Source organism: Perognathus longimembris, chromosome 3 (genome assembly GCF_023159225.1).
Source record: "Perognathus longimembris pacificus isolate PPM17 chromosome 3, ASM2315922v1, whole genome shotgun sequence".
Lineage (NCBI taxonomy): Eukaryota > Metazoa > Chordata > Mammalia > Rodentia > Heteromyidae > Perognathus > Perognathus longimembris.
The window spans coordinates 15672089-15816267 of NC_063163.1; positions in this window are offsets into that span (position 1 = coordinate 15672089).

Consider the following 144179-nt stretch of genomic DNA (forward strand, 5'->3'; position numbering starts at 1 on the left):
AAGTTAGGAATTATGGGAGGGGATCCCAAATCTGATCGTAAGGCTACACATGAGCAAATCCAGGCTTTACCTACAAAACCATCTCAGCGAGGGAATCAAGCAGTTAAAGATATATGAGATCTTTCTGGTTAACATTTAGATGACATCACACAAGTCCCTTAGCCCTGTAGATGCGGGTACAGATAGTTTCACACCGAACCCCAATTCTGATTTTATTTACCAATTTATATTATAGCCAATTTGATTACATACCAACTTTACTCATAAGCTCTAATTTTAAGACATACTGATATCATTTGCTACATACTCAAACTTTCTAGGGATTGTCATTCTTAATTTTGACATGGAAAAACCTTTTAATCTAAAGGAAACATTTTTGCTTCCCTAATTCTCTTTCTAAAGTCTTTCCTTATACAGTTTAAAATGTAACATATCCCCACTCACACCATCTTTTACTTCCTCATGCCAGCAGTGACTTACTGGAACATTCTGTGACACTAGACTTTTTAAATCTCTTTCTTATTCTCCAAGGCTTACTATACTAACTTTCCTCTTTACAGTTTCTGGGGCTTCTTTGCTGCTAGAGTTTTAAACTGTCTACATTTTCTTTTCCCCTGGTTTGTAGAATCCTGTTTATCTCAACTATATCAAGGCAATTTACTGTGACTCTACCCACAGGCTGTTGGGGAAAACAAAGGTGGCACAAGGATCAGCCTGATGGGACTGCTGCTCCTAAGAAACCAGACAAGAGCCAAATACCATGAATTACTATTTTAGAGTGGATTTCTTCAGTTTCCAGTGCCTCTAAGTGCCTAAGATTGGCCAGTGGCATCTGTAATATCCACCCTCAGGAGGGCTCCATGAAGATGCCCCCAGCCAGTTTAAATCTCTGTCCAGTTACCTTGGTATCTGGCACACCTGATGGCAGTTACCTCCCTTTCTTCTGAGGTCACACCCTAATCCATCTGGACACATTTTAATACTCTTGGACACACCTCCTACCCCAGGCATTGCCTGGAAGTGACTCTCCAGCCTGTCATATATGCTTTGAATTTAGCAGCAGGCCAGTCTGCTTGAAAATTTCTTACAATATCCAATTCTCTTAATAGAACTAGTTAACTCCAGTCAACTCAAGAATGTCCCCCCAAAATTTTAGTTTCAGCAGATCCAAAGTACTTTCCAGCAGAAATCAGCTGCTTGTGATAAGAGTCCCATTTGTTTTACCAAGATAGGGCTACACAGGGTGAAGATGTAGATTCTTTTAGATGACTGTCAGACTGTCCTTGGTAGCTTAACCTAAGTTAACCTAAGGCCTAATTTTAGTCAAATTTCCTTGTATTTTCCTGATTCCTTCTTAAGCATACTAGCTTTTGTAGGCTGAATGTCAAGACAGCTTTAGGCAATCAATGGCCCTTGGGTCATTTTGCCAGGGCAATAAGTTTAAGTCAGATATTTCCAATAAGGCTAGGGGTGTTTTGTTGTTTTGTTTTTTAAAACAACATAGAAGGTTTGGCCTGTAACCATTTCTCACAAGTGCAGTTTCTGTACACTGTTACCTCTGTTTTCCATGCCCCTAGTTTATCCTGTCTCATCTTCCTCAAAACAACTCTGGTCCCTTGGTCCTAAATGGGGGCTGATGGGCGAAGATCATCCATCTTCTGTAACTTCTTCAGGCTGACTCATGGGCGTTGGCCTTACCTAGCCAGGAACCTATAACCTTAGTCTACTTTACCAAGGGGTTGCCAGGATCAGATGTCCATTGGGAGCTTTACTCCAAACTGAAAATTACATTCAACATTTAACTTAACTATACAGACTTTTTGGGCTACCGCAGTGTAGCCTTTTAACATTCTACTTTGTAAAAGCTTTTTCCTGACTGGCTGGGGAACTGATCTCTGATGACCTAAAAAAAATGCATATATTACCTTTGCAGGCCTTTAACAGATCTCAATAAGGACACAATCTCACGTCTACAAGCTTTTTTCCCTGAACAGATGTATCAGCTCAAAATTCACTGCTAGTTAGGGCTTTGAGCAGATGCAGGGGGTTGAGATTTTAAACTATCCCCTACTTAACAAACTTAGCTTTACTACCCACTACCACAGATGACTGGCAAGTTCCTGTCCAGTTACAAAGTAGCTAGACATGGGCAATAAAAGGCATGCTTAGGAACTATTCTTCTAGGACATCCCAGCTCTGATTAACTTTTGAAAGGCCAAACAGGAGTGACTCTAGGATCTGACACACTCTCTGTCATCCAAGCAGTGGCTTACTGCCTCTGGATGCGCAATCACTCTGTCCCAGGAGTAACTTTTCCATGCTGGTATAAATGCACCTTTGGCATTTTTCTTGGTCCATCACTGGACTTGGACTCAGGGCCTGAGTGCTGTCCCTCAGCTCTCCAGCTCAAGACTAGCACCCTACCACTTTGAGCCTCAAAGCAACTCATGACTGTTCCCAGCACTTCTGCTGGTCAGCTGGACATGAAGACTCCCACAGGGACCTTTCTCTGCCCCGGCTGGTTCGAACCACAGATTTCAGATCAATGAGTCTTACAAGAGGCCACTTTACTCCAATTAAAAGCAACAATGTGGTCCACACAGAAGTAGTTTTTAAGCATGCTCTTACCTGGAACTTATTAAGGGCCAGTGTTAGATCTTGACAAACTTGTAGGGATCATCTGTCCTTCTCTGTGGGCCTGCTGGAAATTGTTACAAAAAACCTACAGAGAAACTGGAATGGCAATTAAACATTTTGGTAGCCATAATTCTCCTTTTCTCAGTTTGCAATAATCATTTAGGACAATTTTACTTCCCAATTTCTTATCTAGAAATGTATTCTTGATTTGCAAGGCCTTTTACTAACCTCTGTTTAACACTAACACTTTAGTTCTTATCTGCATTGGAAAAACTCTGAAGCTTACAGGCCCTCTGAAACCAGGTACTGCCCTTTGCCTTCAGGCTGCCTGTTTTAAAAGAGCCTTTTTTCTTTTTCTTTTTCTTTTTTTTTGGCCAGTCCTGGGGCTTGGACTCAGGGCCTGAGCACTGTCCCTGGCTTCTTCTTTCTCAAGGATTGCACTCTGCCACTTGAGCCACAGCACCACTTCTGGCCATTTTTTGTATATGTGGTGCTGGGGAACCGAACCCAGGGCCTCATGTATACGAGGCAAGCACTCTTGCCACTAGGCCATATCCCTAGCCCTTTTCTCTTTCTTTTTTTGTTTTTTTCTTCAGTCCCAGTTACCGCATGGCATGAAGATCTTTGGACACAATTGACAATTTTTCCTTAATGCAAGAATTACAATTACAAAATTAGAAATACTTATCAACTCAGCTTTCCAATAAATTAGTGAGAAATGTTAGCCCATTTTGCCATTTCTTCCTGCATGCATAGAGTTAATGAGAGTTTACTCCTATCCCCACTAGTTTAATATATGTCCTTTAAAATCCAAATTACAAAAATAGCACAGGAATCAAATCACATCAGATAAATAAACTTTTTAACCATTTAGAAAACTTTTCCAAGTCTTAGTACCTTAAGGGGCAGTTTTTATAAATTCCAGCCAAATCATTCATTTTTTTTTTTTTTTTTGGCCAGTCCTGGTCCTTGGACTCAGGGCCTGAGCACTGTCCCAGGCTTCTTTTTGCTCAAGGCTAGCACTCTGCCACTTGAGCCACAGCACCACTTCTGGCCGTTTTCTGTATATGTGGTACTGGGGAATCGAACCCAGGGCCTCATGTATACGAGGCAAGCTCTCTTGCCACTAGGCCATATCCCCAGCCCCAAATCATTCATTTTTAACACCAGGTTTCCCAAGTTCACCTGAAAACAAAAGAGACAAAAGAGAGGCCTCCATTGGTCTGTCCTACTGAACAGCCTATCTCCATCCTACTGCTCAGAGCTTGATGAACTGTCTTGGTGCCGGCTTGTCTTCTTCCACCATGAATGGACACCCATATGGCTGTCCCACCATGTGGATTCCCTCCAGGGCCTGTGCCACTACATGGGCTGGCTAAGCTGCACCTTTGCCAGATCACCCCTCACTCCTGAGGATAGGCACACAGGCCTGTCCTAGGTTTTTCCTGTCTTTTCCTATTGGTCTCTGACTGAGAAACCCAAGCAGTTTTTTTTTAAAATTTTTTTTAACAGTGATAAACCTTTATATCAAAATTTCTGACACTTAACCCTGAATTTTTAATTAAAGAAACAATTTTTTAACTCTACTTCCTCTCTAAAACAATGCAATAATCCTTTAAAGCATTTGGCAACGCCCAAACTGAATGACCATTTGGATTTTAAACTTCAACTCACTCAATTTTACATCATGCTAACAGTCTTGAACATGTTCACATTCATACATGCACACATACACACACATATTCAAAAGATCTTAAAGTGCGCAAAATAAACATCGGCTGTACATTTTCCAGTGGCAGGAGGTATTTTTGCCAATCTTACTCCTGCAACACCCAAATTTTAAGACAAAACCTTTGACAAATGATTTTAGCATTCTCCAGCCTCATTTTCCAGGGTTTGATAGTTTTAACAAATCATTTCAGCACACCAAATAATTTTCTGCTGAAGAAGGCTGAGTGGGGGTCACCCAGAGTTCTTTTTGTGGACACTCACACTCTGATTGTGAGCTGTCGCCTGTACATCTTTCCAATGAGCTAAACATAAATCCAAAGGGGTAGAGGGAGTCTGTCCCATTTCGTCTGTCACAGTCAGGAGATACACAAAACAGAGAAGAACAGTCCAGACCAGCCCTGTAATAATACAAGCAATTTGTTTTTCTTTTTCTGCAACACAATCTTTTCTAGTATTTGATTGGATTTACTATTTCTTTCTTTCCTAATTCACCACTGGACCTAGTCTCCTCAGTACTCAATCTCCTCCTAAGCCCTTCTGCTTTCAATTTCACTTTCTCTTTTACATCAAAGTCCAATTAACCACATCAATCAGACTAGTCCATAAAATAACAAGAGGTAAAACAATTCCAATAAAACAGAAAAGACAATACATACAGGAACTAAATATGCCATAAACAATCTACTAATTTATAAACTGATGGCGCCAACAAACACAGGATAAGGTAACAAAACATGCTATGCAGATTTGACACAAAAGAGACTGTCAGACTCACAAATAACACAGAGACAGCACTGCGCGGTGGGGTCACTCCTTGCCACCTGTGGATGGCTTGGGCTGTCTGTTTAGGACTGGGGGGTCCTTCCAGTGGGCTAGAGTCAAGTCTAGGGGATGAGATGGTACATTACCCATGGCTCTGGTCAGGTGTTCAATCCAGACAGCTACAAAAACACAACAATTACAGCAACAGAAAAGGTACCAAACACATAGGCCTGAGAAAAAAACAAGTTACAAGTTACTAGTACGAGTTGGAGATCTCCCAAGTTGGCCACCAACCTCCTGCGAGGGTGCAGAAGGAGTGGACCCAAGTTCAAGTCGACCCCCAACCTCCTGCGAGGGTGCAGAAGAAGTGGACCCAAGTTCAAGGTGGGCGAGTTGAGCCTCGGTGAGGAGACCCTCCCGGTTAGTGCAGGCTAGAAACTGGACCAATTTGCACCCTACAAGTATCAAGGTGGGGTTCCGGGGGTCCCCCTTCAAGGCTGGAGGGTCTGGGACATCTCCCAATTCCTCCAGAGTTGTCTTATGAGCACATCTGCTCCGACAATCCCTAAAAAAAATAGAACAAGCTAGAATGGCCATATTTAAGAGAAAATGAAAGTAAAAAACACACACCTAGACAAAGGACAGGACAAGACAAATTAACAGCACTGTTTCTCACCTTCAGAGTCTGGGGTCTCAGGGGTCTCTGGGGCTTCCCGGACGAAACCCCAAATGTTATGCCCATGTCGCGAGGAGACCATCAAGAAGACCACCGAGAGCCAGACGTTCCAAAATGCAAAAGCAAGGCTTTATTTAGGTGAGCTGCAACTTGGCCTTGTCCTACCCATCGACACAGCGGAGGTTAGGAGGAAGGCCACGAGCAGAGTTTTACATGGGTATTTAAAGGAAAACTCACAAAGTTACATAAACCAGGTGCAGGCAGGATTGGGGTGTGAGGACAAATTTGATTGACTCGGGGCTAGGGCTTCTCTAAAAATTGGTCTGACGTCATTCCAGGGTGGTCACAGTATCTGGAACGTTCCCAAACCGGTTGGGCCATCTGGGAAATGGGTTTTTATGGCCAGTTGGTTTCGGGAAATGGGCTTTTATGGCCGGTTGGTTTATTCTTAGCTTAACACAAACAACAAGATGGTTGCAGTTTCAAAATGGAGTTGTCCTAGTCTTTCACATCAACAGGCTAGAGAGAAGTCAGTAATAGCTAGTTTCATTGAGATAATAACAAAAATAGCATCACACATAGAAATAACAGGGAAAATAGGTTAGAAAATGTAAATTTAAATCATTTACATGTACCTTGTTTCTCATTTTTGTGGTGTTAAAGAGAGATATTAATGGAAAGACATGCATTGGAAGAGAACACAGTTCCAGTGTACTAAATAATGCCTAATATAAATGCTCAAAGACTTTACATGATAAACCAGGAACTTTTAGAAGAGAATCACCCTCCTTTGAATGCATTGTGTCAGTTGTCTTTCCACATATTTATTTGCATATACAGTGGTTATAACTATTAATAATGGCATATTCAGAATGAAGTCATGGCATTGTTTGCAGTGTTTATTAAGGAAATGACTACATCTTTATCGGGAATATTTTACTGTTGTAACATGGTTATTAGAATTTTAGCCTTAATAATAAATTTCTGGAGGTTCTAATATTTGGTTAAGTCAAATTGTATGTGCTCAATTCTTAACCTTTTGAAGTCTTGTTACTATAGAATTAAGGATAAAGGTATTTGTTGGATTAAGTGAATGTTAATATCTTTTTCTATTAAGATTATAGAGATCCAAGGTGGCCCTTACTATGGCCATGGGAATCTCAGGGAGTGATTATCGAAAAGGAGATCAAATGGAAACAATGGGATTTCAATCTCTTACCCGTATTTGACTGGGATCTGCTCTGCATGACAAACATCTCTTGGCTTCAGTGTTAAAGTTAGACTGAAGGAGTGCTTTGGCAGCCTTCCATTGTCTTGGTGTAATCAGGCACTTAGCAACCCTGACACTGGATGCTGGCATTCTTTGTTTGGAAACAGCAGTTGGTTCCACAATGAAGTAGCTGATTGCTAATTGAGTGTACTAATGTGAAGAAGCCTGGTCCCCATAGTGCACCAGAATTCCAATGTCAGTTTGCTATCAAGATAGTGTGTTGTGAAAGATTTTCTTCAGTCATATAGTGGTTTTGTACAGATTTTTTTCACTGTGCAATTTTTCAGATACTGATTTTTTTTACCATTTTTTTTGTTGTTGGAATAGGCCACATTCCTGAGAAAGCTCCACCAAAAAAGTGATAGTATTTGATAACAAATCATTGCTAAAACCACAAATTCAATTTCAGTTGAGATTTCTTTATTTATTAGCAAGTTTTCCTTTTGATTCTGAAGATGACATTCTTTAGATTTAATGATTATATATAATAGATGTAAACCTGATACTAAGTTAATATTTTGTTCTTTCTCATTGTTCCTTATTAAATTTCAGCATTTTATTTAGCAATACATTAGTTTTAATGAATGTCAGTTGCCTCTTCCTTTTTAGTGAAAATCAGGATAGTGGAATGATGTGTTTAAAAACATATCTTTGTAGTATTAATCTTTTACCTTTGTGTGTTACTTATTTCCAGAGTGATAGTGCTGAAATTAAAACTTCAGATTAGTTAAGTTTGGTAGATTTGAAGTAGAAAGTAATGTAATGTCAGGCACCAATGGTTTATGCCTTAAACCTAGATATTAAAGAGGCAGAGATATGAAGATAACTGTTTGAAGTCAGCCTGGGAAGGAAAGTCTCTGAGACTCTTATCTCCAATTAATTACCAAAAAGCAGAAAATGGAGCTGTGGCTCAAGAGACAGAATGCTAGCCTTAAGCAAAACTGCTCAGAAACAATGCTGATTGCCTGAACTCAAGCACTAAGAACAGCACAAAAATTAATAAAAATATCATAGATAGGAAAACTTGTTCTGGTTAATTAAATAAACAGCATCTTCAACAAAATTCCATTAAAAGCATTAAATCAGAGAGAGGTGCATCAAAAAGCTGGACTAGTAGCCAATGAACCAGAAAGTAACACCAAGAAAGGACATGTTGAAAATAAAATGAAAGGAGGGAATAACCACAAAATGAATGAAGTATCTGAGGCCATGAATGGTACTAAATGGTAGACAAGGCAAGAACACTAAGAGCTCCACAATGGTTTAACCACAAGAGTTGCTGGGATTATTGTCATAAATCACCATGGCTTTTCTATGAGTCTGTCTGTCTGTCTGTCTCTCTCTCCTCTCTCTCCTTCCTCTCTCTCTCTTTCTTTCTCTCTCTCTCTCTCACAGGCACACACACACACACACACACACACACACACACACACATACACACAAATTAGACACAGACACACATAGAAGAGAATGCCACAAATGTAGAGGCAGGTATTGGAGTAATGTGTTCACAGCACCAAAGGATACGGACTGGGAAAATTATAGAATCTACTATAGAAGTTTATCTCCCTATGAGGCTACAGGAAGAATCAGAAACAATACCAATAACACCTTGATTATGGAATCTAGCTAACACATCAGATTGGAAGGCATATAAAATATAAAAATGATTCATTTACATGAATCATTGAAACGACTGTGCACTCTAACAACAGGCTGTGATAGTTTAACTCAACTTGGGGGTATTCTCTTTGTATGAAAGTAACACTGAAATGGATGAAGCTTGAGTCCATGTTTAAAAGGATGAAATTAGGAGTCCATGATTATCTTGGGCTTGCGATTTGAAGGCTTCAATAGGAAAAGAAAAAGAAAAAAAAAAAAAAACTTTCTTAGTAAGAGGGCATTTTCCACCAGACCCATTTTACACTTTGTGCTGGAACTTCTACCCAGCCTTCAGGTGGGAGAAAAATCAGTTTTCATCCTGTGTCTACCACTTGCTGGCTCACACTACATATGTGGACCTGCTGTGTCCTTTCTCCTTTGGGCCAACTCCTTACTAGCGTTTTCTTTTTTTCTTTTTTTAGCATCTTTTTTTTAAATTTTTTATTATAAAACTGATGTACAGAGAGGTTACAGTTTCATACGTTAGGCATTGGATACATTTCTTGTACTGTTTGTTACCTTGTCCCTCATACGCCCCTCCCCCCTCCCCTTTTCCCCCCCTGAGGTGTTCGGTTCGCTTACACCATACAGTTTTGCAAGTATTGCTTTTGTTGTTGTTTCTCTTAATTTACCCTTTGTCTCTCAATTTTGGTATTCCCTCTCAATTTCCTAATTCTAATACCAGTATACACGGTTTCCAATATACTCAGATAAGATTACAGAGATAGTGTAGATACAATCCAAGAAGGTGATACAAGAACATCATCAACAGTATAAACTACAGATACACATGGGATGTTGAAAGTAGTTACAACTGTGATATAACAATCATTTCCATAAAATGGAGTTCATTTCACTTAGCATCATCTTATGTATTCATAAGGGTAGTTACTAGCGTTTTCTTAACATACACATTGTACTTCTTGTTTTCTTATGTTTTACTTACCCCCTTTAGAAACATTGGATTAACTTACTAATATTTTGTATTTATGTATGTGGCCATGTATGGCACTGATCTCCATCCTCTGTGTCAAAGTTCAATATGCTTACGATGAGTATCGGCAAAAGCTTTCATTCATAAAGATTGCCATATTCTATGTCTTGGATCACAGCCAATTCCTGAGCAATGAGGCGATGTGCATTGTAACAGCGCTACTGGGAAAGGCATCCACAGAAGACAGATGACAGCAGGATGACAGCTGTGCACTGGGGAGGTGAGGAGGGAAACCCACCAGCACACAGCATGCAGGAGAAACTCTGCAAGTGCTCACTGAGGCAGGGCTTCACACATCATGACACAGAGACAGAATGCCGGGAACAGCATGGACAAACTGTCTCCGGCAACGGTAATCATAAAAGGAAGACTCATGTGGAGTTCGACCATCACTTACCCCATGGGGAGAAGGGAAGTGACAGTGCATTAAAAACACACCCCTTCTTACAAATGAAGCTCTGTCATTTACGAGATGGGTAAAGAAAATCAGTTTTCCTTGAAATACTTTTAGACAAATGAACAGCATTATTCTGGGATTTTTTTTTAATACTACAGCCAATAAAGCAAAAGTGCTATGTTAGTTAAGGCAACAGGATTTTAGAAATTAAAAAAAAATACCCATTTTATAAATTTCATCATGAGAGCTTAGATTTTTAAGGAAATAGTCATGAAGTCTAAGAGATATTTGGTATTATTTCCATTCTTGACTAATGCTCAGTTCTATCTTTGTTTTTTCTTCTTTTTTTTTATTTGACTTTGAATCCTGATAATGAGATTTATTAAATTGCTTGTTTTGTAACATTTGAAAATCATTGAATACAAATGCAATTGCACTAGTAATATGGTGACAATATTTTTAATCAGTAGCAATATACTATTGATTTCAATTAGATTAAAAATGAACACAAGTTCAAATAAACAACATAATGTGATAGACTCATCTTTGATGCTACATATGCTAAGATTTCTTTGTTTTGAATCATAAATAGTTATTTGATTGTGTATATAGTCTACAATTTTTTTTTCATTTGTGGATGTATAAATACATTGATTACATACCTTGGCCTTCATAAATACTGTTGTAAGAAACAACAAAGTAGAGATATCTATCTGGCATACTAATTTCTTATATCAATTTTATGCACTATTTTGTTATTTTTGGTCACTGTTTTATGAACACTGGATAGAAGTATTACATAGAATTATATAACATGCTCAAATTAGGAGTCAATTTTTCAGATGAAAGTTAACATAATTTTGTCTAGTAATATGAATTGCTCAGTTATGCTTGACTTGTATTGAAAATTAATAACAAAATATCCCTGCAGGTCTTTCAATTTCTGGACAAAGTCTGTATATTTGTCTCTTTTTAAAAAGTATATATCTTACTATAATAACTTCAAACATAAAATGATGCCCTGTAAATCAAGTAGGCTATGACTTTTTAAAAATAGCTCATATTGCATAAAGAATTCAGGCAGTGAGAATGCATCTGTATGTATTTGAAAAGGAAGAATAACGTCTAATGTTCTACAGCATAGTATGGTAAATATAATTGATAACAACAATTGATAACTAAATACTTTAGTTAAAGAATGCATACTATATATAAACTACATATATTTAATACAGATATATATTACACATGTACACCTACATGTATATGTGTACTATGTACTACATATATGTATATGTAACACACATATATGACATAATACAAATGCATATTCTAGGGTGATATGTCACTATGTCATTTATCAAGAGTTGATTGCACTTATGTACTCAAATGTCACATTACATGCCTTAATTACATAATTACTCTTATTCATTTAAGATAAAAATACACTTTCAAAAATGAACTTGAGAGACTTTAGAACTTGCTTGGCCTTATATAAAGTTTGGGAAGGTGGCAATGGGAAAATACGAACATTTGTCTTTTCATTATAAATAAATTTATAAGTGGATAAATAACCAAGAAAAAATATTCACATTTTACAGTGGAAAATATCTGAATTAATATAATATTCGTATTTTTGAAAATCAAATCTTCTCTTTCAATCATTTATAAGAATGGTTGTTCATCCACCGCTTTGTATAATCATCACAGAAATGATACTGAGTCTCCCTGGCTTTGTAGGTTACCACATAGATTCTAAAGTGTGCACAGTTTCCAGGAAATTCCTGGTGCTTATTAGTCACAGTAGCAGACATTGTGCTATTTTCTTACAAAAAAACAAATAAACAATACAAAAAAACTTTTCGAAGTTTTTCTTTGCAAAATCACAATTCAAATAGTTCTATTTAACAGAAGTTACATACTCATGTCTCTAGTTGAGCAGACAAATCTCACACAAGCTAATACATGACAAATTGAAGGAACTGGAGAATTTGTTATTATTAGAGCCAATAAGAATGAGAATGTATTTTTTTGTATATCATCAAGAAATCATGACTATCTTTTGGCTCTGACAAAGTCTCTATGTATTCATAATGGTAGCTAGGCTTTCAGGAAAATTAACAGTTATTAACTCTATAAATTGTGTTTGTATGTGTGTGTGGATATGTTTCCTAATAAACCATACCATTGTGACAAGTTGTGTGTTATACTGCATTAATTTTGTGTCACTATTTCAAGTCACCATTCAAAATATCTTTAAAAAATGTTCTGGTTCATTCTCTGCTTAATTTTTCTTTTTAACCATTAAATTAAAACAGAAAAAATATATTTTTTTATGTACCTGACTAATTTCAATCTTGTAGAACACAAAATCTGATTACATTTGTTCTCAATATTGACTAAAAACTAATAATTTTCATTACAAATATGTTATAAAATTATAATATTGCCTATTAATATTATATGCTACAGGGTAAAAGTTTATTAGTCATATATATATACTAATGCTATTTATATGGCATTTTATTATCTAGTGATTATATTAGTATTTAAATTATAGATGAGTCAATTTAAAAATCAAGGTTACATACAGATCAGTACTGATGCCAGGTATCTGAGTAATCAGAAAGTTAAACTCCTGAACCTAAAAAAAAAAAAAAAGAAAACTACTGGCCAATGCTCATTAGTATTGAAGAATATACATTAGAAAACCGGTAATATCCAATTCAGTCATGGAGCAATTGAATATCATTTTGCAATAAAAATGACTGCTACAATTATAAGGGTAATATGTAATTCTCTGAGAAAATACTATCGATTGAAAAACCATTCACAAAGAGAAGAAATGAGAGAGGAAACAGAAAAGTATATTTCAAGATATATTTGTTTGGACATAGTAGGCATTTCACTTTCTTCCTTCTTATATGAGAATATTTATATTGGATAAACAAGTATAAAGCCAAATTTTGTAATTTGTTACCTACAAATGTTCTTTTTTTAAACTATGTAAGCTATTTCTCAGTTCAGGAGAGAATTCTTTAGTCTGATTGAAGCAAACTCATTTAATAATGCATTCATAGAGTAAAGAAACCTGCATAGGAAAATATATTCTATTCGCAATTTGAGGTAATAATATAATCCAGCAATCTTGAATTCCATGCTTTTCTATAATGTTTTGATGAAATTTTAAAATGTTGCCCAATACGGGCTTTATACTCTGAATAATTTTAATGGACTCAGGTGGCTGAAAGGAAAATTGCAAAACAAATAGATAATTAAAATGACACTGAAAATCAATACTTTGCTCTGTGTTTCAGTGTTTGTTAGAAACGTATTTTCTGGTCATGTGTGTATTATCTTGATTAACGATATAGTAAATAGCAGTGCCAGTGAATAATACAGTCAAAACAAGATTTTATTTTCAAATCCATTTTAGAATTAGAAGACTTTGATTTCAAGTGGTTTTCTTCAAATTGAGTTCTATACCCAAAGTATTTCTGGGCTACATTCCACTAGTTAGTATAGAAGGACACACACACACACACACACACACACACACACACACACACACACACACATCAACAGAGTATGACAAGTCCCTTCTATATATGGCTCAGAAGACCAGGTAGCCAGGAGATAAGAATAGTGCTACATAAATATTATAGTATTAGAAAAGGAATTGATGGCAAAGCACAGATTCAGGGCACTTTTTTCTACATTGCTCCCTCTACTACATGAAACAGCCTTTGACCATGTGTTTTAATGAAAATAAATTGTCCCTTCATTGCTATGTGTGGAAGCATTGCCTAGATGATACTGAAAAGAGATTTCAGTGTATATCTCCACAGGGACACGATGTGATTTTTCACAACTTTTTCTTCAAATATAGAATTGTTTTGAATTAGAGTCAGTAATTACATTATTCATGAACATAGTGTATATTCATAAAATAGTAATATGTTAACTTGTATTCTAGAAGAAGATTCCTTTTCCAATTTCAACCATAAACAAAGAGAGAGAAAGAGAGAGAGAGAGAGTGGTGAAGCAAACACCAAAAAAAATTCTAGATCAAACTCAAGTTAGAAAATCTAATGTGTCTTAAGCATTGTCAGCAGTTATTCCATAGCTAATTCTTTCCCACATTGAATACAGTCTTAAAAATATTATTTGCGGCATCGTTGTGTTGAGTCCCATCCAGTCCAAACAATGACACACCTGAAGATAGACAACTGGTGTGTGTGTGTGTGTGTGTGTGTGTGTGTGTGTGACTGTATAACTGTTCAGACTCTTCAGCCTCCCAAAGATGTCGCTGGCCAGCTTAACACCAATTCCAGGAACCTTCCACACTACACTGAACTCTACATCATCACTCAACTTTCTCCACGAGCCCTGAGCCTGTATAAATAAATCTCAATAAAGGATCAGAGCATAGCTGCATAGTCAACCACAGCCTCTTCCAAAGATCTCAGAATCCCAAAAGATGAATCCAAAATTGTCTCCAAATGGGCAGAACAGATTACAGAAATAGCAAAAATAGGCAACTACAAGGAAATACAGGAAACAAGCAAACAACAGAGCTACAAGCACAACCATATTCATTGCATGTACATAAGGAAAGTTAATTTTGTCATGAAATACATTATTTATATATGTATTGTAGTGTCTTACTGCCATACAACATGTCTATATATACAAATATATCATGACATTTATCTAAATGCCAAACAATAGTTTTTAAACAATTTATTTCTTTATACATTTATTGAAAATTATGATTATAATCATATTTATTTTTGCTGTTTCTAGAATCTATTTAATCCAACAAAGTTACCAACTAGTGAAATTCCATAACAGTATCAAGTCTCAGGAAAAATGTTGAAAACAATATCTTATTTCAATGAACCATTTCAAAAGCATAACATTTAATATGTTGCTTTCCAAGGTAGAAAGAAAATGGAAATATCTTTAATAGAAATGAGGAAGCCATGATAGCAGAAATGTCAAGATGAAACAGATGCAATTTTATCAGTTTATTAAAAGAACAAAGCAAAATTCCATATAAAAATTAAAAAAAAAAAAAAAAAAAACAGGGCTGGGGATATGGCCTAGTGGCAAGAGTGCTTATCTCATATACATGAGGCCCTGGGTTTGATTCCCCAGCACCACATATACAGAAAATGGCCAGAAGTGGCACTGTGGATCAAGTGGCAGAGTGCTAGCCTTGAGCAAGAAGAAGCCAGGGACAGTGCTCAGGCCCTGTGTCCAAGCCCCAGGACTGGCCAAAATATAAAAATAAAAAAATTTAAAAAAACATAAATTTCAACATAAGAGTTCTGTAAATATCTTTAGAAAATATGAAAACCTATGTAATAAATAACCTGGAAATAATTGAGAATGATGCAGTAAATTTTTACCACATATTCAGAGTATCAAAATGAGTATATAGGTAAATTCTCAGAGAAAAGTATATAAAAAGAAAGAGTAATCAGATATGAGTCATATAAGTGAGTAATTGCTTCAATGCTGATGGTTTTTTAGCAAGAAGGGAAAAACAGAACACTAAAGATATGCTCTAGAAATAGAACCTGTTTTCTCTACACAGTTGTAACACTAGAAATGGATGAATCATAGCTCAGTATTAGAGTGAATTATTTCTTACAGGTTTGTGGTTTTTTTTCTTAAAATAATGACTAAATTCACATCCACACAATGCAGAACAAAGCATTCCTGACTTTGCAAAATAAATACCTACAAACCAAACCAAGAAGGGCAGGGAGATCGGTGTGGCTATTTCTGAAATGAATGGGAATGTGTTTTATTCTCCCTATGATAAAATAAAATCTGTTTAAGAAAGAAAAAATGCCTCATTGCAAATATGTAATTTTCTTCTTGTTCAAACCTCAAACTACATTATAAAAACTTTATGTTGGGATACATTGGAAGGACTGTAAGTTGAAGCATATCTGATGTATTACAAACATGTCATAGATGGTAAATATAGTTTCAAGATGTTCAGACATGTGACCATGACATTAAGGGCACAATAATCAGAGGCTTTATAGAGACAGAGGGCAATGTGGTAGATTAACAGGAGTACTCAATACTCTGGTTTCTCTTCAGATTGTATAAATCTTTCACCTTTTACTAACAGAAGTACTCAACGTATCAACAATGGATATAATTTGAAATAATACATCAAGTTAAATATAAATTGGGTTTCCTCTCTTGGAATATATGCCTATAAAAACCTAAGAATAGAGTAAGTTTGGAGATTTCTGAAATTGTTTTAATGATTACTTTTATTTGGTTTATGTATTTTGAAAATGCAAAGAAAAAAACTTAATAATCCATTGATATTATGGAAGTTTAAACTTGTTTGGCTACATGGGATTACCAATGAATGCATAAAAGAAAAAATGGAATTCTGTAAAATTTACCACCCTTTCTTTTGGCGCAAGGAAATTAGCACAAAGAAGACATGCCTTTTTGAAAAAGCAATATAATGTACAAACAAAAGATGAATAATTGAAACAAATATTATAAGTTTAGTATTAGGTAATAATACTTGAAAATTTATACAAGGATTATATGAAGATGGGTCTAAATCAATCTCCAACTTTCCATAGGACGTCTTTATTTTGTGAAACTCACCAATGTGAAAAATGTCTGAGCTGTAACTTTAATCTTTATCTTTGATATATTATCACCCATGATTTGTGTCTCAAGAGAAAAAAAATTACACAAGAGTAATTTGCTTATGGGAAGAACATGGAGAAGTTTTAGAAGTAAAGTACATAATAAAGAATAGTAATAGGGAAACATGAAATGCAGTAAATTTTTTGAACAAATGATATCTGTAATGACAACTCACTTATAAAACTGAATATACTAGGTATATGGAAATGATAAGCAATATTTAATAGTTATCAGGAAGGATAAATTTCATATCCTCTATTTGAAATAATATAAGATTTGGAATGGAGAACTTGGTGTTCAGTCATTATATCTTAACGAAAATACCAAAAAGACAAGTTTTCTTTTTTATTTTATGATTTACTTTCAGAATCAACTTACATCTTAATAGAATTCCTTTTTGTTAGTGATTGTAAATGTGTAATGCAAAGAATTAATCAAAATTTCTAACAAAATAAAAAATAATTTCTAAAAAAAGAAGACAATAGAAGTAGAAGGGTTGTATCTGAATATTAGAAAGATTATCTATGATCAAATTTATAACAAATCTATAGCCAAAATTATACTGAGAGTAGAAAATGAACTTTTTACATGAATTATTTTATACTGTTATAGTAAGGATAAATTGAAGTAATGTTTTGAGACACAAACGTTGTAAAATATTATAATGATATAATCTGATTATATTTTACATAAAATACAGGAAAAACTGCATATGTATGTGAAGCTACTTCTCAGAATTAAGTTAATTTTGGTATACATTTAAATAAATGTTCTTTTATATGCAAACATTTCAGTCCAGTGTGTCAAGACATCAGCAAAAAAATCTAAAATTTAATTAGAATTATTCTTACTGTCACATGTCATATTATGGACCAGAAATATTGTTGTAATCAACATAGTTATGAAATGAAATGTTACGTTTTACCCTTTTGTAATTGTTCAGTAAAATGAATTTGATAACATGAAACATATACATTTTTTTTGTCTCCAGACTTTAAAGAATTACTTTATGTTTATGGACTTAACATTTCAAAGTACCTAGATTGTTCAGGCCTGATGGTAATAAGTCAGTACTTTCCTTACTCATATCCCCTGTTATGGAATAGCTAGAACTTGATTAGGCTAGTCATGGCAGCATTCATTCCTTAGATGAGCTAATGTAGTCAAACACTCTGGCAAGCCAGTTATTCATTTATTTTTTTCAATGCCTCTTCTTATTAATACCAGAATTCTGGTGCCTTGATGGTGTCAGAAGCAAAGCCACTGCCCCCTGCCGCTGGCATCTCAGGATGCCTGGTGTCTTGATCTTTACTGAGAGAACTCACTTTGCTTTCCATGCAATGTGGCATGCGTATGCAGATAGGGAGAGGTCAAGATTCCTCATTGAATTTCTTCAACAGTTTACCCTCCCTGACTATGTGGGATAGCCATAATCTATTTACAGACTCCAATGCACTCTGAGAATGCCCTAACTCTGCAAGCTCCCTATGCCGAGAAATAGATGTAGTAAAATAGTAAAGAGACATTTCTGATTTCTATTTTTTTTTCTTTTGTTGACAGAAGTGGGGCTTGAACTCTGGGTCTGGACTCTGTCCCAGAGCTCTTCAGCTCAAGGCTAGCTATCTGCCACTTGAGCCACAGCGCCACTTCTGGTACTCTGGTAGAAAATTGGATGTAAAAGTCTCACAATGCCCAGCGTATGAAACTGTAACCTCTCTGTACATCACTTTGACAATAAATAGGGGGGGAAAAAGTCTCACAAACTTTCCTGTTGGGGCTGGCTTTGAACCCCGATCCTCAGATCTCGGCCTCCTGAACAGATAGGATGGCAAGTGTGAGCCACCAGTGGCCAATGTATCTCCACAAATTTGAAACGGGTTAGCTCAACTGTCTCCCTAGAATCATGTAACCTAAATGACAACTTTCTCCCACAATAGAGCTAGGGAAGGAGAGGGATACACATCACAATCGATTTACAAAGAGCTTCTAATACTGAACTTCACTTGCTCTAAATGTACCTTCCACAAAATACAATAGCATAAAATCACTTTCCAGAATCCTAAAATAAGCTCTAGGAATTATGCATCAGAGATTGAAAAGTATAAAAAGATTTCATTTCCAGTTATACATTGTTATTTCCAATATATCTGATTATTTCCAAGTACTCAAAAAAAGTTTAGCACTTTCTAGGGAAGTAATTGTTTTCTAATTTCTACCTATAACTAGTAGATTACAACCTGTTCAGTAAGCACAAACTTCAGGCTTCCTAAAATCAGTGTTTAATGTGTCAATTTGTGACATTACCAAAATATACGGAGAAGGTATGTACATCAGTTTTAAAAACACGTTCTTTAGATGACAGATTTTGTTCCGGAGTGTGATGGAGTTACAAAGAAGGGTAAACATTGAAAAAACAAAGAAAGAGAATTTGTCAGCTATCTGTGGCTAGGTAGAATGATCTGAGGTAATTAAGTTACTTTGACAGGCTTAGTTTGCCTCACAGTGTAGGGGGATTATACTTTGGGACGGAGTAGACCGACTGTTTGGGGCCAGTGAAGGTCATGTCAATTGGCATTCATGGGAGCTCAAAGCTGGAAGAAACCATTTAATCCATGAGGAAAAAGTAGAAAAAGGGTGGGTATAGATGGGTGTCAAAATTTCCTTCAAAACCACCTCTCCATGGGTCTAAGATTTCCTACCAATCTCTCAAGTTTGGTTCACCTCCAAAAAGGAATAGACATTAACACACTGTCTGGTAAGACACCTAGTCTCCACACTCTAACAGCATTCATACTCTAAATATTTTTACTCCTTCCTTCTGAACCATTAACAATGATAAGACTAAATTTTAAGAATGGAGATCTTGAGATATTAAAGTAAGTCCCCAAAATTGAATGCAGTGTCTAATGCATGTTACATGACAACTTTTCAAAAAAAAAAAAAAGCAAAATGCCTGTATATGCTGATTGCATATGAAAGTGAATAAGAAGAAACTAATGTACTGTGAATACAAATAAGTAGCAATTTAGAGTCATAAAATAGAAACTATAAACCTATGTAACACCAATATCAGACTGTTGTTTCCATGGGGAAAATACATACAAATCTAATAATAGTATAAATGTCTTCTTATTTTTGTGAACAGCATTTTGTAGGTCAGGGAAACGCTTTATATTCCAAATGTCAAGACTACCTTACAGGAATTGTATTATTAATAGTGCTGGAAAAACTTATTTTTAATCTATGTATTTCATTTTTCTAACCTACAAATAAAATTAGTCTATGTACACTACCTCAAAGAGATAACATGAGAATTTCATGATTTTAATTATCACTGAGGATTTTCACACTACAAAGCATCATATAACTTAAACTAAATTAATAAATGATTTCAATTGAACTTTTGCATGTAAAACAGAATTGTGAATTGTAAGTATTTTATGCATTTTCCCAAGGACATAACACCAATTATCCCCCTCCCAAAAGGAATAAAATATAGCTCTCTGAAACCTACTTTACTCTGAAAAAGATGTAATAAGTCTGATATTTTTTTATTTTTGAGAAAGCATTTCTATTATATCTGTGTGTATGTATGTATATTACTGAACAAAATCTACCAGCTAAAGATAGATATTTACTCAATAGTGCTTTTAAAATTGATGTACATAATGTCCTTTGTATATTTTGGTAATGTCACAAATTGATACATTTATATGTTTTTAAAGAAAAATATATGTATATACACATATGTATATCAGTTACATGATTCTATACAGGTTTTGTTCTCTTGGTACAGTTTAAACTACCAAAATGAGGGGAAAAATACCTGGGGAATTTTCTGTTTCTAATTCTTGCCCAAATACCTTTGTTTTCCAAGTTTCTATAACATTTTGCAAAATTTCCTTCCAGATTCTTAATCACTGAAAAGTTTTTGGTTATGCATGTGTACCTGGGAAATACTTTGATTTTCTCTAAAGTTATATTTCTCCATCTTGGTTTCCATAGATGCCCCAGGCATGCCTGACTGAGCTCTGAGTTGTTTCTTCAGCTGCCAGATTGCTGTCTATAAACTTGATTGAGACAGATTATGTTTTGAATTCCTACTGACTACACTAAACTGAAGGTATGAATTGAAACAGTGAATTATGGCTCAATTGAATTCATTCCAGTGGGAACAGGCACTGCTCAAGCTACTTCTATGCTTATGCTTTTCAGCATTCTAAGTCCTGTCTGTACGAAAATTGTCTTTGCTGTCTGAGAACTTTTATGTATCTCAGGAAAGAGAAAAGTCCAAGTGAAAATCTGTGAGAGTAATGAGAGCAATCATTAACTAAAGCTTTCTTGAAAATGCATAGATAGAATATTTGCAAAGTAAAGCATAAAAAAGATAGGAAAAACAGGCTTTTTAGGATAATTTCATCAGCATTAATGTGGATGAATTTGTTTCTTGTCTGTCTCTACATTTTTTTAACATGACAGAAGTGAATATGCAACTATGCATAAAAGAAATTGATGTGTACAAGATTATAGTTGTTTTTAGCCAAAATTGCATTTGCTTTTGAGATAAATTATATAAAATTATTTTGATATATTTAAGTCACAAAATAAAATTACAATAAGTACTATATTTTGAGAGGTCTTGACCCTATCCTGTCTTGGAGTCTACTGTTTTAATGTGGAAGTAGTGAATTATAAGTGGAAGACTGCTTACAGTACAGATTTCAAATGCTCTCAGTATAAAGACAGACGTGTGAGAAGATTTAAGGGCTAATTTGTCAAATACAATCATTGCATTAAATATTTGTGTGTATGGGTTTTGTGGATATATATCATATATAATGCATATACAACATGCATAATCTATACACATTATGTATACACATATATTACATATATATTATGTGCATTATATAACATGCCACACACACACACACACACACACACACACATATATATATATATAATGCATTATCTACCAAGAGAAAATGTAGCAATCCTTAAAGAACCAAATGGATTAAGTAGTACCTATAAAATTTACCAGACTTTCATAATGCAAATCTTGGTATATTTTATCCCACTCTTCTTGCATATATGTTAGAATGTCATATGTGCTCTTTGGTAGCTATAATACTTTTCTAAGTCAAAATGTTTGACTTTGTATTTATCTCAGTATACAATGAGTTCCATTAATTTCTTTCAGTGATTTACCCGTAATTTTAGGATGCAGTGAGTTCCATTGTTTAAATATGAAATATTTTGTGTATTGAAACTCATATTGCTGCATTTGATAAATTGCCAGGCTATTCCTGATGTAATGGTATGACAATGAAATCTGCATATCTGCTTGATTACACACTTAGAATAGTTACAACCACTGAATAAACTTCCTAAACTGTACTGATAAGTCAATGGATTAAACACATTTATAATAGCAGCTATTTCTATGTTTGTTTCCATAATGGTTGTTTCATTGTACTTAAAACTGAAAAATACTGGGTACCTTTTATTCCTGGTTAACAGAATCTGTTATTGCTAATCTAATATCTATCACAGTTGCTAGACTTTACTGTGAAATTCTGTGTTGCATAAGAGAATCTCTGACTGTGTTAGTGAGCCATCTTAATTATGGGTACAGTACTTTCAGGGATAAGTTGTAGGACAGCCATATCAGGGTGATCTTCCTATCAGTGTCTGATTTTAATTTCATAGAACATTTTCATATAGCCTATCTTATAATAGTACACAACACGAAAACATTAAAAACAAAACATCTTTCTTATTTTTGGCCCCATTCCAAGAAATATTTTTGGGGGCTTTCAAATTTAGATACGAGTAAGTATAAACTAACAATTCTAATATCTATAGAAGCCTATGATTTTATACCTAAATATTATCAGACAATGGGAAAAGTCCATGTGGTTAATTGGCAGATTTAAATTAGGGAATGATACTTGGAAGGATTTCTACCAGTTAAAACACACCAACTAGTTGATGTGGAATCTTATTTTTCTACAAATTTTCAGGTTAATTTATTACAGATTTATTTACAGGATATCCTTAGATTACGTAAATATCTATTTTAATGATAAAATTGTATTTACAGAATCTAAAGCATATATATTGATATTTGCTGTTCTGACAATTGAATAGCCTTAAACACATGTGGTAACAACTCAGGCACTGAGTATGTACCTAGTTTACACATTGTTATTGGAAGTAATTGCTTTCTAATGGATACATATTCTACATCATTTCTGATAATGGTAGATTTCTGGAAAATACTTTATTCATCAGTCAATATTTACACTGCATATAGAACTGAGTAATCTTTGAGCAGATTTGTTATCTCATGGTAAAAAGTCTGAAAAATTAAGTCTCTAACAGTGATAACATGAAATTAGCAACAACATGAATATCTATAGCTTTGTTAGAAAAAGTGACTTAATGATCTAGAACATACTTTATCCCATATTTAACTATTCAGTATCTGAGTGTTTTAATTATACTAGTTAGTTGACATTGATATGTAATTGAAGTGTGTGTGTATGTGTGTGCATGTGTATACATATGAGTAAAAATGAAGTCATTTATTAGCCATATATAGAAAGAATTATTTTACCACTAACAAAAGGTAGAGGAGAATCACAATGTATAGAGCACATGTATGTTCCATGCTTTTATTATTGGTGTTTTAATGGCATAAATATTAGTCTCAAAATAAATAGGAAGTACAAGAAATGTATCCAATGCCTAATGTATGAAACTGTAACCTCTCTGTACATCAGTTTTATAATAAAAACTTTAAAAAAATAAATAAATAGGAAAATTATAACCATTAAGACATTGAGAGCACAAAGTTTTGTTTATGTAGAGTAAACAACTAGAAAACACAATGCATATTAGAAAATAGCATATAGAGTAGAAAATATTGTAACTGTATACTTAAATATTGGTAAAACTGTAGATTTTATATTAAGTATTATTTTAAGAAATTTAACAGATAAGATAGAAATATGCACTACTGGAGATGATAAATACATTTATGGTATAGTTTGTGATGGTCTCTTGAAAAGTATATCTCTTTCTCCTCTCACTATATATACACTTCCATACCTAGTCATATATTCATAACCATCTCCAAACTATCAAGATCACAGCTTTTTGTACATCATCCTACTTGAATGAAGTGATTCAATATCTTAATATCGAAATCATAGAGTAAATGCAGCTTCTAAGCAAAATAGTTGCTTTGTTTAGTAATCCCAAAACAAGGTCTTTAAATCCTGGAAGATAGTTCTTGTTTTTAGCGCCATTTGAAATATATAATTGATAATTTCCTGAATATATTCTGGAAGGTGATATTATTTCAGAGCAAACACTTATCATAAGTACATCTGCCTTAATATTTAAGGAGCCAAATTTTGGTGTATATGCTTTTTCTCTAGGTATGCTGCATGGTGTGGTATATAGAAATCAAATCCTTCCTCTCTCCCTCCCACCCTCCCTCTCTTTCTGTCTTGCTGTCGATCTTTCTGTCTCCTTCCTTCCTCCCTCCCTCCCTCCCTCCCTCCCTCCCTCCCTCCCTCCCTCCCTTCCTCCCTCCCTCCCTCCCTCCTGTTCTGGGGCTTGAACTCAAGGCCTGGAGCTTCTGAACGTCTTTTTGTGCAAGATTGGTTTGTTGACACTTGAGCCAAAGTAATAAGAATCTCAGGGATTGGTTCCGTATTTAAATGATGGCAAATTGTTCTGTGGTAAGCATAAATGTGCTGGTAGCTTTAGTGTCGTCTTGCTTTTATTCCTTTTGGTAAATGACCAAAAGTGGGGTTAGTGGGTCATTGGGGAGCTCTATGTTTACCCTTTTGAAGAAACTACTCACTGATTTCCAGAGTGGCTGAACAAGTTTACACTCCCATCAACAGTGTAGTTGAGTTCCCTTTTGGCCACATCCCTGCCAGCATGGACATTCTTACTGGGGTGAGGTGGAATCCCAATGCTGTTTTTTTTTTTTTTTTTTTTTTTTTTTGGCCAGTCCTGGGCCTTGGACTCAGGGCCTGAGCACTGTCCCTGGCTTCTTCTCGCTCAAGGCTAGCACTCTGCCACTTGAGCCACAGCGCCGCTTCTGGCCGTTTTCTGTATATGTGGTGCTGGGGAACCGAACCTAGGGCCTCATGTATCCGAGGCAGGCACTCTTGCCACTAGGCTATATCCCCAGCCCCCAATGCTGTTTTGATTTGCATTTTTTATGGCCAGTGATGCTGAACACTTCAAGTGCCTTTTGGTCATTCTCATATCCTCTTCAGAGAAATCCCTTTTTCAGTCTTTATCCCATTTATTAAGGATGCAGTTGTTTCTTTGAGGATTTGTTTTGGAGAATTTCTTTCTTTCTTTCTTTCTTTTTTTTTTTTTTTTTTTTTTTTTTTTTTTTGAGTTCTAAGTATATTCTAGATACGTGGCTCTTGTCTGCTGTATGGCCAGTGAAGACCTTCTCCCAGTCTGAGCGCTTTCTATTTATATTGCCATGCAAAAGCTCTGCAGTTTGATGCAGTCCCATTTTTCCAACCTTTCTTTGATTTGAGGTATTTCTGGGTGAACTGTGATGCCAGCCCCTTAGTAGATGAATGGATCAGGAAAATATGGTACATATTCACAGCAAAATTCTATACTTCTATCAGAAAGAATAAAATGGTCCCATTCATAAGGAAATTGAAACACTTGGAAAAAATCATACTAAGTGAAGTGAGCCAGACCCAAGGAAACAGGTTCTATGGTTTTCCTTGCTGGTAATAATTATTTCTTGTGCAGGACAGTCCTAGCAGATGATCACAACAGCTCAATACTATGTACATATGAACACAGAAGATGATGCTAAGTGAAATGAGCTCCAAGTTTTGGAAATAAGTGGCTTATCTTTCTGTTGTTATTTTCAATGTGCCATATGAAATTATGCCATTCTCTTTTGTCTTTCTTCCCCATGGTTTTACCTGTGATGTCACTTTAACTGACTTTGGTACACTGGGTATTGTATGTACATTTTGCAAAGTAGGGAAGGGGCACACCAAAATGGAAACACAAAGGGTAAGAGGTGAAACAATGCAACATCAATACTTACAATAGACTACACAGTAAATCAAATCTACATATTGGGGATGGGATATGAAGGGATCTGTGAAGGAGGGAGTGTGGGAGAAAAATGGAGGGAACAATAAGAAATGTACTCACTTTCTGTAACCCCTCTGTACATTATTTTTTACAATAAATAAATTAATTTAAAAAAAGAATCCTGGGGACTTTTCTACCTGGGTTGGCTTTGAACCACAATCCTTTGATCACAACCTCCTGAGTAGCTATGATAACATATGTGAGCCCCTAGTGCTTAGCAGTTTCTTAGAGTATTTTTCTCTATAGACAATTTATATGCAATGCTAGTATTTGGTAGAAGGTGAAGTAAGGTTAAAATCAGAACAATGATTGCACCAAGTAGGCTGGACAAAGTTCTTCAATTCATTTGTTTGCTCCATCTCAATCTCTCAATCCTAGATGATCTGAAGAATTGGAGATTTTTTTTTCTACAAGTACTGTTGGGACATTTTACATATTTTCTTATCATGCACATACATATTATCTAATTATTGGTAACTGAATGCAAAGCAATAATAAGCAGAGTACTCAGAATAAAATAAGTATGGTTCAGGAAGCTAGGTTATATTATTTCCTTGTTCTTCCATTTAGGTATAGCATTATTTTGACAAGAATAGATATACAGACAGACTGAGAGAAAGTATGTGAACAGACAAATTCAGGCATGCAAATATATACATACACACATAGATACATAAGGTGATTTAAGAACTACAGATTGTGAGTTAACATTATGCAATATCATGAGCACAATATTTTAATGTAAAATGAAGAAAAAGGAAAATAAATCAAGTTTTAAGTAATGAAAACAATGATATAATATTTTGAATGAGGTTCCTATAGATTGCTGTCAATATAATTATTATTATTTAGGGATTTTCAAAGTACTACCTGTCTTGAATATATTGTTAATAATCTTTATTTCCATAGGCTTCTAACAGTTTACATGGCTTCAAAATTGTCTATTTTTAATAAAATAGTCATTTCTTCTAGATTTTGCAGAAAGGAATGCATCTCTTACAAACATCAACCAAGCTAAAATAGATCAATGACAGGAAAGATCAGTAACAGAATATGAAAAAACAAATGAGGGTCAGAAAAGCATACAATGGCATTCTTACTCAAACAATGAACCAGAAGATACCTCACCCAAGTCTAGAAGCACATATACCTCTGCTAGATAGATAGATGCATCAGATGACCAGAATACATTAATATTACACATTCCCCTGTTACACTTTAATAATCATCAAGCAATTCTTGGAAAAAAATTTTTCAACTTCTAAGGCAAATTCATCTTCATGGGAGGAAATATATTAATTTGATCAGAAGTAAGTAGATTTCTTATTGCAAAATAATAAATTGCCTTTTGAACTTGTAAATTAACATCTGGAAACTCTACTTAGTTCACCATAAGAAATAGAAGCACTCCAAAGAACTGAAAAAAAAATCAGATTTCTGCCCCAACTGTCTGTATAAAATGAGGCACTTTTTTTTTCCTGAGTAAAGTTGTCCTGTTGTGCCTCTTGGTTGACAGCCAACCTATTTCTCTTGATGACACTTTGGCTTTCCTGTTCTTGCTATTCACACTTCACCAGGTTCTACTTGATTGAAGTGTCCCTCCAGACTGCACAAATGAAGATAAGTCTCTTAATTAGAGTTCTCAGTGTGTGCCTGAAAATCTTCTGTGAAGACACCAATCATAAAACTGCAAAGGAAATGGGACTCAGAAAACACATGCCAACAACCCCCTCTGAGGGCACCTCTCTTGCTTTGTCTCATTATCCTCTAGTACTTATTTCTTTCTGGCTAGCCTAGCTAAGTATGTCCATCTCAGATCTTCCTTTTTCTTCTGCCAGAGGAAGGCAGTCTTAGGCGAGTCGAGGTGATAGAGGAAAGACTGGTTTAAGTTTCACTTCTAAATTCAGAAAGACTAATACTTGGTTTAAAAAGAAATTTTCAACTGTTCATCAATTAAACATTTTTTTCAAATATATAAAAATGTTCACTAGTTTCTACTCACCTATGTTGTAACAAATATCTTGACATATGAGAATAAATTGTGAAATGATAAACTGAAGAGTTTGAATTCACTGACATCTTTGAAACAATCTGGTATTTAGAAATACTCCAAATGAAGCCAAGTTTACTACTTACTATTTGCCTCCAGAAAAGTGTTACAATATTTTTCTGAATGAATTTCTCTCTAATTAAAGGAATATTAGTTTCAGTAGATGAGTGGATCTAGAAAATGTGGTATATATATATGCACAATAGAAGTCTATGCTTCTATCAGAAAGAATGACATTGGTCCAGTTGTAAGGGAATGGAAGGATTTGGGGGAAAAAAAATCATACTAAGTCAAGTGTGCCAGACCCAAAGAAATACAGACTCTATGGTTTCTCTCATTGGGAATAATTAGTATATGTCTAGGGTAATCCTAGCAGAAGATCACAACAGTTCAATAGCTATGTTCATATGAACACATAAAATGACACTAAATGAAATGAACTACAAGTTATGGAAACAAGTGGTTTATCATTGATGTTATCTTTAACACACCATGTGAAATTATGCCCTTTTCCTTTTGTCTTTCTTCCCATGGTTTTACTTCTGATGTCAATGTAACTGATTTACGTACCTTGGATATTGTATGTAGGTGTATTGGAACTAGGAAAAAAAATCGAGAGACAAAGGATAAAAAGACAAACCAATGCAAAAGCAAAACTTACAAAACTATAGGGTGTAAACAATCTGTACAACTGATGGGGGGGAAGTGGGGAAAGGAGAAAGCAGGGTGGGAGGGAGGGGAGAATAAGAGAACAAATTGCATAATAAATGTACACGCTGCTATATGTATGAAACTGTAACCCCTCTGTTTATCACTTTGACAATAAAAAATTGAAAAACAAACCTAAAGCAATGAAAAAAAAGACAGTGTCTAGGTCCAGAGTTCAAGCCCCAGGACCATCAAAAATTTTTTTTTAATTAAAAAAGGAATATTAGTGTGAGATGAGAAGAGGTAACCACTTGGTATTGTTGGGTGAATGAGAGCTATGGCTGCAACAAATCTCTCTCTCTCTCTCTCTCTTTCTCTCTCTCTAAGCCTTAACCAGATCACATTTTGTGACTCTTTTTGAAAGTAATTTTTAATTATTTTATTTTAAGAGTGTTGTACTGACACTGAACTATACCTTTTGGTAATCAGTAATGTGGAAAAATAAAACAAATATGAAATTATGGAAGCAGATTAGATGATTCTATTTTCCATACATCTTAAATCATATTAACATTTACCACTATCAGGCAAGATGTAAAGTATAATATTTCAAATATTAAAATGAAGTAAAACAGCTGCACACAAACACATCAATGTTTACAGTTATTATATAATAAATATTAGATAAAATTCATAATTATAAACACACTTATCCCATATTCCTAACAGATCCACTTTGGCTTTATTTGGCTTGTTCATGAACCCACAATCCTTGTAAAAAGGTAGTTGTATGTAACAGAAACAAGTAAACATGGTCCAAAATTGATGGGCCAAGGTTTAATCGACTTAAGGTAAAATATTCTAACTTCATCTCAGAATTCTTGTTTGTATCTTGAAATAAAAAATACATTCTTCTTTCCTTCATCTAAATAAATATACCCTGCAATATACAGTTGATTTCTAGACAAATTAGTTCTCAGAATAAATTACATATATAATCCTCTCAATTTTATAGATGTCAAAACCATATATCCCGGCTAATGAAACATAAGAAGTATTATTGTACTTTAGCTGTGAATTCTTGCATTAACCTAAGGAAGTATCCATGAAAATTACTATGAGGCATTCAGAAATTTATGGTGCCACTATATCCTATCTGATGTTGAAACTTATGGATATGTAATGTTCAATCTCCATGAGGTCATTGGAAGTCAGGACCAAAGAAAATAAACAGAAATGCAATATAGTCAAAGGGAGAAGTCCACTCCTGTTTAATCATCTGTTACAATACCTTTCTGTTAAATGAAGTTTAACACTGATTCTGGTAAATTGAAAAGATATTCACTGTCATATCCAATGGCATAGGTGCATATTATTGATAACGACACTGATCATTAACACATTAAAATTACATGAAACACAATGCCTACAATTAAAATAGCTTATGTCATTAGAAGTATCTTTTTCCATAAATTTCTAACTACTAAAAATTATCTTCATCCTCTGATTTCTACACAAGAAAACAGAGATCTTATTGAATTGTAGTTATTGACCACTGTAACCAAAAGGATTGCTTGCTGTAATTTATTATCATAATTTTTGTATTCTGTAATATCTCCAGCAAACTACAGGCCAGTAAATATGAGATTTTTATTAACAGAATTCTATTTTTCACTTCAGTAATGTGCATCGCTTGTAATGTATAATACTATAGTAAATATGATGTATTCAAATTTAAAAACAAATTTAAATAATCTAGTAAAACTATGGAAAAAGCTGTAAACATACATTAAATGTGCACTAGTATCTCTGTCACTTGCTCAGTTTGACAAAAAAATGCTACCATTTCAGAAAACTATTACTGTTCTGTGGAATAATTCATATATGGCTAAGATTGATATGTCATATATATGAATATATATACATATGTATATATGCCTGACATAGTGTTAAAGTGGTATTGAGTATGAAGTCTTTGAAAAGTATACTTATACTTTTGTTATATAAGAAAAAAATGAGACACTTGTTAATAAAAATCGATCTTATATTTGTTTGAAATTATTATACAAGGTCTTAAATGAGTCTAAATTAGTATTTGTTCCCATGAAAATATGACATGCATATGAATCTGCTCTGTAATTTGTATACCTTCAAATATTTTTGTAGGTTTCGATCACTATTTTATTTATTTTATTTTATTTTATTTTTTTTTTGGCCAGTTCTGGGCCTTGGACTCAGGGCTTGAGCACTGTCCCTGGCTTCTTCCCGCTCAAGGCTAGCACTCTGCCACTTGAGCCACAGCGCTGCTTCTGGCCGTTTTCTGTATATGTGGTGCTGGGGAATCGAACCTAGGGCCTCGTGTATCCGAGGCAGGCTCTCTTGCCACTAGGCTATATCCCCAGCCCCCCACTATTTTCTTTTTAAGTCACATGTTATAAATTATGTAAATATTGAAGTAAATTTATTAATTATAACACATAAGAAAGTATATTTTATTTTTTAAACAAGAAGGTGAGAATTTGATAGCGTTCTTGACACTGTGTAACATGCTTTGGAGGACAACTTATTAACTTCTCAGATGGGTGTTTTCCTGTCTACCTCCTCTAGTAGCTGACACCCAGGGAAGCCCTGGAAATAACTCTGGACTCATTTACGCTCTCCAGCTGGGTGACTTCAGTGCAAGCAATCTTCCATGGCAGTTTGAAACTTTGTATTTGCTCATACATATCTATCCACATGAAAACACAGTCAGGAAACATAAATGTTGCCTCAAGTTAAGAATATACATTTATAAGTATCTTGTCTGAAATTAGATAAATATTACTTCTTAAATTATAATATTACTATTTAAAATTGAATTGATAATAATTCATTGTGAGTAATACAATTTTTTTTTATTGATTTCTTAGGTTTCTGGGATTCCTTGATGAAAGGCATATGATAGGTAAGCAACACTACTTTTAGTGTGATTGAATATATACCTTTCTGGTCTTTTATTATTTTATAGTTAGTAACAATATAAATAACATATATTTAAAAATCTAGTCCACAAAGTGATATTTATATTGATTATAGACTTACTTGAACAGATGCTTATTTTCTTCAGGAATAAATTTATTAAGGAACAGTGTTTAATAATTACAATGTAACAATTAGATGTCTCCTATTAAAATCATTTGCATTTGCATTATATATAAAGGCATGAAATGTATGATCAAAGAGATTAATATTTAAAATGAATGTAAATTACTAATTTTTCCAAGCAGTGTGGGATACATCTCAAATGGACAAAATGTTAAGATAGTGATGTTAAGATTATTTTACTGTGAAGAAAATTGGTTTAGGATTAGTAAAAAAAGAGCTATGAAAGAATGTTTGAAATCTACTTCCTGTTTCCTCTAGAATGATTGACTAAAGTATTCATATTCAAGTTTTTCTTGCTGTAAATGAAGGATTTCACATAAGAAACTTATCTAAATGAGTTTCAAATTTGGCAGCTAGTTGAGAAAAGAATGGTATGAGAACATAAGCAAATAAATAAATAAATAAATATAAAAATAGAAGCAGCAACACTTCAATCTTCCAGCAAAGTAATAAGTACCCTGATTAATTTCGTTAACTTATCCATATGGTTTTCATATTGAAATTAATAACTAAAACACAAAACTATTTTGGATAAGCATAAGAAACTCTAGAGAGATACTATAGAGAATGCTTGAACTCTCTGGGTTTTAGTTTTATTTTGCTTTTTAGCTTTTTCTTACCCTACAGTACATGGAGTTTTAGAATACTTACCCAATAAAATGAGTTTAAATGAAAGTAAGTACTTTTTAATATTATTTTTTATTTATTGTATTGTAAATCCCTTTGTGTTATACAGTGGGCTAACAATTACATAAGTAAGATAAATGAATACATTTCTTGTCAAATAGTATTACCCACTCGTTTTTCCCACTTTCTCTCCTCCCCATTTTTTTACATTTTTCTTGAAAGTTATAATCTAATTTAGAATTAGCACAGAGTAGTCCCTGGAAATGGTTCATTGTGAGTTAAATTTCAAGAAACGCAAGGGATCTCTTTCCACCAATTAAAACAATACAAATAATTTTTCCATTCTCTGCGCGTGAGTGCTCAGAGCATGTGCATCCAAATGTGTGTGATCATATAGATTGAGGAAAGTCAGGGTGAAATAAAATATAAATCATACAGACATTTGAGATGATTTTTAATTGAATAACTAGAAGAAGCTTTCGAGCAGAGGGAACAGTGATTGGGAAGTGTGGGAGTGTGTTGATGAATCAACAGAAAATGGAATCTTATCTGTAAAGCAGTACAGAACAGCACTACAGAAAGAAATGTAAAGGGATTTTTTTCTGCTAAGGGAATTTCAGGATTTTCTACTCTTTCCTTCTCAACCTCCCAAATTTTTCATCACTATAATTCTTTCCCTTTTCTTTTCTTTTAAGCTATATCTGCAAATATTTCTCCAGAATATAGGAAGAGAACTGATGTAAAATATTATCAGATTTCAAAACAGATAAGTACCAAATATATGCAGACTATCTTTGTCTAGAACCCTCATAGTTAGTGAACATTATATAGTTATCTCTTCATCCAAAAAGGTAGAAAAGCACTCATTTGGGAGTGATAAACCAGTCAGGGTCAGCACCTCCCTGGGATTCAATGGTGTGATTGGCACTACTTTACACCCGACGCTGGAATTCATCAGTGTGATAGACCAAGCACTGAATGGAATCATGGGTTAAGTATATACAATTGAATTATTGGTCTAAGTTCTTCACTGTCCTGGAGTAACAGTATTATGTAACTATGCACCATGTTAGCTCTCAATTCTGGTCTTTTATTGTGTGACATGTATTAGCTAATAAGATGTTTAAGAAATGAACTGAGCAGAACATTTTGCAGTTGAGCTATTGCATATTGGCTATAGGAGAAAGAAAGGAAGAAATGCTTCCAGTACTTGCTAATTCAGTAGAGTGAGGCATGGTAGTGCAGACCTAGCTTCAACCCACAGCCTGGAATCAAGCAAGGGGGAATGTTCCCTAAATGAGCTGAAGCCTCCAAAACTAGATGGAACTCCAATTTATATCTTGCATTTACTTGTTATATCTCTCTTTAGAAAACATGAGTTTTGAACCATTTTCCAGGCTTCAGTGTCTTCAGCTTCCGAAGACTAGCTCTGCATTGTTTTGCAGCACATTTTGATTTTTGCCTTTAGTGTTAAAATTGTGATTTGGGAAAAGAAGAGCAGGAAGATTATCCTGCATTTCTTTCAGCTTATTGTATTAGGTTTCACGTGATTTTGGTGTGATCCACTGTTGATAATATTTAAATCAAACTCTTGGTTGAGCAGGTATTTTCTCTACCTTGTTGCTTTTTGTGAAAGACAGGTATTTTTTTTTTTTGAGGTAGATGAAGTGTTTTAAGCACATTTAAAACAAAATAAGAATGTTATATTTATTACATGCTTATATTTATTACATGTATTGAAGCAAAATTAAATGGAAATAAGGCCTGAGAAACTCATGGACAAGCAAAACTAACAAAAAGAATACAACAAACTTCAGACTTAAAATGAAACTGGATCTCATAGAAGTTGACAGTAGGATAGTGGATAGCCAAACTGGAGATGGTAGGGACAACAGGGGTAGAGGAAAGGTCTGCCACCTGATTAATAGACTTTCTAGTATTTTGTGGCATCAACAGTAGAATGTAACAACAACACATTGCATATATCCACACATTTAGAAATATTTTCTTTTATTTTTGTTTCGTTTTGGTTGCTGATGATGGTACTAGAGTTGAACTAGCAGCATCATGCTTGCTAAGCAGATGCTCTCCCAAAGAGCCACACCTTCAGCCTTTATGACACTGGTTATTCTTGTGATACAATCTACTTGGTGATATGCCTTGTATTGTAGCTTGGATGACAGATATATGCTCTGGTACTCAGTTTTTTTCTAAAGAACATGGATTGTTTGGGCTTGCCTGTGCTGGTGAGCCTAGAATTGTGATCCTTCCAATCTCTGTCTCAGATGTTCCTTAGATGACTTGTACCCACCGACAGGTGCAGCGATTGGTGAAGAAGAGATCCCGCCTGTATGACCTGTGTTACCTTAGAATCATGATTCTCCTGATTTTTTCCTCTCAATTAGAAAAGATTAATGGGTTGAATACTTGCATCTGAATCTCAAATACCTTGTTTTTGGTTGAGGTTACATTTGATTTTTTATTTGAACTTACTAGTATTATTAGAAGTACTAACAAAAACTTTATGATGGTATACTAAGTACTAGTATTATAAATAATAATAAATAATGGATATATGCTGTAAAATAGGGTGTCTTCAAACTGAAAATTTATATTTTAGAAAATAGTTATTGGCTACAGTATGAAGATAAAATGGTGAAAATTTTTTTTTCTACAGGAAAAGAGGGGAAAAAAACCATTCCCAAGTGTGTCTCCCTTTGAGTCACACGCTATATGACCCATTACCTAATACACATGAATTGTATTGAAGGGCAACTGAATGTACTCTCTAACCTTACTGTTAACTTCTTTTATTTAACTTATTTAGTGTATCAACAAAGGTATCAAACTATATTCTCAATGCTGGAGAAGAATTGAAGCAAAGGGGAGAAGATTTTGCCCATTTGCATGTAAGCCCATGTAAAATCAAATTTCTAAATTGAAGTTCCTTCTTTGACTATTTACATACCTAGTAGGAAATTTTGCATCCTGTATATGATATTTCTACTCTATTTCTCTTTCTTTTTTGTATTTCTGAGTATTTTCCTTCTCCTATGTTTACAGAACCAAGTATTAATTTTTCTATGCAAGCTTCAGATCTTATTATATCTTTCCGGCAATATATAGACATTACTTTTATAAGCAAGAAGGTAAGGTGGAAGGTAATTGAAAGCATAGGTATCTGCCATCCCAGAGGACCAGGCGGAGATAATCACAGGCAGAAGAAGGTTCATAAGGAGGTTTATTAGTGGGGCCATAGTTCCCACGAGAGAGGGAGCTACATGGCATCTGCTCCTTATCCAGGTGGCAGCTTCTCTCTGGGGGTAAAGGGGAAGTAGTTAGGTAGTGAGTAGGAGTGGCTCATTAGGTATGGGTGGGTCTGGGGTCTAGTGGGAGGAGCTGAGGACCTGAGGCTAGGGAAATGCTAACATTCCCCCATTTGTTGTTTATTAATAACAGACGAAGGGGTACCAGGCTGGGAGTATGGGCAGAGGTTGTTTCTTCTGGAACTACTTCCTGCAGAAAAGGGGCGAAGTAGTCAGGGGTTCCTGATTCATTATTTGGCCTGGTACCACCTAAGAAGTATGTGAAAGTTTGGTTGGTGAAAGTCCTCATAATTTCCACAATATGGTTATCAGGGCTAATGGGTGTCTGGTGTCCTCTGGCTACCTCCTGCAGCTTGGGCACATCAAGGAGTCCCTGGAGTTGGGGTCTTCAGGGTCCAGATCTATGATGGGCACAGCAGTGTAGTAAGAGGATGGCCTTGAACTGCAAGTTCACAGGCGGCGACCTCGGTGAGGGATATTATCCTGTTAAAAGAGACTTTTGAAAAGGTCAGGCAAAAGGCTGACAAGTTAACAGGATCAGTTAACATGAACAACATGGGAGAACACACCCATGGCACAAGCCAGAAAAGTTCCACTTGGAACATAAACCCAATTGTGGCCCATTACAAAGAAGGAGGAATAACTGGACTGGGGGCAGGAAGGAAGTGTTTAGGTATAGTAGACTGGTTGGGAGTAACTAGTCAGAGGCTCTATAGATATATATACAAATACCAAATAACAAAGGCAAGAATGCAAGTTTCTGTCCAGATGGAAAATGGACAGGTATGGACATTAGGTGGGTAAACAACTATTCCTCTTGATCTCCCAGCTCTGATTAATTTTGGAAGGGCAAGTTTAGCCATAAAAGCCCTTTATAGTTCCAATTAAAGCAACAGGAAAACAATAGGAATAGAGCTTTCCTGGAACTTGTTGAGAATTGACCAATACTTGCCAGAGTTCTGCTATAATACTTAGAGAACAGCAGACAAAATGAGATCCATGTGCCATCAAATCAAATCATCACTTAACCTTACTGGCAGGTGGAAGAGAGCATAAATGAATTAATAATCAAGAGGGCAAAGGGTTAAGACAATGTAAAATCTCAGCTTCAGTGGATCCAAAGTGGCTGTGTCTTCCATCTCGGATCAGCAGGCTTCGTTATTCAGGTGTGATGGAGGCAGGCAAGAGAGATGGGTTGGATCTGGGCAAGGCTGTAGTAGCATCTCTCAGAGTCCCCTGGATAGATTGTCATTGCTGGGTTGCCTGCAAATTTCTACACAGACTGGTTAAAGACATTTGAAATCTCCCAGTATTCCCTGGTTGCTTACTTTGAGTACTATGGCTTTTGTAGGCTGGTACCCTACTGGTTTAAGCAGGGAGACAACTTTAAAAGATTTTAGAAGGCTTGGGACTTAACCATCTTCCTAGTCACAAAATCCACACAGACCAAAGGCCAACCAAGTCTGCTCTCTGCAGCAGCCACAACAGTTTCTGAGACATGGAGGGAAGACACCAATGCTTCCCCAATGCAACCCTGTGGCCACCAAACACAACTGTGATGTTTTTAGGTTGCAACTCTGTCATCATAGGCCTGCTATAAACCCAACTCTAACCTGCTGGGGTGGGGTCCAGAGCCAGGGCAGGAGCACTCTGGGCCTGTCAAAATCTTCACAGGACTCCTAGATTCCCTGAGCAGTTTTGCAAGAAAGAGAGAATAAGGAATCACTAGTAGTGAAACCAAGCAGTTTGGGAGCAGACTGTGGAGGCAGCTTCCTGTAGCCATGGTCTGTCACAGTCCACGCAGCTAGCACACATTTTGACCTGCATCCTATAAAGCAAAATATCAATCCTGGGTCAGGAAAATCAAGGTTAGCAGCCACATTTAAAGAGTTTATGAGAGCACAGGAGAGAAAAAATGGAGAAGCAAAATCTTAGTCTATACCAAAGAATTGTCAGGATCAGATGTACACTTGACTTTTAGCATAGATGGACATAAAGAATAACACACAGGTTTACAACTTAGACACATTTGCTTGCAGGCTGTTCACTGTGACTCCACCCACAGGCTGCAAAGAACTGTTTAACACAAGAATTAAAGTTAAAATACTAGTCAAAAAGCAAGTAATTTTGAAACCATGATGCCAGATTTTATATAGTTTACCAACAGACAGACAGACATACAGACACTTGTGTACAAGCTTTGAGGCACGCTTAGAATTTTTTTTTAATTGGCCATGTAAGTTTTGTGGAATTCCAGTGGCAAAATTATGTTATTTTGCCCATATTTTAGAACCACGTGGTCAGTTAGGAAACAAAAAAACTTTTCCTAGGAAACAAAAATCTTCACAGATTATCTGGCAAGGAAATGAAGAAGCTACATTTTGAGAAACCAGTTTAGCATTTTGAATTGCAAGATGGAGTTGGGGGGGTCAGGGCCAAGTCCCAGCCCTGCCTCGAGGAATTTTGCATGCCCATTACCTGGGGGATGGGTGGGCTCCACCTCCAAGAGTTTTTGGAACTTTGATGGGACCAAGATGGTTCTTGCTCAAATTCTATTTTCCGCCACATGGTCAATGCTAGAGAAAACAGGATTTAACCAAAAACAAGCAGAACTTAACCAAGTCTCCAAGCTTAACAAACATCAATCAAAGCAGATGTTGAAAATATTGGTACCTGTGGAAGCTAGTACCAGTCCATCACAGGCAGGCAGGCAGACAGAGTTTAGAGAGACAGAAAGAGAGAAAGAGAGACAAAGAGAGAGAGAGAGAGAGAACTCCATCTGCCCAAGCACTCATTGAAGTTATCTAAGTCCAAATTTGTATGATTGCGAGCAGCTTTAGACTGTTCCACACTTGATGAGTGACCAGTGGAGCTGAACTAGAGAAAACCCAAGCTCCTGGCTAATGGTCACTCACCCTGGTTGGAGTTTCAAATCTGTTGTGGTGGATGATTGTGCCCCTTCCATGGTAAGTGATTAGCAGAGCTAAGGAGTTAATACAAAGCGTCCTCGGTATTACTCTGATCAGCTGAAATGTGAGAGACAATCAGTGATGGAATTGTCACCCCAATCACTGTGTCTTGGACCAAGCGCAGAGTTGGCCCTGTGGCTGCGGCCCTGTGGTCCTATGGTATGGTCATTGAGTAGGGATCGGAACTTGGTGCCAAGATTTTTGGTGTGGCCCAGAAGCCACGGCCCTGTGGCGCTGTGGTACAGCAGAAAATCAGATCCGAGCCCTCATTTCGAAAATCACTTATCCTGGGTGTGAGGGCAAATTTGTAGATTGTCGTGGTGGATGGAAGTAGAGCACTCAGTCAGGAGAAGTTACCTCTGTGGTCATCTGGGTGGGCTTAGGACAGCAGAATAGGTCCTGGGGGCAGCTTGGACCCCCCAGAAATGGGGGAGCAAATCCACCGGGGAGCCTTTCCTGGGTTCGGCACCAATGAAAGCATACCTATGCTTTCAGTAATCTAATTCCCAACTCTATTAATTTGATCAAAACTATAAATCCAATGATTATACCACAGTAAACTAATTTCTTTCTTTTTTGGAACCTACCTTAATAAAGGGACATCTGTGTATCCATGCTATCTCAAAATTTTACATTCAATATTTTTTCTAACCTGCCTTCAACAGTCAACATAATAAATAGCCAGCACTAGTTTTGGAAAAGACTTTAGAAATAAGAGTTGTATATGAAAGCATAGGTATCAGCCATCCCAGAGGACCATGCGGAGATAATCACAGGCAGGAGAAGAAGGTTCCTAAGGAGGTTTATTAGTGGGGCCATAGTTCCCACGGGAGAGGTAGCTACATGGAGTCTGCACCTTATCCAGGTGGCAGCTTCTCTCTGGGGGTAAAGGGGAAGTAGTTAGGTAGTGAGTAGGAGTGGCTCATTAGGTATGGATGGATCTGGGGCCTAGTGGGAGGAGCTGAGGACCTGAGGCTAGGGAAATGCTAACATTCCCCCATTTGTTGTTTATTAAAAACAGAGGAGGGGTACCAGTCCAGGAATATGGGCGGAGGTTGTCTCTTCTGGAACTACTTCCTGCAGAAAAGGGGCGAAGTAGTCAGGGGTCCCTGATTCGTCATTTGGCCTGGTACTGTGCAGTTTGGTTGGTAAAAGTCCTCATCATTTTCACGAAAATCGTTATCAGGGCCAATGGGTGTCATGGTCTCCTCTGGCTACCTCCTGCAGCTTGGACACATCAAGGAGTCCCTGGGCCTGGGGTCTTAAGGGTCCAGATCTGTGCTGGGGAGAGAAGTGTTGTAAGAGGATGGCCTTGAACTGTAAGTTCCCAGGTGGTGACCTCGGTGAGGGATATTATCCTGTTAAAAGAGACTTGAAAAGGGTCAGGCATAAGGCTGACAAGTTCACAGGACCAGTTAAAATGAACAACATGGGAGAACACACCCTGGGCACAAGCCAGAAAAGTTCCATTTGGAACATAAACCCAATTGTGGCCCATTACAAGGAAGGAGGAATAACTGTACTGGGGGCAGGAAGGAAGTGTTTAGGGATATTGGACTGGTTGGGAGTAACCAGTCAGAGCTCTCTCTCTCTCTCTCTCTCTCTCTCTATATATATATATATATACATATATATGTATATATATGTATATATATATGTATATATATACATATATATATACATATATATGTATATATATATACATATAGCAAGTAACAAAGGCAAGAATGCAAGTTTCTGTCCAGATGGAAAAAGGACAAGTATGGACATTAGGTGGGTAAACAACTATTCTGCTTGATCTCCCGGCTCTGATTAATTTTGAAAGGGCAAGACAAAGTGACTCCATTTAGGATGTGACATCATACTCCTCTTACTCTTCTCCATGATCCTTGTTCTCTGGACTGGCTGAGTCCCAGGGGTCCAGGTGCTTGTTGCTGGGATGGCATGCTCCCATTGGCACGTGGTTTGAGCTCAGGGCCTGGGCACTGTCCTTGAGCACTTCTGCTCGGGGCTAGTGCTCTACCACTTGAGCCACGGTGCCACTTTCAGCATTTTGCTGGTTCTCTTGAGCCAAGCTTCCTGCCTGGCTCTTTGCTCGTTATTTGGGAGATGGAGTTTTAGAGAGATTTTCTGCCCAGGCTGGCTTTGAACTGCAATCCGAGGACTTCTAGCCATAAAAGCCCTTTTTATATCCAATTACAGCAACAAGGAGAACAATAGGAATAGAGCTCACCTGTAACTTGTTGAGAATTGACCAACAAACACTTGCCAGAGTTTACAGTTAGAGAACAGCAGACTGAATGAGATCCATGTGCCATCAAATCAAATCATATCATTTAACCTTACCTGCAGGTGGAAGAGAGTACAAATGAATGACAATCAAGAGGGCAAAGGGTCAGGACAATATAACAGTCAGCAGATCCGAAGTGGCTGTGTCTTCCATCCTGGATCAGCAGGCTTCATTAGTCATGTGTGATGGAGGCAGGCAGGAGAGATGGGTTGGGTCTAAGCAAGGCTGCAGTGGCTTCTCTCAGAATCTGGATAGATTGTCACACCTCTTGCTGGATTGCCTGCAAAATTCTACACAGACTGGTTAAAGACATGTACTATGGCTTTTGTAGGCTGGTGCCCTACTGGTTTAAGCAGGGTGACAACTTTAAAAGATTTTAGAATGCTTGGGCCTTTAACCATCTTCCTATTCACAAAATCCACACAGACCAAAGGCCAACCAAGTCTGCATTCTGCAGCATCCATGACAGTTTCTGAGACATGGAGGGGGAAGACACGAATGCTACCCCAATGCAGTCCTGTGGCCACCAAATATAACTCTGATGTTTTTAACCTTGGAATAAGTCTCGGTTGCAACTCTGTCATCATAGGCCTGCTATAAACCCAACTCTAACCTGGGAGTGGGGGTTCCAGAGCCAGGGCAGGAGCACTCTGGGCCTGTCAAAATCTTCACAGGAAGATCACCAGTGACTCCTAGATTTCCTGAGCAGTTATCCATGCAAGAGAGAGAGAATAAGGAATCACTAGTAGTGAAACCAGGCAGTTTGGGAGCAGACTGTGGAGGCAGCTTCCTGTAGCCACTGGCTGCCACAGTCCATGTGGCTAGCACACATTTCCACAGTCCATGTAGCTAGCATACATTTTGACCTGCATCCTATAAAGCAAAATATTAATCCTGGGTCAGGAAAGTTGAGGTTAGCAGCCACATTTCAAATGACTCAGAGTCATTCCAAAATGACTCTGGTCCCTTGATCTTTAAGAGTTTATGACATCATAGGAGAGAAAATAATGGAGAAGCAAAATCTTAGTCTATACCAAAGAATTGTCAGGATCAGATGTACACTTGACTCTTAGCATAGATGAACATAAGGAAAAACACACTGGTTTTACATCATTGTACTTATACCACATGCTGTATATTAGAACGTTTTGGAATTTTCCTTGCATCCAAACATGATCAGTTTGGGTTTAAAACCTGGTGTTTTTTTTTTTTTTTTTCTTTTGGCTGGGAGTCTGGTGATGAGAGTCAGGATTGCCTCCTGGCTGTTCACTGTGACTCCACCCACAGGCTGCAAAGACCAGTTTAACACAACAATTAAAGTAAGTTAAAATGGTAGTCAAAAGCAAGTAATTTTGAAACCATGATGTCAGATTTTACATCTTTTACCAACACAGACAGACAGACACTTGTGCACAAGCTTTAAGGCACGCTTAGAATTTTTTTTTAATTGGCCATGTAAGTTTTGTGGAATTCCAGTGGCAAAATTATATTATTTTGCCCATATTTTAGAACCATGTGGTCAGTTAGAAAACAAAAAAACTTTTTCTAGGAAGCAAAATTTTTAGATTATCTGGCGAGGAAATGAAGAAGCCACATTTTGAGAAACCAGTTTAGCATTTGAATTGCAAGGCATATTTGAATTGCAAGGCCACAGTTACTGAATTTAGGGTGGGGGGGCAGGGTTACCAGGAGCTTGAGTCTCCCAAGTCCCTGCCCTGCCTCAAGGAATTTGAGGAATTTTGCATGCCCATTACCTGGGGGATGGGTGGGCTCCACCTCCAAGAGTTTTTGGAACTTTGATGGAACCAAGATGGCATTTGCTAAAATTAATTCTATTGTCCACCTGGTCAATGCTAGAGAAAACAGGATTTAGCCAACAACAAGCAGAACTTAACCAAATCTCCAAGCTTAACAAACGTCAATCAAAGCAGATGTTAAACAAATATTGGTACCTGTGGAAGCTAGTACCAATCCATCACAGGCAGGCAGGCAGACAGAGTTTAGAGAGACAGAAAGAGAGAAAGAGAGACAAAGAGAGAGAGAGAGAGAACTCCATCTGCCCAAGCGCTCATTGAAGTTATCTAAGTCCAAATTTGTAAGATTGTGAGCGGCTTTAGACTGTTCCACATTTGATGAGTGACCAGCGGAGCTGAACTAGAGAAAACCCAAGCTCCTGGCTAATGGTCACTCACCCTGGTTGGAGTTTGAAATCTGTTGTGGTGGATGATTGTGTCCCTTCCATGGTAAGTGATTAGCAGAGCTAAGGAGTTAATACCAAGCGTCTTCGGTATTACTCTGATCAGCTGAAATGTGAGAGACAATCAGTGATGGAATTGTCACCCCAATCACTGTGTCTTGGACCAAGCGCAGAGTTGGCCCTGTGGCTGCGGCCCTGTGGCCCTATGCTGTGGTCATTGAGTGGGGCTCGGAACTTGGTGCCAAGATTTTTGGTGTGGCCCAGAAGCCACAGCCCTGTGGCCCTGCAGTAAGTCGGAAAATCGGATCCGAGCCCTTGTTTAGATGATCACTTACCCTGGGTGTGAGGGCAAATTTGTAGATTGTCGTGGATGGAAGTAGAGCACTCAATCAGAAGTTACCTCTGTGGTCTTCTGGGTGGGTTTAGGACAGCAGAATAGGTCCCGGAGGCAGCTTGGACCCCCCAGAAATGGGGGAGCAAATCCACTGGGTAGCCTATCCCGGGTTTCAGCACCAATGAAAGCATAGGTATCGGCCAGCCCAGAGGACAATGCAGAGATAATCACAGGCAGGAGAAGAAGGTTCATAAGGAGGTTTATTAGTGGGGCCATAGTTCCCACGGGAGAGGGAGCTGCATGGAGTCTGCACCTTATCCAGGTGACAGCTTCTCTCTGGGGGTAAAGGGGAAGTAGTTAGGTAGTGAGTAGGAGTGGCTCATTAAGTATGGGTGGATCTGGGGGCTAGTGGGAGGAGCTGAGGACCTGAGGCTAGGGAAATGATAACAGTATAAACTTATTGCACATTTGCAGGGTAACACTTATTGAGCACTCTAACACCCCATTCAGTCCAGAATAGAAAACAGACTGGGAATTAAGCAATAGTCATGATTTTTTTTTTTTTTTTTTTTGGTGCGGAAAATTCCCTCAAATGGCTTCTGTTGCACCACTGTTGACTCTCTGAAAAATCAATCCTGTATTAATCATGATCAATTTCTGACTGATGAATTTTGTTTGTTGCTCTTTCTATTCTTACTATTCATGACAGTATTCACAACCTTCTGTTGTCTGACAACCAAACACTGTTATCTGGTTTCTCTTATTGAACTTTAGCTGATGTTGACAAATCACTTCTGCTTTCAGACCTTACCTACAATGCAATGATATGGATGGATTTTCTTGTGATGGATTTTTTTTTCACTTCAATATATTGTACACTCTTTGTGATGAATGTCATTTATGTCTTCCCATAAAATTCAATTCCTTAAAAGTGATACAATAATCACATATCACTGTGTGGGCCATGGCTGTCCTATATACCAGCATGCTCTCTTCCCTCAGCTTGCCCCATCATTTACTGGCAGCCACAACAGCTTAGTCATCATTAATTTAATTGTTTAATTCACATTCACTAGCAAGTTCTCTCACGCTACCCTCACAGAAAGCCTAAACCTAAACCATTCTGTTAGTTTTCTAACAGCTTATGAAATTCTGAATGCCAAGGAATTACTACACAGTTAAAAGAATTTTTACCCCCCTTTTTTGTGGACATCGCTGTGATTAAGCATCTTCAATATTCTATTCTGGAATGTACACTCAGTTTGTAGTGTAACTTGTTCCTTATCAAAATATTCATCAAATATGTATCATTAATTATTTAGTATTCTGCTTTTGGCTCAGCTACTTCATCTTTCCATGTATTAGATAATGACCTGTTTATAAGCGAAAAAACAGCCTTACTTTCAAACCCAGGAGATCTTAATGACAGATGCCCCCATGTAATCTTTCTGTTGAACATCAGAAATCACTAGCTACCTCCACTATACTTCATATTTCTTCAATGCCAAAGCATTGGAATTTTTAGAACATTTCTCCAATTGGTGACAATGATGCCTGGGATCTCAAGGAAACATTTATCAATAGGACTGACAGAAATGCAGAGTCTGTGTTATTCACACAACTCTAAGTACCCCCATGTTTGCCTGCTAGGGATGAGTAAGCAACCTCAGCATGTAGCCTGTTTGCTTCCCATCACTCTTGCAACCATATGCTTTAGTTTGACTCCTGCAAGATGAGTGGAATGTATAGAATGAGTCAGAAGGTGAGGTAGCCAGAGGTCAGAATGATTATCAGTTCATGAAGCATGCTTCTTATAGAAAAGGAGGAAGATGAGAAGAATATTGAAAAGATAAAAGTAAATGTAAACTACTGTACAGTTCCAGGAAAATTATTACAAACATAATGATGGGTAGACATCTGTTAGAAACACATTATCTTTCAGAAACTGTTAGATTGAAAAGCCTTGACCTACCCAGATTTTGTTTTGAGGAATCCACTAGAAGTATGACCTTACCAATGTGCACTGATGGTTTATGACACACAGAAACCTTTTACTCAATGAATGGTTTCAAAATGAAATTCTGAGATTTGAATACCATAGTCACCCTTTTTTCTTTGGATTTGAGGAGTTTCAGAAGTAATTTCATCTTCTCTTTTTACTAGTAAATGAATTGTATTAGTTACTAAAATTGCTTTGAATAAAGGTTTAAAAAAGCCTTCCATAAGTACTGAGTCAACATGAAGAAAGCATTACGCCATTACACTGTATGTGTGTACAGGGCTTTGTAGTTCCTGAGGTGCTTTGATTGCTTTCAAAATATTAATATCTACAATAACGCTGAATAAGTGTTTTTCATTGCTCATGACAAACATAGTAACTGAAGAATTTGGAGGAAATTATTGAAAGGCTCACAGATGACTTTTGGAACTCATTGGAAAGAAGCTCAGTTGTGGATAAATCAAATACACAAACACAGACATCAGAAAGACTGGAACCCTCCATAACAGGGCAGGAAAGTCTGTGAGTTGCTTATATTCAATTAATCACCAAAAGTCAGAAGTGGAGCTGTGAAACAAGTGTTATGGCACTATTTTGGAGTGAAAAAAAACCTAATAAATAAAAAAAGTAGTAGGTAAGAAGTGGTCTGTGGCTCAAGTGGTAGTGTGCTGGTCTTGAGCACAAAGAGGATCAGGAACAGCGCCCATGCCTTGGTTCAAGCCCCACAACCACCCCCCCCACCAAAAAAACAACAACAAATAAAAAGGTACCAAAAAAAAGTAATAGATAAAAGTTGAAAGTTTTTGTAGGTTTAATTTTTTGAAAGACATTTTCATATGTAGTAGAATCAAAATCATTTTCCTGAAAAGTTGAACTTGCCATATATATTTGAAATCTAATGTTTCATCTTATGTTGTCTAGCACTTCCTTAACCATATGAAACATTTATATATTTGATCTTTATATGTAGTATTATCATCCATTATGTGTACAGCTTTCTATATTTCACACCCTGTCCTTTCTACTTCACAAAGATTCCTACTGAGCTATTTTGTGCACAGTTATTGGCAATTATTTTGATTCTATTTTATACTGAAGGCTACAGATTTATTTTTTTCTCTTAGAATTTTTAACCAGACTTTTTGTGTTATTATAGTCACAGCTTTCCATTTCTTTTCTGTTTGCTTGTTTCTTTGACTTTGTCTGTATTTCTTCAGTCCTTATTGTTATTTTTAATCCCTATCATCACTTTTATCTGGATTTCTGTGAAATTTTGTTTTGATAACTAAATTGATAGGATTAAGTCTCTAACAAGTTCACACAATTAGTGCTTACTGTTACACTAAAATCAGCTTGAAACATCTTCTCTCCCTACCATCTCTCACCTTGAAATTAGATTTACACAATGAAAACATATATCTGTCTAATTTTCTGTAGTGTAAGTTAAGCTTTCCCCCAAATTTAATTTTTTTTATATACGTGTTCTGCGACAATGGTATGGATTATGAATAACCACAGTTTATCCATTCTTCTTTTTTTTTTTAATTTAATTTTGTTCACAAGGTGTTGTGCAAAAGGGGTACAGTTACATAATAGGGCAGTGAGAACATTTCTTGTGATATCTTACAGCCTCATTTTTCTTTCCCTTCCCTAGATCAGGTAGGCATATATATAATACACAGTGTACCAAAAACATACACAGTAGCCACGTGGTATACGCTAAAGGAAATTCACTTAGAACTTTAAATATAATGTCAACAATAGAGTTTGCTTAACCTTGTCTTATATGATTATACATACATTGCTTTTGAGCTATTGTGATCCACTGAGAGGTCTATTTTAGACCTTTATGTGGTTAGTAGTTGTTTGGGTTTAGATACATGATGTAAGGTCGCTGACCCAAACCTGTGGGAAATACCATTTGACAAGAAGTTTTTTGTTTTGCAGATCTGGTCTCTATTGTACCACCCTCCCCGCCCCCCCCCCCACCTTAACAGTCATATATCAAGGAGATCATGCCCCTTTGTTCTCTGTTCTAGGCTTGTCTCACTCAACATTATTTGTTCAAGTTTGACCATTTCCCTGTGAATACCAATATTTTATCATTTCTAATCACAATGTAGTATTCCATTGTGTATAGTGACCACATTTTTTTGGATCCATTCAAATTTAAATGTTTAACATTGGTGTTTGTAATAGAAGAAATTCTTGAGACAATCAGGATATTTTCTCGAATCTTCTGCCAGTTTTACTAATTTCAGTATCACACAAGGAGAATGAACAGTAATGTTTCATCATTATAATCTTTTTTATCTTACCTTTAGCTGAATAGTAAGATAAGTCTCTCCAGCCCTCTCCTGAGTTCTTCCTAAATGCTCATTCATTTCCCATAGGTGCTTAGTCTTTAGTGAATAATATCTCTGTGTGTATTTTTCCTAAAAACGAAAAAGGGACAAATTTAATAATGAGAAATAGTTTGTATGCTTACACTCTTTAAAGACATGTATACAATTTTGATGATTGTAATGGTTAAAAGATAAGAAATTGGGGGTATATTTATTTCTTCATAATTTATTTTCTTGAATAACATGTAGAAGTTTTCCTGTTTTGTCACTTTAGATAGTGATGATGATATGTCTGACATCTCTCTGAATGTTGTTGCTTTGTACTGACTGTAATTTCTAATTTTGGAATACATATTTGAATAAATTAAATTTAATAAGTGGTTTACTATAAAACTATATATAGGCTCACATACAAATATGGACTCTTCATATGTGTATATGCATGGGACATATACAATTTAAAATAATCATTTCATACATACACAAGAATATTTTCAGAAAAATACTGCATAGTGAAAACAAATCTTCTTTCTTCATACTTCAATTTTACTTTTGTTTACTTTTTATGTGAAAGCATTTTTACTCTTCTTTCTTCATCATAACATGATAAAAATCATATCTTCCTACATACACATTGTCAACTATATGTGTAACAAACACTTAAATCTCTCTCTCCCACTCCTCCCTCCATTCCCTTGTCTATCTCTCATGACAAAAACACACTCAAAAAGAATCAGTACTATCTCACTGGACTTTCACAACTGTTTTATGCTCTTTATGGCACTAAATTGTTTTAACTTAATGAATCAAAATCAGTGGTTGCCTTGTATTAATTAAATTGTAGAGTGTCCTACTATTTTTCATTTAATTTTAATTTAATTTGTATATTTAATTACTTTATTTATTTGTGTCTGTGTGTGTGTGTGCATACATGCATGCAGGTGCATGCACCTGCTAGTGTTGGGTTTGAATTCAGGGCCTGGGCTTTGTCCCTAAACTTTTGTGTTTAATCAAGGCCAGGACTCTACCATTTGAACAACAGCTCCCCTTTCAGCTTTTTGAGGGTGGTTAATTTGAGACAAAAGTCCCTCATGCTTTCATTTCTGGCTTTTTTGATGCTTAATTGGACATAAGATTCTCGTGCACTTTCTTACCAGGGCTTAGTTCAAACCACAGTCCTCAGATCCCCCTGAGTAAGGATTAAAGGCATGAGCCATCAGAGCCAGCTTGCATTCTATTAATATGTATCTTTTCCAAGAGTAGCTTCTCCACCCAAAATATGAGGCTTCCTCATATAGTGTACTGTTTATAAAAACTTTACCAGTGAATCCCAGCAGAAGAATATTTCCCTACTTTAAAATAGATTAAACCCCCAAAACACCATATACTGAAATTACCAGATTTGGGCTGGTGTAGGACATATCTAAGAGCTTGGTTAATAAAACAGGAAAAATACAGTTGTATTAACTGTAATATGTTAGATTCAGGGGAAAACTAAAAAACAGTGTAACTCCTTAGAAAGTCAAATCCTATGTCAACAAAATAAATACCAGGAAATGGGTATTTGAAAGGGCTTGGGTGGGATCAAAATCAATTTTACTCATATACAGCTATGCTGAATAGCAACTTCTACATACAATTGTTCAAGTATATATGTATATATGTATATATACATGTACATAAATTCTAAAAATGAATAAATACCTTTCTAAAATAATAATGAAGACATGAGTTATTTTATGAATTTCTTTGGAGGTGAACAGTTCTTATTTGAATGTGAAAAGTTTGCTTCAACTTGACAATGTGTATTTTCTATTATTACCTTCACGGTATTAGTTTCCTATTGCTGCTGGAACAGATTCGTGCCTCAACTAATATCTTAAAATAATGAAAATTTATAGGCTATGTTTGGCCTCTGAAGGTGAGCAGCTCCGAAAGTTGCTTCTGGAGGACAATATTACGATACTGATAGGATTGTCTTCCTTTTGTAAATTCTAAGGCATTTTCAATTTCTTTTCGTTCTCAAATTCATAGTGGTCTCATGAAAATTTTGAACAAGAAATTACTTGTTTACTCTTAAGACATATATTGTAGCAGTTTTGGACTGTGAGTTTTGACTCTGACCTTGACTGTTCTGTCCTCACATTCCTTTGCAATGACCCTGTGATTGTGTTGGGTCCACATAAATGATTTTTTCAAATTAAAATTCGTAATTATAGTTATTGCATGTGACATAATAAATCCAGAGGTTCCAGATATTTGCACATGAGTACATCTGCAGAACAATTATTCTGCCTGTTATATGTACCTGGAACATTTGGTTAAACCTCAGATCTTTTTTCTTTTCTTTTTTTTTTTTGAATGCAGAAAATACATGAAAAGCAGTTGGGAGAAGTAGATCTTCATATAATTAATCTCATGTTCTTCCTATAATAGTCAAATCAACTCATCCTAAAATATAATTTGAATACAGATCACAATAGAAACCTGATAATTTAGTAACAATTTATGTATGTGAATACCATTTTAGTAATCATTGTTACCAGAGCAATGTGGATAATAATTTAAACATGTGCTTTGCAGATAAACTGCAAAGCAAACAAGTTATTTTTGGTAAGTCTAGAGAAGTTTTTCCCTAGTTCCATCCCTTATTAAATAATAATGAAATGAAACTAAGCTGTCCTCTACGCAGTGGATATACAGCTCCTCCTACAGTTTCGTTTTATAAGTTCATTTTATAAGTTTTGCTAGTAATTTTTCCCTGTAATAAGTAGTCTTTTCAAATTGGCATTGAAAATGTTTTTTTGTCATGACCTCTGCATATTTTTACTGTCTTATACATTAACTTTCACTCATTTAGTTTGGAAATTTAGGAAAGTGCTATAATATGCATTTTTCAAAGTTCTTTGTAGATTTAGGTTAACAGTTAATATAGCTTGAGGCAAATTATTATCAAAATATTTCATGAGTGTTATGTTATATGGAAGCTGCATATTTAAATACACATCTAAAACCAGTTAAACATTTTCCCCAGAGTTCATATTCCATTAAATGTTAAGAAAAACACAGATAACATAAATGATAAGTCAGTTTTGCGCAAAGCAATATGATATCTTAATGTAATGGTTTTAAGAACAATAAAGTTTTAAATTTCCCTTAGGCTACTCTTGCCATTTTGAGTATGTTGTTCAAGTCATGACTTGCCTGAAGGATATATTCATTACAAACAATGCTTTCTAAACAAATTGATGCTCTGTACAAGTTAGGATTTTATTACTGAAAATGTGTATATAATGCAAGACTAATTACAGAAATCCCAGTATTGAAATGTTTCTTTCTTTGTGGATTTAAATATTTCCACCAAAAAAAGAAAAACTGTGTGCAGGGGGTATTAAGCTTCTTCTACTCAAAATTAAAATAGTTTGAGTCAAATAATGTGTCCCAATCTTTTGTGAAGTAGTTCTATGTGGCTTTAGAGAAATTCTACAATAGTATTTAGGATCATATTCTTTGTGACACTAATCTCTGAATGACAATGTGTGGTGTTTTCTTTTAAAATGATTTTTATGTACAGAGCTGCTGTATTTCTAATTAGAATTTCTATCATTACCAATCTAATTTTGTCCACCTCTGGGAGATATTAATGTGGAATTTTCATTTGCCATTTTACCATTTTTTTCCCGGGGAATTTGCCAACCATGAGTTAAAAAAAAAAATCACACGATATTTTTGCAACCTACAAATTGCCTTTATAGTTTTCTTTTAAATCATTACACTTTCTCTCGTTCTTCATGGTGATATTTACATCTCATGCATCAAGATTATCCCTTATTATTTGTTTGGAATGAAGAACTCACATACATTTTTTTCGTGATTTTTTTGAATACTTATAAAAAGAAATTTTAAAAGTTGATATAAATACTTAGGCATATCTACGGATAAAATGAGAGCATTTTTATATTCATTTATCCATTTTATAGCTATATATATATATATACATTTTAAATTCTTCTCAAGCAACTATGTACTCTTAAGAATGCCCAATATTATAAAGTGTAGACCTCTGTCCTATAATATCTTGAGCAAACTTTATAAGAAATCATGCTGTGAAAAGGGAAAAAATATTTTGGAAGGAGGTCAATTTGGTTTTGACTGATGGTCCCAAATATTGTACAACTTTAGGACCTTCCTTTTCTCTGCTTCCATTTTTTCCCCTAATGAAATATCACCATTTCCAGTATTATTTATTATGTAGAAAATTATAAAATCAATAACTAGATCATAAGTCTGTTCAATACATATGTTTTGGATTATTTGAGAATAAGGGAACTATGGAAAGATTTCTCAAAGTATAATCTTGGTTTGGAAGGATGAATGGAAAATTACAGCAGAAAGATGAATGGTAGCTAGGACAAAGTACCTGAAGCCGCACAGAAACAAGCAAGTACAATTTGTTACCCTGTAAAGAATGAGTACAACAACCCATGAAATGAAAAATCTACAAACAGTCAAAGTAGACAGATCATGAAGTGTCAAAAAAATGAATCCTGTATTTCCTATCTTTTATATAAAATATTGGGGATAATTTTATTCCAAAATGACTAGCATTTTCTCATGATCCTGGTGGTAGTTTATTTATTGTCAACTTGATGTACACATTTGCAGGGAAGATAGATTTCACCAGCTAAAGAAGGCAGTTCAGAAGCAAGTTAGAAATGTCATCATGAATGTGTGTCTGAGATATTTGAAGCCATGAATTTGTTCATGGTAATAGGGAAGGGAGTAATAAAGTAGTCCACAGAAATATTTAGAGCACAGCTGTGCTTGAAGAATTCCAATAAATGAAAACAATAAAAACACCTTATCTCCTTCCTCAAGTATTTTCCTTTATTTAATAATACCAATTACATGGTACATGTTTTACACAATTTTTAAAATCTTTTGGGAGAAAGCATGGTAACTGGGGATCAAACTAAGAATTTGCATGTGTGATTGGCTTGCTTGCTGACAGCAGTTGGTGCCCTACCACTTAAGAAACACATTTACCGGGGCTGGGAATATGGCCTAGTGGCAAGAGTGCTTGCCTCCTATACATGAAGCCCTGGGTTCGATTCCCCAGCACCACATATGTAGAAAACGGCCAGAAGTGGCAGTGTGGCTCAGGTGGCAGAGTGCTAGCCGCTAGCCTTGAGCAAAAAGAAGCCAGGGACAGTGCTCATTCCCTGAGTCCAAGGCCCAGGACTGGCCAAAAACAAACAAACAAACAAAAACAAAAAAAAAGAAACACATTTACCCCAGCACATTGTTAGTTAATTGGTGTTCACTGTCTTGTGGACCTTTCTGCCTGGCCTCCCATTGAACTGTGCTTCTCCAGATCCCATCTCCTGAATATTAAGGATTATAACAATGAACTACTGGGACCTAGCCAAATGCTGAACATGTTACATTTATTATTTGATAACTTTACTTTTAAAGAAAGTTTGCTCAATATTTTTTCATGAGCAAATGATTAGTTAAATACATCAAATGTTTCCAAACAGAGGTGTTTGCCAGTAATCAAGTAATACTCATCATTTAGCCATGCAAACCACTCATCAATGCAGTGGCTATTGATTTAATATTGACTGGCCCTTAATTGAATATATTAATCAAGCAATTTAATCATGTTACAATATGACTGCTAAACTCATCATGAGCTCCATTAGGGTAATCACAAATTAGAAGATCCTTACTCTTCCCTTGCTTTATTTTCTAACAATGATCCTGCAAAAAGAAAAACACAGGATTGAACTGTGTACATATTTCTTGGCTTTGCCTATATCTCAGGGCCTTAAGCCCAAATAATGAGAGTACAATGATAATCTTTTGAGTTGCACACATGCACAGTATTTGGATGCCAAACTTTTTTTTTAAATAGAAGCTGAGTTGATACATACAAACAGTCTTTGTGATTTCTTCCACTCTGAAATTTCAGAAGTTCACTTTCTGGCTTCTTAAAGATAAGCTTCTTGAACTGTGGCTCTCTCCATCTTTATGTGCTCATTTTTATAACTCAGGCTTTTAGTGTTGAGTCCATGCAAACATCAGAAAGATCTGGTAAATCACTGCCAGTTTGAAGCTTTCCTGAATTTTGCTCCAATCAGCTTCTACTTTCCACGCCTCATGAGACAGCATGATACACACTTGGAAGGCATCATATCTGAATTTCTGTGGGTGAGAACGGATTACATGAGCTTACTTCATCATATCTGGAATAAGAAAAAAAAGTGCTATTTTGAGCAGAAACTATGTGTACTTTTTTCATGCTTTAAAGAAAACCTACAGATGACAGAATGCTTTTTGGCTTCATGTTATTAAATACTATTTTCATTCACATTTATTAGTAAGAAAGGAGTGTCATTTCATTTAGTAATATGTACAGTTTGTAAGGTTGTCTGAGCAAACTCAGAGCTAAGAAATTTATTGGTCAATAAATTATAAAATCTGCCAGTCAGAATCCTAGGTATTAATTTTAAGGGTTTGGCCATAGTTTAATGATTACATTTTCATTTTTGGATGCCATACAAATCCTCTATTTTAAATTTTAAGTCTTCAACTCTAACATTGTTTAATAAATGTCAAAAATTAATGAACAGGGGCTGGGGATATAGCCTAGTGGCAAGAGTGCCTGCCTTAGATACACGAGGCCCTAGGTTCGATTCCCCAGCACCACATATACAGAAAACGGCCAGAAGCGGCGCTGTGGCTCAAGTGGCAGAGTGCTAGCCTTGAGCGGGAAGAAGCCAGGGACAGTGCTCAGGCCCTGAGTCCAAGGCCCAGGACTGGCCAAAAAAAAAAAAAAATAAATAATGAACAACAATCTTCTTAATACAAGTGTTTTCAAACCTCTTGTGAAAATATATTTTTCACTTTTAATGCTCCTTTGAAATATTGTCGGAATAAAATATATGTAGTGTGTGTTTTAACACAGTATTTTAACACTGATGAATTTAAACAATATGTTTAGGCAAAGAAAAAAGTTTATCACAAATATAGCCAATAATCATATACACATATATGTATTGGCTATGTACATATACATATATATTCAATAGTTATAGATGCATAGAAGAACACAAATCACTTCTTTCAATATATCTCAGTGCATATACATTTAAACAGAAAAAATTAAGAAAGTTAGCAATTAAAATTTGAATTATATGTGTAAGGTTTACCCTCCAAAAATCTATTGTGTTGGAAGCTCTAAACTCCTTTGCTAGATGGCAAAAAAAATTCATAACCTAAAATTAAGGTAAGTAGGGGATGGGGTGAGTTGGAAGAGGTGAGTGGAATGTTGAACGGGTACCATTGATCAAGATGGACTGTACTCATAAACTGCTTTTCTAAGTAATGACTCCTATGTACAAATACTTAACAATAATTAAAATATTCAAACTGTTTTTAAAAAGAATCTTCATAGTACAATGTATTCATACAAAATATATATTAACTCAAAAAACACAAGATAAACTGTGTCTTTTTATTAATAATTCATTCGTTAAGCTAAATCTTTGTTTTGTTTGTTGAGGTAGGGTGTAGGAATATAATTGTACTGGGGTTTGAATGAGAGTTTTGGGCTTGCTAGGCAAACTGTATCAATTGACTCCAACTCCTTTTTCCTTTGTTTGTTTTTCACAGAATAGCTCATGCTTTGATTCACATTAGCCTGGAATGACATGCCTCTTACATCACTGACTTTCTTTTTGCTGGCACTGCTGGAAAGCACCTTCACACTCAGCTGTTTTTATTTGTTGGTTTTGCTATGTTTTTAATTTGAATTTTATTGTAAAGGTGATGTACAGAAGGGTTATAATTACATAAATCAAGTAATAAATACATTTCTTTTAAAAATATTTTTAAAATTTTATATTTTTGTCAAGGTGATGGACAGAGGGGCTACAGTTACATATGTTAGGTAATGATTACAATTCTTGTCCAACTTATTACCTCCTCCCTCACTTTCTCCCATCTTCCTTCCTCCCCAATGCCCCCCAGTTGTACAGTTGGTTTACATCATATTGTTTTGTAAGTATTGCTGTTACATTGGTTCAGCTTTTACCCTTTGTCTTACTATTTTGATGTTCCGGTTCAAATAAACATATATATAATATATATATATATATATTATATATGTATATATATAATACCCAGGGTATGAAAATCAAATATAGTGACAAGAGGGGTTAAATGATAGGGAAAAAAAAAACAAGGGAAAAAGGCATAATTTCACTTAGTAGGTTGAAAATAGCAAAAAACAATGATAAGCCACTTATTTCCATAACTCAGATTTCATTTCACTTAGCCTCATTTTATGTGATCATATGTAAATAGCTATTGAGCTATTGTGATCATTGGTTAGGACTATCCTAGACATTGACTAATAGAGTCCATGTGTCTTTGGGTTTGGATCACTTCACTTAGTATGATTTTTTTCCAAGTCTTTCATAGAGCTCCCCAATGACCCAGTAACCTCGCTTTTGGACATTTACCCAAAGGATGACAAACAATACCATACTAAAGCTACCAGTATAACCATGTTCATTGCAGCTCCATTCACCATAGCTCAAATATGAAACCAACCCAAATGCCCCTTAGCAAATGAATGGAACAAAAAAAAATTGTAGTATATATACACAATGGAATTCTATGCTTCTATCAGAAAGAATGACATTTCCCCATATGAAGGAAATGAGTACATTTATTTTTAAACAATGCCACTCTCTCCCTCATTTTCTCCCAATTGTTCCCCTCCTGGCCCTCCAGACCCCAGAAGTTGCACAGACCATTTCCAACCTCATGTCCAGTGAGTATCACTGGTGATTAGGTTTACCATTTGTCTCGCCATTTCTATGTTTTTCCTTTCCTTCCCCAAGACTAAATAGAGCTTTCCTATGACCTAGTATTACTACTCCTGGGAATTTACCTAAATGATCATAGAACAGCCCACCCTTATGCCACCAGGACAATCATGTTCATTGCTGCATTGTTTACAATAACTAAAGGATTGAATCAACCCAAATGCCTCTCCATGGGTGAATCAAGAAAATGTGGTGCTTCCATCAGAAAGAATTCATTGCCCCCTTTGTAAATATATGGAAAGACTTGGAAGAATATATTAAGTGAAGTAAGCTTAATCCAAAGAAACACAGTTCCGTTGGTACCACATTATGAAAAGTAGCTTGAATTTGGAATTTTAGGGTGAAAACTTACATTTAATTGTTGTTACATAACTATACATTCATTACTGATTAACTGCTTTTTTTAAAACTAAAATTTCATTACTTTGTAATTTGAAAAATAGTGTAAAATTAAATGAAAGAACTTCTTTATAATAGTGTTTTTTGACATTAGAATGATCTAGATGTCCTATTAAGATTGTTCTATTCTTCTTTTATAAAATTATAGCTTGAGGCTACTGAGAAGGTTTTAATTTGATCTTGCTGAGGGTGAAGCAGAAAGATTAGTATAGAGTGTTTTCTTGCATTTGTACAAATTAAAATAAGTTATATCATCTCAGAACATGGTAATTCTGAAGGTATACCTAACAATGATTGCAGCCAATTATCACAAGTTTAAGAAGAGGGAGAAAAAAATGATCCCTCAGGAAATATTTTCACTTAAATGTATTTGGAAACATACTTGGGAAGCTACTGAGGACTGTAAGCAATCCTAATCGAACAAATGTTTAGTTTCTATATTTCCAAAAGAACTAGTTGGAAAATCTGTTGCATTATTTTACTTCAATCCAGTAAATTTTCTTTCATTAAAGTTTGCTCTTTCATGGGAATTCCTGTGATCCAAATGAAACAAAGTCATCCTACTTTACTTCAGATTTTTGCTGTTGCCTTATCCCACTTTTGTAGATGAAAAGTATTTAAAAACAGCAGAGAATCATAATTTCCTACAGAGCAATTCAAGTTTTAGCACTGACTTCAGAAAAAAAAGCCATTTCTAACTGTTTTCTCTGTTTCCCTGGAGTGAAATTTATTCCTTCTCAATTGTAGATTCAATAAAAGGAATATATAAATATGAATGAGACACTGACCATGAAGTACATCAAGTATATAAAAGCCTTTCAATTCCTAATTCTTTATTCTTATTACCAAAGATATTTATAATGTAGATTACCTGCTACATGTTAGTTAACTTTACTTTGAAAATAAATGGTGAATTCTATTTTTTCCAGAGAATTCCAATAAATGCATACAATATGCATGAGAGCTTTCTTACAGTTCTCTATGATTCAGATTTCTATGATAATATTGGAGATAATATTGGGAATAATATTGTCAAACTTTATTTGGTATTTTTAAATAAATATACTGAACAATATTATCCCTCACGGACAATCTTAGAGTCAGGCAGGTGAATATGGCAAGAAAAGGAAAACCTTTGCTCAGTTTCTAAGGTCTAATCATTTCCCAGTAGCCAACTCAAACCTGGTCATCATATCTGGAACATTGAAGAGGTGCTGGGAGGTTGGAGTTGGTCTAAATTGTCATAATATAATCTCTGAGCATATCAGAAACAATCTATGGGTTCAAAATGCTTGTTATACATTTAGTTTATTTTTCTCAACTTTATTTTGTGCTTTGTTCAAGTTTGATATTTTATATTAATCAGATTATATGCACAGTAGTAATATTTTGCAACATTCATTTGCTACATAACTTGTCCAAAGAGATCTTCTCTATATTTTTGGATTCATATAATATTTATGTAACTTGTTTTCCTGGCAACTTAATCCATTTTTAACAGTTTGTCTAAGATTTTTACTAATTAAATTTATATTCTTTAAGTTTGTTATTTTCAAATTATTATTTATCCCAGTTTGTGTGTGTGTGTGTGTGTGTGTGTGTGTGTGTGTGTTTCTATAAGTTTGACTTGTTTGACTTTAAGGATTGTTTATTCTTTTTATTATGGTCTCATCTTTTCCCTTGGAAGGTGTGAAACTATGTATATTTTACTTTGATCAAAATGCAGAAATAGAAAAAAATGAGTAAGTTATGTATTACTTTTTAGTTTTTGTTGCTGTTGTTCATGGTGCTTGAACTCAGGGCCTGGGTGCTGTTCCTGAGTTCTCTTGCTCAAGGCTACCATGTTAGCACTTTGAGCACAGACCCATTTCCAGTTTTCTGGTGGTTAGAGACCAAAGTCTCATAGATTTTGCTGCCTGGCTTTCCTGTGTACGATGATCCTTAGATCTCAGTCTCCTGATTAGGTAGGCTTACAGTTGTGAGCCATCAGTACCTGGCAGGTTATGTATTTTAGGGTATTGTTTTCTCATTCCACTATTAAGAATATTGGGAAATAACAGATCACTTTAATTCACCCACAGTCCTAGCTTGTTAAGTCAGGAAACAGTTGCCATTTTATTAAGCTTTATTTCCCCTTTGATTATGTCCTGATTTTGTGTGTAATCCATTATCTTTGAGAATTTGTCTTTTCTCTGCCTACTTAGAAGGAAGCTTTTTTCTATATGGTATTTTGGCATTTCAGAATGCTATATTATCTTCCTTTCTTCACACAGATTTTAAGCCATTACAAATATCTTTAAGATTACCTTCAATACTATCTTTAAGATCACCTTTCAGCTTATAATCAAAATAACATTTACATATTGTATAGAAATATTTCTTGTAAATATTATCACAGTAAGAAACATCTTCCTGCCTTTCAGAAACTCTGAATTTCCTTCTATTTTAATTGACCATTTCTTTTGAAAATCCATAGCAATACAAATAATAATTCTGAAGATCTATGCATGTTATCTTTGCATTAAAATTTCTATAAGACTACCTATCCTACTGCTCTACCCAATGCCAACAAACATTTCTCATGGTCACTGTTGTTCTATTTAGATAACTTCAGAGTTATCTAAATAAAAGTTTCATTAGCCATGAGTGTGACAGTCACATCTGGATTTCCAGAGCCTGTAATTTGTAATCCTAAACATTGAAACCCAGAGTCTCTGCCTCCAAATTTATTTTATATATGGTTTGGAGGCTGGGACTCTCTGCTCCTTGCTGGTTAAATGGCTGTCTCTCCAACCTTTCTAGCCAGCAGTGTTTGAGACTTCCTACACTGAGCACCCACCTTTGGATCCTCATAATTATTCATCTTCTGGATACTTCTGTCCTTTGCAATCTGATCTTACAGTTTTTACTTTCAATTACTCCCTGGAACTCTGCTTCCTCATGTTACAGCTCATAGATGTAGTTATCGGGGACTTTAGTTCTCAAAGACGCTCTGGGACTCTTAACTGGCCTCTGATGTCAAAGCTCTGAATCCTGATTGTCAGAACCCTTGGCTACCAGCAGCTGTCTCATATTCTCCTGAAACCTACTTGATGCGTCTGCGACTGTTGCTGCCACTGAGTCTGAAAGCTTTATAGTCTTGTCTGCTCTCTGTTCAACTTGATCCAACCTGGTCTACTTTTCATAAGGACCATAGGGAGATCAGGCTATGATCTGTTCCACATGTACCTTATATTTTATATAATGGTAGCTTTCAGACTGTGTTTTCTTTTGAAAACCCATTAGAGAGTAAGTGACATGGAAGGATGACTATCTTGTTTGAAAAGTATCCACAAACTCTTTCTTTCAAAATCTATAAGTTAAATGCTTCCTAAACTAAAATAAGAGGAGGGTACTTGGACAAATTCAACACAAATACCCATCAACTTATCCAACACATCAGGAAAAGGAAGGATGCAACATCTTTCATCTAAATCCTATGAAGGGGACTACTCAAGTATAGGGAAAGGCATCATTCAATGACACATCTGCAGATCACCAGTGCGTGTCCCTAAGATAAAAGAAGAGCAAGTACCACTCTTATTCCCAGACTTTCAGCCCAGGTCGACTTCCCTGTCTCATGTGCCAAACTCTAGTTTGCTTTTCTCTGGTGTCCAATAGACTTGGGATCAGCTCTATGGCTTCCAACAGCTTGATGCCTTAGAACAGTTCTACCTCTGACAACACTTGGACTCAGTGGCTCTGTGATTGGGTTCACATGGTTAAAAAATTATTTGCATTATTCGTGGGTTGGGATTCATTATGGTTATATTAGGTTAAAACTCTTTATGTGTTTTTTTATCATATTTTGTGAACATAAAGGCTAAAGTGGATGAAATGATTGCAACCACTTTGTTAAATCTTGAAGAGTTCTAAGGTGGCCTAATATTGCAGTATAGTACTTCTCAACTTTAATGAGCTTTGCCACCATCTTAGAAGCTGGATGAAACACAATTCACTGGGGTCAGTGGCAAGAAGGCTTGATGCTTTCTGCAACTTCTAAGAATATGAAACCCTACATTCATGGTGGTGTGGATGGTACTGCTCCACTGACCTCATTTTCATCAGCTCATTAGTAACACATGCTGTTGTTGCCTTGTTTCTATCCCAGTGGCCCATTCTCAGACTTCCTGTGAGAATAGTGTCAACGTCCTACATCAAATCATCACCTGCTTACTTAAACAAGGAGTCACCACTGCTTAGACCAGCTTTTAAGTACTTCAGTACACAAGGAAGGGATTTGGCAGGGGGAGGGGGTTTGTCCTGGGGCTTGAACTTTGGGCCAGGGAGCTGTCCCTGAGCCTCTTTGTGCTCAAGGCTGGCCCTCTACCACATGAAGCACAGCACCACTTTGGATTTTTCTTAGTAGTTTACTGGAGATAGGAGTCTAACTCACTTTCCTGACTAGGCTAGTTGCAAACAGCGATCCTTAGATCTTAGCTTCCTAAGTAGCTAAGATAACAGGCCTGAGACAACACCTGAAAGCAATTCTTTAAATACTTGTGTTGATAGGTTTTCAATTGAAACTTTTGTGTTAATTCAGCACCACTGTTATTAACCCTGGAATGTATTCCATTAGTCCTACTGACAGAGTAAACAACTATAGTGGAATATATATAGTGGAATATATAGTGGAAAATATAGTGGAAAAAAGACACTTCCTTATTCAGGACAGGAAATTCTAAAAAATAAATAAGCAGCTATCATATATCTGGTGAAATTACATGGATAAATACCACAATATAAGAATTAAATAATACAGTTTTGGTTATCTTTAATTCTGATTAAATAAATGGGTTTGAGTCCTAATAATTAAACAGGAAGAAAGAAGCAGTGAGAGATAGATGACTACTTACATATCCAATTGGTAATGTTGGAATATCAACTCCTATACAAAATGTGTTATTTTAATATTATTGACTATTAATTTTCTGTGATGTCTGACACTCAGTTCTGTTGAAGCAATTTGTTAAACTCTATGAGAGAGGCTCAAATATTTATTTTAAGAAAGAAAGTACAGTAGTGTGCACCACTCCATTTTCTCATTGAAGGTTTGAATTCTGATGTTAGTCATATAACTGCACTTCAGCTGAACCATGATATTATCATTGCAATCTACCTGGAATTTGATGTAATAAAACAATGGTGTCACTTCTTTGTGTACATAGCTGAAAAATTATTTGCCTAGCAAAGAAACTGTGGGCAAAGAAATTTAATTAAACACAAAACAAGATACCTATATAAACTAAGGCAAAGAACATGTTTTCTAATCATCCCACCTGATTTATTTGAGTTTATAGCCATGGCTAATGGTGAAGGGGTGAAAAATAAAGAGGACTATTTCTGGACAGGTCAAAAATAAGGTAACAGTTATGTCCATTACTGCTTAAAGACTCTATGAAACTGATTAACTGAATCCCTAGTTTATGTGTGTGATGCTTAAGTTGGCAGCAGTGGGCTGCTGCAGATACTGAATGAGTGTCAAGTGATTGCATTAACATACCAGACAATAATTGATTCAAAACCCATCAGTGGCCCCAATCTTTCCACGTATTGTATCACCTAACAAAAGAGAAGCCCCCTGAAAACATTTTAGATTTTAAAGCAACACTGATATACCAAGAGATTTTAGACATAATGAAATCCTCCATAGACACTTTGCATTTGAAATCAGAAAACAAGTGATATATAACTTTTTAAAATATTCCTCATTCTGTACAGAGACTTTTCCATATTCATAATCAGTACAAGCACAACTTATTTGCCAATACTTTTTGTTTTAAATATTTTTTTTTGTTTGTGCCAATCTTGAGGGTTGAACTGGAGACCGGGATTCTGCCCTTGAGCTCTCTATCCCTCAAGGTTAGTAGTGTTATACCAGTTTGAGCTACAGTACCACTTCCAGTTTTATAATGATTAATTGGAGATAAATGTATTACAGACTTTCCTGCCCAGTCTTGCTTTGAGCCATGTTCTTCATATCTCAGCCTCCCGAGTAGCTACAATTAGAGGTGTGAACCACCAACATCTAGTTTCCAAACAATTACTAATGCTTGCAAAGTAAAATCAACAAGAAATCAGCAATCAAGTAAAATAAGAAAGAAACAGATAGGGTTGTGAAAACATCCGTTGTTGTTCAAATGCTTTCTTCTGTTTCGGAAACTTAAAATTGTCTATCAAAAATCCACCTACAGGATCAAGATATTCTGACTCCTACAGCAATTCAGAACAAGATAATAAATCTTTTAAAAGAGGGCCCACAATGGTCAAGCATAAATATTAATATTCAATTAAGTGTGGAAGAATATCCTAGCTGAATATTACTATCTATGAAAATTACAAACCCATGTTTATCAGAAAATAGGTGCTTAGAGAATTCTTGGAGTTACACTTAGAGTCTCAAACTTACTTAGCCAGAACAACTAATGGCTTTCTTTCTGACATTAAACATCCCCAAGAAATCTCCATATGAAAACCTTCAGTTATTAACAGAACACATCAATCTATCCCTTCTACTCAATAGCTCTGTTATTACTTTTGGAAAATTCCTGCCCACTATTAAAAAGAAAAAATACCAGATAAAAATTCAACTAGAAATAACTTGGACATGTCAAAATGAGACACTCCTCTCCCAACCTTGGCTAACTAATTCAGGTTTGTAAAATGTGGCAAACACGGCTTCAGTTAGTAAACATGTATCATATTTATTTACAATACCATATTTAGATACTACATTTATTGCTGAGAAATTTAAGGGAATGATCTGTGCAGATACATCACCCTGTTGTTGAATATTTGGATTCTTTCCAGATTCTGGCTACTGGAAATGTTGTCAACATTGGCTATGTTACAAACATTTTTGTATGAGAGCCTAGTGATTTCCTGTGTTCTTAAAATTATCTGTGAAGAGAAACTATTGAATTTCTGAGTAGACATGTTTTAAACTTTAAAATCACATTTTAAACAGCAGTTTGTTACTGTGACTCTAATATGTTACAATAGCCCAAGGAATAGTTTTCCATCTCAGTTTTTAGTTATTCTAGCTAAAATGTTGTATAAGTGTAATTAATGATATTTGATATTAATTACATTGAAAGCTATCTAAAGATTAGTGAAGTTATTCATCTCATTGCATTTATTTTCAATTATATTTTGTGTATTGATGCATTTGCATGTGAGTGATAAATGTGCATCTTGTAGTTCTTATTCGGTTTTAATTAAGATTTTTTGATGTTTAGAAGTTAATTATGCATTCTGAAGGAAGGACATTTGTTGGACAAATGTATTATAAATAATATAAATATACTTTCAGTGAGTCTCATTTTACTTTTAATAGAGTTTTTGATGAATGGGCATTTACTCTTACATGAAGAAAACTTGAATTACCATTTTTGTTCTTTTGGTGTTAATAATCTGGACCTCATTAAGAAACATTTATCTACTTGAAATTTGTAAGAATATATGTACAAAATATTTTGGTCATATTTTGTGAGTATATTCATTATTGAATAAAAAGCTAAATATTTCCCTGTTCAGGATTAAAATCTATATTAATCTTTCTGAGGTTGCTCTATATCTACTATCTTTTCATAAACTTATCTTCTAAGAATATTTTCATGGAAATATGGCTGGTAATGTGGCTTTGCAGTACAGTGCTTGCCTAACATACATGAAGCTCAGAGTTCAATTCCTCCGCACCACATACACAGAAAACGCCTGAAGTGTTGCAGTTGCTTAAGAGGTAAAGTGCTAGCTTTGAGAAGAAAGAAGCCACGTACAGTGCTCAGGCCCTGAGTCTCAAGCCCAGGACAGGCAAAAAAATAAGTTTTCCTGTAAATAAATGACTTTGTTATAATTCTATATCGTACCAAGAATTTGAAGTCCTTGTTTGTTTTCCTGATTAAAATGACAACCTTTTCCTTACATCATGAAAATAGATCCAATATAAAAATTGATGTAACCTGTTGCTATAGGCTCATTCTTATAATCCTAGCTATTCAGGAGGCTGCAATCTGATAATAAAGGTTCAAAGCTGGGCTGAGCACAAAAGTACACGAGTCTTGTAACTCCAATTAGCCACCAGATAACTGGAAGTGGAGTTGTGGTTCAACATGGTAGAGTGCTAGCCTTGAGCAGAAGCCTTGAGGGACAGTGCCCAGGCTCCATGACTGAAATAACTAAGATAGATAGACATATAGCTAGATAGACACAGAGTATGTAGAGATAGATAGATAATCAAATTTGTCTGAACAAGAAACGTATGATTTGACACACGAAAATATTCACATGTGATTTAGAATGTAGCATGAATTTTTAATTATAATAAATATTTACGTAAGCTAAACGAGAGTAAATTACAGTAAAATAGTGGCAACATTACCTTTATATAGTTTTGAAAAAACTTACCTTTTTTTCTTATAGGGGATATGTAAATTTTGCTAAAAAGTTTTAATAATAATGCATAAATTTGAATATTTTGAAAGTAGAAAGATCTGTGTCCATCAGTGTTTCCATATAGTATAACCAAGTTTGTTTTTTTTTTTGGTTATGACAGGTTCTATAATGTGTTACCATTTTAAAACAATGACAGTTTTCATTTTAGAGCGGAGTTTAAACATCATTTCATGGTTAATGAAACAAATTTAATTATCCTGTTGCATTTTGTATTAGTGGCTAGGTCATCTGAGACAAATTTTAATATTTGCCTTCATTTTGAGTACTAATCCTACTCCAAAAGGAAGGTCTATGATAATTAGTCTCCCTCATATGCAAGCGTCTCTTCTGACATATGTTAACTTTATAGAAATCTAGTTATCCTGTTCCTTTAATCTTATTAAGATGTAAGTTACCTGCAATTTATTACATTTTCTACTGTTGCTATTAGTGTTCATAATCGGCAACAAGACTAATTCAAATACCATATTTCTTTGTTGTTATATGGTTTGTAATTTTGTAAATTTTTATTAAGCATTAAATGTTCATAAATGTGTTTTATTTTATCAGTTGTCAGCAATGACCCAATGTCTTGCTGGGGGCTAGACTTTCTTGTGGCCATTATTATTAATCAAGAAATGCAAACGATTGTTCTTTGAGAACATAAGACGCAATTTACTTTTAGAAAGTCCAAGAAAAATTCTTTAAATATCTCAGTAATATGATTTGTTTAAATAAGAGATCACTTCAAAACTTAGATTGTTAGTCAACTCCTGATAAATAATAATTTACATTAAATAGTCTGTATACCTTTGTCAAGTCCTTACTTAACAACTTTCAAATTTAATATCTGCTAGCTCTCTGAAAAATATTGAGGAATACTGAACCAATACTATAAAAAATTTCCAAATATATCTCTATTGTCTCAGGATACATAGTAATGCAGACTGAACTTTATATGAGCAGCATATCTTATGTATTTTTTGAGAAAAACTTCATAATGTTTATAAGCAGTCCCATATTTAAGAAATTATACATTATTAGTTTACTATTCAATAATTAGGACTATTAGAAATTCAACCAAAATAAACACCAGTCTAAATTACTGCCAACAATGTTGGAAGGGAACTCTATAGCACAAAAAAGAGAAACTACATTTTAAATGGTCTAGTTGAGAGTTTTTATTTGAAAACCAGCAAATGCAGGCCAACTTCTGTCACAAAGACCTGCTGTCCTTCAAATACACTTCACATTGTTAGAAAACTGAGCCAGGAAAGCAGGAGAAGACAGAAATAGCAGAAAAATAATAACAAAAAACCAGAACAAATCCAATGGAGAGCTAAAATGGGACACCATGGTGACAAGATGAGAGCCAGGGGATAGGAAACAGGAAACGTGAAGCATGGCATAATAGCACCTGACCTGCTCTGTGCCTAAATAGGGTTAGGTCAGTTGGCAGGGTACCAGGGAGCTTGAGAGATCCTAAGATAGTCAGACCCAGTAACCTATTGTGCAATCCCCCACCCTCCCAACATCTGCCTCTAGGAATTCTGGCACTCCCATCACTTGGAAGGTGGGACTTCCCCTTCCCCTGCCATGAAGACAAGAATGCTCCAGTTAAACCCAATAATTCCCTATCCACCAAGTGGCCAAGATGGTGTTAGCTAGACACAGCCTCTTTGGATTGTGTGAGTCACTGTCATATAATTGCTGTTTTTCTTTTTGTTTGTTTGTTTTTTGTTTTTGAGATGAGATCTCACATTCTGCCTGGACATGCCTGGACATGACTCACTCATGTTGTTAGACTTTATCAGGCATAAACCACATCACCAGCAGTATCTGGAGAGAGTTTTTAAAAATATTATTGTAAATGCATGATAATATAATATAAATGAAATAACTTATTAAATATATATATATATATATATATCTGACATAAAGACAAATTTGGATGACCTTGAATCAGTATCTCTCTACCAAGTAGTTAAGATATAGGCATGAGGCACTGGCACACTGTGTCATTTAAAGGTTTTAAACATGTGAGATGATATACATCTCTACTAGAAATCAGGGAAATGAACACAGATGTAAAAATATGATTGGCAAAATATAGAATGATTATAAAAATGAGTGCAGACATGTTTGAGAAAAATGCGAACTCATTCAATATTGATAGGAATACATATATATTCAGACCAATTGGCTCTATCAAATATAAAATCTACATAACCTTTGCCTCAGCAGATTTATGTCTAGAACTTATTTTACTCCACAAAAGTGCATAGGCAAGACAGAGTTGCTACTTGTATAGTAGTAACAAAAATACTGCAGCTAATAAACACCTTTTAAATGCTAGAAATACAAATAACTAGCTATATGCTCTGTTCAAATTGGGGATATATCAACAATTACCCTACAGATATTTAGTAATTACAAGTAAGACTTGGGTGAAATGAACATGAGATACTGGATTTGCAAATCATTTTAGAAATACTACAGACAATGTACTTCATATTGCACTTTCAAATTGTAAAACTTGAGTAATTTTGCATTTAATTTAAAAAATATTGAAGAGTAGTAGAAAATAAGTTCACACACACACATACACACACACAAACACACACACACACACTGACAGTGTAGACTAGCTTCCTGTTTGTGGAATGCAAAATAGAAATGTTCACCAGCCTTTTTGTTTTTTTAACTTCCTTGGGTGGAAAGTGAATAAATTACCGTGGAGGTTAGGAGTAGCTTTTTCTTTGGTTCCGCCTTTCCAGAGTTTGATCCACTGTGTGAAGCAGCATGGCTGTTCTGTAAATTTCACTCTTCCATCATTCTCCCTAATCCTTTATTCTATCTAATTCACCACTTGCTTTTTATAGTTAATAAAGTATGAAGATCAATTATGTATCTTAAAATGGAAGCACAAGCAAGTAAAATTTACACAAATATTCCTCATTTTATTCACGGTAAGCATCCTGTTTATAGAGTTATATATTTAATGTTTTTGGATTCATTTACTGTAGTAATATTAAAACTTTGTTAACAGTAGTCTTCTGAAAATGTAGTGTGATAATCCATTTAATTTTTATTATTCAATGCATTAATTACATATTATTATTAATGTATGTTTTATCTATAACTTGTAAGAATTGGATTCTTCAGAAAACGATCTCAGCTATAATTCATAGACAAATAATTTAAATTGCATCATTAAAATCTAGCATTTCATCAGAACAATATATTTTAGTAAAGATAATATAAATTTAAACTCTAAATTATTTTTGATCAGTTGAGTAATTACCAGCTATTTGGAAATTTAAAAATGTAATAACTATGTAATACATTCAAATGAATATCTAATTTTAAAATACACAGTAGTATAACTTGGTCATAATTAATTTTTTTTCTCATGGTTGATTACCATTTGTGCCACAACTGTACTTCTTCATGTTTCCTGGTAAAAGTGTCATAGAATTTCTGCTTGGGTTGGCTTTGAAAAACAGTCCTCAGAAGTGATCTTCATGATGATCTTTTAGAGAGTAAGTCATCTAAGCTTTGTTTGCTTGTTTGTTTTTTACCATTTTCCTAGTTACACTATTTTTCAGTTATTTTAACTTGATCTTTATTTGATGAAAAATGATTCACATATTTTGGTCTATTAAGTTAAGTAACTCCAAATACATGAGAATCTCCAATGACAATCCTGAATATTCAAAAAATGTTCAATTATTCCTTTCTACAGTTTTCAAACTTTTCTTAAATAAGTAGAGATATACATTACAGATCATTAACATTCTCACTTTTAAATGAGTGGACAAGTTGTATTGGATTTTCCAGTAAGTAGGAAATAAAGTACTAATTTTTAAATAATCAAAATAGAACATATTTTATCATTTACCACAAATGCCAGTGTCAATTGTAGAGTTTATTAAAATAGGTAGTCAATAAGGGAGACTATCATATGGTACTCAGGCAGGAAAGAAAAGTATATTCCCGAACTGCTGGCCTGTGGCCGAGGTGATGCAGGGTCAGAGAGAGGGCTGAATCACCGCTGGGCCCTGCCTTATCTAGGGAAGCGGCAGGAGGTGTGGCCAGGTGGAGTCCAAAATGGCCTCAGAGGAGTAGGTAGGTAACTGCCTCCAGGTGTGCCAGTTACCTAGGTAACACAGGTATTGGGGGGAGACTTAAAAAGCAGGGAGGGGCATCTGCACGGAGTCCTCCTGGGAATGGAACTAACATCAATAAAATACAAAATTTTATGGTAAATATTACTGAGGGATACAATTCCTATTTCACCCCAGTGGCCTGATTTCCGGGGAAACTTGCAATAAATAGTGAAATTTTCTAATAAAATAAATACCACTCAAAATGTGTTGTGATGCTAAGCATGTTGTATTCTGATAAATGTTCAAGATGATTTCCAAATTATAAAGTGAGAGAAAATAAAATGCCAATACTATCTCATTTGAGCTGTAGAGGTATAATAAATATATGTTTCCACTTCAGAGGGAGAGTTCCTTTCATGCCCATCTTTGTTTTTTGGCAAGAAAGTCCATGTAACTCTAATGTCCAATAAACTACTCAGAAAAAAAGTGGAAGTGGCTCTGTGGCTCAAAAGATAGAGTGCTAGCCTTGAGCAAAAATTGCTCAGGAACAGCGCGCAGGCTCAGAGTTCCAGCCTCAAGACAGCAGGACATACATACATGCATACATACATAAATACATTCATAAGAATAAAAACAAAAAGATAAATAAGAAATCTTGTTAAGCTTCTACTTGTGATACAGTTCAAATTAGAATTTTCAAAAAGCATGAATGAGTAGGAAATAATTGAAAACATATTCTATGTAAATTGTAACCCAATGGCAACTAATGTTTAAACAGATACTAGAAAAATAAATCTACTAAAAACTCAATGAGTGTTTTATAGGAAACAAACTTGCCTTAAGAATTAAAATGCAAACACAGTGGGTAAACAGAACTATTTAAAATACATCTGCAACTCTCTTAAAAGGAACATAAATTTCAAATACAGAAACACTTTTCAGCATATTTTGTGTAACCTGAAAAAGATTTAGGTATACTTGTATTCCTGAATATTGGGGGAAAATATCTATGACAAAATTAGGTTAATTAAATGGTGCCCTTTTGAAAGTAATTATATTTATTAATTATAATACATTTTTCCTGAAATGTCTGATTTCTAATTCCTGATATCATTTGCATGTTATCTCAAATTTAACGAGTCATCAGTTTTTGGTTTATGAAGATAATTTCTCTACAAACTACATTATTTCAAAAGCCACTTTCAATGACCTTTAAAAATTAATTTAGACATGTTTATATTATGGTTTCACAAATAATAATTGTAGAATTATTTGATGCTACAAAACATTGTTATGCTCTTATCCTATTAGTAAATTAAGGCTCTGAAAAAGCAAAACAAATCAAAACAACAACAACAAACACAATTATCCCACTCTGGTAAATAATGGATTGATTTCAAATCATCAGCTATTTCTATCATTTCTTTCTCAAAGGTACTTGGTACTTGAAAACTCTCTTGTGATGGCATAAATAATTCTGCCAGAAAACTGAAAGGAGACAGAAACAAGAAAAGGATATCATGCAAAAGACTTCTAAAAAATAACCTCACATTTAGAAAAAAAGCATAATCTAGGATCTCTGAACCTATTTCCTAGTGGAAAGTTACTCAGAACTATAACTACTAATTAAGAAAACAGTATAAAATTAGATAACTATATAGATCTAATATTCAAATCATAAGAAAACTTAAATGAAAGACTACACAAGAGAAATGGAATTCTATTTAGAATATTATTGTTTTAACTCTGCCTGAAGTGATGATAGGAGAGAATAAAATGGAATAGCATTTTGTTACTTTTTATAAAATTCCAAAAATATGTCATTATTTTGATGCTATTCAAATGAAACTGTGACAACTTGATACCATTTGAAACTATTTAAAATGTTTCAGAGGATTTTATTCAGGATTGATTGTGGCTGAGATAGGGCTAAGTTAATTTTTATGTAAAAAAAAAAAATTACCCACACAGTAAAGGAGATTCTTCATTGTTTTTCCAAATCCAAGTGACATTTTTTTTCCCTAAAAAAAAAAAAAAAAATCTAATGAACGTTTATACCTTATCCAGGGTACTAAAATCAGATCCAGTGATAGCAGGGGTAAAACCGCGGGAAGGGAATTTAAGAGACAAAAAAGAAAAGGAAAATGGTACTGTTTCACATGGCATGTTGAAAATAATTACAACAATGACATATCACTTGTTTCCATAATGTGGAGTTCATTTTACTTAAGATCACCTTATGTGTTCATATGGGCATAGCTATTGGGCTATTGTGATCTTCTGGTGTGACTAACCTAAACATGTACTAATTATTCCCAATGATGAAATCTATAAAGTCCATGTTTCTTTGGGTCTGGCTTTCCGAAGACCAGCTTCAGCAGTTGACAGGGTTCAAAGAAGTACTGTGAAGTCGCACGGAGTAAAAAGTGATGGTAGTCTCTGGCCCAAATAGCTCAGAGGTCTTTATTTATACTATTTTTAAGGAGGAGATGGTTACATAAAAGCATCTATTTATTCAAACCGAGTATTATTCACACATGACTCTATATTTTTTTTCCTTTTCCAGTAAACTCTGACCAATTGTTTGTATTTTGCTCAGCTGTCTTTAATTATTTTGACATATCCTGTCCAACTAGACATTGGGTTCCTAATCACAATAGAACTTTGGTCAAAGGTGTGAGACATCTCTGTATCTTTCAGCTTGCAGTTTCTGCATTATCTTTTATTTGTCCTAGCTGATGCCAAATAAGTTAAGCAAATATTTAACATAGCTACAAATTGTCAGTTCTCAAAGGCCTTCATTCTTTTCTGTAATTGTGTTTTAGTATCGACTGTCCTTTCACTTCGTTGTCAGCTTCAAAATAGGCATAGGTACACCTTCCTTGTGGATATTTTCCTGCACCACATTTCCTTCTTTGTAACTGTTTACCATTTCTCCTTTTCAAGTTGAGTCATTGTGCACCATGGCTTACCAGACGGCCTTATTCTCTCCCAAGTAGAAAGATTTGTCCATCTCACGGTTTTGCCATTAATCCTATCTACCCTTTCCCGCTTATAATCATAATATCCTGTCCAAAATGTGTCCTGGATGAGTGTGGCTAACAACCTTTTCCCGTTAATGGCTGCCCTGTGGGGGCTTTGCAAATCCTACTTTCTATCATGTATGCTTCTTGGGAAAGTTCTCTTGTGGTGGGAATTAATGGTTTTTCTTTTGTGGACAGGGTTATAGGGTCCCAAAACCAAGTCCAAATTTTGGGAATTAAGATGGGTTTTCCAGCTCTTAAAACTAGGGGCGTGGGAAGTTTCTCGAACTCTGGGTCTTTCTTCCTATCACTAATGGATTCCTTTCTAAGTTACTCACACAGCTCCCTTGCAGGATTTTCCCCATGAAGCAATCCTGGGCTTTGACAGCTACCAGTTGCCCCACTGGTGAGAAAGTAGTCATCTCTGTGTCAGTCACATAGTCATGCACTTTCTTTTCTGCAATGCCCTTATTTCTTGGAAAATATGTTATAAACACAATTATATAAACTATAAAGCACGTCCTTAGCAATGCGAGGAGAAGTAGGAGAAGCAGACACGGTGTTGGCTGCGGGCCTTGCCTATGAAGCTTTTCCTAGCCTGGATCCATGTGAAACCGATCGAAGGTGATGCGAGACTACTCCACTGGCTCACTTCACTTAGTATGATTTCCCCCCCCCCCCCCCCCCCCCGCCAAGTCCTCCCATCTCCTTAGGAATGGGTCAGTGTCATTCTTTCTGATAGAAGCATAGAATTACATTGTGTATATGTTTCACCATTTGCTGATCTACTGAGGGGCATCTGGGTTGGTTCCATATTTTAGCAATGACAAATTGTGCTAATATACATGTATTAGAACTAGGGAAGGGAAAGGGAATACCAAAATCGAGAGACAAAGTCTAAAATGACAAACCGTTCCAAAGGCAATATTACATAACCATTCGGTGTAAACCAAGTGCACAACCCATGGGAAGGGAGGGAAGGGGCAAGGAGGGGTTGGGGAAAATGAGGCAGGAGGTAAAAATTTGGATAAGAAGTGCACTCACTGCCCTACCTATGAAACTGTAACCCTTCTGCACTTCACTTTGAAAATAAAGAAATAAAATTCTCCTATCATGTTTAGTATCTGGTTTACCCAAAACTTTACTTTAAATTTTTCTCATATTTATAATAACAGTTTTGCTAGTTTTTCAAGAAACATGATGCCACAGTATAAGAAATTGTACTCTTATAATAATGTACTATAGAATTTTTGAATTATCAAAATATACTAGTCTAATTGCATTGATTCAGAATTACATAATTCTTGAGAATATAAAGTATAATATATGTAACTGCTCCTACTTACCCTTTGTAATTGTATGATCATAACGTGCCCAACAATTTGACACTTAAAAAATTGATTTTAATATGCAAAAAGGACACAACCTAATTTTATTTGCAAAATATCTCAATATATATTTTGCCCTATGCTTATTTAAATTTTATAGTAAGTCTGGTAAAAAGAAGAAAGATATCATTATGGAAATGTAGTAAAGCACTGATTTTCATCATTATCTCCTGAATAGTAGGATCTTTTGCTTACAAACAAAATTACATTCAATTTTATTCTTATGCCATCCCATATCATGAACTTGAAATACACATAGACACACACACACACACACACACACACACACACACACCCCACATCTTATTCATTTGTAGATGTATCTAAAACTTAATAAAAACAAGTGTGCATAAAAAAATCATTTCTTCCCATTTTAATTAACCACCTTTATCATGTATCTTAGGATGCATAACAATTCCATGTTCTTTTTATTTTTGTCTTCTTCCTTAGTTTGGTATTCAAGAATGAGATATTTTCTTTATTTTTCCATAGACCTACACTAATTCTTCCCAAGTTTTAAGGAAGATCTAACTTTAAATAAATAATTTAAAGTTAACAGAAGCTAGTAGTGAATGAGTTCACTATGTATTTTATATAAATTACTACCAGACATAAAGATAGTCTGTCTCTACCATTTACTGGTGTCCAAAATCATGTTGTAGAAATTGCTGAATCTACAAATATATATTTGATACAGAATATCTTCTTGTCATTTACTGAAATATGAAATATATTAGCAACCGTCACAAAATAGGAAATATGTAATTCACAGCTAGTTTGTATCCATTATAGTATGTTTAATTGATTGACTGTATGATCATTATTTTCATCAGGTGTTAAGACATCATTTAAACTTTTTATATTAATATGCATTATTGTGTTGGGTACATAATGATGTCACTGAAAATTCTTCAGAGAAACTAAATGTAATTTGTTTTGTTAATATCTTTCCCCAAATGCAACATCTTGATCTAATTTCAATATAGCTATTCATATATGTTTGTAGTTATTTGTACATACTTTCTTATTTCACACTAAATAAGAAAAATCCAACAAGACATTTAGCTAAAATTTTAGCTTGTGCAAAAAATATGATAAATTTGATATAAAATATGGTGGTAGGTCATAGGCAGTAATACTGCCCTTTCCTTTGATTTTTAACATCTTCCTTTTCCTAATTTGTTTATTTGTTAACAAACACTGGTATTTTGAGGGGGAGAAACCCTTCCCCTTATTTTCCAGCCTTTTTGTCTATATTGTTTATCCTGTAAAGTTCATTTATACTTATCCTATAAATTCTTAGCACATGTATCACCGGTTGTTGTTTTTGCAATTCTGTCAATTGTCAGTTCTGATTGTTTTCTACCATTAGAAAAGCTTGTGTGAAGAAGAGATAGACACAACTTATTAGGATTTGCTTGAACTTTGAATTTAGTGGATAGACTTGTATGTTGATAATCAATTTCATGTGATCAATGACACTGTAGAACCTTAAAAAATAGATTGCATTACACTGATTATAGAATGATTAAAGATGTTTGAGGTAATGAGCAATGTCTACTAAATTGTAATTCCTTTGTACTTTAATAATATATTACTAAATTTAAATATAGCTTAACTGTATTTTAGAAAATCAGGAATTCTTTTTCTTTGGCAGAATTGTATCATATTTATTCTGGAATTTTATTTGTTTCTATTATACCATAACTTTATTTCCGTTTATTAGCCTATATACCATTGGTGGATAAAGGATATGATCTCAGGTTAATAAACAATACTAAAATACAAATTTCAATATTTTTGAACTACTGTACATGTGAGGTAATAAATAAGTGTCAAAAATTGAGGGATTAATATTTTTTTTTTGTAAAAATACCTGTTTGTGTCCATTGTAATATGACAAAGACCAATTAACAGAGAGAAAGTTTGAGCACGACACAAGCAAATTGCAGCCTATATAGAATTGAATTTTTAAGTTTTTCATAGGAAAGATAAAATTAATCAAAACCACATATTCTAAATGAAATACTCTATGTTCATTATACAAATTATGATATATTTTGTAATGCTATCTTAAAAAGGAATATCAAGACTAAGCTAAAAGCGAAATCTGATTTTCTTATTGTGAAAAATATCTATTCAGCATTTACAATGATATACAACTTATTTGCCTTATTACAATGTGACATATAGTCTTTAAAAAGATGCTAAAATGATTAAATTCATTTTATATATTACCAATTGCTTCTATAACAAATTGATTCCTCTATTCAGAATTCTCTTTTGTTAAAATTAAAATATGTAAGGGAAAATAATCATTTTTATTGGGTTATTTAAGAAAAAAGTTACTTTTTCAAAGTTCAAGGAAAAGTTATGATTTCTTATTAACATGTTATTTATGTCTTTTTCATTTCTTTATTGTTTAAGTGATGTAAGGGATTACAGTTTCATAGGTAAGGCAGTGAGTACATTTTTTGGAAGGCAGCTATGCTCACCACTATACAAGTGACTACTTTTCGTATCCAACTTATTACCTCCTCCCCATTTCCCCCCTCCCCTCATGAGTTGTACAGTTGGTTTACAACATATAGTTCTGCAAGTATTGCTGTGGCATTGGTTTGTCTCTTTATCCTTGGTCTCTCAATTTTGGTATTCTCTTTCCCTTCCCTCCTTCCAATTCACATATATACAATATCCAGGGTACTAGAATCAGTTACAGTGATATCAGGGGTAGAGCCACAGGAAAGAATGACAAAATTTAAAAAAAAGGCATAATTCCACATGGTATGTTGAAAATAACAAGGATATATCACTTCTTTTCATAACTTCCAGGAGCAAGGTCAAGAATCACATGATTATATCTTTAGATGCAGAAAAAGTGTTAGATAATATCCAGCACCTATTTATGATGAAAACTTTGGAGAAACTAGGATTCCAGGGAAAATTCCCAAATGTAATAAACACTGTCTATGACCAACTTACAGCAAGCAATGTACTTAATGGTGAAAAGTTAGTAGCAAGATAAGAATTCCAACTCTCTCCCCTTCTCTTCAGCATAGTACTAGAATTCCTAGCCAGAGCAATAAGGCATGAGTCATATTTGAAGGGGTGGGCTGGGAATATGGCCTAGTGGTAGAGCGCTCGCCTCGTATACATGAAGCCCTGGGTTCGATTTCCCAGCACCACATATATAGAAAACGGCCAGAAGTGGCACTGTGGCTCAAGTGGCAGAGTGCTAGCCTTGAGCAAAAAGAAGCCAGGGACAGTGCTCAGGCCCTGAGTCCAAGGCCCAGCACTGGCCAAAAAAAAAAAAAAAAAAAAAAAGATTTGAAGGGGATCCAAATAGGAAAGATGAAGTTAAACTTTCACTCTTTGCAGATGACATGATCCTGTATTTAAAGAAGCCCATAGACTCTACTCCCAATTTAGTTTAGCTGATTGAAAACATTGGTAAAGTTGCAGGATATAAAATAAAATAAATCCTTAACATGTCATTTAAAACCCTTAATGGTTGTACCTATCATAGTTCAACACTCACATGCATATGCCTTAGTCAAACATACACACACACACACACACACACATTAGAAATAATTGTATTTTACAGAAATATCTCTTTTGTTTTGGATATTAAATTAATGTGTACCACATAATTAAATTATTTTATTGTGAAAATTGGCAGTAAATAGATTGTTAAAATGTTTAGCTTAATAATCATCCTTCCTCAGAACATTAATTTCAAGGACATCTGGTGATTTTGAAGGAATTTCACATAATAATTTCAACATAAATGAGATTTTGAATATTTTAATAGCTACATCATATTTTCAATAGTATCTATAATTGACATCTTAAAGTCAAACTGTTTCTGTAGGTGTGTTATGCGTGAGTACATTTTCATATAAAATGTATTTTATTCATATTAATTTTTGACACTAAAAGTTGGTAAAATTAGGTTCCCAGAGTTCCTCACTCTTAAAAGACATACTTTGATGAATAACATTGAGATAAACATTTTTCGGATTCCATATGGCCATATGATTTGATAAATAAAGGAATGAGATTTTAAAATCAATTGTGAATTGTAATATTGTAATAAATAACAGTGATATTGACAACACAAATTGCAACCCCTGATTTACTCTCTTTTGCCACCAGTCTATCCAAAATTTCATAAAATTTTATGTATTTACCACCAATTATGATTGCAATATCACCTTATTTCTTCACTGTTTTAATTATTCATTCATATAAAATATCTTAAATATTTCAATACTTTTGTTGCAAAATTAGAAGGGACAATGTCAGAAAAATGACAAACTATAGTATACTTGTGCTTACTGAAGTCTAAACTGAAACACATTTTTTTAAGAAAATGAAATGTCAACCTTCCATAAACAAATGGGAAATAAATACATCAGATAGTCTTTAGATATTGATGAGTGTTAGACTCATTCTTGATGTAATTCTGAAGAAAATGCATCAGGCTATACAGCCTGTGGTATTATTGCTATAATACACTTACAAATATTTCAGAATCCCCCGTGTAGACTGCACTTTCAGGAAGACACAACATTAAACTAAGTCTTATTTACCACTTATAAGAAATAAGCAGACTATCAAATTGAGACTATTATTCTTTGAGCTTATGTATAACAATTTCCATTCCTAATTAACATATAATACCACAGAATCTATAGCAATAAATACCTGACTTTCTACCAATCATATGTAACAGGTGTTTGTCTCCCACTATTTGATTATACGTCTAATCCCTCCTTAGCATAGGCTGTGCTCACTGTATCCTTTACATGTGTCAGTTTTTGTGAATATTTAGAAATTTAAAGAAATTTAATGAAACAAATTGTGTGAGTCTCATTATGAACCAATATGTGGTGAAAAGAATTGATATCTTTACCTGCATGGAAGAGTATGAGTGTGACTTACATAACTATAAAACCACTATTGATACAGTAGTTTTGAGTGTCAGCTTACTGTTTCAATACAGAAAAATTTTTCTTAACCTTTCCTGTTATCTATTTGAAGTGAGAATATGTGATTATAAGCACCTCATATTTGACCCCAAAAGAACTTTAAGCTTGCTTTTAAAATCTTTAAAAATTATGCAGTTTTATATTCTTGTGGGAGGGAACTAAGCAAGTGAAGAGTTATGTAATATGCCAAAAAAATCAAATCACTAATAAATGACACATCAAACATAAAAACCCAGTCCCTTAAGTGCAAGTTTATCAAACTTAAATTGTCCAGGGATTCTTGACCTATTTATTTTAAAATTGATAAAAAAAAATACAGAAAGTAAAAAATGTTTCCATGGTTCATTTACCTGCAAACCTAATCAAATGCTAACTTCGATAGATTTGATTCAAATGTCAAGTAGAAATAACATTGCCATTTGAGTTCCCGGCAAAGTTAATTTTTATCCAAAAAATTCATCTAAGTTTTTTCTATCTTCAAGTAGAATTAATATTTTCCAGATAGGAGTGTATTTTTTTATTGGATCAGGATAAAAAAAAAAGAATAAGGTACTAGAGCTCTAGTTATAAAATCCTGCCTATGAATGTAGTGTGTGCTCAGGGATACAGTGGTTGCTCTTGGGGATTTTGTGGAAGAAAGACAGTCTCTTCAACCAATGGTTTGGGCAAAATTCACTATAAACATGCAGAAAACTGAAACTAGAATATTATATAATCACCCTGCATCAGAATCAATTCCATATGGATCAAAGACCTCAAGGGAAGGGCAGATACCATCAAAATATCACAGGAAGCGAACAGAAACAATAGGGCTCCTAGGTATGGGGAGAAACTTCCTTAGATCAAGAATCACAACTAATCAAAGAAAGACTTTATAAATGTTATTTCATCAAACTAAAAAATTTCTTCACGACAAAGGGCATAGGTAACAATATAAATAGAAACCCAAAGTATGGGAGTGGACTTTACCAGTTATGTATCAAACAAGGTTCTCACATGTGAAGTACAATTAGATATCAAAAGATAAATCTTCAATTAAAACCTCAAAAATAACAATCCAATTAATAAATGGTCTGAAGACTTAAACCCTCAAAGTAACAATAACCCAGTTGAAAAGTGGTCTAAAGAGTTAAAGATATATTTCTTAGAAAAAGAAGTAAGGGTGATCAATAGACACATAAAGAAACATTCAACATCTCTGGCCATAAAGGAAATGCAAATTAAAACAACATTGTGTTTCCACCCCAGTTAGAATGGACATTATAAAGAAGACTAACAAAACAAATAAAATATTGTTTTAAATATATATATTTAAAGATGAATTGTTGATATAGATATACAGATAATGTTTGTTTAGTTGGTGATTCACTATTAAATGTCACAGTCTGTGACATATCAACAATATCTAACAAATGATCTTAACTATATTTCAAAAATATTATGAAACTGAAAGCTCTACAAAGCTGTCTATACTTAAAAGTCTAGAATTTAGTTACTATTACTATATTTGCCACATATTTCTGATGTGTTCTATTTGTTTATGAATAACTTTTTACTTTCTGAAAAATTCTAACCAATAATGATTTTATCTTTGAGGAATTATCAACTTTTGTTACAAGGAACCTAGAATATAAAAAAAAAATCTGTTGCTTTTAAAATAAAATAACCATTATACTTGTATGCTGAAGAATTGCATGTATTCAAATAAAAAGATAAAATGTAATGAAAAGGACCCATCACTATTCATTTTAGACTGAGGAGAAAATAAAAGCAAGGTGATAAAGATACTTAAAAAAACAAAAACAAACAAACAAACAGAAACATTCACAAGGGATATCTAAATAATTCTTCCTGTGATTATTTTTGATTAGTGGTGTAACATGTCACTTTTATTCCTGCTTTAAGAGATAAGGAGTCATGTATCTGATCTGGACAGAGTGAAGTACGTGTGACAGATAGCAGATATGGCCAAAGCCAAGAATAATAAAAGAGAGATAGAAAGAAGAAAATAGAGCTAGATATACCTTTATACTCATTGCATTACTCAGCTACATTCTTTCTTTCTATTTAAGAACACAGTCATTTAGTAATTAGAACACAGATTTGTTCTCTCTAAATAATAATATATTGGACAAGATTATAGAATTTACCATAGCTTAAATATTTGTTTACTTATTTATAGACTAACATTTTAAAGACAACATATATCTAGAATAATGTAAATATGTACTATAGATGACATGTTGCAAATATTTCATTATATCCTAACTTATTTTATTTCAATAAATTGAAAGTAGAACAGTGGAAGGTCAGTATGTCATTAAACATTTAGACAACAGATGAATACATGAAAATGATGTGCTGTGATGGTTAATAAACAAAATTATTCAGCATTTTAGGTCCATTTACATTCTCCTTAAGTGTTTCAAATTATATCTACAACATTTGATTTTTGTTTTGAAATTTTAAAAATAAACTTTTGGTTAAATCAGTTAATGAAAGAGAATACCGTCTATGTTTTTCAAAAGCTATCAACATTCAAAATTGCAGCCACAAACATAATTAAACAAGACTTTTTACATTAGAGGTCTTTCAAATGCTAACACAATAGGGTAAAAAAGGGCTGGGAATATGGTCTAGTGGTAGAGTGCTTGCTTCCTATGCATGAAGCCCTGGGTTCCATTCCTCAGCACCACATACACAGAAAAAGCCAGAAGTGGCACTGTGGCTCAACTGTTAGAGTGCTAGCCTCATTTTTCTCCCCACTCTCCCCCTCCTCAACTCCCTCCCTCCTCAAGTTATAGAGTTGGTTTCCAGCATATAGTTTTGTAAATATTGTTGTTGCATTGGTTTGCCCTTTTCCTTTGTCTCTTTATTTTAATGTTCCCCTTTATTTCCCAAGTTCCTGTAAAATACATACAATACCCAGGGTATCCAGGGTACAATATCCAGGGAAAATCAAATACAGTGCCATCAGGGGTAAAACCCGGGGAAGAAGGACAAAAGAAAATGGCATAATTTCACATGGTACTTTGAAAATAACAACAACAATAAACCAGTTATTTCCTTAACTTGGGGTTCAGTTTGCTTTTGCATCTTCTTATATGTTCATATGTACTAGCTATTGAGCTATTGTGATCTTCTGCTATCAGTGAGGGAAACCATAGTTTCTATGTTTCTTTGAGTCTTGCTCACTTCACTTAGTGTGATTTTTCCAAGTCCTTCCATTTCCTTATAAATGGGGCAATGCCATTCTTTCTAATAGGAGCATAGAAATCCATTATGTATATGTACTATATTTTCTCAATCCATTCATCTACTAAAGGGCATCTGGGTTGGTTCTATGTTCTAGCGATGGTAAATAGTTCTGTGATGAACATAGTTGGGCTGGAAACTTTAGTGTGGTCTTGTCTTATTTGTAATCATTGGAGTAAATGCCCAAAAGCCTGATTGCTGGACAATAGCTGTATACAGCCTTTTGAGGAGCCTTCATATTGCTTTCCAGAGTGCTTGAACAAATTTACATTTCCACTGACAGTGTAGTAGGGTTCCCTTTGGCCACATCCATACCAGCATTTGTTTTTATTAGTTTTATTCTTTTTATTTTTAAATCCTTGATTTTCAAGGTATTATGGTTTCTTTTTTTTTTGTGTGTGTGTGTGTGTGTGTGTGTGTGTGTGTCCCTTTATTGTCAAAGTGAAGTACAGAGTGGTTACAGTTTCATATGTAAGGCAGTGAGTACATTTCTTGTTCCACTTTCTACCTCCTCCCTCATTTTTCCCTGTCTCCCCCCCGCCCCACCATGAGTTGTACATTTGGTTTACACCAAATGGTTTGGTAAGTTTTGCTTTTGGAATCATTTGTCTTTTTCTCCTTTGTCTCTCGATTTTGATATTCCCTTTCCCTTCTCTAGTTCTAATACTTGTATATACAGTATCCAGGGTACTCAGATGAGATAATGTGATAGCAGGAGTATAACCACAGGAAGGGAATACAAGAGAAACAAGCAAACAAACAAGAAAAGCTACAGTTTCACATGGCATGTTTAAAGTAATTACAACAATGATACAACACTTATTCCCATAACATGGAGATGATTTCACTAAGCATGAATTTATGTGTTCATAAGGGCATAGCTATTGGGCTATTGCGATCTTCTGCTATGCTTAGCGTAAACATGTACTAATTATTCCCTATGAGGGAAACCATAGAGTCCATCTTTCTTTGTGTCTAGTTCACTTCACTTAGGATAATTTTTTCCCAAGTCCTTCAATTTCCTTACGAATGGGCAATGCCGTTCTTTCTGATAGAGGCATAGAATTCCATTGTGTATATGTACCACATTTTTGTGATCCCCTTGTCTACTGAGGGACATCTGTGATGAACACTCTTGTGCTGTTGGATTTAGTGTGGTCTTGTTTGTAATCTTTTGGGTACATGCCCAAAAGTGTGGCTTCTGGGTCGCAAGGTAGCTCTTTGTTTAGCCTTCTGAGGAACCTCCATACTGCTTTCCAGAGTGGGTGAACAAGATTACATTCTTACCAACAGTGTAGTAGGGTTCCTTTTTGGCCACATCACCTCCAAAACTTGTTATTGTTAGTTTTCCTGATAATGGACATTCTTACATGGTTGAGGTGGAATCTCAATGTTGTTTTGATTTGCTTTTTTTTTTTTTTCTTTAATGGCCAATGACATAGAGCACTTCTTCGTGAGTCTCTTGGGCATTCTCATTTCCTCTTCAGAGAAGTCTCTTTTTTAGGTCTTTAGCCCAGTTACTGAGGGGGCCATTGGTTCTTTAAAGATTTGCTTTGGAGGAATTTAATTTTTTGAGTTCTGCATACATTTTAGATATGAAGCCGTTGTCCATTGTATGGATGGTAAGGATCTTCTCCCAATCTTTGGGTTTCCTGTTTATCTTGCAAGGTATGTCTTTTGCCCTGCAGAAGCTCCAAAGTTTGATGCAATCCCCTTTGTCCAACCTTTTATTGATTCGTTGCATTTCTGGGCCTTTTTACAGAGCTTCATCCTGTGCAGAGGAGCCCCAGTATTTCTCCAATTCCTTCTTACAGTGCTTTCAGGGTATCTGATTTTACTTTGAGGTCTTTGATCCCTTTGGAGTTGATTTTGGTGCAGGGATCTAGTTTTAATATGATACAGGTCTTTAACCAGTTTTGCCAGCACCATTTGTTGAAGAGGCTCTCTTTCTTCCATTCTATTTTTTTAGTTCCTTTATCAAAGATTAAGTAGCCATAGTTCTGCGAGTTCATTTCTGGGTCTTCAGTTCTGTTCCATTAGACCTCAAGTCTGTTCTTGGGCCAATACCAAGTTGTTTTGAAAATGGCCCTCTTACTGGGGTGAGGTTGAATCCCAATGTTGTTTTAATTTGCATTTCTTTAATGGTTAGTGATGTAGAGAACTTCTTCATGTGTCTCTTGGTCATTCTCATTTTCTCTTCAGGGAACTCTCCCTTTAAGTCTGTAGCCCATTTATTAAGGGGGCAATTGTTTCTTTGAGTATTGGTTTAGGGAGAACTTATTTTTGGAGTTCTAAGTATATTTTAAATATGAGACCCTTGACTGTTGTATGGCCAGTGAAGATCTCCCAATCTGAGGGATATTTATGTTCCTAGTTATGCCATTTGCTGTGCAGAAGCTCAGTAGTTTGATGTAATCCCATTTGTAACCATATATTTTTATACTCATGTTTCAGAATGAACACAAAGGGAGATATGAACATGTAAGGCTGAGAAAGGGAACCGGATGAGCTATAAATATAGTGAGATTCTATTCCCATACTGCAAAAAGCCCATTCTTGAGCTAAGGCTATGAAAAAGAGAACTTCCCTTATGGTAATTAACAATAATGTACAGAATTCCAGAACTAAATAGATGAAATATATGTAGGCAATAGTGTTATATAGATAGACTAGATAACTATGCTTGGTTTACTGGGATTTGGAGTTGATAATATTTCCATTTAAATTCAAATTGGAAAAAATAATGAGCTTTTATGACTGCATCTAATTTCCTAATTTACATTCAAATTTTAAATCAATAGTTCTGAAGTTGAGACATGATGACTGAGTATAATGTTTAGTATATAGGTTTTTAAAAGTTTATTTTTATGATGATTTTATTAGCATTCATTGTTGATATAGTGGTTTTCCTCTTCTATAATGAAACATGAAGCTCTTTCCAAATACATATAAAATCTTGACATAAACCTAAAAATAAAATTAAAGACACACTTTGAAAAATAACAACATTCAGAATATTATCCTATACAAATTTAGGCTTTTGAAACTCATATAAGAATATACATATTTATTTTTTTCTACTCATTTATGTGTTATTTGGTTGTCGGAATATATCAAGTACTCCTAGCTTGTATTTCTCTGTTGCTTCTGAATTTTTGAAGCTTGGATTGAATAAAGATGTCAAAATTTAAACCTAAGTGAAAAATTATGATTCAATATGATGTGTGAAGTATGATTATCTGCCTCAAATGGAAAAGATAACAGATTCTACTTACTCAGAAGCTTTTAGTTTATTAGACAGAAAAAAAAAATGTTAGTTGAGGCTGGGAATACGGCCTAGTGGCAATTCCCCAGCACCACATATATAGAAAGTGGCAGTGCTCAGGCCCTGAGTCTAAGGCCCAGGACGGGCAAAAAAAAAAAAAAATAATAATAATAATTAATTGAAATCATGAATGAGGCAATAGTTATTTCATTAAGGTAGAAAATCAGTCAATGACACATCAGATTTTAATGCATTATACTAAATTCATCAATTGCAACTTTATAATATCTGTATTTACTACATGCTAGTCAATAAATTTCTATATTAATAAAAAGTGATAATTTAATATAGTTTGCCTTTCTAAATCAAACAAAGAAATGTGTTGATTTTTTTAATGTTGATTTTTTTTTAATGTTTAGAGTTAACACAGATATAACACTCTAATGTATACATATAAATTTATACATGGGTAAAAATACAGACACTTAATTGATATGGCAATTTATTTCAGAGAATATAATTTTTAGTTGTATATATAAAGCATATAAAATATGTTTCAAAGCACATGTCAAAATAAATATGAACATATTACATATTTTTGATGCATTTGTTTCTTTTTGTGATCAAGTTGTTAATTTGTTACTTAATTTCAGGTGACCTTTTTCCCCTAAAATATAGGCACTGTAATCAAATTCCCACATTTTCATTCAGGGCAAGGAAGATCTTAGATAATAAGTCTCTACAGCATTTCTTGTTCTTTCAATAAATAGATATTTGTGTAACAGTACTAAAGATGAGCCTCATTGTACTTTCTGTCTTCATTGTTCTTTTCAATTAATTTGTTTTAATTTTGTTATGCTTCCATTGTTGAAATATATAGAGCCTCACATATTATAGCTTTTCTAACACCAATATTTGGTTCACTTTCTTTAATAATTACTCATATAAACCTTTTCAATTATCATTTAATTGTTTCTTGAAAATTACCCTTCATAATTCCCCAAGATAGATGCAAGCATACAAAGTGATTTTTTTGCAGGTTTAAAACTATTTTATATTACCTTTCTACTTGGGAATATACAAATTGATTATAAAATTGGTGGTTTATATGCTCTTTCTCTAACTTTGCAGTGGAAATAGCTCAATTGGTTTATGGTCTTTGAATGTTGTTTTTGAGGAAAAATGAGGCCAGCTGTTTTATTTTCTCTGATAGATGATGTAATTTTTAAAAATATGATATCCTTTATCTTTAGAGTCCAGTGGAATTACCTGAATTTGACAGTTAGACATTTTTATTCAATTTTTCTTGGTACATTGTGTAATATTTCAAAATACAGTTTTATATCTAACTTTTTTAATTTTAGAAAATGTTCAAAGAAGTTTTAGAGTTTTTTTAAATAGATCTCCTGGCAAACAGAAGGACTAAAGGAGCCTCTCGGGATGAAAAGCTGCGATTCCTTATCTTTCACTTTGTTCTTCCTCAGAATAGAGAATGTAGTATGCAAAGAGAGTGAATAAGAAATTCAAAAGAGAAAGTGGGTGCACAATGGGAAGCCTTGTCATACGGCCAAAAAAAAAATACCCAATCAGAAAAATATATACATTTTTAAATGATGAAAATTTCAAATATAAAAAAAGCATTTAGGTAAGTAGACCTGGTATAATTGATAAGGAAGTCAATGATCTTGTAATAAGTCTAACCTATATAAATGTACAATACAATTTTCAAATATAATGCCATACCAATCACACAGCAGTATTTCTCAAGCTTAGGTGAGATTAAAGCTTGAAATGTCTCCTTCAGGTAATCACAATGAAAGTTCTGAAAAGGATTATTTCTGGGGTCCCATAAGCTCTAAGTACTACTTTGTTAACACATACTGGTAGGAGAAATAACATAAAATTTTATGAATGGAGATTGTAAAGAACCCTATGATAAGAAGTAATTGAAGACAGAATCATAAGACCCCCCAGATACCATGGTCATTTAAATATCTGTAGTTGAAGGATTGGGGAATTTAAGTTCATGAAAGGATATTTCATCCAATTGTGTCATTGTAATTTGTCCGAATTTATAAATAACTTCAGAAAATTAATGAAATAGCAGATAAGAGTCAAATAAAATCACAGCATCCTCATTTATTTAATGTAGAGAGAGAGAAAGTGAGAAAGACAGGATAGAATAAGATATGATAGGGAAGATAGATGAGAGAGATGTACATTTTGCAAATAATCTAACATTCAATCCCAAACATCACTATCAAAGGTTTGATGTAGTACAAATTTTATTTCCACCCACACCTGTCCCTAAGTTTTACTATCTTAGCTGAATTGGGAAACAAGTATTCAATAATTTGTTATAGTCTGAATATGAAATGTGCCCAACTGGTTGAGAACCTAACTCTCTGCTGCTACCAATATTTCGGAAGAAATTTGAATCATTATATTATTGGCTCTGGGTGGAGTAAATGTCACTGTGGCCATGGTGTTGAGAATTTTTTTTTTTTTCTGCTGCTCCTTGTTCTCAATCTACCTTTGCTTCCTGGCACCTATGAGGTAAACAATTTGGTCACTTAAATCCATCAATCCACATGATATTATGCCTCATCATAGCCCAGAAGCAACACAGCCAGATATGCCATTGAAAGAAGAGGCTGAATTCATAAGCCCAAATAAATTACTTCTCCTTCAAGGTGTGTACATAAGGAATTGTGTCAATAAAAATGTATGATTAAAAATTAGCATTACTTAGAAGTCGGGTTGTTGCTGCAAATGTATTTGACAGCGTGGATCAGATTCCTCTGAACTAGTTGAAAAAGAAAAACTGAAACTGTAGGAAGAAAGCAAGCTAGAAAAAACAAAACTGCTGTGAATGAAGATACAAGTACAATGGTTATGGGACTCTAGGGTCCAGAATGCATCCTGTAATGGGCCAGCTCTAGGAATGGAGACACTATTAGGGATTAGAGTAGAGGCCATTCGTGTCAAAGAACTTGACCACATCTTTTTGCTCTTTTCCATATCCCAGGACTTCAAGACAAGGCTTTGTTTCAGGGTGATGAACTAATTAACCTACTAGAAGTAATTACCAGTATGGAATTTGTATGGTTATGTATGGCTGCTTTAATTAAGTTTTCAAGGAACCATTGAGATTTTAAAAATGATGAAAAGGCTGAGAAATGTTTAGAATGATCATGAAAAAATGTGTAGCTGTGGCCATGAAATTTAGGGTCAATGAAGGGATTATTCCTATTAAAAATAACTGCTATATATTATAGAATACAACAGAAATTGTCCTGGAAGGATTCACCAAAATTTTCCAAAACCCACACACCATAAGAAAAGGCACGAAGGAGAAGCTATCTATCATGCTTTTATCTATATGACATTTCATGTGTTTACATGTATTTATGTCTAACCTCCACATCTGGGATAAAATGTACATTTTGTCTTTCTAGGCCAAGGGTTACGTTCTCCTTGCTCATTCATTTATTTCTCTGTTAATGACATAATTTTATTCTTCCTGGTGGCTGAATAAAATCCATTATTTATATATATTCCCCACAGTTCCTTGATCCATTCATAGCTTTTAGCGCTTCTGGGTTATTTCCAAAACTCAGCTATTCCCAGGCACCTCTCAGACTTGTAATCCTCGCTACTCAGGAGGCTTCGACCTGAGGATTTCTGTGCCACTTCAGCTCAGGGAGAAAAGTTAGTGAAACTCTCATTTCAAACTAAGCAGCAAAAAGATGGAAGTGGAGCTGTGGCTTAAGTCATCACATACACGTCTTGAGTGTAAAAGTTAAGCAGACAGTACACAAGCCCTGAGTTCAACCACCTAGTATAAGCACACGTGCATACAACACTCACAAAATCATAAATCAAAAAGCCTTGGCAAGAGTGAACACAGCTTCAGTGACCATGGAATTGCAAGGGCCTTTGATGTGTCTTATGCAATGTTTCTGAGAAATATCCAAGACTGGTATTATGACATCATAGGAAACTTTTATGTTAATTTCTTAAGAAAACTCCATACTTAATTCTATAGTAGTTGCATGACTTATATAGCCACCAGCATCATTTAAATAACTGCATAGAAACAGCTCCATAACCACATGGCTCATACAGAAAGAGCTAGAGATGTGATTTTTACATTCTTTTTTTGTTGTCTTCATCCCAAGTTATCATTTTGCTTCATTATATGAGCTCCAATGTTAGAAAACTAGATTTTACTTAGTCTTGTCTCAGTATCTTTGATACTTGTTCCAAATGGTGATAGCTGTGTAAATTGCTTCCTTATTCTCTCAAACTGTTCTAAAAATATGCCCTGTATTGGATACTGCTATATTGTTTTCATTTTGTTATACGCATTCAAAAATTCAAAACTCTTCTCTTAAGGTACTTACATGAAATGAGTCTTTGCTTTTTCTCTTATGTTCCATATTTAATCAATAAGTAAATTTCGAGGCTCTGGGATGAAAAAAATGTAAATATTGACAGTATTAAATCAGTTATAGCAGTTTGCTCAAGATTTCAATCCCTACTCAGAAGGACTGATAAAAATGCTTATTGGTCCTGAATCTAAGTGTGCCTCTTTATAATAAGTTATACTTATACCACATTTATTCAAAATTCTCCCACTGATTAAGATTTACTCTGAGTAAATCAGTCTTACTGACCACCCATTGAGTCCACTCTTACTTGACTCTTCCTTCACTAGAGTTCATATTTCTCCTGTTGTCCTGGTATGTGCTTTGCGACTCACATATGCCCAGCATGCTCTTCACTGTCCTTCAAAGCAAATTCTGACTTTCCCTAGGTTTACCCTGTTGTAGTCTTTAATACCTTAACTTTTAAGTGCTTATAGGTGTAAAATTGTAAAATAACCTAAAAGCAATAGTACTGCACATAATTAATACAAATGGTGATGATTTTCCCAATTACAAGTCAGTTACTGTGCTAAATTTTGCATATACATTTTTTTCAAAATTTTGAAAATATATGACAGGTAATGTGCATATGTCACATTGGACAATCTCTACTTAGATTTTCCATGTAAATTAATATCTATATTTAAATTTTCTGAATAAATACCTTAACATTTACAAAAATGTCCTACTTACCTTAGTAATGACATCTCTTAGCTGAGGCCCATAATTCTGAATATTTAACTTGGAAACTATGTAGATGTCTGTGCCAGCATTTCTTACTAGTTCATTAGATAGTTAATTGTTAAATAGAGTTTCTAGAGAAGAGAAACTATATTTGCTTCCATTCTGTCAAACATAAAGCTCTTGTATGTCAGTTACTTAAGCGCAAAACACTTGAATTGCCATTTTCCTCTTGCTAATGCAGTCTAATAATCTTAAGAGAACAGTACTTTAATGCCCTGTGATATAATTGACTTCCATAAGAATGGAAATCACAGGCTCACAGGCTTTGGAGATTCCTTGAAGAATGTTTTCTCTTATTTCACATGTAATTTGCGTAGAAATTCACATAGAAACCTGCACATGAGAATCTGTGAATGTATTTGCTAATGCAGCACTTTGCATTTTGTAAATGATTTCTGTTGCTCCAAGATCAAATGTGGTCTGTCTTTTTGATCATATACATCCAGGGGCAATTCTGTAGTACAACAGTTTCTCACATCTCATTACTATTAGAGGAAGGATATGGTAGATTAAAAGGATAAATGTCCAGGTGAACATCTGCAGTGAATATTTATAATAGATTAGGATAAGACTGACAAGACTGACAACATTTTATTGAAATCATTGTGTAGGCTTTGGGAATGGTTGGCTAGAAGTGAAATGCTCTGAAATCTATGAGAAAAGTTAAAACACATATTACATTTTACACTGATATAAATACATAATTTCTACAATTACCAGCTGAAAAAGTACAAACTCTGTAGTACAGTTTCAAGAGTTGTTTCACATTAAAAAGAAGCTTAACTTAATTTTTCAGAAAGGTATCTAAGATGAATTTCAAGAGTTGATACATTTTATTTGTAAATAAGTTACGTAAATAAATTATAGTTTTACCACATATGATTGAATTGTAATGAAAAGCAATATGGAATACATTTTGATGGTTGTGAAAGTTAATGTGTTTTTACATTTGCTTTTTAATCTTTATAGAAAACAGTACTGCCTAAGAACTTATTGAATTTTCCTTGACTGAATAATGCATGGTAAGAGAGTAGATATCAAAGAGAATTTATGTATTACAGTATATCAAATAAACACATAAAATAACTTTATACTTCAAAGCAATGTAAAGGTTTTGAGAATGTGGTAATAGGCTTAGAATGGATAAAAATATCAGTCTCTATCATGATAAATCAGAAAAGTAATCAGAGGGCAGATTTATCTTAAGCTGGTCATTAAATAGTTTGTAAAACACCTTCTTTTACAAAAATATGAAAGAGCCTTATAAATAAACTAGAAGTAAAAATAGCACAACCAATTTCATGAATGATGAAGGATAGAAACTTGCAGAGGGTAATTTACAGAGCTATGTACAAAAACAAAACTGTGCTTGAATTATTCTTGAAATTTCAAAGGTGAGTCTCATCTTTGTCAATTCATCTTGCAGCTCTCTCCCATGAACTATACAATTTAAGACAGGAACAAAAGAGACAGATAAGAAATAAAGAAAACCAGGCTCATTGCATACACTTCCTGGCCAATATTAAAGAACAAAACAGCAATGCTCCAAGTTTCCATATTATTTTTAGTTTTGGGTCATATCAAAACACATATGAAAAGGAAAGAATGTGTAGTCCTGAATCCAATATATAATCCTACAAAAAGAAGAAGAATGAGGGAGAGTGTGTATGTGAGAAATATGTGACAGTGTTGAAAAGGATGCCACTGATCAAAATATACTATGTTTGTAAATTGCTTTGTTAACAGACAATTCTTTTGTACACAACTTCAAGATAATTTATTAAAATCACAAAAAATAAATAAAATGTGATTGACACCATTATATTTTCTCAGTTTCACAAAAGCATAAATACCACAGGGATTACTAGATACCTGATCATTGCGATTGTCATACACCATGTATTACAGTATGAGCCATACTCCTCACAGTCCAGATAAGGTGGCTTATTATCTTTGATATCTACCAGGATTCAATCAAAAATAATAAACCTGGTTCTGGGGATGATTTCTCATCCTCATCTCTGGTGTAGATTGAGTTGAGGATTAAAACAAATCTGCACTATTTCTGGGAGCATTTTAGAGATGGCTTAACTCTCATCACTGTAAGTGGATTTGCTCCTGAGTAGCTGGCTAAGCAGCTGGGCAGAATGAAAGAAAGGGGAAGAGGGTGGGTTGCAGTGTAAGTAGCCTGGGATGAATCTGCCATGTATGTATGGGAGACCTTGGCAAAATTACTTTTCTAACCCTCAGGTTTTTCCAATGTTAAACAGGGAGATTAAAATTTCTTTGTAAAATGTGTATACATATAAAATGGGATGACTTTAAAAAAATCACATCTGATATATAGAATGTGCATAATATCTGGCGACTAATTCTAGGCCACTAAGCATCAAGATTACTTCAGATTTTCCAACAGCAATTTTTCCATGATAATCGATTTGTGTCAGGTGGCAGAGACTGTCAACACCTTTTATATTGAACACAACTATAGGCTTAAGAGGCTTATAAGTCACACTTAAACTTGTAAATTAAGTTATGAGTTCTTTGCAGTCAGGGACAAAGTTTGATTTGATTTTTCATCCCTAGTGCCTAGCAAAGTGTCTAGTAAATAGAAGATGCAATAAGCACCTGATAAAAGTGTCTTCTAGAAAGGAAGAAAAAGAGCCAAAAAACACTTTCTGCCTATCAGTTCTGGCAAGTGGGGATAGACCAATTTAGATAACTTTAGTAGACAAAATGAGAAGCAATTCTGAAGGGCATCAAGCAGCTGAGGTTGATTTGAGCTGTGATATTCAGCTATACATTGGGACAAGTGAGTCAACGGTTCTGGGCAGGAGACTTCTCCCAAGAACTCCATATAAATGTTTTGCTATGCACTCTCATTTATGCGATTTTTTTTCCTAAAATATTTTTTTCCAATTTGTTATGACAAATTATTTGATCTCAATGAAATGCCTTCTTTTCTTAGTAAACAAAAGAAGAAAGAAAGGCTATTTTAATTCTAACAATAAAACATGCTTCTCTATTTATATATTATGTAAAAATTGAACTAAATGACTTGAGGGTAAAGATGGGAGGGCAAACCAAAGAAGAACAATGGAAAAGGTAATCTTGATTAAGGTTACCTACATTGTGCTCATATCCTGATTAATGGAGTTGTAACCTATTTGTACAGTGACATCATAGTAAAATTAAAATGACTTTTTTCTGTTCATTGTTGCCATCATGGAATTCTCCCTTTCCGTAGTTAACTGTATATTTTTATTATACAATATTAAAATTGTGTTAATTATGAATTGTCTGTCATTCTGCCTGAAGAATAAAGTAAATATGTTAGTTAAGCCTGCCACACATATCAGAAATAGGAACAAATTATCTGATATTTGATATAATGTACAATTTATATTTAATTTCTTTTAGTTATCTTAAATTTATAGTCAAATTTGGAGACAATTCTTCCGATGTTTATCTCTTTGATACAATGATTATCTGCTATTGACCTAATAAATTTAGTCATTGTTCCTTTCTTTGTAGTAATTTAACTAAGATTCTTCTGTCTCCCCTCTGTAATTCTTTCCTTCTTTCTTCTCCTTCTTCTTTTTTTTTTTTTTTTTTTTTTCTGGCCAGTCCTGGGCCTTTGACTTAGGGCCGGAGCACTGTCCCTGGCTTCATTTTGCTCGAGGCTACTTCTGGATGTTTTCTGTATACGTGGTGCTGGGAAATCGAACTCAGAGCTTCATGTATATGAGGCAAGTATTCTTTCCACTAGGCCATATTTCCAGCACCCCTTCTGTATTTCTTCATTAAATTATTTATGCTTTTCTATTGGCTGAATCTGTGCTTTTAATTATGTTGTGATATCTAATTGTTAAACATCACTATGAGAAATATACACATTATGAAATCCTGAAATTAATCATAAGATGGTTGCTTTTTTGTACGATCAATAAATATTAATATCAAAATCTGCCACTAATGTTGATAGCAGTCTGCCTAACACGTGAATCTCTCCAGTAGTTGACCTTTCTCCCTAGATATTCTCTGTGTTCTGTTCTTTGTTCTAATCAACATCAGAGGCTTGGTGACTTCACTGAAGGCAACAACAACTTATTTCCCTGCCTCAGTTTGTGCAAAAGGACATTCCATTCTGGGAGGTCATTATAAGATGAGAAAGCAGGGAATTTTTATGAAGAATGTTCTCCTCATAGCTGCCTCTTTCCTCGTGCCTGCCGGATTTTGCAACTGATCTCTGTGCTTAAGTAATCTCATATTTTCCTTTGTCTCCTCTGTTCCATCACCTTTGAAACCAGTTGTACACACTAAATGCTTACTGATGTTTATTTCTTTCTTTCTAAATAATATGAGTTGTAAGTCAATGTTTAAATTCTTAGATCATGTTTTCCTGAGTGAACACTCACTAATCCAATTTATTCTGAACAATCCACATTAGAATATTATTTCTGACATTTTCCCCGTGGAAATGGGTAAATGTAAATTGATTAATTAGTAAACTAAATTTACTGAAACATCCCATTTTTTTGAGATGGCTTAGCCTCAAGAAGCAAAGGCAAATGGATAACATAAACTCACTCAATCATGTGAATATAAACGAGGAGGACAAGCATCAGCTTCTATTAATCTCTATATAGGGATAGAATAAGGAAAGCACTCAGAATGATTCAGAATGAGCAAACAGCTTCTAGGAAGAAAATCAATTTATAAGTAATTGCAACTGAATACAAGCATATCCAGTAAGGTGGGATAATTACTTTGCTGAGAGAGGAGTACCAGAAACCACTCATATCTTATGGGAGTCAGAAGGAGCTGTTAGGGAAAAAAAAATGCACATCATTAAAAATATGGTAAAAATAATACTAATCAATAAACAACAATCAGCTCCTGCAGGTGCTTTTGGTTAAAGATAAACATGAATACATAGTTATAAGTTGTTAAGTAAAAGTGAGTATAAAATATAATCTGTTCATTGTATGAATAAATTTTAAAAACATTAAATAAATGAAATTACACATTAAGTTACAGAGAATATACCCACAATGTATGAATTCAGAGTAGAGACCAGGAAAATATGTTTTTTATATGTTAATTGTAGAAAATATGCATTGATGATGTTTGTCCTTTGCCCACTCTTCATAATACATTATGAGTTTTATTATGACCTTTCAATATCAACAAGTAATGTGTATTGAGCCTATTTAACATCTGTCTCATCTTTCCCCCTTCACCCCCACAGTGGTGACCTCACAAATAGTGCTGATTTTATGTCCTTTACTTGAGATTATATGATTTGTCTTTCTGGATCTTAGTTTATTTAACACTGCTCATCATCCTGTATTCCATCCATTCCCCCATAAATTACACAGTTTCATTCTTATTTAGGTCTACATACTGATCCACTGTCCAACTGTACCTCAGAATCTGTTTTTATTACGCATGTAGTGAGACTCTATAACTTGGATGTTGTGAATAGTGTCAAAGAACATGAATATTCATGAAGGTCTATTATAAGATGATCAACTTTTTTTCCAGTACAAGTCCAAAAGTAGTACATTTCAGTCATTCTATATTTAGATATTAAATAACCTCCACATGTGTTCCCACAATGAATCATAATGAGCATCTTTTATTTCCACCAATGGATTATGAGGAATTAATTAATTCCCTTGCACACACCATCTCCAGTATTTATTGTTTATTTTCTTAACATTTGTCTGGAGTGAGAAGGAACTCTATCATTCTTTTTGTTTTCATTTCTGTTATGGTTAAAGATATTGAATACATTTTCATGTACCTATTGGATACTTATATTTCCTCTACAGAAAATTTTCAGCTCAGCTATTTGCCTATTTATTCTTAGATAATAATTATTGGGGGGGTGTAGGTGTCAATTCTTTTTAATCTGTTCATGTGTTCTTGCTATTAGGCTACTGTCAGATGTTGAACTAATAAAGCTATCTCCGACTCTGTAGGCTTTCTTTTCATATTGATAATTATGTACCTTGATATGTATAAACACTTTAATTGTATGTCAAACTTGCAAATTATGTTCTGACATAATGGCATCGAAGTCAGAAAACCCTTTTGACTACGCCTTTATCTTCAAGTGTTTTTCCCTATGGTTTCCTCTAGTAGATTCAGGGCTGGGGATATGGCCTAGTGGCAAGAGTGCTCGCCTCATATACAGGAGGTCCTAGGTTCAATTCCCCAGCACCACATATACAGAAAATGGCCAGAAGTGGCACTGTGGCTCAAGTAGCAGAATAGTAGCCTTGAGCAGAAACAAGCCAGGCACAGTGCTCAGGCCATGAGCCCAAAGCCCAGGACTGGCTAAAAAAAAAATATATATATATATATATATATATATATAATATATATAAATATATATATAATATATATATAAAATATATATGTATATAGATAGATAGATAGATAGATAGATAGATTCAAAGTTTCAAGTTTTATATTAACATAACTGTTCAAGTTTTAACTATTTTTTGTAAAAAAAAAAAAAAGAAAGCTAAATATCTATTTTCAGTCATCCAGATGCACATGTCCAGTTTGCCTCCTATTTAAAGAAGCATATGATTATAAGTAAAGCTATATAGCTGTACTTATTTCCGGATCTTCTATTCTATTATACGATCCTACAGATCTTTTGCTGTGCTACAACTCTGTAACATAATTTTGAAGTCATGCATTGGGATATGACTGGTATTACTCTTTTTGCTAATTATTGCTTTGGTTCTTTGATGTCTTGTTCCATACAAATTTTTGGATCACCTTTCTCTTTCTGAGATTAAATGTGAGATTCCCTTGAATTCTAAGTCCCATTTTTGCTATAATACCATTTTACAGCATATTAATTATGCCAATCCATAAACATAGGAGGAAGTCTTTCTGTATGGTATTGCCTTTTTTCTCTATTTTTTATATTAAATGTTTAATAGACTCTGTTGTATATATCTACCACACACATTGGTAACTTAATTCCTAAGTATTTTTAAGTCTTGTGAATCGGATTTTTTGTGATTCTATCATTTTTCATATTGTTGTAGTCTTTCGGAAAAATGCTATTATCTTGCTTTTTCATATTTGTATTTCTCTGTTGTGATTTGGATAAATGTTCTATTGGATTCTGGTAATATTACCACTCAGAAGAGAGTAAGAATATTGCAATAATAAAAATTACATACCTCCAAAACAAAACTGCAAAGAACCAATATCCCTCTCAACAAGTGGGCTAAAGACTTATAAAGAGACTTCTCTGATGAGGAAATGAGAATGGCCAAGAGACCATATGAAATAGTGCTCTACATCACTGGTCATAAAAGAAATGCAAATCAAAACTACATTGAGGTTCCATCTCACCCTAGTAAGAATGTCCTATATCAAGAAAACTAACAGTAACAAATGTTGGAGGGGATGTGGCCAAAAGGGAACCCTACTTCATTGTTGGTGGGAATGTAAACTGGTTCAACCACTCTGGAAAGCAGTATGGAGGTTCCTCAGAAGGCTAAACATAGAGCTCCCCTATGACTCAGCAGCCCCACTTTTGGGCATCAACCCAAAAGACCATAAACAAAAACACACTAATGCCACCAGCACAACAATGTTCATCACAACACAATTTGTCAGAGCTATAATATAGAACCAACTCAGATTCCCCTCAATAGATGAATGGTTGAGGAAAATGTGTTTCATATACACAATGGAATTTTATGCCTCTATCAGAAAGAATGACATTGCCCCATTCATAAGGAAATGGAAGGACTTGGAAAAAAATTATACTAAGTGAAGTGAGCCAGACTCAAAGAAACATGGACTCTATGGTCTCCCCCATAGCGAATAATTAGCACAGGTTTAGGGTAGTCACAGCAAAGGATCACAAGAGCCCAATTGCTATACCCTTATAAACAAATAGGTTGATGCTAAGTGAAATGAACTCCATGTTATGGAAACGATTGTTATATCACTGTTGTAAATACTTTCGACATGTGATGTGATACCGTAGCTTCTATTATTGATGACCCTCTTGTATCCCCTTTCCTGTGGTGTACCTGTATCTTGTCTGAGTACATTGGAAACGGTATATACTGATATTAGAACTAGCAAAATGAAAGGGAATACCAAAATCGAGAGATACAGGGTAAAAAGACAAACAAATACAAAAGCAGTACTTGCAAAACCATTTGGTGTAAATCAACTGAATAACTCATGGGGGGAAAGGAAAAGGGGGAGGGGGAGGAGGTAATGAGGGAGGAACAAGTACAAGAAATGTATCCAATGCCTAACATATGAAACTGTAACCTCTTTGTACATCAGTTTGAAAAAATTTTTAAAAAGCAATAATTCAATATGTAATTGAAATAAACACAGTTGAGAATCAAATGTGTGCCCAATATGAATATAGAAGGTAAAAGCGTTCTTAAGTGGTAAGCAAAATAATTGAAAAATACATAAATATCTATACTAAAATTAAATAGTAAGAATGGGGAAATTGAGAGAAATATATGGAAGATAGGAGAGGATGGTAAATTATATGGGATAAAGGTCTAAGTTGTTGTAGTGTATGCATTAACATGGTCTAATTTTATGATTTAAACATTATTCCATATTCAATCACCACAAAAGTAGGTGAAACATTTTGATGTCATGTACTTCTAAAGTGATTAATGTCTTAAATTCACCCACATTCTCCACTGATAATTTGTCTTTATTTCCATTTGAAAAACAAATTAAATTTAGTTTCTTACAAGAGTTACTTCAATACACAGTTCATAATTTCAGTTTAGTTTTAATAAATGGAAACATTTGGCATTTAATTATATGTATTGGGCATCTTTTCAAAGCTGTATTCATGACCTTCTTCATTGGGTTTTCTGTAGAAATTATTGCAGATGGATGGATTATTTTTTTCTCATAATATGAACCTGAGAAACTCAGTGTTAGGTAAGCCTAAAAGGTAGTCTGGAGACTAGTTTGTAGTATCTAGTGGGAAACATTTTCTTTTAGCCATACAATGAAACAAATAAATGAGTGTTGTGAGGCTACTTTTGTACAGATAGTAATTTTATTCATGAACTCTTCAAATTATCTAATAACTATCTGTGGGACATGCCAGGACATGTTACATGAGAAAGAGGCAACTAGCTGGCCCTGCCTGTCTCCCAGCCTTGGGACCACATGTGGCTAAGATGGCGCCTGATGGTGAACCCGGAGGCGGTCCTGTGGGCTGTGATGTAAAATTAGGCTGCCTCTTAGGATTGGTCCCTTGGCCATTCCACCCTTGACAAACAGCTCAGACCTCCCCTCACAGTCCCTAGATAGGTGCACGTACACCCCGCCCTTTCCTGCTGATCTTTGTCCTGATTGGCTCCTGTGCCTTATTTAATGGTGGGATCTACCTCAATAAACGAGACTTTGCACACTGACTTAGCTCCAGGATGTGTCTGATTGTCCTCCCATAAGGGAGGGCTGGGTGTGAGCGTTCTGTGACCCTTTCCTTTTCTTGGCTCCCCTGGTTGGGGCGTGCTTCCCCATCTCTCCCAAGTCAGGAGAGTGCAGGGGGCTAAAAACCTCAACAACCATCCAAAGAAAACTTCTTATATTCAAATACGGAGCATGGGGAGATTATATATTTACATGTGAATTGCAAATTCAAACATGTAAACTATAGCAAATATATATATATCCACCCAATATTCACAGTAGGACATATCTTTTAATATAAGTGGAAAACAAAGCTTAGAATGAGAAGTTCTTTTCAGAATTTCAATTTGTATTTTCCCATCAGTTGTATTATTCTATTATTTATTTATTATTAAGTGCGTTGGGGAATATGGGAATTTGGACTCCACTGCTTGCGCTGAGTACAACATTGTTTTGGATTTGTTTTAAGGAAAAAATAGTCCTTGTTTATGCTGTAATTAAATTATATGCAACCCACACACTCGTGGCTAATGTCTGTAATATGTGTAATACCGTAATACTCAGAAAGCTGAGATCTGAGGTTCATTGCTCAAAGCAGCCTCGGAGCAACATCTGTAACAAGCTTATCTGCAACAGACTACAAAAGAAAAACCAGAAGTTTAAATATGGCTCAAATGGTATAATAGTAACTGAGCAGCTCAGGGACAGCATCCAGGCTTTGAGTTCAAGCCTCAAAATTGGGGGTAAAAATTACATGCATTAAATATCTCTTGCATCTATTGGTATGCCTTGATTCTTATTTTTCTCTGCTTCTCTTTCTTTATTTGTCTTTACCACCTACCTAGTTCTTACAAGTACTTTTTCCCAATGACTATTCTTTTCTACTTGATTTTTTAAAGTAATTTATGAATTACAATCATTCTATCTTCTTTTTAATCTATCTATCATCTCTATCTTCTAACAATTTGAAACCAATTTTTGTGTACACTTTCCTTCTTATTGATACAATAAGCATTTTAAAAATTGGGTATTTGTTTATCATAATGCAATTCCTTGCTTCCTAGTATTAGAAATTCTTATTATTAGTGTATTCTATAACAAAGGGTTACAGTTAAATGGAGACTAAAATATCCTCTTTTTCCTTTGGTTTTCTTTAATGCTTCTAATGACAATATAGACTGGCTCTGACACTCTTAATTTATGCTTACTTCATCTTTTGATATGCATCTTAAGAGAAACCATACATGGACCATGCTAAAATTCATCCATTTTAATAGATAATATGTGAAAACTATTTTCAAATCAAGCAATTTTATTTCTTCTGGTAATCTTTCATTCTTATCAAATATACTACTATGCAAATGAACAAAATACGAGTGTTCATTTGGTAAACATGCAATTTGTTTCTTATTATTAATTTTTAAAAATTCTATATGCATGTGACAACCAACTATTTGTGAAGCACTATTTGACAAGTACATGGAAATGCAATTAAAAACAACAAAATATATGTCCATGGATCTTTAAAATCTTAATGAAGATGGGCAATTAGACTTGATGTAATATTTACAAACTTTATAAAGGAAGTACAATTTGGGTTGGACAAAGAAACTACAGATTTTTCACAAGCTGTACAAAGCTCATCTCTAATATGTGTATGAATTCAGTATAACTGAAGTTTCATTGGGACCAATGTCAAGCAGGGTATTAGGTTTTCAGAAGAGAAAATTCTAGACACTAGAAATAGAAGTTTTGAATGCTAGGGTCCATTCATTTTGTAATCTCACTAAAGAAAATTTTCTATACCAAGTAAATACAGGTAGAGGCAAACTTGGGCGCATCAGGCACACATCGACTCAGAAATGGAAACTGCGCTAGATATTGTTAAAATCTGATTCATGCTACATTTAACTTCAAACATTTACCACACTTCTCTGTGGAAATAAACCGTTAGTATCTAAACATGCACTGAATTGGTCATTCAATTCTTTTCAATCCTGTACGAAGGAAGATGACATGTTTTTGAGAGGGTATCTTATTCTGACCTCCTACTTATTTTCTCACTAATTCCTAGTTACCATGAAAGGAGTAGTTTTGCCTATCCAGACGTTCCAGCATTATGCTCTTGCTTCTGCTTCACCTAAGGCTTAGGAACAATGCAGACATTCAACCATTGAATAAAATAATTCAAAATAAATGACTCCTCCTTTAAGCTTTCTCTCTCCATTATTTGTGAGAGAGATCTGAAAAACATCTCAACAAGAACACTGAGTTCTCCACCAACCCCCCATCCTTTCTTTATCCAGATCCACAGGAAATGTTTGTTTTTTTTAACTCTAATTTAGCAAAATTTTATTTTTTCTGAGATAAGAAACTTTCTTGTGTACTTCCATTTGCTATATCACTTAGTCAATTTGAAGGGGAAAAAAGATAGTTTTGAACAATTTTATATTCACTTTGAAAATATTACCCTTTTTCTTTCATGATGAGTACTTTATTTACTTTAGGAAAGATTTGTATTAGTAACATAATTGTCTCTGTTGGGTCAGTTCCTCCTGCTAAGAAGAGAATGGTTTTCTATATAATATACAATCATTACAACATATTTGTTTCCCTAATGAAAATCAGATTTGTCTATTAAATCGTAGAAAATGAATATTACTTTATTAAGTCTTCATGGTATTTTAAACCTGTAACATCATCACTTGAGATGTGGAAACAGGAGAACTCTAAGCCTGTGATGAAAAGTGAGAAATTGAATCAATAAAATAATATAAAATGATAATCACTGTAGTAAGAAGGTAGAAATTAAGCAAAAATAGTGGTAGTGGTAAGCCACTATATTTTATATTAGATATTGGAAGATTAATTTTTGTCATTGATGTAAAGTTTAAAGCCCTGTAAGTTCTCCTGTGTGCCTAACAATAAAACTAATTTCCCAAATAAGCAGTGCATGTCCATGTAGCAGTGTACTGTTTTATTTTTAAAAAATAAATTTCTAAATACTTGATGAAATTCACATTGCATAAAACATAAAAGTTCCTATTTTGTTGTATGTTTTAAGCCTCTTTCAAACTGAAATTTTAAAAACCAATTTGAATTAACCATAAGCAGAAGAATTTCACGTAGTTTCTATATGATCATTTCATAATGAACTTTTACTCTTTTGGTCAGACAATTAATTTGAATACAATGAAATATAATAGCATGCCTACTACCTGCTCATTTTATTATGACCTAATTAATTAAAAAATATTATATCATCAAAGAGGGAAAATATAGTTAATATTGTGCCCATCTCTTCATCCTTTTGAATGTTCCAACAATGATCTGCAACTCCTTATGCTATTTTCCTATGTCTAGGTAGTATTTATATCAATATACAATCATGTTTAATTATCTCTTAATTTTTTCTTCATTTCCCTTTATTCAATGTAGTTAAGAAATGATAATAGGAACATTTCCCAGAGGGACATAAATTTATTTGCAAAGTACTTATACCTTGGTTTCTGTGTTTACTTCAGTAGTCAAAAAATAGTAAAAGGAAGATTTGGCCCAAGTACTTTTGAATTCATAACATGGTCCTCCCTTCCTTTTGTCTGGCCTTCCACATTTATTTCAAGTCTAGTTTGTGTCTAGGAATTGGATGTATCATTATGCAGTTTATATATCAGATGGTGTAAGCCATATCTCTGTTTAATAGAATAAAAGTAGATTGATGAAATAGATCTCATGATGCTTTAATAAATGCTCATTATATTTTTTTTTCAATAAGGAGGCAACAAACAATTAGCTTCTATCAGAATCTTTGCAGCTAATCCAATTCTAATTCCCAATTTGAATGTCAATCACTGCTCTTGTTCTCATTTTTCTTTGAAGGTTAACTTCAAACGTTAGCTATGTTGATTTTACTCTCCAGATGTCTCTTACTGAAATAAGGTGAACTGTTTCTTTGGTGGAATCATCTTTGGATTCCATAAAGGGCTTCCAACCAAAGCTTTTTTTTTAAAATTTCCAAAGAAGCTGACATTTATCTCATTAATAACCTATCAGAGTGATTTTATAAGATGAAGCTTTTGTCATCCTTCTCAAGGATCTTTACCAGGGAGTGATTATCTCTCGTTTCACAATACTTAGGATAATTATTGTATAAAGAAGCATGTATAACTCCTCACCTTTTTTTTAACCAGTCACCACTACTGAGTACAATTAAAGAAAAACAGAATATCTGGCTATTACAAGCAAGTAAACAACATAATCTAAAGGTTTGCTTAATTTTTTAAAATATGAACCTAAGTCCAAATATTCTAAACATGTATTTTACAGTATTTTTTTTTTGTTTTGCCATGACAGAATATGAGACCCTCTTGACCACAGAATGTCTTCTGTAAGTTTAAATAGTAGAGATTCATGGGATATACTTACCTCTAGCTGTGCTGTCTGACATCAATCATCATTCACCAGACACTTAACAACAATTCTACAAAAAGAGGTAACGGAGATGCAGTACGATATGAAGATAGGACGATAGGGTTGAGTGTGATGGCTCACACCTGAAATCCCAGATAGTAGGAGGTATAGTTAGGTATATTGTGGTTTGAGAGGAACCACAGTGCCAAATGAACCCTATCTTAAAAACAAATGTTTACTTATCTGTACCACTAATGAGTATTTGTATAGCTGTGCAATGACAATGGAACTCTCTATGTAAAATCAATACTTAAATAGAAACAGATAATAGCACACACATTTTTATAAAAAGCACTTGTATAGCAAATGCCAGACTTTGAATTCAAGCCCAAGTTTCAATCAAAAAGTAAATATTAAATTGGAAATAAAATAAAATACAATTTAAACAAGGCTAGATGAGACAGATTGCTGATTTGGTTATACATTCTAGGTAGAGAAAAGCAGAACAATTAGAAAAAGTGGGAAACAAAATCTCTTAGCCAATCTGAAGACAAAATCCAATTTTTAAAATGGAGACTTTCCTGAAAATGATAGTGTAAATTTGAAGTTGTCCATTTATTTTGACTGAGAGGTGTGTTTTAACAAATGATTGCATTATTGTTTGCTGTCTGAATACTTTTCTCAACTTCAGTAAGCTGTGATGCTCAATGTTCTCTGAACCACAGATAATCATAAAGGGAGTTGTAAGGGGACACACGTCCCTCTGAACCTGAATTTCTCTGCTGACATCCACTGAATTAGATTGGCATGTAATCGACGGAACTTTATCTAGTAAGTCAAGAAGACAAACAACCCTAGAGTAAATGAGCTGTCAGCCCCACATGCTATCCATGTCAAAATTGGGACAGCAGAATAAAGAACAATACAACTGAGAATGAAGAATAAAAAATGAAGGTGCAAACAGACACACATACCCCTACCTCCATTTTAAACAAGTGTGCCTATTATATTTCCTAGACGAGTAGGAAGATGAAGTATTTTGAACATTTACGCATTGACATTAAGTGTTCTCCCCACAAAATTTTTTGCATGAAGCAATACAGCTGGTTAATTAATTAAACATAGCTTGTCTTTAATGCACATACACTTTGAAATAGCATGTTGTGCACACAAGAATGACAACTTAAAATAGTCTATAACCACATATATGCTTGACACACAAAACAGAATGTTGAACAAAACTGATCAATAAAATATTAAGATAAATACAGGTTTCTATGAATAGTTGCAGCCTTTACAGATGTCATGATCAATAAATATTGATATTTATATCTATTTTAATTGGAATATTACTAACTTCACTATAATTCCTTATATTTGTCTATTTTCTATCACAATAACTAAACAAAAGCTATCAGACTTTATTTCAATGTTTTCCTATTTTTCAGTGTTAAAAAGGGAGCCTAGATATAAAGCATTCAACGGAGGTCTAAAATATGGCAAATATTTCTAGAATCATTTGTACTTTGAAGTCAATAATTACTCTGAAATAGAGTCATTGTTTCTATCCTGCCCTATTATTGTGTATTCAAATTCATTCAAACGAAAGTTAAAAAAATAACCTGAGTACTGAAAGTAGAAAATATTTGGTTAGTATCTAGTAAAACCTGTCTGTTACCATAACGTACCACAATAAACCACAAATCAGTTTAAATGTAGCTGGTTTATTCATGTCTGACTATGTAGTATTGGAAGATCTCAGTAGGGTTCTGCTTACTCATTAGCTTCAAGCAACTAATTTTGTCTTAAAATACATATGCATAGTATGATTATATATACATATATATCTGTATATATACACATGTGTGTATGTATGCGTGTATGTGTATATATTTGTGAAAGTAATGTCTCAGTATAGTTGAGGAAGTCACTGTAAGTCACTTGATAAATCCCACTTGAAGCACAATAACACACACACACACACACACACACACACCCCCTTTTGGGTAACAATGATTGTGCTTCCAAAATAACCAGAATGATAACAACAGCTGAGACCTGAAAAGAATATATTTTCTGACAGAGACAAATAGACTTCACAAAGAAATAAGCAGATGATCCTTTTCTCTGGCTACCCTAAAATATATGGTGATTCTAGCTCATTTAATCAGTATTCTAAAAATATAAATGTTTCCCAAATTAATTGCTTGAAGATAACTCTTGCTGAAATAGAAAACCAATATAAATCTGCCAAGATAAAACTAATATGTTGTGTCTTCACAGTAAAAATTAAATGATGATCCAACAAATTCAGGACATGCTGTCATATGGAAATGGCTTTATTAAAAAAAAATCCATAAGAGCAGACACTACATTAACCAGTGGCTGTAGCAACCATAATACAAACCAAGCAAATGAGAATTTCAAAAGAAAATCATACAAAGCACTGAAAAGTATTATATTCACATAAATTTTGAAAGATCTTATTGAAACATGAATGTCAGTACTCTTCCTCTCAAAGGATTTTAAAAGTTAATCAAGTACTAGCAGTAGAAAATGAAAGAAGTTTGTTATTTCTAATACTTAGAACTCCCATTTGAAACTAAAACAAGAGTAGGCCTTCATGTGCACCACTATGATGAATTAAAAGATTAATGTTTGGGTTGCCATTTACCTATGGAATTTACCAAATCAAATATCTTTTCAACCTAAGGAGTAAATGTGGACTGTACTCTGCTAAGTGAATTCAAGAAGAAATAGAGTAGACATACAGTGTTACATCAAATGTGCAGCACATAGAGGTAGAAGAACAGAGGGAGTAAGGAGTGGCTGGGAGTAAAGATGGGGGCGTTAGAAAATAGTAAAATATTAATGAAAGTTTAGAGAGCATTTGTTGGATAGTTGAAACATATTTTGAGTTCCATTGCATAGAATAGTCATCACAGTTGAGTTAAAAACAATGCATTGCATGCTTAAAAATGCTATCATTTCAAATATTGCACTTTAGGAAGAAGTAATCCACTTAATTTAATCATTCCATATATCACACATGTCGAAACATATTTAAGACAATTTCTTAAAATGTCCTTTACTTCCAGTTCTCAATGTTTTTTCATTTCTTTTTAAAAATTATTTATTTATGTTTTTGTTAAATTTTTATCGTCAAACTGAGGTACAGAGAGGTTACATTTCATACGTTAGGCATTGAATACATTTCTTGTACTGTTTGTTACCTCCTCCCTGATTCCCCCTTCCCCCCACCCCCTTTCCCTTTCCCCCCACCATGAGTTGTTCAGTTCATTTACACCAAACAGTTTTGCAAGTATTGCTTTTGCAGTCGTTTATCTTTTTTTTTACCGTGTGTCTCTCGATTTTGGTATTCCCTTTCTATTTCCTAGTTCTAATACCAGTATACACAGTTAGTCTCTCTTCGGGTTCATTTTTGTCATCTTTGTTTTCTCAAACTGTAGTATTTTTTTCATTTATATTCATACTACACATCCTAATTCAATGTGGTAAGTATTGTGGTATGAGTATTATTCTGTAATTCTTATACAATCATATAAAGATATGATTTCTCTTTTTGTGGTAGATGTCATATGTCTAGCGATTCTTCCAGAATAGATGAAAAGTTTGTTTGTGTTCATACAGGAAGAATATGTCATTTCAGTATAAAATTAGAAGTGTGTAAGAAAAAGTAACCAAAGTTAATAAACAAAGCCAGTGATTTGCTTTTACTTTATATTTATTTCTGGATCTCAAATTTCTCGTGTTAAAAAATCTATACCCTAAAAACTCTAAGGCAAAACAAAACCAACAGTAATCTGTTTAGTACAGTCTGAAAAGGACTTTATCCAGCATGATCATTGTGAGAGAATGAACTATGTACTACTGTATGCCACCGCAAATCTTTTCATTTTGTTTTCAAAGGCAATTCCATGCTGATTCCAAAATCATATTTCACAGCTTCCCTTGTCATGTTGCCTCATGGATTGAGCTGGCAATTGCTTGTTTTCCTTTATTCCTAATCAAATGACCTTGCCATTTCTCAAGGTCAGATGAGTGTGAGAATGAAAGTCATGGTTTGACCATCATCATCTTTACGCTTTGTCACAACCCCATTTCCACTGAAAATCCATAACTCTCATTTCTTTCCTTCCTGCTGATTCTCACTTTACTTTGCCCTGGATACCCATGTGCCCGTTTTGATGATTGCTTAACAGGTTTAGAAATCATATCAGGGCAACGAGTTTAACAAAGAAAAGAAAATTTTGCCAACAATCTTTATAAACACTGCAGCCTGATTATGGACTTCCTTTTTGGTAGAACTAACTATGGAGTGTGGAGTTCAGTTATTTAGGGCAGAATTTTTATTCCATTTTTTCCATAGAGCTTGGCTAAGTTTCAACAGTTCTTTGTGTCTCAAAACCAGCATGGGGATAGTAAAATGTAAATAGTAAATAGTAAGCAAAACAGGGCTTCTTAAATTGGATGTTGTAAGTATCAAATTAGTTGCTGTGTATAAAAAGAAACAACAAATTTAAATCACAGTTCTGGTAAGCAAATGAGATCATTTGTTTATATTATATGTATAATAATATAAATATTATTTACATTGTATATTATATTTATATTACATGAACTATATTTATATTCACTGAAATTTTAGTATTAATATTATATTGCTATCATGGGTTATATGTGTAAGATATTTTAACAATATTGGTGTCATTGTTTTGAAACGTGAACCAATTCCATATATGGAGATTAAGTTGTAGAGACTACATGTGCAGAAGGCTGTTTTGATCTGGTGTATAAAACGGAATATACCATGAGAGTAGAGTGATGTGTCATGAACACAGTGATGTGGGAAGAGAAAGAGCAACATTCATTGATTCTAGGCTCCTGAGTATGACTATTACATTATACTTCTGTGGCGAGATTAGCTAGAGATAAGTCACTTCATTGCTGAGAGCTTCTGTCTGTGTTATAAAGCAGAAGTAGTAATAGTGTAATGCTTCCAACACTGTACATTGTTTTCTCTTCTACTCTTGCTTCACATTTCATGCATACCTTATGCTTTGGACTTCTTTTATGTTAAAAGTGGAGAATTATTGCAGCAGAGTTGTGAATTGTGATCAGAAGAGTCCAAAAAAAGGGTACAACTGCACCTAGTTTACAGAAACATATATATCTGGTCAAGATTAACCAGGAATGACTTTATTTACCTAGAAACTACAGTAAGAAAATATCATCGCAGAACAATGAGAAGTAGTAATACATTTCTTATAGAATTCCTAATGTTTCCATCCCTTTTGTGCCTCAATCCTGACACCTACTGGTAACACATATAAAATAAATTAGATGGCAAATAATGAATTTTATGAAGATCCAAAAATTAAGATTGAGACTATGATAAATAGAGTGGTTTATACATTTCCAAAAGCTTAGTGTTTGTCTAGAACAAATTTTTCTTTGGAAAACTATATAAACATGCTTCAAGAAGGAAAATAAGAACACCGAATAGATGTTTTTAAACACCCTTTTACAGTTGCTTCTTTGAGGATTTGATGTTTAATAAAAAGATTTCATTTCCAGGTCTTTAGACATGATTCGCTTCATCTAGGCATTTTAATGGGACTTCAAAGAATGGACCCAAGCTCAAAGTATTCTTAGTCCATCAACTTATTGGTGTCCCACACCCTCTTGGCAAATGTGGACTAGGAAGTTTAAATATAGGAAAATCATCTAGGGAGCTATAGGTATCATACTTAGCTATCTTATCTTCCCTTATCTACCTTATCTTCCCTTATCTAATGTACCTTCCCCTGAGGTACTCATCATCACTCCACTGGATCATACTGGAGTCTGGACCTAAGTCTGTGCTAAGAGAAATTACAGGTAGACTGTAATTATGTTGTTTTTTCTTAAGAGAACTTATATGATTATATAATATCATATCAGTTTGGTAATTTAAAGTAACCTCCTCTTCACATTTAGGACAAAAATTCTTTAACACATGAAAAAGGATTATTTTCCCTTCTCAGACAATTATATACTCAGAGATATAAGTAGTACAATACTGATTAAAGTCAAAGTCTATGTTCCAGAAGCACTCATTAGTCATGAGCTTGTTTTCCTTTTCCTTTTTCCCAGAGAATGCTTTAGAATACAATAAATATTTTTTAAAACAATAAAAAATGAAATAGAAATATTGAGCATATATCATTATTTTTGCAGCATTTTACATAAAATAAAATTGTTTATAATGATTAGGTATCCATGTATGTAAGAAATTTTGTAGGCTAATCATATAGTTCAATGTTCGAGATCTTAACTAAGTATGACTAAGGCCTTGGTTTCAATTTTCATCTCTGAATGAAGATAAACCATATACAAACAACAAAGACTCAGGAAGGATTACAGAACCAAGAGACTGAGACAATTGTTCTTTGCTAGCCACTTTATTCAAGTAATGTGATCCAGGGATGAGAGGAAAATAGAGAGAGTAAAGCAAGAAATGGAAAGACAAAATGTAGGAGGAATCGAGAGCTTAGATGTTCATCTCCAATGTAATTGATTGGAAAATTTGTTAGAAATGTCCTTGAGAAATCCATGCAACTATCAATAACATTGTGGTCAAGAAATCATGAACCATCAGCCCTATTTATAAAAAATGTAACCGTTTTCTGTGTGTTTGTTTGTAAATTTTCTGATGATGGTGGTGATGGTTTTGAGGCTTGAACTCTGGGCCTAGGCGCTGTCCCTGAACTCCTCAGCTCAAGACTAGTGCTCTAGTACATGAGCCACAGCACCACTTCTGGTTTTCTGGTGGTTAATTGGAGATAAGAATCTCATGGACTTTCCTTCCAGGGCTGGCTTTGAACCTTGATCCTCAGATCTCAGCCTCCTGATTACCTAGGATTATAGTCTGACATCACCCCCCCCCCCAGCACCCAGCATATTTGTAATTTTTTTTGTCACTCATGGGGCTTGAACTCACAGCCTAGGTGCTATCCCAGAGCTCTTTAGTTCAGTGGTAGTATTCTACCACTTTGAGCCACAGCACCACTTCCAGTTTTCTGCTGGTTAAATAGAGGTAAGAGTGTCACAGACTTTCTTGTCTGAGCTGGCTTTGAACCACAATCCTAAATTCTCAGCCTCTCTTGTAGCTAGGACTACAGGTCTGAATGACTACCACCTGGCCTAAGTTTCAATTTCATTTTTAAATTAGCATATATTTGTAATATGAGTAGATTCCATTGTGTTGTTTCCACATACACTCACAGTACACTTTGAACAAATAGCAACATTAAATCTCAGCCACTTCTGAGTTGGGGATAAATGGATGCCTCAAGGAATGGAGATGACAAGTGGAGCAAAAAAGGGAAGGTACTTTCAACAACATTTGCATACAATGTTTGAGAAACAGTAGCAAGGACAGTGTAACAGCTTCCAAATGATAGTATCTACTCCCACCTAGAAAGCCACTTGCTTAAGGAGGACTTAAGGACAAACTACTGTGGTTCCTTCGCTAACCCAATTGTCAAATGAACAATAGTGGAAGAAATCTTATAAATCTTCAAGTATGTTATTCTAAGAAAGACTTCCATAGAGTAAAAGGCATAACCTGCATAATCAGACACTAATCCATATGAAATTTCAGGTAAGGCCTCGTAGAGACCATACAATGAGAAACTTAAACTTTGTAACACTGGTAAGAGAAATAAGTAGAAGAACAATAACCATAAAATTATTTATATTCCTAGAGTTAAAGGTATACAACAACAAAACATCATGTGTTAGATTATATAAAACACTACAAAGGAAGGTGTCAATGTGACCTCTGTAATTATTTGGTGAATTGATATTTAAGTACAAATTCAAAATTATATGATGATAATATATTTTTGTTGTTGTTGTTGTTTTAGCTAGTCCTGGGGATGGAATTCAGAGCCTGGGACCTGTCCTTGAGCTTCTGTGTACTCCAGACTAGCTACCACTTGAGCCACAACATCACTGGTGGCTAACTCTCTCACTGGAGTAAGTCTCATGGACTTCTCTATTCAGGCTGGCTTTGAGTCATGATCCTCAGATCTCAGCCTCCAGAGTAGCTAGAATTACAGGTGTGAGCCACAGGCCACCCAGCTGATGATAATGTTAAGTTTTGCTAACATGGACACTTCTAAGAATATAGACGGAAATATCATTTTACTTTGAAAATGTAAACTGAAAAAAAGAAAGAAAAAGAGAGAAGAGAGAGAAAGAGAAAGAAAGAAACAAATGAGAAGGAATACTTGCTCCCTGATACCACTACATACTAGTTTATTGTCTTCACTAAGTATTTTAATGATTTCTAGCTTTACCGCCATTCAAAATATTCCTAGGTTCAATTTGATCTTTCATTAAACTAGAACCTGAGAAATGTAGTCATGTAGTCCCTCCTGAAGTAACACAACCATGTAACATTGTTTTCCTTTCCAAAAGAAAAATATTGTTGAATAAGTAAAAATAAAAGGAGGTTAGCTTCCAATTATAGTTTATAGACATATTAATATCCTACTTTGTAATATCACATTAACATATTAAATTTTCTATACAGTGCTGATAACATCCATGGTTAACTAAAGCTCAGTCATAACGGCATATTCTCTATTTTGAACAAATCATATGTAAGCAAGCAAATGACATTCTACCATTATTTTGTCAGTTCTAGTTTTTCTCATGAAGCAAAATTAATGGGGTTTATCATTTGTAATTATAACAAAAGTTACTTGATTACTTAGTTTCACCATGTCATGACTTTCATTTCAAATTAATACAATGTTATATAAGTAGCATTTAAGTGTCAGTTGTCTGTGGCTCACTCCTATAATCCTGACCACTCAGGAGACTGACTTCTGAGGAACATGGATAAAAGCTAGCCAAGGTAGGAAAGTTCCTGAGACTTTTATCCAGTATTGACCATCAGAAAACTAGAAGTGATGCTGTGGCTCAAAGTGGTAGAGCAGCAGTCTTAAATGAAAAAAAAAAAAAAAAAAGAAGAAGAAAAGTGATATTAATCTGTTCTGTAAGCCATTGTGCTATATTTCATATGCTAGACAATGCAATAATAGGTACACATTCATTGTCTCCTCTATTAATCCCATAATTATCATGTAAAAATAGAGAATGGTTTATGTTTATCTCACTTATGTGTTCTCCTAATCCACTAATTATCCACTAGATATTTTAAGCATACATAGTATCAATATTTTAAGCATTTTAAATACTAATATATTTAGTATTCATGAAAGCACGAGGAAATGTACAAATTCCTAACTTAAATATTTAATAAATGTAAATTTAATTCTAAGACACATTTACTTTATACTTCTGCTGATATACACATAAATATTCTTTGCATTCCTGGAAGCTATTGAATAGATACTACTAAAAATCTAACTGATATTCAGTTAGAAGTTACACAATAAAAATAGTATAAAATACATGAAAAAAGTCTTTAGATTTGATAACATTAAGAACCTTGTGGTTATTATGTTGTAGATAGAATTCTCAACATACATACATACATACATACATACATACATACATACATAATACAACATAATTCCCAACTATGTTTTAGATAGAATTCTAACTGTGAAAAAAAAGTCACTTACCTTTTATGTAAAAATGCAGAGTGAAGTTAAGGATACAATGTTAGTTAGAAATATCTGAGTGTTGGCATGACTGGGGGGGATGTATTCTGTATTCTGAAGGACATTCACTCTATGAAGTTTTTGCTTAAGAAGCCAAATATGCTGTATGTATCTTAACAAATAATTTTGAATCTCAGGAATAAAAAGCTTATTTCCTAAATTTAAATGAATAGATTACCTTCAGCATTTAAATGTGATTCATGAACAATTTATAGATGGCACATTGTGTAAATCAATTAATACAAGTATCATTACATTATCCTAGCTAACCAAATTTGGTTTAAAATAGCCATTTTTTAAACCATAGCATGTAACTTTTTTCATGTGAATAATAAGTTTATAAAAAATGGATCATAAGACATTTGAGCTCATGTTTGTAAGTTTTTTGGTTTTTTTTTGGCCAGTCCTGGGGCTTAGACTCAGGGCCTGAGCACTGTCCCAGGCTTCTTTTTGCTCAAGGCTAGCACTCTGCCGCTTGAGCCACAGAGCCACTTCTGGCTATTTTCTGTATATGTGGTGCTGGGAAATCGAACCCAGGGCCTCATGTATATGAGGCAGGCACTCTTGCCACTGGGCCATATCCCCAGCCCTTGAGCTCATGTTTGGAACAATTCGTTTCCCAGGTTAATTATCTCAATGCCTATTATAAACCAACAGGTAAAGAACACCCCAGGTGGCAAGAAAAATAAGCAAAATGTTTTTTATTAAATTTTTTACCTAATTAAATTACAAACCATGTGCATTTTCTTTCAGAATGCTAATACACTTAGCATTCTGAACAATCTCTGCAAAAAGCAAATAAAATCCAAGTGAGCTTTGTGGAAATAGTTTACTGAAAAATGCTGCCAGGTTCCCAGTGCACTGCCATCTCCAGCATTGACTATCTAATTGCATTTCCTAACGTCTCCAGACAGTGTTGCTGATCTGTGATCTGTATGTCTTGTTGTTTGATCCTATCCAGATGAGAGCTAAACTCTTGTTTGGAGAAGGAGAAGTAGAAAGTGAAAAGGAAGGAAGGAAGGAAAGAAGGAAGGAAGGAAGGAAAGAGAAAAAAACTGTTTCATATATCATTTTGTGATGAAAGTAGGATAAATTGAAAGCAAAAATAGTATGACTTTTAATGATGGAAAAGTAAAAATGATGTAATTATAATTTAAGCCAGAGCAGATTTCTGGAGAGTGTGTTTAATAATATTATCTCATCTGTAAGACATTGGTTTTCTAACAATACCCAACTATTTGTCCATAAGACAAAATGGAGTTTCTCCATGGTCTGGCAGTGTCAGAGAAGGCAACTGGAGCTGTGAGTCTTTTGAGAATTAGAAGTTCAGTTTAAGCCAGGTCTTTCAATAACAGCTGTTGATTGGATATAGTTTAACTTATAACTTGCTTATTACCCTAGGATTCACAGAACAGGAAAAGAAATTTGAGAACTTCATTAGCCTTTAGCTTACATGTTACTGGGACTCTCCTTTGGAGAGGCCTTGGAAAGTCTTTTAACAAATGTCTTTGATTTAGAGTGGGTCACTTTTATTTTAACTTTGATAAGTATAGGTCAGGAAAAGTAAAACAATTATACTGGAGTCACAAGATAGCAAAATCATATTAATGTACACAGTAGGAGATGATTTGTAGTATGATTGTTTGGGACAGATGTACAAACACCTTTCCCTATTCAATAGCCTCATTACAAAGTATGCACATGGTTATATTAAATGAACCAATTCAAAAATAGGAAATTAAAAACTACTTCGATGAGGTTGGAATAGCAAATGATGTGAATTTGCATTGTTGTTTTTTTAAATAAAAGAAAAGTTTGTTGTCTACCTATTGAGCAAAAAATCAGTTCTTTTGGAGGTGGTCCTGTTGTCAAAAATCAACTGAGACCCACAGTAGATCAGAGAAGTAGGAGAGCTAGGATAGAAAAAAAGTGCGTCATTTCTGACAAGTCTGATAATATAGATTCTGGCAAGCTGGATCCCAATGACAAAATAAAATATAAAGGAAAACAAAGAGGCAGGGGTTTGTAGAGACATAGTTGTTGCCACAATTCCTCTCCTTAAGCAGTTAAAATTAGGAAAGAGTTTTCTATGCTTCTTCTTGACCAGTGAATATAGAATCTCTTATTTCCAGACCCACTTTCAAAAGGCTAACTTGATTATATCCAGACTAACAAGGATAATTTATTTTCCATTATATTGAAGTCAATTCATTAAAGGCTTTTATTGCATTTGCAAAATCCCTTTATCTTTGCCATACCAGAAAACATAATCATGATAGTTCTATTCTCTCACTTTTGCCATATTCTGGTGGTAAGAACGAAGTTGCGAAGCCTATTTATTCAGAAGGATTATTGAAAACATTTTAGAATTCTGCCTATCCTCTGAAAGTTGTTTCATTCAAAACGTTTATTAATCTCTAGAATCTATTCAGAGTAAAGTATCTGATTTTCTTGTGTAGAAACATTCAAGCTGACTGTTGACATGTTTTTGTTTTTGTGAAAAGGATATGTCCGTGTACAATTTAGGATTTACAATTTCTGATTAAGCTCATGGCTTGACAGGAAGTCATACCCACTTAGGTGAAATAGTTTGAGGCTATATTGTTTTCTATAGAGAGAATATTTTGCTATAGATTACTGTAATAGATTGCAAGAGTCCCACTTGCTACGGGTGGCAGGGGGTGGCAATTTAGTTACACTGAACATTTGTGGAAATGCTTGATGATTATGACATGAAAATATAATAGAAATAGTTTTTAAATGTACCTAGGCATATATATGTAACTATTATTTTAGATGATAGCTCAAGGTAGAATATCTGAATAATTGATCATACATTAGATATGTTAACACTACTCCAAGATTATAAATCCAATCAGTGTTGTAAAAGTTTCCTCATTGTAGTACTTGTCTGCATACCTTGAATTTTCATTTTTCTAATGAACTTGCTATTTTAAAAATTTATGGTTGCAGTTTATTTCCTTTGTAATTATTAGGATTAATCAATGTCTTACATTTTCTCATGGTTTATGTGCAAATCTGAGACATGTATTAAAGTGTTTGCAGGACTACTTCTTTTTGCCGTACTGAGTAGCTTTAAAGTATTTGCTATAAAAAAACTTCATTATGTTTTGCATGCATCATTCCTAGGTGGTGGCTTTTATTTTCAGCTCTACTTAGGGTCTTACATTTTAAAAAAAATTCATTAGTTTTAAAGCTAAAAAACTTTTCTTTATATTTTCTTCTTTTTGTTTTGGTGTAAAAAAGCCCATAAACCTTGAAGACATGATAGTTTCCTCCTATATTGTTCTTGAAGAGATTTGGTATTGTATTTTAGCAAATAGATCTTGAATTTAACAGAGACAATTCTAGTAACACGGTTCATTTATTACCACATAGATTTTCATTTTAATGAACATTAGTAGTGAAACTTTCCAAGTTCTTCACTAGAGGTAGTTTTGCAAAACTATCTGTCTTTATGTCATGTAAGGAGACACGTTAGTGTCTTTGGATTGATACAATATAAGATCATAAAGTGGGTAGCTTAGAAACAACATAAATGTATTTCTCACAGCTCAAGAGGCTGAAAAAATTCTAATAGCAAAGGGTCATACAAATTATTATTTGATAAGGTCTTTCTTCCCCATAAGCAACACTTTCATGCAACATCATTGTATGACAGAAGGACTTTAACTCTCTGAATTCTCTTTTACAAAGACTAATACTCTCATCTAATTATCCCAAATAACACCTCACCTTTTAATACCATACACTTGGTAGTCAATTATAGCTCTTTAAGGTGAACACACGTTTGAAACTACAATACTATACATGTGTGGGTATAGTTCCATCCATTCATTTATTTGTGCTTAAGTTAATACTAAAACATCTAAGTTTGTTTAAATTAACTTAATCATGGGAGTTTCTGGTAGAATAGATTTCCACAATATTTTCATTCAAAGTTTTATAAAAATTCCTTTCTTGAACATATATGCACAATATGTGTATACACCTGCTCCATCTGTATTTAATAAACCTATTATGTCATTACATATTTAAAATATTTGTATGTGTTTGCTGAAGGAAGCTGAAAAAAATGTGCCTATGACTGAAGTACACAGTCTCAATTAATGATGTTCTTAACAAGGACTTAATGTATATCTGGGATCAAAACTCCCTATGAGATTGTAGCTTTAAAAGTCTGCAATGACCCCAACCATTTCAGGGTTTCACAAGAATGTGGTACTGTTGTAAAGCAGTGTGGCCTTGACTGGAGGATGTGAGTACACACAGCTCCAACTGCCTTGTTTTTCAATATTGTGATTTTAGTTATTTCATGTTTAAATCATGTTCAACTTCAGTCAAAGAGAATATTTTTTTCTCAGTAAGTTCATGTTCTAGGTGAAAGCCATCCTCAGGCTAAGCAGGGATGAGATTTCAGTTAATTTTACAAAGGTTGTCACCTAGCATCATTGTCAAGGCAACTGCAACATCTACTCAGTGGATAGAAAAAGGAGCATTTTTTTTCACAAGTGTAATCAGAAATGTAACTTCCTACCCAAGGGTAAAGATGCATTTGTATGTTCAAAGTAAGGTGTCCATTTCCCAAGGTAAAAGTCCCTAGATTTGTGTGAAACATCTGATCATTGTCACCTTGGAGCAAGGAATGTTTTCCAAGTCAGCATGGACAGGGAAAGTATTTTGTCCTAAAGAATGCTTCATTCTCTGACATCGGGCTGATATATAAAAACATTATTCATTCTAGTTTTTCATACATATAAAATGAATTCTCTTTGAATACTTTTTCAAGGCTATTACTACCATCCTAACTAAACATTAGGAAAAAGTTCCAGAGATTCAGGCACCACCAACATTGTAAATTTCTCTGGTTTCTGAAGCATCTGCCTTAGTGGTTGTCATTGCATCATCAGAAAAAGCATTTTGATCTTTAAACAAGTTTTAAAGAAAATTTTCATTTCTCATTTTCTTATCATTTCATAGGGATTAATATTTATCAGATTCAACTTCATCATATCCAAGCAATTATATGACCACTCTAAAATTATACTTAATTACAATAATTTATCCATGAGACAGCTTAAATGCAATTTGTTGTGCAGAAAATAGTTTCTTCAAAAATGTTAATTGTTCTCAGTGTACAGTCATTAATTAAAAACACAACACAGTATAATCAAGGCTGAGAAGACTCGGCTTATATCTTCTCTGAGATAGGATCATTTCTCAGTAGTATAATAACTTGTAATAAAACACAAAAGTCAGAGGGACATAGAAATATAATGAATGTTCAGCTGAAAATAGAAAGCAGAAAAAACAGAGAAAATAGAAATGTTTAGTCCTTTCAAAATAGAGTTAAAAAGTATAACACAAATCAAGGGTTTCTTTGAGATTAATATAGTAAATTTGTTGTATAGTAATATTATATTTAACTGTATGTATGTATATATATATATAATACCTCTTGGTCTCTATAATGAATTAATATATACTTAAGTTAAAAATAAAGCTGTCAAAAAGTCCACTGAATTGACTTGGAGAATTATTTGTATTTTGCTATATTTACAAAGGTATCAGTGGATGAAAACTTGAAGCCACTTTAAATTTTTGAGATAAAAAAAGAATTATATATTCAATGCTCGAATAGCTTGACATATTGAGGTGTCTGATCCAAGTAACATTTTATGTTATTTACTAGTATCATTGAGACTAATGAAAATACAATTTTAATGTCTTAGAAACAGATATGATTTTTTTATCTTAGAAAAGTTTAATTCAAAACTAACCAATTACTCTGTTAAGTGATCTGAATCAAACACTTGCCACTTTGACTTATGAACACAAAAACTTAAGTGTCTTAAGAAATACAGGTAATGTATGTATATAATATGTACATTTATAGATATACATTGAATATAATATAATAAAATAAAGTTAATGTTGCAACAATTGAATTTCAGTGTCAGTCCAATGGATGATTAGTAATATTTAATAGTATACTTAAATTTGAAAACTGAAGACAATTGGGAATTAAAGAGAGAATAGAAGAGACAGTCTTATTAAAGAACATAACTGTCTAAAAAAGAGATCTTACTGGAAAATAGACCAGATATGTAAGAGAAAAGTCTAATGGTTGTAGTAATATTACAGCACAGAGACCAAGGCAAAAAACTTAGATTTGATCAGGGCACATTGTATGTGTATAGGTAAATATCACAATGTAATCCATCGGTACAAGTAACATATGCAATATATTTGCATAGAACTACATGCATATATAACTGAGAAATAAATCAATATAAGATAACAGCACCACTTCTCACTGAACTAATTGGATTCATAGCTTCATATTTTAAAAAGGTATCTCAAAGAAATATATTATTGAAAACATACATTTTACTATGTTTCACTCTATTTCTTTTCCTCTATTGCCTTCCCATATTTGACAAACTCAGAGATAAGCTGATTCGTTTCTACATTTTGAGACAAAGCTCATGGTTCTCTGTGCTTATACATAGGGACAAATTACTACGTGTTCCTTTTGAGGAATTAATCATCAAACAACAGAACATGAGTGAATAAAGGAAAAATAACAAATATTTCCAGATATTGTATAAATATCCATGTTTCCTCCCATAGTTGGAATAAAACTAATTTAGAAAAAATATGTGTATCTATGCATATATTTACATATAAATACATATTAAAATTATATGTTTATATATACATATATTATACATGCATATAATATATATTGATATTATATATAAATATTCAAGGTTCTGTGTCTGTATATATATATATATATATATATATATATATATATATACACACACACACACAAACAAACATATTAACAGACGTGGAAAAACTCCAGTGTTATATATTCTTTGAACAACTATTTTATAACCTAACAAACTCAATATTTGAAGCAATTTTCCATCACGTTCACCTATGAATAACTGAAATTAGAATTCAGTAGCTCTGTGCTATAGTTGGAAATATTTGGATTTTAGTTCAAGATGTTTTTAGCATAAAAAATGAAATCATTTTGTATGGGGGGTTTAAATCAACTTTCTAGTGTTTTATTGAAAGTATATGCAAATTATTACTCCAATAGAATTGCCATATTTATAGATGAACTAATTGTTATACCAGGTTTCTGTCTACTCATTGCATTTTACTTCAAAGCTTCTATAAGTGATGATTTATTCCTTTTTTTTTTTTTTGCCAGTCTTGGGGCTTGGACTCAGGGCCTGAGCACTGTCCCAGGCTTTTTGCTCAAGGCTAGCACTCTGCCACTTGAGCTACAGCGCCACTTCTGGTGGTTTTCTGTATATATGTTGCTGGGGAATTGAACCCAGGGCTTCACGTATACAAGGTAAGCACTCTTGCCACTAGGCCATGTCCCCAGCCCGTTTTATTGCTATATAAATAGTAAAAAGTTCAATTTTGTTCATTTCATATCTCCATGAAAGCTTTTGCTTTTTAACTTTTCTAAAAAATACGTGTTTGAAGAGTTTTCGGTAGAACATATTTATATAAAATAATAATAATAACCATGTAACTAAAATAGTAATAAAAGGGGACATGTTGGCCACGAAATCTCTAATTATAGAAGATCACATCTTAGTCTGATGCCTATATTTTGTCATGTTCTTAAGGTGGGAGAGCTTTATGGTTGCAAGAAAGAAAATAAAGGTAGTGAAGGGTTTCACATTCTTACTCTAATCTTTCTTTAAAAATTAATGGTATTGGTTAATGTTTTGAATATTTAGTAAAACATATTAATTTTAATAAAAATACTATAATATGAAATAACCCTCTGAAATTGTGATGCTATTTTATACCACATAAGTTTGATATTTAAAGAGTGCATTAAATATGTTTATTTGAGTTGTATTGTTAAATCATCTTCATGACAATTTTCATTTTCAATAAGCAAAAAAAAATTAAAGTAGTTTAACTGAAATGGTTTTTAACAAATAAGCAACTCTCCTTGCTTCACTATTCACAAGAACCAAATAGTAGAATCAGTACTGGAGCCAGGCAATGAATAATGGATGAAGAAAATGTGAATAAATACAGAATGAAATTTTATTCAGCCAAAAAAGCAACAGAAATGTGTCCTTGGCAAGAAAATGGGTGGGATTGGAGATCATCATGTTATGTAAAATAAGAGAGTATCAGGAAATTACTTATAACATATTTTCTCTCATATGTGAAATTAAAAGAAATAAAAAAAAAAGATAAGTGTAAAAGAAGAGCTATGGGGATATGAGAGTTAGATAAGCATGAGGACCCAAAGTGGGAGAGATAAACTAAGAGGGGTTAGTAAGATATGTACATACATGTCATGATGGGAACTCTTATTTTATGCAATTCGTTTATAGCATTTTTATTTGCATTTTTGAAATTGAATTTATTATTTAAAAATTCAATGAATTTGAGAAGTCATTATTGGCTAAGAGTACCAACCTGATAATTATTGATCACTTGTTAATCTTACACAAATGATAACTTTGTGGAAATTAGAAAGAATGAAAAAATAATTGTTTTAAAGCCTCTTTAAAAGTTACTTTGAAGGGGGCTGGGGATATGGCCTAGTGGCAAGAGTGCCTGCCTCATATACATGAGGCCCTGGATTCGATTCCCCAGCACCACATATACAGAAAACGGCCAGAAGTGGCGCTGTGGCTCAAGTGGCAGAGTGCTAGCCTTGAGCAAAAAGGAAGCCAGGGACAGTGCTCAGGCCCTGAGTCCAAGGCCCATGACTGGCCAAAAAAAAAAAGTTACTTTGAAGGAAGCAGTATTGGTGGCACAATCCATTAGTAATGTATGTTTTGTGGTGGAGGTATAGAGTGCAAATTTACTGTTAAATGTTTCTCTGGAATTATTTTGATCATAATTGTTGATAAAATAATAGAAATAAATGCAGAATTAAAACTTAATAAATAAAAAGAAAACATAATTTAAGTGATTAAATGTATTCAGATTACAATAGTATGAAGTTAGACTATTACAAACAATATTTGATCAAAAAGGGTTCAGAACCTGAAAAATTGCAGAAAATGACCAAAGCCATTTATTTGATGGCATTTTTTTTCACACACCTCACTCCCACTGTTCCATTTTCTATGAAGCAGTATGTAAAATGGAAAACACATGAGAACTGTGAGAATGTATTCTTATTGTTAGTCCACAAATTTAATCTCTCAATGAAAAGAGAGATGAGATGACACATAGTTCTTGTGTTCATATAATATGATTGGATGTGTGACAAGCTATGGTATATTAATGAACAGCGTTTAGTTTATCTTGGAATCTGATCAGTTATATTAGCAGTAGAATTTAAGCACATAATGAAACTTGTTTGTAGTGTAAAAGGCAATACAAGGATATAAGCAATAGTGCTTCTCCTAAGAAATCCTACAAGGAAATTTAATACTTTTAGGCCTTGTGGATTGTGTTTCCTGTTACAAGGTCTATAATCCCAAAAAGCAACCATGGCATATCTTAATTTTCAAAAAGAAAAAAAAAATCAGTTTCCAAGTCCTCTTTATATCATTGTAAAGATAAAATTTACTGTTAGTCTGATACATTAAAAATATTTAGAGTACTAAACTTCTGATCAATGCTACTAAATATAGAAAGTGCCATTTCTTTTTTTTTTCAAATTTTTATTATCAAACTGATGTACAGAGAGGTTACAGTTTCATACATTAGGCATTGGATACATTTCTTGTACTGTTTGTTACCTTGTCCCTCATACCCCCCTCCCCCCCATTCCCTTCTCCCCCAGGTGTTCAGTTCACTTACACCAAACAGTTTTGCATGTATTGCTTTTGTAGTTGTTTCTCTTTTTTTACCCTGTGTCTCTCAAATTTGGTATTCCCTTTGAATTTTCTACTTCCAATACCAGTAAACACGGTTTCCAATATATTCAGATAAGATTACAAAGATAGTGTAGGTACAACCACAGGAATGTGATACAAGAACATCATCAATAATATTCTAACTGCTTAGGGGTTATTGTCTTTGTTTCTTTAATGAGAAGTAGCTCACTTTGAGGAATTTGTCAGATTACATGCTTAATTTTTCAACAGAACAAGTTATGAAAATTTGGAATATAATTTTGTGACAGCAAAGAATTAATAGTCCTTTATAATCTACCCATGTTTGCACAAGACCATGATTTTAAAGATTGCATTTGTCTAGCATATAGGAATTTAAACTTGGCATTGCTCAAAATATGAAACAAACACATTGCTTAAATATGACGATATGATTGCATTCAAATTTCATGAAAATGAACATATTTTTGTCTAAAAGTTACAATAAAATGTATACAGAAAAGAAAGTGTAGTGATTTTAAAATAGTATAAAGCTAACATTGATTTATCCTATCACAGATCTCCAAAACATGTATAACAACAAAAAAAAGTAATTTATTGTATTTTGGAAGTTGGTTATTATAAGTACTATGATACTGAAAAATATTTCCATGTCCTACAGAATGGAAAATTTAATTTTGATAGTCAGAAATACAAAAAGGGATAAATGGATATAAGAGATGGAGATAGCTATAGTAAAAATTAGGAAATATATTTGTATGTATATGTGCAGTTGTATAAGAGAGAAAGAAGTGTGTGAGGGAGGAGAGAGAGACAGAAAAGGGAGAGAGAAATAGAATAAGACAGAGAGAGAGAGAGAGAGAGAGAGAGAGAGAACCAGTGAAAGGAACAGGTTTAAGCATCTAACCCTGCGTCTAGGAACCACCAGTGGGAGCTTGAGCCTTGAGCATATTCCCTGGAAGACAATCTAGATCCAAGTTAGAAGCCAATTAGTGCAAGTTACAAATAGTGTCCTTTCGCTTTTTAGAATCAAACTACGATAGAGAGCAAAGAAATAAACAGAAATCACTTTACAATAGAGAGCAAAGAATTAAACAGAAATCATTTAGGAAAGGCAATATCAGTATATAGGATAAAACAATGCTTAGAGATGAGAATATCTGTAGGTTTGAAATATGCCAAGTTACATCTTTTTGACTGACTTTTCTTCTTCAAGTAAGGCAACAAAATGTTTATTGAATAAAATATTTTCAATATGAACAGTTATGCAGTTAGATACTAATTTTTCACCTAATAATTCTTCTATAAAATTTGTTTATATTATTTAGTTTGTAATATAGTATAAATGATCAAGCTAATGTGCCTATTTTGAAATATTGGATATCTGTACCATTTTTGTCATCAATAGAAATACCAAGTGGTTTGAAATACTGATATGTTATACCATCTAATCTTGCTTATTATAAAGATGCTTTATTTACATATTATAAAGGTAATTTACAGAGACGTTTCAGTTACATAATCAGGTAATAATTCTATGCATGCATATAATGTAGTTTGAGTAGTTGAACTTTTGAATCATGTTTCAACATAGCTTAGTAATTTTACTATTTTTCACCGATCTTAATTCAATGTATACATACATAATCTATAAACAAATAAAAATTTATTATTTTATCAATTGTATAATATCTAAAATAAAAGGATTTCTAAAATTTGTTTTTAAAATTTCTTCATTATAAAATTATTATAAAACAGTTTTTCAGTCACCAAGTTCAGCAAACAAAATTATTTTAAATGAAAAAGAAAGTAGATATAATTTTGTTGTATCTTTTCACTGGTTGTAGATTAAATTCCATGCCAAGTTTTCTGTTGTCTTCAAGAACCAGAAATAGAAAGTCACCTGGGGGAACTTCATCTTCCTTCTGTTAAGAAGTCATAGGATTATCTTCTATTATTCATTCCAATGTTTGCTAGAAGGCACATTCACAAGGATGGGATCAGGGTATGAAAGGATCTATTATATTCAGACACACGCATCTCTGTACAAAAGTTTCTGCTTTAAGAGCTCTTAGCAAAGCAAGAAAGGGAGCATGCTTGAGAACCCGGGGCGTGCAGATGGGTTGGGCTTTATCCCCTAACCCTTTCCAATCCACTGTCTATCTTTCCAAGATCACTGAAAGATTGAGGAGTTTAGAGGAAGGAACCAGGTAGGGTGATGATCTCAGGAACAATTAAAGCCTCTTGCTTCCTCCCAGTGAATATAATGCACCAAAATTTACAAAGAGACATAGTTGGCAATGGAAAGCATGATTTTTAAAATGTGGGGGTATATAAAGGTCATTACCTGAATATTTATCCTGCTGTATCCAAGTCAACATACTCACAACTGATTTACACCAAGTAGAGCATCACATCAGTAGAGGATGAGTGTTCATCATGAAGGGCAGAGTTAATTCGAAAATTTACTGACTCAGTCACTGAGATGTGAGCAGCATCCCAGAGGTCACATCACAATTGATATCTCTTATCATTTCTGGAAACAGCATTAACTTCAGTTGTACATAAAAAGCATCCACAAATATTTGATCAATTATGAAAGGTATTCATTATCATTAAACTACATATTATTATATGTATGTGTGTATGTATATATAAATGAGTTCCTCCCATAAGTATTCTGTCAAATACAGCAACATAACGAAAGCATATGATGTCAGGCCGAATTCTTTCACTCATAGAAATATTTACTAGAAAAAAAGGAAATGGGTACAGACTCTGCTTTGTAAAACTGATTTAAATACTTATTTGAGTGTATAAGAAATATTGAGCATTGACATTAGCCTGTAAGTTTAGCAAAACGTAGGTTTTCATAGGTTTGTCAGTATCTAGTTGACATTCCCTAGGGATGAAATCCCTGAATTTTTCAAAAGGAAAATGGGTAATCTTGACGGTCTGAATAAAACCTTTAAAAGCAGAAAATTAAAAATCATATAAATTTGCAAATTTACCTTAAAAGTGAAATGTATCCATCTAATTTATGAAAAAAGTATTTAAGAGAAAGAATTAGCAAGGGAAGTTAGTTGTAAATATAACAGAGCTTTCAAAATAGGATAAACATTTGAACACATTTGGAATTTCAGAAGGGAGCATATTTGTTATTGATGTTTTTCCAATGCTTTATAAATCAGAGCATAATAGAACTGAGGTAAGAGTAGAAAATAAAGATGATCCATATGTCTAATTAAAAGTCTATGCCACTCAGAATGAAGGTGTTCAAATTTACTAAACTAAATGCAGAAATTTTGCTTACAACATATGTCAGCTTGTATGTAAAGAATGAATTTCCTTAAAAGTTTAGATAGATACACCTGTGTTTGTTTCTACCTCTCAGATTATTAGAGCTTTGTGCCCACTACAATAGCCAGTGTTGGGGATGTAATAACTTTATAACAATATTAAGATGTGGGACTTATAGAAGCTAATCAATGTTCTCATTATTTGGTTACTATTTTCACAGCATGCTGTAGGGTGACACTTTGAGAAACCTTTTACCAAACACCTGAAAACTGCGAGAAAATAAACTTTTCTTACTTATATATTAACCTGTATGCTATATTCTATTCTTACAGAATAAACTAACACAGGTATGGCTGTAAATCAAGTATGAAATGCTTGAGTTATGAGGGCCTTCAGGAAGGAGACTATCATGAATGGTTATATTGAGGAATGAAGGTTTCAAAGAGGGAAAACCGTAAGTGGGGCCAAGAGCGGTTCCTGGAGGAATGAACTGTGATTCTCCAAAGGTCTTGTAAAAGGTATAGAAATGAGTAAGAAAATGTCATTTCTGAAGTTGCAAAATAATGTTTTCCCCTGATGACAAGATTTCAGTTAAATAGATTTAACTTTTCAAATTTGTGAGGGTAAACCTGAGAAAGATTTCATAATTGACATTTTTAAGCTAAATTTATCCAACATTGCTGTTTCTTTATTAAGGAAATACTGCAAAAATGCAGTTATCATTTTCTGTACACAACAGAAATTAGTATATTTGTAAGGAAAATCAATTTTTAACAACCAGTGTATTGCTAAGAGAAATGATGAATACCATGTTTACAAAATACTACTTATATTTGGAATAAAAGAAACTCATGGAAAATGTAGGATATGCATATTATGTTGTGTGTTAGTATTTCTTTCAGTTCTCCCTTTTATATTGACAGAAGTTATGTATTGCAGCAATATTGTCACAAAAGGGGATTTGGAGAGAAAGGATTAGTTTTATTGGCAGTGGATTTTAATACCAGTATGTAGAGTGTGACGTCTCTCATTTCTAGGATAACAGATATAGAGTTGCCAAAGTTAACATGGGTTTGTAAACAACTGCATATGTAGCAACAGAACCATTTTGAAAAACTCCATTGCCATCAATGGGTTAGTCTTCTATAGGAACCACAGTCAGGTATAAATTATTTACCATGAATTAATTTATAACCATTATACCTTTGGTGAGTCAGTGGAAAAAAAATCTTTATCAAAGAGCATGCTTTAGGTGATTTGAGTCAGTTTTATAGTTAGTTTCAGGTTTATAATGTGATTAAAGAAAACTGAATTTATGATTGTGACAGAATATGCAATTGAGATTTTTTATTACACATGGTAGCTCAACTCTAAATGGATTCACTGATACTTATAAAGTGTACAGAATAAGATTCATGAACCACTTACCAAACATAGCATAATGTCAGTGCGCGACTGATCTCTAAACACATCCATAGGGTTACAAGTACTAATATGACAATGTGATCAAGACAGCATTAAATTTAAAGCAGGTTAGAAAAGTATATATATATATATATGTGTGTGTGTATATATATGTATACATATATCATGCATTGTATATATATGTATACATGTATACATATATACATGTATACATATATACAATGCATGATATATGTATACATATATGTATATACATATATGCATATATGTATATATGTATATATGTACATATACATGTATGTATATGTACATATATATGTATATATGCGTATATACATGTATATACGCATATATACGTATATATACATATATACGTATGTATACATATATACGCATATACATACATATATACATACATACATACGTATATATGTATGCATATATGCATATATACGTATGTATGTATATGTATATATACGTATATACATATATGCATATATATGCATGTATGCATATATGCATGTATATGTATATACATATATGCATATATGTATACATGTATACATATATATATATACAATGCATGATAGGTCTTTTGTAAATTTACCACTTCTTCATACATTACAGTTTGAACTGAGTAAATGTGAATTTGTAGGTGAAGAAAGAACATCTATCTTCTTAACTCTATGGAAAATCTCTGAACTAGTCAGAAAAATAATAATAATTCTTTGTGGATATTTCTAATGCAAGATGTTACATCACAGAACAGTAAACTGACTTTTAGTATTCAGTCCTCTACATCTTGACATTTTGTTCCATGAATATGTATTTCTAATAATATTACTTAATCATCTATCTAATCAAGAAAAGGAGGTACTTGAACATAGCCTCTAGAACATAATCCCCTAAGAGTTCAGAAGTCAGCATCTATTTCTGGAATCCTGTTGAGACTAATGAATATTGTGCAATGAATGTCATGATAAATGTAATGAAATTACAATGTTAATAATAATCCAAGTTCTCAAGTCATACAAATTATCTCACAAGGGTCTTCATTTATCACACTTTAGGGAAAGACAACTAACCACATCCTAATGGAGGCTCATGTGCTAGTTCCATTTTTACTGATCTAGTCTTTCAGATATATTTTTAAAATAAATTACATTACTGAAGATATAGCACTTCTATCATGAAAGTAATTCCACAATGATCAGTATATTTTATTCACCAGTTTCCAAGACCATCAAGATGAATACATACATATATACACACACACACACACATAAATACTCACACATATATACATACAATCAAGCATAAATAGGAATAATAACAAAGAACTAGTGAAATAACTGGTATATTATCTTCCAAATTGTCAGTATCTCACAGAGATAGATATTTCAATTACCTTTGAAAACTTTATAACGTGTATATATTTTATTTTAGTTTTTACTTATCCTGTTGTGGTAGTAATCTTTTAAGCCAAGAATCATAGTTAGAATATGTAAATAGAAATAATTATGAAGGCAATTGGACTAAGGATTAGTTCAATTAAGACGATAATAAGATTTCCAACAGGGAAAAGATGATAATTAGAAGCAATGTCAAATGGTTCTCCTTTAGAAATAGGAATGAAATAATTTAAACTGATCTTAACATCATAAATATGAACTTTTGAGAATGGATACTTTAAATATTTTTATTGAATATACATATGCCAGAAAAGTTTACTTGATATTTATTAGTGTTTTAATTGTGGATTTTATTTTTGCCAGTCCTGGGGCTTGAACTCAGGGCCTCAGCACTGTCCCTGGCTTCTTTGTGCTCAAGACTAGCACTCTGCCACTTGAGCCACAGCACCGCTTCTGGCTTTTTCTATACATGTGATGCTGAAGAATCGAATTTAGGGTTTCATGTATATGAAAGCAAGCACTCTTGCCACTAGACCATATCTCCAGCCTCTAATTGTGGATGTTTTATTGAAATTTTTATCAGTAGCCATACTTGAAGGATGATAAAATACTTGGGAATTCTTCTACAATTTTAGTAACAAAAATTTTCCATTATGAAATAAAAAGGGCAGGAGAACATATATATCTTGGAAGGTTAAAGATAAATGTAATTTTAAGCAATCTAAACATATCTTATTACCAGCAAATAGTTGATCAAGTATTTTTGAGTCATTGACATAAATATAATCATACACATGTGATAAATGATAAAAGAAGTTTGTGCAAACAGTTAACTAAATATTTATATAACAAAGGAGTTGCATATTTTGTACAAATTGATATGGCAGTGATAGGTTTAGCATTTCTCTAATGAAAAGCTGATTAATTACTAGAAATTAATAACCAGTGAGGCATAAACTAGTCATTGTCAGATGCTGGACTTTGATAGTATTATTGTTGAAGATAAATTAATTACATATCATAATTTAATTTATATATATTTGTTTAATTTCACTGTGTAATTGTATAGTGAGTCACCATTATATGTAATGTTTTAATGTGAGAAATTTGCCTGTAGTGATTTGCTACATAAGCATTTGATCAAAAGTCACCATTCACCATTCACATTTTCCCAAATACGTCAATTTTGTTTGATACATACTTTTACACATGTGGTTTATAAGTCATGTGTGTGTTAAATAATGGAATTCTCCCTATCATCTCAAACATAAAAAAAGAAGAAAAGAAAGAAAGAAAGGAAAAAAAAACTGCAAAAGGAATTTCAAATACCAAGGAGTATATGCAAATGGAATGCAAATTTTACCTCTGAGAACTGTTACAAATTATTTTAAACATCTGACTTAAAATCATCTTATAGCTATACCTATTGATTAGACTATCTTAATCACACAATGTACATTTATTTCAGTTGTTCAAGGTGTTCCATTAGCATAAAAATAGAAATTTAGAAGTGTACAAAGTGATCACATCTTTTTAAAAAAATTTATTTTATTCATCACAGCCTGCTATTGTTATTTAAAACCATTTTTCCTTTGGACTTCTGTTAAGTTTTATTAAACATATCTTATAACATGAATGTCTTTAATAAAGTGTTTTTGTGTATTTAAAAATGCCAATATATCACAATGAATTCTGAATGATAACTTACTATTGTTTAAAACTTAAGATTTCCACCTATTTCCTTATCAATCAAAAAATTATTTTATTTTCTGTATCTTCATCTTCATTGCTAAGAAAGCTGTGTGTTCAATTATACTTCACTTCCTTTCTTATGATGTTTCTTTTAATTTTTCTGTCTTATTCCCGCTCTTCCTTTTATTCTATGTTAGAACATTTTCTTTGTATGCTTCAGGATACATGTTTGGTTATTTACTCTGTTCCACATTTAGCCTTCATGTATCATTTCCACCATTTTTATTCGTGTATGTCACTTTCATATTACTTGTCGGGGTATCCAACCAGTAGGAGCAAATCATTATTTGAATTGGAAAATGTGGCTAAATTAAAATACTTTGTCTAGTGATTTAGAGAATACTGTACTTTAATCAAAATAATTAGCTTCAAAGCTCATGGTTGATTGGACTCATTTCCTTCCATCATTTTCTGTCTGTTTATTTATAGCAGTAAATGGACATTGGTTTTGCACATATTACCATCTCTTTAAAGCTTGTACTTTAATCTCCAAATAATGTAAGGTGGTTGACTTATTGGGAAGAATGTTTATGATATTGTTGGAAGCACAAGGAACATATTCTCCCTAAACTAAAACTAGTATTCTCTGTTCCTGGTTGTCATTTAAATATTTTCGAACATTTTTAATACATTTTCTGGTTCTATGGAAGATACTATGCTTGTCCTGGGGCTTGAACTTAGGGCCCCCAGGCACTTACTTCGCTTTTTCTGCTCAAAGCTTTTAACTATAACACTTGAGTCATGTCTGTACTTCTGCCTTTTTGCTGATTAATTGGAGATAGGTGTCTTATCGACATTTCTATCCAAGATGACGTCAAGATCCTCCAGGTCTCAGACCTCTGAGCTAGAGCTAAATGCATGAACCACAAGCTCCTCAAAGTGTGATCTTTAAAAATACGTTGTTTGTTTTCATGAGATAAGTTAGTTTGAAACAATAGTATTGTTTTAATTAACTCAAAAAGTTGTAACGTGCCTAAGGCATTCACTTAAGGCGTTCTTTCACTAGCAGGTGATTGAGAAAAAGGGATTTTACAAACTTTTCACAGCATAACCAAGTACCTCCAAATTACTGTATGGATAAAAAAATACAGAATGTCTTTGTTGTTATCTAGATCAAATGTTTTCCCCATCATCCTCAAGGAAATTTCTCATCCTTCTCCATTTGCAAGTGGTGGAATTGCAAAGTAACAAGACTTTTGTCATGGTCAAAAAATATGTAACACTAATCTATAATGGATGGACTGACATATATAAACAGTGACATAATAAAAATCAAATATTTACCTAACAATTATCAGATTACAGTTTCTCTAGTGTATGTTCAAAAGTCTTTCAGGACATTATTACAATCTTTATTGTCACCAATTTTTGCTTTGGAATTAGTGTCTTTGAGGCACATATTTACAGAAAAGAGTTATTCAATGCAACCTTCTTTAGGACACTGAACACTGAAACCTGGATAATTGCTAAAATATACAAAGTTACCTGAGAATAAAAATATGTGAAAATACCAATATTATCTGGCAGTATCTTAAATTTAACAGAGGTCTTAATAAGTCAGCAAATAATAGAATGGTTTCAACTTAAAAGAGAAATCTTTTTAACGAACATTAGTTTCTTTGGCGATAATCTTCAAGCCTCAAAGTAATGTATTAGCTGCCTACTTTGTAATGTTGATGAGAAAATCATACATGCAACTACACACTGACATATGTGTGTGCATGTGTGTGTGGAAAGTAACTTATAACACTATTCATTAAAAGGTTTTCAACATCGAACAATATGTTTATTTATAATGTGGGGGCTTTAAGTATTGAGATAATTGTTCCTCAAAATAATTAGTGGTAATTCCACACATCTGAAAATGTAGTCATTCATTTTTTCCTTGTATTTAGTTTACTGGGTGATAACAGGATATTCATCTCAGATTTATTCCAGAGGCAGATACCCTAGTGTTATAATAGTCTACAGCTGATATGACACTTAAAATGAAGTATGTTTATAGTGCCTACAGTTGTTTCTAAGTCACCACTTGCTCATTATTGAGTGAACTCATGACTTTTTTTTGAAAGTACATAACATTATATACATTTCAACAGATGGTTATTTGGGGAGTATTTTTCCCGCTAGCAATGTAAGATTGAAAGTATGCATGCAAAAATCTTTATGTAATTAGGTACATCCAGTAAACATTTATCACAGGTTAAAAATCAAACTGCAATCTTCAGAACTCTGTCTATCATAGGTCCAATGAGAAGAAAATATTCATAAAACCTTGAAGTTCAATATCTAAAAACATGGGGATTCCATAAGTTTACAGACAGTTATCTATTTCTCTGTATTTGAGAAATAAACCTTAAATTCATGAAATTGAAACAGAGCAGGAAACCTTTACAGCAGCAACCTGCTCTGGCAACCATGGCCTTGAAGTAATGAAGGGTCACATCAGTGACCATCCGTCTCCATTGTTTCACTAACAATTGGCAAACACAATTTAGAAACTGCCAAAAAATAAAATGGATCTTGTTCTTAGAGAAAATTATATCTATCTGTTTAGATTTGTCTACTTTAGTACAATAGCAACAATGATAAAAGAATTCATTCACATCCATCAATAAGTGTATGAAAGCAGTGCTTTGTAAACGGTTTATTCAATTGATAGCTCAGATATCCCATTTAAATGATATATCTTGGACCAAATCAGAAAATGGTCTAATATTTTCCTTTACATTTTCTACATCTAACATAACTAAAGGTAATTATTAGAAATTTTGATTGTTCTAATGCCATCTGCATTTTTAATTTGTGATAAGTGAATGACTTACCTACATTAAAATACATTATAATTAGAGAAGGATTTTTGAAGATTTGAACAAAAACTTTTTGCTTTAGTTTGAAATATACATATGAATAAATGTACAAATAATAATCTATTCACAAGAGCTAGTCTTTTGAAGAACATTTAAGTTGTTTCTTTGTTCAGTAAATACAGTTAACCAAATCATTATTACTACATGTTCATACAAGCTCCCAAACACATAATATGCACAAAATCAATTGTTCTCTAGAATCTGGAGACTCTATTTGTGCATATAGCTCATAGCATTTTTATTTATCTCTAAAAGTATAAATTATAGGTTTAGTTTCTTATGATTCTATATGCATATATAATAACATTTAGATTTTTGTAGTATTTTACTTTGTAAGACTAATCAATACATGGTAATCCTATGTATCTATGATGTAGAATGTAATGTTTCACTGTACAAATGCGTAGGGTCATGATGAAACCAATTAGCATATTTACCATCTCAAAATTTGTCATTTCTTTATGGTAAGAATAATGAAGACAAAGGCCTCATATCTAAGATATATGAAGAACTAAAAAAAATTAAATTCTTCCCCAACAAAACCTCAAGGAATCAACAGCCCCCTCAACATGTGGGCTACACACTTAAAAAGACACTTCTCTGAAGAGCAACTGAGAATGCCCAAGAGACTCATGAAGAAGTGCTCTACATCACTGGCCATAAAAGAAATGCAAATCAAACAACATTGAGATTATACCTCACCTAGTAAGAATGTCCATTACCAGGAAAACTAACAATAACAAATGTTGTAGGGGATGTGGCAGAAAGGAAATCCTACTTCATTGTTGGTGGGAATGTAAACTTGTTCAGGTACTCTGGAAAGCGGTAAGGAGATTCCTCAGTAGGCTAAACATAGAGCTCCCCAATTACTCAGCAGCCCCACATTTGGCCATCTACCCAAAAGACTACAAACAAGGACACACTAAAGCCACCAGCACAACAATGTTCATCACAACACAATTTGTCATAGCTAAAATGTGGAACTTACCCAGATGCCCCTCAGTAGACGAATGCATGAGGAAAATGTGGTACATATACACAATGGAATTTTATGCCTCTATCAGAAAGAATGACATTGCCCCATTCATAAGGAAATGGAAGAACTTGGAAAACATTATACTAAGTGAAGTGAACCAGACCCAAAGAAACATGGACTCTATGGTTTCCCTCATAGGGAATAATTAGCACAGGTTTAGGTTTGATCACAAGAGCCCAACAGCTATGCCCTCATGAACGCATAAGATGATAAGAAGTAAAATGAACTCCATGTTATGGAAACCAGTGTTCTATCATTGTTGTAACTACTTTCAACATGCCATGTGAATCCATAGTGAATCCTCTTGAATCCCCTTGTTGTGGTTTTTCGGTCACTATCACTGTATCTCATCTGAGTGCACTGGATACTGTGTGTACTGGTATTAGAACTAGGGAAGTCAAAGGGAATACCAAAATCGAGATACAACGGATCCAATGACAAACGACTCCAAAAGCAATACTTGCAAAACCATTTGGTGGAAATTAACTGAACATCTCGTGGGGGGAGAGGGAGAAGGGGAGGGGGGAGGGGGAAATGAGGGAGGAGGTAACAAATAGTACAAGAAATGTACCCATGGCCTTACGTATGAAACTGTAACCCCTCTGTACATCATTTTGACAATAAAAAAGTTAATTATTAAAAAAAAAAAGAAATCTAAGGTGTAGGGTCAAGTACTCCCATTTCCCATAGAGCCATGACAAATCAAGGCATATTTCTTGGTCTTGGAGTGAAGATCCTGATGAATGTGCCACCTGGATTTTGTAGTTAATTCAGAAGAGTGACTGCCTCATTTTCCCTGTTTCTTCCCATTCTGAGTTGCAGCATCTATTTGTATTTATCTGCTGAAAGCACTGACTTCTTCCACGGTCCCACAAATGGAGCAAGAGAAAACGTGATATCCCTGGCTCCATTTTGCATGTCTGTGCTCTAAGTCGTTCTTGCTTCAGTTACCTAGCAGTCACTTTGGGCGTCACGAAGGACCAGACTTACTGATAGCATGCTTGCAAAGAGGGGTGGAAAAAATCTGTTGGCAAAGGAAGGCAACAGCTAAATGTCCTTGGGATAATGAAAATAATTCTTTTGGGACAAACAAAGACAGAGAATCATCCATGCAAATCCACTGTGACCAGGATCATTTAGTCATTAGTCTTACCTCTTTTCTCTCTCTACAATTTATTGTCTAGTTAGACATGAAGTTGACATCTGTACCCAGGAGATTGATGAAGATCAACTGGAAGACTCTCTTCCTAGGTCATTCCCGTGTCATATAACCAGCCTCCTTTCTTTGCCCTTCACCACCATGTATTTTTACTTGGTGTCTAGGAGAAAGTAGCTAGCCTTGAAATAAAGTAGTTTGAGAGTAAGGAAAATAAAAGAATGAAATACTATTCCACCTACTATATAAGACGTAGTATTTTATTATATATGGAGTCAAGATAAGGTAGTATTTTGGGTTGTTGTTTTTTTTTTGGGGGGGGGAAGTCCTGGGCCTTGGAATCAAGGCCTGAGCACTGTCCCTGGCTTCTTTTTACTCAAGGCTAGTGCTCTACCACTTGAGGCACAGTGCCTCTTCTGGCCTTTTCTATGTATGTGTTGCTGAGGAATCGAACCCAGAGCTTCATGTATATAAGGAAAACGCTCTTACTACTAGGCCATATTCCCAGCCCTAGATAAGGTAGTAATTCTGAAAAATAGATTTTACTCTAAATATCAGAGTACAATCATTTTAGTTAAATTTAGTTTATTTGAAAATATTTTCTTCATATATATATTTGTACGCTGTTCAGTTTTGTATTTTATATTCGCTCTTTTTTGTGTTGATATTCATTTATTGCTTTTAGTTGTTATTGATCACATTCATAATTATTCTTTAAGCATGGGGATACTTGTGTATTTCCTCCCTATATGTTTAAATGCCAACAATAGCAGAGCTGTAATATTTCATTTTTACTGCAAACCAAGTAGGTTTCTTTAAGACTAGATCATTCTTTGGAATGAAGTGAATTTTGAACTTCGTAGATATCAGGATTTGAAGACGACTACCATAATTCTCTTCATAATGAGAATATTTGAACTCTCTTTTGTTATGAGCACTGTTTAATGATACAATGGTTTCAGATTATGTCGATTTTATTAAAAATTATTGTCTTGGAATGTAGGTTAGTGGCAGAGTGCTTGGCTTGCATGTGTGAAGCCCTGGGTTTGATTCTTCAGCTCCACATAAGTAGAAAAGGCCAGAATTGGCGCTGTGGCTCAAGTGGTAGAGTTGTAGCCTTGAGCAAAAAGAAGCCAAGGACAGTGTTCAGGCCCTGATTGCAAGCCCCAGGACTGGCAAAGAAAAAAAAAAAAGAATTTACATTAGTCTAAGATGATCTAAGAAGAATAGAAGGGCCATGTGTGTGTGTTCCTGGTGAAAAAGGCTTAATGATACAAATTGCAGTAGGTTTTTCAAATAGATTCTGAATTTTATCATCTAGGTTTTATCATGGAAATTGATAAGGCATGTTCACAAATGGACATAAATGCCTTTAGTAATAAGGATCTTAAGACATTTTGTTGTTGTTGTTGAAAGCTTCTTCATCTACAGAAGGATGTGTTATAACCAGTGTCTCAAATACAAACCTCTTACTTGGTTATGTTAGTGAGCTTCTGACATCATAGGAAAACATAACTTACTGCCCAGAAGAGGCAAGGTGATACTTATTTAGCATTTGGAAAAGTATATTTGAATGAATTTTCCTGGATGTTCAGCTACACAATAAGACTAGAATCTCTGATTTCCCCTGAAAAATGTTTCTTTTCTTTTCAAATACAACATTGATCCAAATTATTTTTGTAGACTGTTTGTTTGGCATGTGTTTGAATTAGTCATCCCTAATCTGCAGTATTTCTCTCATTTCCTTCCAACACTACTTCTGAAAAAAGGTTCAGTCTTTGCTGAACCTTTTGTGTTTCTTTCTTTATCTGTTACTATTCTCTTGTTTGATGAGTGTCATGGAGATATAGAAGGAAAAAAAAACACATTGATTCCTTGACTAGCATATTGAACCTCAAATCCTGCATTCTATGCAGTTATTGTTATTGCACATTTCCAAATAAAATGAAATATCCACTCAGAAAACTTATTGCTTGCATATTTTAGTAATGCCTTATAATTTATGAAATTTAGCCTAAAATGAAATAAAATAAACACAGATTTAACATCCTCCATTTCTCTGTTGCCTCTAAAATGTCATAGGTATGCATGCAAACATTCTGTGAGATATTTTCCTGTTTGTGAGATAAATAATTGATTAAATCATAGTGAGAGACACTTTGTAAGACAATGGTATATCACAAAAATAGATATGAAATGAAGCATCTGGGGAAAATTATTAAGATTTATTAAGCTTTCCCTTAACAGGTAGTAATATTTTGTGAGTGTGACATAAGGAAAAGCAACACTATTTTTCTTTGGGATTTGATACAAGAAAAAGCAACTCTACATTGCTTTGCCATTCCTGTATTCTCTAGTACTCGTGTAAGAGTATGTTCATAAAAATGCACACACACAAACATGATAGATTTTATTTAAAAATTAGAAATAAACTGACAATTTTTACATGTCACCCAGAAATTCATAAATAATTAAGAAATATTGTTAAATACAACAGAAAGTATAGCTCAGCGCTAGTGGTAAAAGTAGAATAAAATTTGAAGCTATACCTAAATTGTATTTCATTCCCACAAAATTATAAAGATAAGTTGTCATTATATTATCTCTTGTTATTAAGCATCTTTCAACTGGTTAGCTAGTTAAGTAAGTACTGTATGTATTGATTTACTTATTAAACCAATCAGCTTAAGTGTTTCTGGAATCAATTACTATGAATAAAAAAATCAACAATGATCTAATTTTATGTACTTTTTTATATTTTACCTCCTCACTTTTCTATGATAGGGTTGTTGTTGTCAAGTATATAAACTCAGACATTTATACTACTACATTAGTAGTAGGCCATCTTTTCCAATATATACTCCACCCAAGAAATTAAGTTGTCTCTTGGTAATAACTATGAAATGAGCTCAATCTAAGGTTGTCTTTTCCTCTGGTTTTAGAAAATTTGGATTTCCAGGAATATGTGAATCTGCCACTTCATGTATGTACCATAATCACAATAGAATTGTCAATTCGCAAAGTTACTTTTTTCTCATCCCCAACCTCATTGAAGCACATATTATCATTTATCAGACAACCTTCCCATTATAAAACAAAGAAAAATGTAGTTTTCACCTTTAAATATTAATATGCTGTGCAATTTGTATGCTATATATTCACAGATTCATACATGCATCATAAGAAGTAAATAAATCTATCAAATTTTCACATTGTCTTGAAGTGTGACTTCTATTAGCGCATGTCCATAGCAAATATTTTAAAAAACAAAAAAGAAGCATATATAATACTATTATCCACAGAATAGTAATTAGAGAATTTTAAACCCCCCAAAAGCCATATGATGACTAAAATCCAATCAATAGAAAGCTACAACCTGTTTTAAATGTTACATAGACTAAGATAACATAGCAATCTTTTATTAGAAAAATAGTATTTAATTACCTGAAGGAAATGTAAGACATTTTTAATCCTAGGTATACCAGGAATTCACTCTTTTGAATATCAAATTGCCCAACCCAAGCCAGTTGATATAATCACAATAAATGAAAAGAGTTTGCAAGGAAGTCATTACCAGGAAATAGCACTGTGCGATTTCTTCTGGAAGAAAGAAAAGAAAGTTTTATCTGATCCTGTTAAATATGTCAGCCAGGAGACACAGAACAATAAAATTAATAATGTGTTCACTGGTAATACAGGAACAAGGTGAATAATGAAGCAGATAGGCTGGCTGATAGTAAACCTGAAAAGGTTGGATCAGATAACAATAAAACCACATAGAGTGTTCCTCAAAGGAAAACAAATGAAAAAAGTGAAAATAATAATGGGAACAAAGAAGATGATTTAGGTAATGTGGAGCAGGTTATCTTGAAATGAAATGAAGAGATAATGAATGACTATGCTTGTTCAAAATGAATATGAGTTAATGAGAAAATATAAGGTAAAAGAAAAAAGAAAAAAATCCACTGCTGTTGCTGATGCTATATATTGTAAATCAAAGCCTGGAATGGACTTAAAAGTTCTAACAAACTCTAAAGAATAATGTCTAAAGAAATGATTCTCATAACATCCATAAAATGTAGGTGGCCAAAATCAATGTGTAAAGCATTATATTTTGGACTATAATGTAGTCAGAAGGCTATAACAAGGGAAAAGAAAGCTTAATTAATTTTCTGAAGTAATGCTGAACTATCACTTTTTTTCAGGTGCTCTTCTAAAAGTAATTTTGGGAAAATTGTTTTTAAACTAGTCCTTTGCCATAAAACAAGAGTTGAGTTCACTGTTTCTTAGCCTGAACATGTCAATGCATTTCAGCAGTCTTTAAAACCCCATATCTCTAATTAATGTTCTATCAATGTTAGTTTGTTTAAAATAAATTACAACTTAGCTAAAGTGGGAAATGCAGTCATTCTGAGGCCTTTATGCCATTCTCTCTTATAATTTCAATGGTGAAGACATTAATTCCTCCTCTTCTAGGCTTTCCATATTTATGAAACTTCTAAATGGTTCCCATTGACCATTTAGGAATGTTTTGATTCAGTTTTTATTAGTATAAATTAAATATCCAAAGAGATTTCTTTATGGAAGGGGCCTGCATCAATGAATATAATGTTAGTTGGTCAAATTTATAGCCTCTATATTACTTTTCATAATCTTATTTCCTCCTGTCCCCTGTTCTTTTTTAGAAGTTTCTAGTGGGTTTTATTTTCCTGGTTTGTCTTATACACTTACACAAACATACTCACATGTACACATTGAGACACCCATTTTGTGATTCTCAGCAGACTAATCTATGAATTTAAAATTCTACTAACTACTCACTCCCATATTTAAGATAAATTAAGTTCCAGAACTGATTTTTTTTCACAGAAAGGCCTGTGTTTGAACTCCCAGTTTTCATGATTATTAGACAAACACTCTTACTGATAAGCTATACTTTCAATTCTACTTGTAGCTCTTAGAGAAGTCCAGATTATTTTACAAAAAAAATAATAATACATACACATAGAAGGATAAGCCTTCTATAGCTTCTAAATAGCTTCAATAATTACAGTGATTTTAATCTTTACTCTGCTAAAGATAATTTAAATATTCTTAACATCCAATTAGAAGCAAACTTTCCTGGTAATGTTAAAAATAACTTTAGTTTGTTTTGCCTCTGTCCTTCTAATCACATTATGTTCATTGTACTTTTACCTCCTTAATATACCCAGCCCTAGTTCTATGGTTGATCATCTAGGAAATAGTCTCATAGAACATTTCTTAGTGTTTATTTTTAATCAAATTGAAGGGTTCTGAAATGCAAATTCAGAAAAAGTACATTAGGGAAATAGGTAGTTAAATACAGACAAACACATTATTAAATTGTCAATTTCCATTGCTGGAAAAATAGTCACTTGATCAACATATAGGACCTATCTAGACAAGTTGTGTAGAAACAATCGAAACAGTTTGTTTAAAAAAATCAATACAAAGGCTGTTCATCTGCAAAATTCTTTATCTTTATTCCACCATGACTGATATTTATCCGGTGTGAAGTTTATTCACTATAGTTCAAATAGTAGTCACACAAGCCCTTCAATAACCAGTGGGAAAAAAACAAAAATGAAACTCACTGCTTTGATAGTAGTTTCCAGAAGAGTTATGAGGTGTGATAGTTTAACACTTGCTGTTAGAACTACATAGATTTAAACAAAATTAAGAAGTAACTACCATGTCTTTATTGAATTGTTCTATGTTCTACTTAGTATTTTGTGATGTTAAACATGAACTTAGCAACAAAACATTATAATTGCATGTCAGTTATCTATAGCTTTGCCAGGCCCATACATGTTGTTCAGTTGTAGTATATATTTATGATGTTCAAAAAGTCTATTACAGTTTGAACTTTCACTTCTATCAATTAATTAAATTTTTTTTTGGTGGTCATGGGAGTTAAACTCCAGACCTGGGCATTGTCCCTGGTACTTTCTCAAGGCTAGCACTCTACCACTTTGAGTCACAACTTCACTTCTGTCTTTTTCTGGTAGTTGAAGACAAGAGTGTCACAGACTTTTATTCTCGGACTGGCTTTGAACTGTGGTCCTCAGATATCAACCTCCTTAGAATTACAGGCACGAGCCACCACTGCTCAGCTCTACATATTTATTAATTACTTCTTTTTTTTTTTTTTTTTTTTTTTTGGCCAGTCGTGGGCCTTGGACTCAGGGCCTGAGCACTGTCCCTGGCTTCTTCCCGCTCAAGGCTAGCACTTCGCCACTTGAGCCACAGCGCCGCTTCTGGCCGTTTTTCTGTATATGTGGTGCTGGGGAATCGAACCTAGGGCCTCGTGTATCCGAGGCAGGCACTCTTGCCACTAGGCTACATCCCCAGCCCCTAATTACTTCTTTAAGTGAACAGAAATATTTATTTGATAAGAGCCCAGTTTTGGCCATTTATATGCATTGAATATGCTAAAGATCTAGGGAAAAAAGTGTTCTTTAAATATTTGGGAATTGAAAAATTTTTAAATGCTTATTATCTCTTATACAGTAGACTGCCTACTTAGTTTGGCAGGGGTCTATGATAATAATTTTGTTCTCATTGTTCTCATTTTATTCTCTTGTACACCTTGTACATGACAGCAATTCAATAAATGTATTTCAACTCAATCAACAAATAGCTACACAAACGAAGATGTTCATTATCCATTTTAAGTTCTATAGACATCTTCCTAAAATTGTGAAAGATCTGCTTCACTACAGAATCTCAGTAAATATTTGAGATGTTAAGTCAATTCTGGGAAGGAATTTAGCCATTCTGGGTGGCAGCACAGGAGAGAGATAAGGTGTTACAACTGAGCAGCTTCTCTTCTCTACACTGGCATTGCTGGCAGTCCTGTAGGCAATAATGTAGTAGCAATGTGCTGCTGCA